This window comes from Acanthopagrus latus, chromosome 15, assembly GCF_904848185.1.
Source record: "Acanthopagrus latus isolate v.2019 chromosome 15, fAcaLat1.1, whole genome shotgun sequence".
Classification (NCBI taxonomy): Eukaryota; Metazoa; Chordata; class Actinopteri; order Spariformes; family Sparidae; genus Acanthopagrus; species Acanthopagrus latus.
In genome coordinates, this window is record NC_051053.1 from 25,504,754 (window position 1) to 25,644,697 (window position 139,944).

Sequence of the window (139,944 nt, forward strand, 5' to 3'; positions counted from 1 at the left end):
TGTTTAGAGAAAGAGACATTTCACTGGCCGAGCATCGTTTATTTTCATGCTGACGATAGCTGTTTTCTGTACGCACGTCCGTCCATCCCGTTCTTGGACTCAAGGATGGACGGATTGGATTTTTTTCAGCCAAAGGTCAAAGGTTGAGGTCGCTGTGACCTCACCAAACACATTTGTAGCCATTACGCAACAATTCCCACAACCATTATGACCAATACGTCATTAACTGCCAGTAGATGTCACACCTGCATCAGTTGTAAATAGTCTAACATTGGCATCGCAACCTTAAAATCAAATATCACATCAAATCATGAATCATGAAGCCGTGACACTCCTATTTTTAGTGCTCTGTTGTATTTAATATGTTGAAAACAGACGTGGGGTGGACAGAGGCCGTCTTGTATATTTACATATCACATAGTTGTTCGATGCTTTGTCAGCGTCAAAATATAGTTTATTTAACATTTAATATCCGAAGCATGGCGGTTACATCTTACTGTAGCATGTGGTTCTGCATTCAGAGACTCTCATCAGGTGCATTTAGCAGAAGAAACATCTCATTATACGATCATAATTTCATGATTCTGGCCGGAGTGACAAACCTGCTCCTTCTGCTCACTCTGGTGTCTTTGAGTTTTTCCTGCCGCAGTCCGCTGCACCTCGGGGATGCCTCGGTAATGAGCAGGACATCCCAGAAGAGGTCTGGAGCTCAGAGCAGCAATTAAACAGAGGTGCAGGGGGAAATTAGGGAGCCTTATTGACACGTCTGATGTGCAGATCCTGAAAACAGGTCTGGGACTGAGAGCCCAGCTGGTAGACGGAGAGCAGACTGAGCTGAAGTACGCACTCGTACACCGGCAGTGACCCTTTAGTCAGCGAACGCTTGAGTGGGCTGAATAATCACCTGCAGAGATTAAAGCAGCGGGTTGTTTACAAAAATTGCAGGCATGTGTTTTTTGTTATTTTGAGTGGTTTTTTTTTCTGCTTGAAATCACAGCACAGACTTCATTTATCACTCAGATATCCTGTAAATACTGTGCCTTGTAACTCCACTACTTTGGGCTTTTTTTAGACGTGTTTAACTTTAATTCTAACAGAGATCGAGGCCGAGAGCGAGGAAGACGACGACGATGACGATGATGATTGTAAAAAGGTCAGTGGTGACTTCACGCAAAGCTGACGGGCCGTCGGCCTCACTGCTGGCGCCGTCTGTCAGTGTCGACGAAGTGTTTTTTTAGTTTCATTGTTGTGTTGTTGATTTTTTTTTTTTTTACGTCACTGTCGCTGTTGATCTTGTTTCCGCTCTGACTGTTCGTGTCGTCGGTCGCTGCTTTTTCCTGCCGCTTGTGTCGCTGTTGTTGTTGTTTATTCTCAATTTGATGTTTTGTTTAATTATCTATGGTGAGCTTTAGCCACACAAGCTAGTTTTATTGTTCGTTTTGTCCTTTCGTGGTTTTGATTGGGTTTTCGTTAAAGGTGCAGTGTGTAGGATTTAGTGGCATCTAGTGGTGAGGTTGCAGATCGCAGCCAGTGAAATATCTCCGTTCCTCACACCTGCCCAAAAGTGAATATGCGAAAGGTCTTCTAAAGAGTCGCTGTTAGGTTTGTCCATTCCAGGCTACTGTAGAAACGTGGCAGTGCAACATGGCGGAGTCTGCTGAAAGTCACCCGCTCCCTCTCTAGATCATGAAAGCCTGTTTTTTTTTTACGATAATGAAAACACAATAATTCTAAGTTCCAGGTTATTACACACCAATGAAAACAATTATTTCTTGACTATTATTTATAATTATGAATATTAGATTCCATTTATGTCAACAGATCCCTTTAAATCCTGCACACTGGACGACAAGAGATGTAGTTGGTTGAAAGCAGTTATCAAAAGTGTTGTAGCAGAAACAAAGATAATCTCTTACACATGTGCTCCCTGGAGCCTACGTTACCCACAATGCATCTTGGCTGCACAGAGCACGGACGGAGATACAGTTAGTTTAGTCGTGCTGGCAGCGGCTAATGTAGCCTGAGGAGTGAGATACAGAACTCATTTCTTTCTTCACACCAACACATTTATTTTAATTCTCGTACTTCTCGTAGTCTTCAAACTGACACTGACTCGGGTGACATCACTTGAGGCCATTTATCAGACCGAGCAGCTGCTTCTGAAGCCACACAAGGCTTTTTAAAACTGGGCACGATTGTCACCATAACCCAAGAATTCATACGCTAATTATGACAAAACTGTGCAAAAGGACAAAACCACTAGTTGAGGACATTTTATATCCACAAGGTCAAAGGTCGTAAATTGCAGAGGCATGCAGCCGTAAGAAGAGTACAACCTGCGAACAGACTTGGATGCTCAGATTCTGCAGAGTTCCTCTTTTATCTGCGCAGCCGGATGAGTTGAATGTGGAGGAGAGAAGAGGCGACGCGTCCTGGTAAAACAAAGAAGCTACTGATTAAAATGTCTCGAGTCGCATCAGAAGGGAAGAAAGAAACTGAACCAGACGAGTGTGTTGGCTGCTGAAAGACAATTCACTGTAGAGAAGAGAAGAAAAGGATGAAAACAAATGCAAACTATTACAAGGAGAGTTTTAAACACAAGGCCTGCTGGGAGATCTGGTCGTGTGTTTTCACGTGTGTTTGTGTATTTGTGATTGTACGTGGACGTCTAAATGTTCACTGTTTGCTCTGTGTGACGATGTGTAGCTGCTCACTGTCACATGACGATGCTGCTTTTTGACACTAAGTGCTAAAAACAGTGTGTTTGGAGTTCATGTGTATTTCTCCTGTGTATTCAACTGACAGGCCGTTAAAACACAGCGCTCATATTTCAGTCTGTGAAACTTCATCCCTGCTTTTTGTTTGTTTGTCCGTTTGTCTGGTTTATCTCAGGGCTCAGCGGAGCGGGAGGCCGTGGCTACAGAGGAAATGTCCACTCTGGTAAACTACGTCCAGCCAACCAAGTTCAACTCCTTCGAAGCCTCCAAGAGTAAGAAAAGCAGATCACATATATCATATTCCTCGTCCTGCAACGCAGAACTTTCCTCAAAGCTGGAAAAAAATCATTTGATATCATAAAGGGATCAACGTTTGAGGATAATGTGCAACGACTGAGCAGCGCTGATCTCGTTGTTTCTTGAAAATTAGAAGATAATGAGTCAGAAACAACGTCATTTTTGTCCTTTATCAAAGTTGAATTTTACCAAAAAATCATTTAAAAAAATGAGACACAGGCACAAGAACCTGTAGGAAATGATGTGCAAAGAGAATGTGGGAATCAAGCTGAAGCCAAGATACATACTGAAAAATGTGTGTGTGTGTGTGTGTGTGTGTGTGTGTGTGTGTGTGTGCGTGTGTGTGTGTGTGTGTGTGTGTGTGTGTAGAGGCGGCCCGCTGTTACCACATGTCGTCTTTCGTGGAGACCAAAGCTTTGGAGCATCTCACAAAGTCACCGGTGGAGTTTGTGGAGTATCCTTGGCAACAGCGACTCGACGCTTCATGTTTTTTTTCCTCTTTTTTGATGCTTCTTCAAAAGAATCTGTGACTGGGCAACGTTTTGATATTCATTTTAATTTTAAATGCAGTATTGTCTTTGATTCAGGCCATTCTGCACCAGGTTTAATACATTTAACTTGACTAATTACAGTATTATGATGTGATAAGTGTAGAAACATCTTTATTTAGTAGTAAGATGAGATGAACATTTTTGATCATCTTTATTTGTTTTATTCAATTTTATATCATTAATATTTTACTGTTTCACTATAATCAATTAATTTAGTCTTTTACTTATGACATCATTTTATTTTTATCGTCAGTTTAATCTCTTATCGTCTGAGCTACTCATTTATAATTGTTGTCTTAGTTAATCTTTCTTTTACCTTTTTTCTCTTTTTTCTCCATCTTTCTTTCATTCTGTTTTTGCTTATTTTCACGTGCATTAGTCTCTATATTCATATTTACTTTCTAAGTCTTGTCAGTTATTCAGGCGCTCTGAGTAGCGTTTGATTTATTTGAAAGATGCTTTTAAATTAAACTTTGATCGACTGATTGATGGTCAGAAGTGAAGGAGTCGTGTCGTCCTGTGAGTGACGACCTGACGATGAAAAGTATTTAACTTTCTCTGTGATTGATCTTAACCGTCATTCACCAGATATAATAAATCCCAGCTGAGTCGGATCTACCCAAAAGGAACCAGAGTCGACTCGTCCAACTTCATGCCTCAGCTGTTTTGGAACGCCGGCTGTCAGCTGGTGGCGCTCAACTACCAAACGATAGGTGAGAGTCAACGCCGCTCGCTGGCTCCTGAACTCACGACTCATCCAAAATCTGAACGTTAACTTTCTGAATCTGAGAATTCATTTTAAATCCTCGCAGCTCTACTTTCAAGCAGACATTAGTGGCCTTGCAGAAGAATTACAGCAGCTGGATGTTCCTCTCTGGACTCATTCGTCTCTTTAAGTCTTGTATGTTTCCTTTTATATGATTTCTCTTTGGTTCCTTCAACAGGGAAATCTTGATGTAAGTCTTGGAAATCAGATAAAAAATTGTCCCTGTCCTCCTCAGCAGAAGAAGTCCAACAACTCTTTAGCTTTTGTCAGTAATATCACTTAATATGTTTGGTTTTTTTTGTTCCAGATTTGTCCATGCAGCTGAACCTCTTCATGTTCGAGTACAACGGTCGGGGCGGCTACAGACTGAAGCCTGAGTTCATGAGACGACCGGACAAACACTTCGACCCCTTCACAGAAAACACGGTGGACGGCATCGTGGCCAACACGCTCTCCGTGAAGGTACAGCTGCCGCAGTCTGAATCTTTCATGGGTCTGTAGCATCTTATGATTCATGCAGAAAACAGATATTACTTCTGTAAATCATGTGAACTCTCCTTACTGTTGTCTGCAGGTGATCTCAGGCCAGTTCCTGACGGAGCGGCGGGTGGGCGTCTATGTGGAGGTGGAGATGTTTGGACTTCCTGCGGACACCAGGAGGAAAGCCCTCAAGACCAAAACCTCCCAGAACAACAACGCCATCAACCCAGTGTGGGACGAGGAGCCCATCGTCTTCAAAAAGGTCAGATACCCGACAAGAGACCTGATCTATAATCTATATTAATCTGTCTATTAACGACGCGTCTTCATCTCTCTGACAGGTGATCCTTCCGACTCTGGCCTCACTGAGGATCGCTGCTTTTGAGGAAGGAGGGAAGTTTATTGGTCATCGGATCATTCCAGTTTCTGCCATAAGACCAGGTAGTTATTTAGTTGTGTTATTCCCTGAGTTTTAAAACTTTAAAGCGATTATCTGTGTTTTTATTTTTTCATATCTTTGGTGGAAACTCCTTGGAAACTTTCCTGAACTGATAATTATAATAGATTGATGTTGTCTTTCCAGGCAAATGTGACACACCATCACATTAATGAGGATCAAAACCTCATTTTCTTTTGCCCTCATCATCTGTGTAGGCTCTGAATACGCTGATGTTTTGGTTCCCATCACTCAGAAACGTCCCTGCTCGCCTCACCTGCTGCCTCCAGCTGTTTCCAAAAGCCCATTTATAACAATTTTGCAGAGACGCGCTGCTGCTTTGAAAAATGTCACTCACCACTTAAAATGAAATGACTCGTTGTCGTTCTCTCTTGTAATTTTGTCATTACATGACTGATGTTCGGTGTGAACTCCACTGCGTCTCAAAAAAAAACCACCCAGTGATGGTGACGTCAGACTCTGTGTTGGTGAATGTTTCTCCTTCAGGTTATCGTTACATCGGCTTGAGGAACGAGAAGAACCAGTCTCTGATTCTTCCGGCTGTGTTCGTCTACATCGTGGTCAAAGATTACGTCCCAGACACCTTCGCAGGTACTCAGCTTACGTGTTGTCGCACATAAAAACAGATTTCAGATTCTTATTTAAACTCAACAAAGCAAAGAACGTGACAAAAAAACAAAAAAAAACATATAAAAACAAGTAAAACTCTAGAGAAATTTGCTGCTAATTCTCCTGAAAGGATGATTGTTTTGTGACCTTTGTAGTTTCCACTTGTTCACAGAAATCTAAATGTCAAATGAACAGATTGCAGTGAAACGTACTGAGCACATTCAAACTCCACAATCTCAAGAGTCGCCTACGTGACACATAATTAATAATTCTCAGAAGACAGAAGACTGAGTGTTACAGCGTCTGTTTGGCTGCTGAAATAAGGTTAGAGTTCATGACAGCTGCAGACGGATAAAAATACACTAAAGCAGGCAAAACAAATAAAAGACAGACTTTAAAACCAGGACAGAAATACATAAATCATAAAACAAAACATGCTTCATGTTTTGGAGATGTCCATGAGACGAGCTTTGTCGTCACATGTCTTCATCTATCTTTCCGTATATTTCCTCTCCAGATGTGATCGAGGCTTTGTCCAACCCGATCCGATACGTCAACCTCCTGGAGCAGAGGTCCAAACAGCTGGCGGCTCTGACGCTGGACGACGTGGAGGAGGACACGCAGGCCGAGGTGAGTCCTGCTCCTGCTGTTCTTCTGTCTGAAAAGCAGAACAATCGTCTGTAACTCTGGTTCTTCTTCTTCTTCTTCAGGACGAGGCAGACACGACTGCAGAGCGTAAGAACGACCAGAAATCAGCTCCGCTGGAGAACGGACTCAGCCCCCCCTCTGGTCCCGCAGGCCACACCCCCGTCGCCACGACGCCCAAAGCCACCGCGGCCAATCAGCAGGCAGCCACGACAGGTAGCATCCACCTACAAACAAAACACTCATTCATATTAAAATTCTGTTGACTTAATCATTTATTATGTCTTTTCTACTGTTTAGAAGCAGCAAAACCGGCAGCGAAGACCGAAGATCTGGTTCTAAGTGTTTTGATAGGTCAGAATTTATTTACTGCTTTCTATTAATGTAATTAAAAGTCCTGCATCCAATTAATCAATCAATCCATTACAATTATACATGAGGTTAATTGGTGCTGGTGTTACAACCCGTCTGTGTCATCAAAAATCCTGTTTTCACTTTGTAGCAGAACATCCTCACCAGAGAAAGACGTCAGAGTTTTATTAATTCTCACAGAGGTCTGTTTGAATATGCTGCATGATCACTTGTGGTACCAGATGTCCCGGCGTGCGCCATGGAGAGTCTGCAGCAGTCGAAGGTTTATCAGAAGGAGCAGAGACGTCAGTTCAAAGAGCTGAAGGAGCTGGTGAGGAGGCACCAGAAGAAAACCTCCGAGCTCCTCCGAGAGATCAACAACAAGTACAAGAAGACGGCCCGACAGTGCAGCAAGAGCAGGTCCGCACACACACACACACACAATGCGATGCTAGTTTAATTACCGCTTCACATCTTATTCTTATTTTCAACATCGAGTCAGAGTCGGAAACATCTGTGTGTGTTTTCCAGGAGCTCTGGTTCCGACAGCGAGAAGGACGAGCGCCTCCAGCAGCTGAGAGACGAGCAGCAGCAGCAGCTTCTGGCTCTGAGGCAGGAACAGTACTACAGTCAGAAGTACCTGCAGAGGGAACACATCAAAATGGTAAAAAGTCAAACCAAACCAAGAGCTGCTGGAAGAACTGACCTTAACAACTGTCTCTAAAAACTGCGATTTTAAAGCGTCCTCGCTGCTGCAGGCACAAAATGAAATGACCCCAAGACGACAAAATGCTAAATATGAGACACAGAATAATGAAAAGATTCCATGCTGTGTGCAGTCAGGTAGTGCTGAACATGTTTGTTTGTTCCTGCAGCTGACGGAGCGACTGACCAGTCTGGCTGAGGAGAGTCACAACACCCAGATGAAGAAACTCAAAGACATCTGCGACAAGTAAGTTACAAATCTGGGACCGAGATGACAAACGTTCGAGTGTTTGAGCTGCTTTTGTTTTCTGTCACGACCCTGAAATGTCTGACTGCGATAAAGTTCCTCGAAAAATAATGATATTGGGTTTCATGTCTGATACCGCGGTATTGAAACCATTCGACATGTTAAGAATCGATATGGATCGATATTTTGTGACGACGCCGGCTGCCTTCTTTCTCTCTGAGCTGTTCCAGGCAGCCTGAATCTCTGCAGAGCATCTCAGAACAGTCAGAGTCTGTGAAACTGAAGCTTTTAGAACAAATTTATGTTCTAGAGTTGAAGATTAGAAGTGGAACTGTTTCGTTAAAACGCCGACTTTGACCAGGGACGTCCTTAGATTTTAGAAAGGTCCAATCAAAACCGTTTCCTGTCCTCTATTAGTATTAATATTCTTGAAATTAAGGGTTTTAATCAGTCCAGAGGTGTTTAAATCTTTTCATTATGATATTTAGTGTTTGAGAATGCAGAGGCCATAAGAACATCTGCCACCAGCTGTTCTAGACACCAAATTGAACATTTCTAATCCACTTGTTTCCATTTTCCCATGTTTTCCTCCTGCTACAGGGAGAAAAAGGAGCTGAAGAGGCAGATGGATCGAAGGAGAACGGAGAAGATCAACCAGGCGAAGACCAAAGAGAAACATCTGGCAGAAGAGTACGATCCGCAGACACACACACACACACCGACATTCATCCACTGCACGACACAGCTGTGTAGCTCAAACTCAAACTCCTGTCTGACTGACTGTGTGTTCCCAGGGAGAAGATTGAGATCAATAAGTCCTACGTCAATGAAGTCGTCCAGAACATAAAACGGGTGAGTGGAGGACGGAGAACGTGGATTGAAGACGTTTCTTTCTATAGACTGAGCGCCGCCGAGACGACGATGAATATTTAATGTGTCCGTCTCGTCTGCGGATTGTAAAAAACGCTTCATAAGACTCTTTGATTGTCTGTGTGTGTGTTTCTGTCTGCAGCTGGAGGAGACTCAGGCCAAGCGTCACGATCAGCTGGTGGAACAGTACAACGAGCTCCTGCAGGAGATCCAAGACCAGAAACCAAAGGTGAAAACAAACACGCGTCCAAACCGTCTCTCTGACCTCCCGCCATCTCTAACGCGCTCATTTTGCATCCTTCACGTTTGAAAGCGCCACACAGGAGCTCCGAGCTGCAGCTCCACACCTACACACTTACAGGATCAGCGCTGACGTCGACGCCGGGCGTTTCTGTGATGTAACGCGCCCTCTGGCAGCCATGTTTCAGCCACTTAACTGTTGGCGGTAATGGCTGACAACAGCTGGTTGCTTTCTCTAAATGCTCAACCCATCTGTCTCACCGGGAGACAAATGCCTGTGTCTTTGTTGACGAGAATCTGAGTCATCGCCGATACGTTTCTCTGATTCTTCTTATATAATGCAGCAGGAGCTCGTCGCTGAAAAAAAACGGAAGATATTCGTGGTACATTTGAATCAAACCCTCTCGTCTTTTCTCTCTCCAGCTGCAGGGAGCCGTGGAGGCAGATTTCCAGGAGAAGTTCCAGTGTTTGCCGGGAGAGATCGAAGACTTCCTGCAGGACAGGAAGACCGAGGTCCGAGGTCACAGCAAGTCCCGATCGTCGACGCCACACGAGACTCTGTCGGAGGAGGACTGAAGGGAAACGAAGCGAATCCGAAAGGAAGTAAGAAACGGGAAGCCAACAGAAGGGAAGCGTCAGCGTGAAACTCAAGGAGACGTCAAGATTATACAGACTGTTCGTGTGTTTTTAATGGGAGGATGCTTCGACGATTTTATTTTTCTGATTCCATTCGAGCATGCACTCTGTTTATTTTCTGTCATCTGTTCATTTGACAGACAACTGAAACTGACAGTTTGTACTGCATGACAACTCTATCTATCTATCTATCTATCTATCTATCTATCTATCTATCTATCTATCTATCTATCTATCTATCTATCTATCTATCTATCTATCTATCTATCTATCTTCTGTTCATACTTCTGTTCTTTATTCACCTGGAGAGACGTTATTTCATTGACACACAGCTGGACAGAAAGTTAACAGTTTCAACAGTTTCACTTCTGTCACCTCGACTGTATTTCTGAAGCATTTATTCATCGTTAGCAGCGACGCAGCTGCTGCAGTGATGATTCTCCGGTGGGTGGAGCAGCTGGAGGTCAGTGGCTTTTTGCTGAAGGGCACTTCAGAAGGAGGCGCTCACAGTGTGCTCCTCTCTCACTTTCCACACCAAGATTGTTAAAGTACAATTAGAAATACGTTGCATTTTATGATAAAAACATGATGTGTGAAGAGAAGATAACACATGTACAAAAGTGTCATGTGAATACTGCACGTGTTTTTTTAAGGATGTGGGAAAAATCAGTGATTTTTATGGTTTTGTGTCAAAACCCCGAGTCATGAACAAAAAGCTGTTTAAAACATAAATAAATCAGAATGTGATTATTTTCCTTTTTGACAGTTGAAAACAGTACAAAAACAATATAATCACAGACTTTTGTAAAAGGTTCAGAATCTCCTGACAGCAACATTAAGAACGTTTTGCATGAATCAAACAAAAGATTCAAACATAAAAGTGTTCACATAAAAGAAACAAGCGACCGTCTGTACGATCTGTACAGCGAGGAACGTCCTCCGTCCTCAGACCCTCGACTCAAGTGAGGAAAAACTTACTGACAAAAAGAAAAACGAATTTTCAAAAAAGATATTTCTGCAACTCACAGGAGGATCAAGATGAAAACACTTTGAAAACACTTTAACCAAACTCGAAGATTGCAGCTGCTGAGGAGTCACAAAAGAAAAGATGAATAAGGAGGCAGTTCATGCTAACAAAGAACAGACAAAGAAAAACATAGAAAGATTTTACAAAGACGACCAAACAACTTTCTCCGCTCTCTTGTAAACCATCACATTCTGCTTTCATTAACGTTTTAAGCAGCTTCTGACTCGAGGTTGGTACATGAATCCATCTGACGTCATGTAATATTTCAACTGCACAGTTTTTGTTTTTGTTTTTTTTTTGTACCTGATTGTTCATCTAGAAGCTGACAGTCGTCTGTATAACATGTCAGACCGTGTTCACACTTTTACTGAGTACGTTTAGTGAGGACAGAGAAACAAGCTGTCGACTGCAGCTGGCTCCTTTATCACGACCTTTAATAGTTTGATTATGCACTTATTTATTTATTTATTTATTTATTTATTCATTCATGAGATTTGGGGATTAAAAGAATAGTCTCAATGTTGATTTCTCTTAAGGTACTAACATCATATTATGATAGTGTGACTGTTAGCTTAAGACATTTATAGACCTGTGGACTTTAGCTTCGATAGTGTTTAAGAGAAAAGAAGATGATTTGCACAGAATCGTTGTGGGATAAGAACAAACTTTTACAGTTTCACCAGTTTATTTTATTTATTTTGTTGGAGTTTTTCCGTCCGAGCAGCGACGTCCCATCTTTTCCCTCCGACCCGCTGCACAAAACCGCTCTGACAGTCGGACGTCCTGTTAGACGACGAGCCTCGAAGTCTGCTGCCACTGCATGATTTATTTGTTTTGACGTGAAAGTTGTTCAACATAGTTACAATTCTGATGACCTATTTATTTATTAACTGTTATTTTCATGATGATTAAGCACCGAGAGCGTAAAAAAAAAAAAACAATTTATAAAACTGTTCAGATTTGTTTCACAGTTTTTGTAGAAAAAAAAAACAAGAAAACACCATCATGTAAAAATGAACGGCGCTCGTCTCTCTTTGTACAGTGATCTTCCAGAAAACATATTTGTTGGAACATTTTCCATGTTTTGTTTTGTTTTTTTTCTTCTGGAATTATTCTAACTGAGGCTCCAGCTGTGTTCAACAACCGTTTTGTTTTTGGGTTTTTTTTTTGCCGGGAACGTTTCCTTCAGATTTTAAGCCACTGCTGATTGAGATTTTAACAACCTACTGTACCTGAACCTCGTTAGGGTATCCTACACTGCAATAGTCATAGACTCAGCTGCTAACTCTGTGTGCTAACGTTAAAGTACCTCTCTATTCTGTCACCAACTTTGAAAATTATCTGTTCAAAAACACGTTGAAGTCTGCAAAAAAAAAAAAAAAAAAAATAAGTGGCCTCAGGTTCCCCCCAAACAAAAACGCCTTGTTGAACGCACCCTCTGCTTTAGTGATTAAACTGAGCATGCTTTTATCGTTGAACAGTTGAGTTGCTTCTTGGTTTTACTGAATGCTATTTTACCTGAAAGACTATTAAAAATGATTTGATCTAAAAAAAAAATTTTAAAAACACGAGGTGCCATCAGTCGATATTCCCGTGTGATCTTCTTAAGATGCTGTGACGAGGCGTAGGAGAGCCGAGAGAGATAATTACTGTTGTCAGTCACGTCGACTGCCTTCGTGTCCGTGCACAAAAACTTTGCAGTGATTTTGTGCGTTCTTATGATAATGTTGGGCTTTCACAGGGAGGCGGCGGGCTGTCACGGTGGGAGGAAGATGGAGGAGGGTTTTATACGCTGGGAGATGGTCCGTCAGTCTCGGCCTGTCGATGGACGTTTAATCAATAGTTATACGTTCGGTGTTTGTTGCTTTTTTTATCTTGTCGTGGGCGACTGGTTTGTTTTTCAACGTGCTGCGTGTTGGTTTGTGTTGCGTTCCTCACAGTCGCAGTAATGTTATCTTCCTTTTTAACCTTTTGACCGTCCAAGACAGAAATGTAGTTAATGTTCTGAACATAATGTAAAGAAGCGTTTCTAAGCTTTTTAGCATCTTGTTTGGGCGTTCAGGGCCTCCGTAGTAAATGTGACGACACCGACACGTTCTGCAGCATCAAATTGTCAAGTAAACCCACCGAGTTTCTTCCTTTTGGGCCAACAGGCAACAGACCTCCAATCGATCATATATTTCTTTATGAAATGGTTGGTAATATAGGATAACAAAATAACAAAAAACACCTGAGATAGTATGGCTAAGTACATCTTTTGAATATACAAAAAGTACTGCTTTAAGAGTTCACAGTAAAAACAAAAAAAACACCAAATTTTGACTGCCATTTTTATTTAATTCTGGTAAATTCATCCTCTCTCAGGCAAAGCAAAGATAAAATCAGGATTTTAAATGGGCCAGACTGAATCAAACGATGGATTGATGCTGACTCCTGGTAGAGAGAAGGGAAAACTAAATAAATACAGGAGAGTCCAGCATCACAAAAACAGCTCGCAAAACTTCAGATAAATCTTAACTGGGTCTGTAATTACATGTTAAAGTTGGGATAACATCCACAAATTTACCCAAGTTTTCCAAAGATACTAAATTCGTTGAGTTAGACTCCATAAAAATGTGGAAATCTGAATCAAATGTAGATCTAGAGGAGTGAATCTCAGCTCTGAGTTAGTTGATTTACTTCAGCAGACGTTAATAAAACGTCACCAGTTTGGTTGATATTATGAACCATCTGTGAAATATAAGTCCAGTATTCGCTCTCGTTCAGCTGTTTCTGGTCTCCACCAGCTCTCTGCTGATGACCAGGTGACGTACAAACACTGATTATCATTATTTTCCTCCTGAGGGTCAAAACTCTCCTGTATTCTCCCGAGCTATGATTCATTTTCACACCTTTTTTTCTCCACAACAACAACAACAACAACAACAACAATCTCTGGCGCTGCCCAGCGTGGTGACGCCTCGCCGTGAAGTTGCACCTCGTTCTTCTTGGTGAGTTTGAGACAGAGAAGCAAATAAAATGCTCGTATTTCACCCTGGATGGAAGATATAAAGATTTAAAGCGTGCACTTTGTTAAATCAGCAGATTCTCTAAATGATAATGTGCCAAAGATTCACAGGAATTCACACCGACGGGGCAATTTGATCTGCTCGCTAAGAATTTAAAGTAAAATTACAAGTATTTAACACAAATATGTTGTTGCAGTGTACGTAAAGAAGAACCCAGGAGGAGGGAAACGAGGGGGAGAACCAGCAGAAGGAGCTTTGGGTTAGAAACCATCTTTATCCTGAGGAGTTCTGCTCGTCTTGTGAATCAAACCAGTGGAGTTGTGAGCCGGAAAACCAAAAATAATGAGCTGAAAAATGCTGAAACGAGAGAAATAAAAACTGCAGAGTATGATGATGATGATGATGATGAATCTCTGTTGGTTTGTCACTGTGACACCTCTGATGGGCTCATACTGTAGTCGTGGTAACGGCTGCTGGGAGGTGTTAATATGTGGAAGATGTGAGTTTTGTGTTTCAGGTCGTTGTGGTGTTCTGCTGCCTCCAAGTGGCCAGAAGAGCAAATCAATCACCTCGTAAACATTAAGCATGGAAAATAAAAAATAATCGACAGCCTCACTTATTCTGCTCCGGGTGACGAGTGGAACTAGCTGGAAATTTAAGCAGGAAGGAGAAAACTTCTATAAAGAAGGAATAGTTTCTATTCACATCATCATCAAAATCAATCAGAAATGATATTGAAGAAACAAAAGTGTATACAAATATAGAAAATGAAAATATAGAATTTGACACCAAGTTAGATCATGTTAAATCATTTTGAAAAAGGTAATAATTTTTCAATAATCATTTACAATATAAATGCCACAACTTACCGGAGAAAATGCAAAGTTGTGTTATTTCTCAGGAGGGAGACAACAGCAGAATAACTGAACATGGTTTTGCAAAGAAAATAAAGTGTTAGATAAACAGTCAGTTATTGGACAAAAGTGTTTTGTGATGTACGGTAGCCCTGCGGGTCAAAACACAGCAGCATATCAGAAGACACAACAACATTTCACATGACACAGTATCTTAAATAACACAATATTTCCTGAAAAATAAAAATGTTGCAACATTTCAAGAAGTTGTGTTGTGGTTTATTAAATGTTGTTTTACATTTTCCGAAAATGTCGTGTTTTGTGAAAAGTTGTGTGTTAACGTATGTTGTGTTTTGACCCTTGGGAGCCTCCATACAAACACACATACATATAACATTTATCAGCATGTCAGAAAATGCAACATTTCACATTTCATGAAGTTTCGTTGTTGTTTATCAAATGTTGCGTTCCTTGAAGTGTCTTTGCAGTCGAAATGTTGTGTGCTGTTATATTTTGTTGTGTTTTTGACCCTTGGGAGCCTCCATACAACATAAATACATACATATAACAGTAATCAGCATTTTAGAAAACACAACATTTCAAATTTCATGAAGTTTTGTTGTGTTTGTTAAATATTCTGTTTCTTGGAGTGTATTTTTGCGTTTTCCAGAATGTTCTGAAATGTTGCTGTGTTTTGACCCTTGGCGGCCACCATACATACAACTGTAATCAATAATACTGCTGTGATAAACTGATTTTACAGCATCATAAAGAAAATAACTTCCACTTGTTGTCTGCAGCCTCTCTTCTCTCCACCAGGTGGCAGCACCGCTCCAAGAATGACCTTCCTCTCTCCCCGTAGAAGAAGCGCCGCAGCCTCCCCTCAGCATCAGCACCAGCAGAGACGTCTCCCTCCTCGCCTCCTCTCTCTCTCCTCCTCTCTCCTCTGCTCGGCTCTCCTCTCCTCTCCTCTCCGTCCACTGCGGAACATCGGGCCTCTCGTCCTCCGTCCTCATCGCTCCCAGCCCAGCGGCAGACCCGGCTCGCCATGGACAACTCCGGCAAAGAGAAGGAGGCCATGCAGCTGATGGCTGAAGCCGACAAGAAGGTCAAAGCGTCCGGATCCTTCCTCGGAGGGATGTTCGGGTAAAGGATGCTTCTGTTTACCTCGCTGACATTTTGCTGTGTGTGTGTGTGTGTGTGTCTGTGTGTGTGTGTGTGCGGGAGTGGGGATTCCTGCACGCAGGGCCCCGCACAGCCTGTCGACTGGTTTCTGCTCCCCGCATCATTAAAATACTCCTGTAATAATCGTGTGATGCGTTCATGCGGTGCAGAACAACGAGCTCAGACGCTTGTGTTCGTATTTTCCAGCCTGTTTCTTATAATCCGCTGTGTAACTCTCGCGGTGACATTGTGTCCTCATGTTTTCATCACAGCATCTTTGTGTCGTATCACTAAATATAATATATATATATATATATATATTTATATATTTATATCTGAGCTGTCATCGCAGATGCTGTGGCCTGCGTGTCGTGGCCTGTCACGCAAGAGAAATGTTAATGTGCTGCGGGAGAGAGAGGAGGAGGAGGAGGAGGAGGAGCGGGGAGGGACAGAGCGTGAGGCCGACGAGGGGTGCGGGGAGGCGGCGACGGTGTGCGGGGAACCAGTCGGTGATGCGGGGGCTGTTTTTTTTTTTTTGTTTTTTTTGTGAGAGAGATTTATGTGTAGGAGGGGCTGATGTTTACAAGTAAGATGGAAACTCTGGAATATAAGATAGATAGATAGATAGATAGATAGATAGATAGATAGATAGATAGATAGATCATTCAGCTGATTGATCAATTGACTGACTGCCCGAGGCTACTGATCGATGAGTGCTCATCCTGAGAGATGCATTAGGTAAAGGAGGGAGCTCCTGCTTCTACAGCACTACATCATCATGTGCAGCAGTGGAAACACCTGATATTTTACACACCTGTGTTGTGAATGTTGCATGTGGTGCATACGCCTGAAACCACTGATCATTTTCGTTATTGATCAATCTGCCGGTTATTCATTTTTTTAAGTCCATAAAATGCGAATGAGTCGTGAAAAAATGCTCATCACGGCCTCCCAGAGACCCAAAGTGACGCCTTCCAATCGCTTCTTCTGTTCAACCATCAGGGATGCACGATACAAATGAGACAGATAGATTAATGGCCTGCATAATGGAAAATTGATCCATTATCAGCAAATTAAGAAAGTATATCTGATAATACACAGCAAGGAGCAGCATCTACACACAGCTGTTTTGTGAGCCGCCTGTGTAGAGCCACGTAACGTAGACCTGAGGTCCACGCGCGTCATCGCTGGTGTGATAGATTATCGGCAAAGAAAAGCTGCAAAAAATGTACATTTGTTCCTTTAAAGATGACAGAAAACAATCTATCAGTTGTTTGTTTATTTGAATTTTATTTGGTAACAGTGACGAAGCAGTTTGACACAGTTCCAGATTGAACCTGATGAGCTGCACAGACAGTTTACCTCTATTGATCCTAAGTGATTTATTGTCGGCAGCTGGACTTTAAAGCAGGTGAAACATCTTCCAGAACCTAAAACAGGTCCAGCTGAGAGTGATCGCGACCCGGATGACTCAGAATCTTCACCGAATTATTGCTTTTTCATCTCGTGCCCCTCGTTGGCCGTTTACATGTGTGATTAAAACTCCAGCTTTCGGTCATGAGTATCATAAAACCAAAGCGCACAACAGACGCACTGCGCTACATCAACACACTGTGAACAACAAAACCAGCTCCAACCCACAAAAATATATAAACAAAAATATATGAATGTTTCCAGCACATCAGCACACAAATATCCTACATCAGTGTACAATTAGACGTCTACAGCTGGTTTGCAGCAGTTAACCTTTGTTGACATTCGTTCTTTAAAAATGACTGAAGTGATTAATCGGAGTAGTTTTAGCATTTTACTTCCTCTGATCGACTCATCGTTGCAGCTCTGATGTGGAGAAATTAAAATAAAATCAATTCTGTTGGAGACTTTCTCATAAATCAGCAGGTCTGTTGTATAAGATTCAAGGATTAACTGATCAATATCTCGATTTATAAAAAGTTAATAAGCAAACGCTTTTAAATCTGTTTCTTTTCTTTGTGTTGTGTCGATACAAAGTGAATAATGTTGGTTTTTGGTTTGTTGCTGGGACCAAACGAGACATTTGAGGGCGTCTAATTGAGGCTTCAGACTCAAAATGTAAAACTATTTTCTGACATTTTTTGAATACCAAACAATTTATCATGAAATCAGTGAAGAAGATTTTTGTTACTCAGTTTATTCATCCACTACATTTTAGAAAATAACACAAATGACTCCAATCTTATAGACCAAGGCTGATTGTAAATATCAAACAAAACATGACATAAAGAGAGAGATAGAAAGACGATGAGATTAGAATTTTTAATTTACTTGATACAAAAGCAGTAAATGCAGATATACTGTCGCTCTAAACACCTTTACTGTCATCAGGGAGGCAGTCAGATAGTTTACAGCTTCACTGAGTCTGGAAAAAAATAACAATATTTATAATAATACAGTTCTAAAATGTTTCAATCTAGTTGCTGCATTAGGGGTGAAATCCACCTTTAAAATATCTGCGTCCACATTGTACATTTTCCTGATATGAATTCAATGTTATTGATGAATAACATGATGATAAATTCTGTAATCAGGCCCGAGAAGTGAAATGGGTCACATCTGTTCTCCCCTCATGGTACCAGCAGCATGTTTTTTTAATGAGCCTGAGCTGTGAGTTAACTCAGCCGGGGTCACTTCAGCAGCGGTTCTGTGTTGAGTTCATTTCTGATGAAGCTTTAAGCGTTTTTTTTAATTTTATTTGTAGGAATCAAAACATTTTATGTCACACATGATTCTGTTTGCTGCGATTCCTGGTGCAGAAACACACATGTAGAAATCAAATATCGACATTGTTGTTTCAGGTTTTCTTTGCAGCAGTTTGATTATTGAAAGTAAGAACAAGATGATTTTAACCACAACTTTAAATGCACAAACAGCTAGTCATTAAAGTCATAAAACTCTATTAAAGCAAATAAAAAAAATGCACGTTTCTGTTGTGCGACACACACAGAGCTCCGTCACATGCAGAGTGATGTAAACACTGTGTGAACTAGTTCATGCTGCAGTCACATGGCCACAGATACAGGCTGGATACGAATCAAACATGGTTAAAGTATAACAAAAACTGAGGTGCATGTGAGATTAGATTTTAGAGAGTTTCACCTGCAGGCTGAACGTGTCCTGAGCTGCCCTCCACCACGATGTCCTTCAGCTGGGCTGCACTGCATGCTGGGTCACGATACGCAGAGTGACCGTTTGCAAATTGAAGATGAACGCTCCGTAAAATTTAGCTCATAAATGCAGCACAACGTCATGAGCTCAGAAAAAAAAGAAAGGAAATGATTAATGTTGTTTGTCTTCTGTGTGTGTGTGTGTGTGTGTGTGTGTGTGTGTGTGTGTGTGTGTGTGTGTGTGTGTGTGTGTGTGTGTGTGTTACAGAGGAAACCATAAGGTGGAGGATGCCTGTGAAATGTACGCCAGAGCAGCCAACATGTTTAAGATGGCAAAGAACTGGAGCGGTACGTCAACACACACACACACACACACACATCATAAAGAGATAAAACCATAAATCAGAGCACGAATAAACAAACTCCCACACACACACACCAACACACACACACACACCAACACACACACACACACACACACATTGAATTGAATGTTTTAACATGATGTAAATGATTCACCGGCCTGCAGAGCAGTGAGAGCTTGAACGTATGTACAAACACGGGACACAGATATGAAAATTCAGGACAGGATGGACAAACAAGTGAGACAAACATGGCTGCAGATCACAGCGTGCGCTCTCCAGGATCCAATAATAGATCCTGCTGAGCAGAATTTAGCGGCTCAGATCCGTTTGATGGTTCTGCCGCCTGATGTGTGTCAACAGCCTGAATCATGAACACAGTGTGCAAGTTTTTTTAAAAAAAGAAGAGTGCCTTCTCGTATTTTAGTGCATTCATGTAAACTGTGACTGTGCTTGTGTGTGTGTGTGTGTGTGTGTGTGTGTGTGTGTGTGTGTGTGTGTGTGTGTGTGTCTAGCCGCGGGGAATGCGTTCTGTCAGGCGGCCCGGCTCCACATGCAGCTGCAGAACAAACTGGACTCCGCCACCAGCTTCGTCGACGCCGGCAACGCCTACAAGAAGGCCGACCCACAGGGTGAGTGCACGTGTGTGTCTAACAAACACACAAACACAGACACACACAGTTAATTTAGTATTCCAGTATGTGTGCGGCTCGGTTCTGTCGCAGCTCCTCCAACAAACTAAAATTACATTTTTGAACAGGAGATGTCGTCTACATGTGCTTTAACCACCTTGTTATGTCAGATAAAAAGCGTCAGGCGTCACCTTTATTGCTAAAAAGTATATAAACAAGTGGAAACACGGATAATTTGTCTTAATATAGTTTGAGTTTTGACATAATTTACCTCATCAGACTCAGTTAGGTTGCTGCTGACAAGCAGGAGATAAATTCACAGATCAGCTGGGAGTTGAAATGATAAGTGAATGAGTTGTTTAAGGAATTTATCTGTTTGTCTTTCAATTAAATCATCGATTAAACTGATATCAGTCATTGGTTTTGGGATAAATTCACTTAAATCACCTTTAGCTTGTCACTGTCGTGTCTCCTAATCAATAGTTTTGCCCAAATTTGCCCCACTGTCCTCCGTTTCTTCATCTTTTTAATTTTATTTTTGATTAGCACTAGAATAGGTTTACCTGCTTTGGTTTTCTCATTCTGTCTGAAAACGCTCTGTTTTAGCTCCTGTCTCTTTAAGGCCCCGCCTCCTGAATACTCAGTCTGCTCTGATTGGTCAGCTGACACACGCCTGAGCTGGCAACGCTAACAGCAATCAGCTAAATCAATTTTTTACGTGCCAAAGTAACCGCTAGGCAGCAACTGAGGCCAGTGTGTGACTTTGTGACGAAGTGTGATGTCACAAAGTCACTGAATTTAAGGCGTGACTGCTGATGAGGCGTTCAGGAGCAGTGTTTTCTGTGGGAGAGAGGAGCTTCAGTTGGCGCGGACTTCGATCTTTTTAACTTTCAAGATCTTTTACATGCACATGAGCCGATCCAACTCACAGAGGGAGAGGAAAAGCAACACAAAATCTAAAAGGTCAGATGTTAAATAACTTTTACAATCAAACCCACAATGAATTGGACCTGGAAATATTCCTCTTTCCATGTTTCCATAGTTATCATTCATAACAGGTTACTTATACACTCCTGTATTACTACTTTACTTCGTGTTCAGCTGCCTCTTTTTCTTCATAATCGTGGCCCTTGGCAGACCACATGATGAAAAGGAAAGCCTCTGTATCACTCCTCTCCACAGAACAGAGTCCGGACCCTCAGGTAGTATTGTTGGAAGATTAAAATGGGTCCCCGGTTTGTGCGAGGAAATTGATATCTGGGTTATGCTTGCAACAGCTCTCCTGCCTCCCTGTGATGAGCTTAATAAAATACTATGGGTTAGCAGGTTAGCAGTCACAGGGGGGGAGAGGAAGCTGAGAGGGTTTTTAATTTGACTGAACAGACTCAGAGGGCTGCAGCAGCCACTTCCTCGTGTTCGTAACATCTCAGCTTACGTTCTTCTCCGTCTGCTTCCAGAGGCCATCAACTGTTTAAATCAGGCCATCGACATCTACACTGACATGGTGAGCGCCGCCTCGAACGTTCATCTGCTCTGTGACGATCATTCATGTCTCTGAGTAACACTCTGTGTGTGTGTGTGTGTGTTGGTTACAGGGTCGGTTTACCATCGCAGCCAAACATCACATCACTATAGCAGAGATTTATGAGTCTGAGCTGGTTGACATTGAGAAGGTACGTACGTGAGGGAGAACAGTATTAATTGTAAATGAAATCAAACTTTTTGTAATATAATTCATGATTTCATGTGCTGACTTTTTAAATGTTTTGTCATGTTTTATTTTCAGGCCATCGCCCACTATGAGCAGGCAGCAGACTACTACAAGGGAGAAGAATCTAACAGGTACGTGTGCACTTTAATAAAGAAGTAACCACAATTTATATTTAAATAAATGTGAAGATATTTTGTTCAAATATATCTCTGGTAAAAGTAAGAGTCATCCATACACATAAGACTTGAGTAAAAGTGCAAAATACACACATACGTAAATATGTTCAACATGATTTGTCAATCTTTAGTTGTTTAGGTCAAGTTTCAAGAGAACATGTCAAACAGTTTCTGCTTTTTTGTCATTCATTAGTCATTTTAACATTGTTTGGTGTTGGACAGTAAAAAAAAATCCATCTGCTGTTTCCTGACACTTTTTTAACTAAAAATCAAGAAAAACATTTGAAAATTGGTTGATAACGACAACATAATCTCTAGTTGTAGCCCTGAACCTGGACAATATGTTATCATGCATGTATATAAATATATATTGCATATTTTCTCTGTGTCTCTGACTTGTGCTCAGCTGTTCTGCACCATAATTAGATGCTGACGGTGCACTAAGACAAGATGAAGCGCTCACTGCCGCTCCTGTAGATTTATGTCTGGTGGCCTTTACAGTCGCGTCACACGTCGTCCATCATCTACATCACACTTGTGTTTGAAAGCTCAGCCCGGTGAATGTTCCTCTTATTGCTTTCAGGCGGTGAACATAATGGTGGAGACAGTAATAATACACTTATACTCGTGTGTGTTTGTGTTTCAGCTCAGCCAACAAATGTCTGCTGAAGGTCGGACACTACAGCGCTCAGCTGGAGCAGTACCAGAAAGCTATCGAAATCTACGAACAGGTAACAGACGAGTAACACACCTGCACACGGCGAGGCAAGATGAAGACAGTGTCCCTTTAATAGATATAACAGTTTGTAAATGTTAACAGTCAGGAAGTGTGTGTGTTTATCTGCACGTGTGTGTGTTCCAGGTTGCTATGAGCACCATGGACAATCCTCTGTTGAAGTACAACGCCAAAGAGTATTTCTTCAAGGCTTCGCTGTGTCACTTCATAGTGGACGAACTGAACGCCAAGGTGACTCACTCAGCCAGTCAGATAATTAGTTACGGATGTGAATGCACGCGTGATATTTCAGAGGGAGATTTTAAACTTTGCATGCAGCAGTTCGGGTCATCAGGGGTTCTTGTGCTTTGCTACAAGTTTTTGTACATTGGTTAGACGACCGTGACGGTTCAGAGAGCTGATGTGAGCGACATGATTCCTTAAAGTGATCATAATAATAAAAACAGTGGTATTACAATATGTTTATGTACTAGAACTTAATTCATACTCATAGTTCACAGGGTGTTTTAATGAAAATTAAAAACAGAGGATGTTACAACCGGTCCTCAAGAAGAAGAAGCGTGTGAGCTTAATTCCAAATTCAGTACTTTTGAATTTATAAATAAACCACATGGACGTTCACATCCCATCAGTCACATCACTGACCTGTGAATGTGACGCTTACTGATATTATTATTAATATTTTTGGTGATGACCTCGTTTGTAAATGTAACTAACATGAATGTATTTGTGTGTGTTTCAAGTTGGCCATAGAGAAATATGAGGAGATGTTTCCAGCCTTCTCAGACTCCAGAGAGCTCAAACTGTTAAAGGTAATTTATTTTTTATATGTAACTCTTAAAACTAAACATGCTCACCTCAAGCTAACACTTCGATATATCGAATATATAAAGATATTTTTATTAAATGACCTTCAGAGTGAGCAGACACATTGTTTGCCGCTGTTATCTGTTTGAATTTTCAGTTTATATTAAAAAAAAATGTTCCGTATTTGTTACTCTTCACGTGAATTATCCTTTTCTGCTATTCTTCAGAGGTGTTGCACTTTCAACCCCACAACATTCATTTGATAACTTAAGTTACTTGTTCCTTTGTGGATTTAGATCAATAATGCGCAATATGATCATGTATCATCATAGATTCCCTGGAGGTAAATTCACCAGCTGCCTCTTTTTTTCTTGATGACGCTGCCACACATGGTGACAGGAGACGCTTCTGTAGCACCTCACAGTGGGAGTCGGGAGACCCTGAGGCCGTATCGATTAAAGATTAAAAATAGGTCCATAAGTCACATGTTTTTTTCGTTGCCACAGAAACTCCTAGAAGCCCACGAGGAGCAGAACAGCGAGGCGTTCACGGAGGCCGTCAAGGAGTTCGACTCGGTGTCTCGCCTGGACCAGTGGCTGACCACGATGCTGCTGCGCATCAAAAAGACCATCCAGGGAGACGCCGGGGACCTGAAATAGAGAACAAGTACAGAAGGGGGAGACAGGGAGGGAGACAAGGGGAGCGGGAAGTGAAAGAAGAAAGGGAAAGATGGAGGCAGAAATCAGAAAACGGGGCTAAAAGTGAGGGAGGGCGGGACTGAGGGAGTTTACAGTTGTACATATCAGTCTGCATGTGACCCCCCAACTAGCTAAGCATCACCTTTAAACGACCCCCCGTCCCTCTGTTCCTGCAGTATTGCTCTCGTAACACTGGACTGACTTGTACTTAAAGAGAAAGAATGGAAATAAAAAGTGTGTGTGTGTGTGTGTGTGTGTGTGAGAGAGAGTGTGTGAGAGTGTGTGTGTCCACTGCATTAAGGTAAATCATAATTTGACGGGAAAAGTGTGCAGCGCATATCAGATTTAAGGATATATATGTTAATGAAAAGGGAATACTAATGTTATTTATGAGATTATGAATATTTATTGTCAATACTGAGAATATTATTTATTGTTTATTATGATGCTCAGTGTTACGACTTGTCTTAATATTTTAGGTATTAGCCCCTCTACTCTCCTCTTTTATTCTCCTTCACTTCCTCCCCTCGTCTGTCCGCCCTCCTCGTCTCTCTCTCTCTTTCTCCCCCCCTCGTCCTCTCCTCACCCCCTCCGAGTCAGTAATAATCGCCCATCGTGATTGGTTGGTTGTTCGTTGGTCGGTGCAGTCAGCCACCCAGCGCTCACTCCCGCCTCTGCCTCGTTTGTGCATGTCTTGTGTCATGTTGATGTAAGTGTTCTCCGTGTCGTGCTAACGTGTGAACAACATACATGTAGCCTGGTATCATTTGTGTGAAATCAGTAAATATGTACCTCAGATACCGAGTTGAAATAAAAACATCATCGCTCCAGATATCTGGCTGCTTCCTGGAGTATTATTGGTGCATTTATTACTTTGTTTAATGCAACAATGAGCAGGCTGTGATGATGATGACAGAGAGTTTGGGGGCACTAGACACGAGGGATGATGGTGAACTGATCGATTAATTGTGGTTCTTGTTCCAAATTACAAATACTTGCTTATCAAATATATAAAAATACGAGAAAATATGAGAAAATCTATTTTAAATGAAAAATGAAAATATAAGCATTTCTATCTTAAAAAATATAAAAGATATTGTATACAAACTGATATTTATACATTTTAGTCACTTAGTAGCCCTTCTATGTGTTAAAGATGCTCTGCAATTAAAATTAATGCATTATTGGTGTTACTTGGTGTTTAATTGAGCTGTTCTTTAACTGCTGATGTTGCCTGCTCTGGTTTTGTATCAGGGAAAGATCAAGTCAGTGATTAAAACAGTTTTCTAATTGAAAAAATGTCTAAAGTATTAAGGAATTTGATTAAAGTTTGCATTCCTTCCAGAAACTGTGATCACTAACATGTGATTGCTTTTGTGTGGAGGGCATGTAAGTGCAATTCCCCATCTTTGGTATAAATATTCAATATAAACTGCCTTTTTTAGGCTGCGTAGTTGTGAGAAAATGTAATGGCAAGTGCATGTATCGCCTACAACCACAAGAGGGAGCTATTTCATATAATTAACAAGGTTGAATAACAGTACCAGAGATGCACTGATGCACATTATTGAAAATTACAGTGGTCAAATTGCATTAACAGTAATTAAGCCCTATCATTTCCTGTACATCAGCAACCACGTGAGCCAGGAATAGAAATGCTACTGTAGGTTTGCGACAGTTAAATAACTGGGAAGTACATTATGTGCCAGGTTGTAAAAGTTTATCCCACAACATGTCATTATTATCACACGACAGCTGATTTTATTTGTTCCTTAAAATTTGTATCAACGCCAAAAACATTAAATCATTCAAAAAGCTTGAAAACACTGAATAACATTTAATTTTCAAAGGTGTTGCGTCGAAATATGTTCCCCCATTCAAATAATACCCCCCAGAAACGTTTCCTCTGTATGTGGTGTAGTTAAAGAGTACGTGGGTTTAGATCATGTTGGGTTTCGTGTAAACATCACAAAAAAAACGATTAATTTGATACAGGGATCAATATTTGTTCGACGATATAGCTCGCAGAGACACCAATCGTCTGGGGAACAGATTTTCTCACAACACTTGTAGGATAATACCCACAATACATTTCGGCGGACGGACCTGTTGTATTCTGCGACACCAGTTTCCGGTGTGGTGCACGTTCGTGCCTCCCTCGCATTTCTCTCTGTGTTGGATTTTGTTGGAGTGTAAATATCTTCACAACTGGTTGAGACTCGGTCACAACATTTTTACTGAAGGAGGAGAGAACAACAAACCGCAAAGATGCCGCGAATTATGATTAAAGGAGGCGTCTGGCGCAACACCGAGGTACGTGTTTACATGGCTAGCTGCGTTAGCATGTTGCTAACCACTGTTAGGCGACCAGAGAGTCCGAGTTAGCATGAAGCTAGCTGCTCACTTAACGGGAATTAGCCCGCTTAACAAGTTTGATTTTGTTATTTTGCTGCCAGTAATGTCGAGAGAGTAAAGTTACTGATTGTGTGAAGTTGTGTAAATATACACATAGGTTGTAAGTAAATGTGGCTACGTTATTAGCATGTATGTTCTGCACAGATTTTGCAAATGTTAGCAAGTGAGCTAACGATAAGTTAGACTAGTTAGAGTGACAGCAGTGGGTCTGTCTGTGTTTACAGTGAAACACATCTGCTGTTGATCATTAGTGTCTTTGGATATTACGTCTGATTAAACGATGTGATCAGATCAAAGCTGTGGTAATGTAATATTAATGAGTCTGTTTTGTGTTTCCGTCTGTGTCTTTTGTAATCTGCCAAATTATCCAGGATGAGATCCTCAAGGCAGCGGTGATGAAATATGGGAAAAACCAGTGGTCTCGTATCGCCTCCCTGCTTCACCGAAAGTCTGCCAAACAGTGTAAAGCCAGATGGTGAGTGTTTATACAACGATATGTGATGACTGTAACAGTAACACTACTGTAAAGACTGGTATAAGTTGTCTGTAATAACAGTCCTGTGCTTCGGGACACCTTTATTAAAGTCCCAGAGGATGAAGACTTTGGAACTGGCTGTGCTTGTTGTGTATCCTCTCTCTGTATCTATTTTCTCCCGATTAACTGTGGTCTGTTGTGTCTGTGGTCAGGTATGAGTGGTTGGACCCCAGCATTAAGAAAACAGAATGGTCCAGAGAGGAGGAGGAGAAGCTGCTTCATCTGGCCAAGCTGATGCCCACTCAGTGGAGGACCATCGCTCCTATTATTGGACGCACGGCTGCCCAGTGTCTGGAGCACTACGAATACCTGCTGTACGATTTTACATGAGTTAAATCACATTCATACACAACATGTGCTCGAATAGTTTTACTCTACTGAAAATTCAGATCAGACCTTTTGACAGTTAAGTGTATTAATGTTTTTTGTTCACAATTAATGTGTATTGATATCTGCATGTGTTTTTAGAGACAAGGCAGCGCAAAGAGACAATGAGGAAGAAGTGGGAGACGACCCCAGGAAGTTAAAACCAGGAGAGATCGACCCTAATCCTGAAACTAAGCCAGCCAGACCCGACCCTGTCGACATGGACGAAGGTACATCGACACACTTACAAAACTTTTGTTTGAACTTTATCCATCCCAAGGGAGAGAACACACTCTGGTCCTTGAAAAATCCACAGTTCTGTAATCTCTTTCATGCTTGTGGCTTTAGGATTTAAACTGAAAAGCATCATGCTTGTCCTCACAAAATAAATTAACTCTGTCCGTCTGTCTCACCATCTGTAGACGAGTTGGAGATGCTGTCAGAGGCCAGAGCTCGACTGGCCAACACTCAGGGCAAGAAAGCCAAGAGGAAGGCCAGAGAGAAACAGCTGGAGGAAGCCAGGTTAGATACACACTTAACTTTTTTTCCCAGAAATTGTATAGTCATTTGTCATGGCTGATGTTCTTAGTTTTAACTTCTTGGGATGTGGAAGCCTAATCGAGCATCCTTCCTTTTGTGCTGCAGGCGGTTGGCGGCTCTGCAGAAGCGCAGAGAGCTGAGAGCAGCTGGAATCGATGTTCAGAAGAAGAGAAAGAAGAAGAGAGGAGTCGACTACAACGCTGAAATTCCCTTTGAAAAGAAACCGGCATCGGTAAACACTGTCGCCTGTTTTCATCTAACAAGATGTACAAATCAATGACAACATCTGGCCTCAGTAATTTAATAATTGTTAAATTGTGTTTACTTGAAGGGTTTCTATGACACCAGCATGGAGCAGTACGTCCCTCTGGAGCCAAACTTCAAACGACTCAGACAGCAGCACTTGGACGGAGAACTACGCAGGTCAGTGATGTTAAACACAGATGGCTTCTACTGTTACAACAGTAGAGTAAATACACAAGAAAGATGTTACGGTTAAATAAACATAACCAATGGCCCGATTATCTTTATCCATGAATCTTGTTTTTGTTTGCACGTAGTGAGCAAGAAGAGAGGGAGAGGAAGAAAGACAAACAGAAGATCAAGAAGAAGAAAGAGAGCGACCTCCCTTCTGCCATCCTGCAGACCAGCGGAGTCGCCGAGTTCACCAAGAAACGTTCCAAACTAGTTTTACCTGCACCACAGGTAACCATGACACGCCAACACCTGTAACATATTTAACAAACCCTCTTTTACCAGATCATGTTTTTATTAATATTTGATTTAACGTCTGTCGTAGATCAGTGATGCTGAGCTGGAGGAAGTCGTCAAACTGGGCGTCGCCAGCGAGGTCGCCCGCCAAGCAGCGGAGGAGAGCGAAAGTGGAAACTCGGCCTCTTCGGCCCTCCTGTCAGAATATAGCGTCACCAACACCATGGCAACGGGGCTCCGGACCCCACGTACCCCAGCTGTTCAGGACAGGATACTGCAGGTGAGAGTCACACTGTAGTCGGCACTCTACATACAAATCTGTGACGTGTAAGAAACTTTCTGGAAACTTTATTTACTACCTGTGTCTGTCTGGATTTCCAGGAAGCTCAGAACCTGATGGCTCTGACTAACATCGACACGCCTCTGAAGGGAGGCCTCAACACTCCGCTGCACGAGAGCGACTTCAGTGGAGTGACTCCTCAGCGGCAGCAGATACAAACACCCAACACTGTTCTCAGCACACCGTTCAGGTAACAGTGCTGTCACATGTATTCATACCTGAGACTGTGGACTTATAAGACAACCCAGCTGGTACTATAGATGTTAACATTCATGTCATCTGTAACAGAACACCTGGACAAAATCAGAGCCAGGATGGAATGACTCCTCAGTCCGGAGGGATGACCCCCCGCGGGGCCGTGACCCCTGGCGTGACCCCCGGCCGCACGCCGCTGAGAGACAAACTGAATATTAACAGCGAGGAGCAGCTGGCTGACCCTGCGTTCGCCAAACACATGGTGAATATACATCTCCCATAAACTTTTCTGTTTTCTGGTGCCACACAGCATGTTGTATTTTTGCAGATTTTACCAGAACAGGTTAAATAAAATATCAACTAAATTGGGACTAATGAGGTTAACAGTATTAACTGCTGTCTCTCTCTCCTCACACACAGCAAAGAGAAAGCCTGCAGCAGCTGAGGCAGGGCCTGCTGTCACTTCCTGTTCCCAAGAACGACTTTGAGATCGTTCTTCCTGAAAACGCTGAGAAAGAGCTCGAAGAAACGGAGACGGAGACGGGATTCACAGAGGACGCAGCAGACGTAGAGGCACGCAAACAGGTTAGACGGATAACAGGATTTACCTGAGTGCATGAACTCATTTAAAGTGACCTGGGCCAACTGTGACTTGTAACATTGTATGTGTATGCCTGTTATTTAAATAAAGTGTGTGTGTTTGTGTGTGTGTGTGTCAGGCTATACGAGACGCAGAGCGAGAGAAGGAGCTGAAGCTGCGACACACTTCAGTTCAGAGGGATCTCCCCCGACCCACAGAGGTAACAAAGCGTCTGATGAAGCTGTTTTGTTGACACCACTGACCTTTCAACAAAAGTACAACCACACAGTGTCTGTATATCAGTGTACTCATCAATACGTGAATTTTGTGTGTTTGTGGGACTGTTATAAATACTATTTTGGGGCTTTGAAGCTTCAGTGAGCATTTCCCTGTGAGTATTTGAAGCTTTGAGGTGTCCTTTTTTCTTTGCTTTTACTGTATTGAGTCTAATGAAAGATGGGGGAAGACATCAGCTGCTCTCAAACTCAAAAGACTTACTCGTCTTCGGTTATGTGTAGGCAGATTCGAGGTTGAGCTATCACATTCTGGTTCTCATAGGTCCTCATTTGCACGCGTGTAGCAGAAAAGAAATACAGTTCTGTGTTCTAATATCACTTGAATGCACCTGGTTTTTATGTACTTAGAGACCAACTAGTGAGTTCTTTTATTTGTATTAGCATGATGTTAACGTGCTTGTCACTGTTCGTCTCTGCAGGTCAACGAGTCTGTCCTCCGTCCCTCCTCCATGGAGCCGCTGTCGGACCTCCAGCTGGCCGAGGAGCTGATCAAACAGGAAATGATCACCATGCTGCACTACGACTGCCTGCACCACCCGTCGGCCAACGCGGCCAGTGCGCTGCAGCGCGGCAAAGGCAGAGGCCCCGCCTCTACATCAAACAACGCTTCACATATAGCTTACCTGGAATCACACTCTTACAAGCCAGTCAGCACAGAGGAGATGGAGCAGGTAACACACACACATCAACAACGTGGCTGTTTTCACTTTATTTAAAAATTGTTACATGTGTAGATACACTGTTTATTGGAGGCGGTTCTTATTAATGATGATGGTGTGTTTATTAAACAGGCAAAGGGAGTACTGGCAGCAGAAATGGAGGTGGTGAAGGGAGGAATGGGTCACGGTGATCTCAGCATGGAGGCCTACAGCCAGGTGTGGGAGGAGTGCTATGGCCAGGTAATAAAGCGTCAAAGAGAATTCAATGACCGTCGTCCTCACATGAACTGTTTCTTCAACAGCAGATAATTAATCTGGTCTTAATCTGGTCTGCTCCTTTTTTTCTGCAGGTTTTATATCTTCCTGCTCAGAACAGGTACACCAGAGCTAACCTGGCATCAAAGAAAGACCGTATCGAAAGCCTGGAGAAAAAACTGGATGTAAGAAAGACAACACAGACACACACAGAAAACTAACAGAACCTCACTCAAGTTATTAATTTATCCACTTCATGTACACACTGACGTCTGTCTCCCTCCAGGTGAACCGTGGTCACATGACAGCAGAGGCCCGCAAAGCAGCTAAACTGGAGAAGAAGCTCAAAATCCTGCTGGGAGGGTTTCAGTCCAGAGCGCTGGGGCTCCTGAAGCAGCACAGTGAACTCTGGGAACAGGTACTGAACATCTGGCAGGAGTCTGACTGCAACATTAAAAACATCACTTCCTGTTTTATTCTTCCCTTTTAGTGTAGCAGAGTGCATAAACACATTTAATCAGATGGCATCTGTGGCAGGTTTTTCCCTCCTCCACAGATAGAAGATTTAAAACACATTTTGACCTAGAACTGAGTGAACTTGATGAACTACCTACTTAGCAGTCTCCATGCAGACTGGTGATTTTCTAGTAAATTAGTCTATTTTATTTATTTATTTTTAGTAATATTCTCGTACTTGTGGTGTCCACCAGGTGGAGCAGTCGGCTACAGAGTTGCAGACCTTCGATCAGCTCAAGAAACAAGAGGATACAGCCATTCCCAGGAGACAAGAGGTAAATGCATTTATGACACGCGTATGATGATTTCTAACGTCCTCAGCATCTGTGATCACACTCTTGTTGACATAAACACTCACAGTTAGTCAATCTATGTGTCTTTAGGCCCTGAGGGAGGACGTGGAGAGGCAGATGGAGAGAGAGAGAGAACTGCAGCAGAGATACGGAGAGCTGCTGATGGAGAGAGAGGCGCTGATCAACAGCGCTCAGAAATACTGAGCAACACGCAAATCACACATTCATGCTACATTCAAATCCTCCTCATGGAGACGTTGAAATCAAGCTAACAGCTGCTGCGAGGAACACAAACCAGTTTATCGCCCCTCCTTCGATCTGTCGCATTGAATCTTTGTCATTTTTCATGTTCGCAGCAATTCCAGAGTCAAGCCCCGCCTCCGTGTGCACACGTTGCTATGATGTCATAAGCTGAGTTTTGAGCTTCCTCAGTAGTCCCTTGTGTTTCTGTATTAGTGACCAATAAAGTTTCTTTTCAACAATGACAATGTTGTATGTGTGTGTTTGTTTGGACGACAGTCAAATTCAATTTTTATCAGATAACCTGGAATATTTTAATAATATATCAGGATGGAAACGTTTGAGACATTCAGTCAAAAACACAGAAGGTTCTTGAAAAAATCTTTTATTATAACAATTAGAACAAAAAAACATTTGTGAAGGTTCTTGTAAGAATGTTTTGCATCTTCAGCAGGTGAGGAAGGCCATCCCGCTTCTCGAATAGGCGCTCTGAGAGAAAAGAGGTGGACAGATTTTAAAATATAAAATTTTGTACTGGCTGGTTTTAGAGGGATCTTACAGAAGCCAAAACAGGGAAAGAAAGTGACCTGAGCACTCCCACTGAAAATTAGCTTGCCTGAAAACAAAAATACGGTACATCTTAAAAGTGCCTCTTTCGTCGTAATTATGTTTTTACACGAAGGTTTGACTCAGATACATTCACAAGTAAAGTCTTGGTTGCTTTTTGGAGAGAGTTTCACTTTAAATACTACAAACCAACACTTGATGTAAAGAGTACAGACATGTAGTGTGTGAATGTCATGTTCAGAGTTGAGGTTGTACTTACTGTGTGTCTGTAGTTGTATCTTCTGATCGCCTCTCTGATGTGACAGGGCTGGATGGCTCCACTGGGAGGTTCGACTGTAGCCGGACAGCTCTGAAACAAATTACTGTGTGTTAAAACGAGGTCAGGTTTTCAGTGTCGCTTCTGTGGATGTTGGTTCAGTTAGTTAAATACAAATCACAGTGAGAATACAGGTAAGAAGGCCGCACACCTTTTTGCGCTTCCTCTGTCTCGCCCGGCCGTCCAGACTGCCGTTACCCTGCAGGAGGGGCTTTGATGAGTGGGAGGAGCCTGGTGTGGAAGGGGGAGTGGCTTCAGGTGAGTCAGGATCCTTCTTTACCTGGTGGGCAGAAAAATGGAGGAGAAGGGTTATTTATTTACCATAAACAACATGTGCATTTTAGTGATGAAGATGAAGTGTGTGTGTGTGTACCTCTGTGTGAGTGTTGTAGTGGATGTAGCTGGCAGAGATCACGTGACTGATGGGATTTGTCTTCGCTGCCATTTCCTGCTTCACCAACAGAGACAAATCCACAATCTGGAGAAGAATCACAGAGAGAAAGCAGTGACAGATTTAATAACAAGTTATTATCACAGAACACATAAAGTAGCAAGAGACATCGTAACTCGTTACCTGGGCAACAGTCTCGTAAGCCAGGTACGACAGGATCTCCATGGTGATGCTGTTTGGTTTCAGCTCTAAGGTGCTGCAGTCGAGCCAGTCCCGAAACTTTGAGGCTTTCTTAGCTGGAAAAACACACAAATGGACAGCAGACACACACACACAGACACAGTCTGAATGAACTCTGTAGTTTGGGAGATATTTTGAAAATCTACTGCTGATGGACAAAAACTGATCCGATAACAATTTTGATTATTATGTTTATTAGCACGTAAAAGGGACAAACACATGGCAGAAGTTTAATCTATGGGGTTTCAGTTTCTGCTGGAATCAGAGAATTTTGACTTTAGTTATTAAAAAAGGCTGATTGTCTTGCATCATTTATAAATTACGTATATTTATTAATTTGGGATTAACAGCAGGAAGAAGACTCATTCCTGGCTTCAGCTCAAGTCACACAGTCCAGTTGTGCAGGAAAACAACTATAGAAACTGCATTTCTGTGGTTTTCAGAACTTTCTAACACTTCAGTTTTTAAAGAATTTCTTAATTATTTAATCTAAATCTTACCAAAGCTGAGCTGTCGACTCTCACAGAACTCGGCGTACTGGGCCTGGTCCATAGCTCGAGTCTGACGCTCCAAACGCTGACGATGCACAGACACACAAAACACAAAGAATTCATTATAATCATCATCATCATATTCAATCTAGAATCATTGCATCATGACGACCTCTGACCTCCATCCGCTCTTGTTTAACAGGGTCTACTTCCTGCCGCTCGGCCAATGACAGAAGGTCGCCGGTCTGGTCCATCCACACCAGAAAATCCTGGGCCAATCGCTGCCTCCGCTGGGCAACGCCAGCAGCACCTGCATCACCCAGTGAGTTCATGTTAGTGTTATTTGGTTTCATGGAGATTTAATGAATGTTCTGACTTTGTCTTTTTTGTTTTATATATATATATATACCCATTTCTGGCTGCGTGTCATCGTCCTCCACAGTTTTGAGCAGTTTGGATTTATAATCTCTAAACTGGAGATATTTCAACAGCCTCGCCACTTTCCTCTGGTCAAGACACAATGGCATGGAAATCAATAAAAATCCTTCCTGACATCATGTTTCGTGTATCCAAAGTATGTTTGTGAGTTTGTTTTGTGTGTGTGTTGTTCACCTTGTCCCTCCTCATCAGAAACAAGATGTCCTCCGCTGAAATGACCCTCGAGCCGCGTAGAGCCGCGCCCTCGCAGGCCTGATGCAGCTGATGAATGAACCAATCAGCACACAGCATTAGTTCAACTTATATCCGGTCTGATCGAAGCTGTTTTGTGTTCTGTATTTACGACTTGAGAACTAGTGGAAGAGAATTGTTTTGCTAGTCAAGTTCCTTTATTTAAAAAAAAAAAAAAAAAAAACTTTCAGGAGATTTTTTTTTTCATGTGTGAAACCGAGTCAATAAAAAAATTGTCGAAAAAATTATTTCAGGGTTTTTTCCAAGTTTAAATAATAAAATAAAATGTTTCTCCCGAATTGGTCTTGTGCTGTTTCACACATGAAGAAATACAAAATGCTCTCCAATGATTCTTTTCAAACATTTTTTTCAAAATTTCAGGAGAAAAAATGTGTTAAAGGGAAATTTTTTTCATGTTTGTAATTTAAAAATAATCATCCGGGAGCATTTTGTTTTTAAATCATGTGTGAAACAGCAAAAGCAAAAAATCAGGAATAACATTTGTTTTTGTTTTTTTTCAAAATTTCAGGAGAAATAATTTGTTTAACTGAGTGAAAAAGGAGAATTTTTTAGTCCTCTTTAGAAAAGAGATGCACTTCAGCCCCTTGTGGTCAAAATGAGTATTACAAAAACACTTCCCCTCTGAAAGATGTTTTCTCATGACAAAACTGTATTTTCCACTAGGTTTCACTTATGAAAAAATGTAATTTAAATGTGTGATTTCCATTGTGTGTCATGAGTGAAAGCTGAGTGTCAGTATTTCTGTCACCATAGTGATGAGCTGCGTGTGCACGATGTCTTCCACCAGCGCTGCCGTCTCCAGCAGAGGCCGGCGAGCGTCTCCCAGAGCAAACCTGACGCACAAACACAAACATGAAGATGCAAAACATGAATCAAAGTCCTGCAGAGATTCAAGTACTGAACACTGAATACATCTGGACTACATCAGCTGCTAGTTCTCTAAACATTTACATGATGTGATTTTCCAACACAGTTTTGAGATCACTTGTCATCTTTTTTAATTACTACTTTCTGTTGCTGACTCAGCTGCTCGTTTTAGCATCTCACTTCTCTTTTTTTTTTGTTTACTCTCATCAAGCTGCTGTTGTCGACAAAACCTCAACAACAGGCAGTTTAAATATAACCGCTTTTATGAAGCTGACAGGCTTCAGCACTTCACAGAATTAACGGAGATAAACAGAGTGATACCGACAACCATGAAGAAAATTAGACTGATGACTTTCTGATGAAGACAGGAACAGGAAGTCAGTAATATTCAGAGTATAATAGAACATAATCAGTACTCAGATCAGCCCTATTCAGTGGCAGATTATAGTACATTACCACAGTTCTTAAGGTAAATCTACTAAATCCTTATTAATGGGTGCAGCCATGAACACCAACTATACAGGAAGTCATTTACAGGAAAGTATGATAACTTTAATAGTTGGTAATAGAGGACGTGTGGTCGCTTACATTCCTACAAACTATACAACAATATCCAAGTTATCACCAACCTTTAACCGTCACATGTGTAACTACCTGCTTGATACAAGTAATAATTACCCAAAAACATACTGTAATGCCAAATAACATGCTATAATTTACCATATATTTACCGGGTAAGAAATTAACTGTAAAAGGAAGAGTTACCAAAAAGTTTCTGATTTGAATCTCACTTACGATTATTTTAAACTGTTTTCTTTTTCAGCTGCTTGTGTTCAGACAACGTTTAATCCTGCCATTCATAAAATATGTCCCCTAAAAGTTTGACAACTTGAAGAAAAACATGTTTACTAACTTTGGTGTTACCCAGATAAAGTTAAATACATGAGTATAATATCTTTCCATCCAAAACAGGAGAGCACGTGCTTTCAAATTTAAATATAACAATTAATCGTCACTGTATCACGTCACGTCACTGTCCACATAAACAGGTCTTGCAAATATAAACGTATACACATATATCCCCTGGCATGACACACTGAGGTCGACAGGCCACACACAAACACACACACACACACACACACACACACTTTGACTTCATTTTGGTCAAACCTCAATTTGCATCCAGAGAAGCCACTTCCATGATGGCAGTCTGAGCTAAAGCCACATCCTGCAGCTCTTTCCATCTCTCATTTCTTCTCGTTCCCTCCGTCTCCCATCTATTCTTTCTCTGTCACACACAAACATCACTCAGCCCCCCTCGCTGACCACCGCCCCCGCCCTTATCCGCGCTGTGATTGGCTGTCTGCAGCTGTCCATCGAACAGGTAAGAGCGGCTCTGGTTTGGGGTTGTGGGCAGGTTGGCCTCAGGTTCGGAGGTTGGCGCCAGGCTCAGTGTTGGTTTTTAGGTTTTGGGGTTTAGTTGGTTTCAGCCTCTCTGACCACCAACACCATCTCTGCCTCTCTGTCTGCAGCCCACACACATCACAAGGTGAGTACCCCAAAACACACACTCACACTCACACACACTGATTCAGGCCACATCACAAACATGTTTTCTACTGAAAAACCCACAAAAAGGTTTAATTAGCAGCATGTAAATGATCATTGTGGGTCTTTTTGGTGGTTCAGATGAAAAGTAGCTAGATATTAGCCATAAGCAGAGCAAGTGCACTTAAAAAATCTATGCATAGATGTTTCCATCAAGATTTCTTTCCACAAAACAAAATTATTTGGTTTATAAAATGTCAGAGAGTTTAATGCCAAATATGGGACAAAAGAAAATCCTGCCTAAAAATGTCACAGACGACTCGTTCATTAATTGACAAATCAATTCCACTACAAAGACTGAAGCTTTTAATTGCAGCTGCACTTCATGTTGATCACCTTTTTGTGAGATTGTTTAACTGTCTGCTGCTGTTGTGTTTGTGTGATTGTTAAGGTGGATTTGTTGCCAAGCTGTATTTGTTTTATCAGTCGTAAATCTTTGTACTTGTAATGAAGGAATGTTCTCCGTTTGTTTTATTGATGTTTAGTTTGTCGTAAGTTTCCTACCGAAGTTTTTACTTTAGAAAATAAATTATCAGTTCAATTCTTTTAATAATACTTTGTATCATACATGAAATAACGTATCAAAATAAAGGGCTGAGGACATGTGTGTTGTAGTTTAGTTTTTTTTTTTTTTTCTAGTTGCAGTCTGCAGAACATGATCATTTGTGTCTCTGTCGTTCGTTTAACAGGTTTCTATGGCTTCAAACAGTCTGTTCAGCAGCAGCAGCCCGATGCTGTACTGGGGTGAGTCTCTTTCTGTGTGTGTGTGTGTGTGTGTGTGTGTGTGTGTGTGTGTGTGTGTGTGTGTCTTACATCATGCTCTGCAGCTCTGGGATGAAACTGGTCCTGGAAGCTGGACGGTCTTTGGAACTGGAGGCAGCAGAGCCAGCCATGGGACTGCTCATAACCACGACCACCTGCAGACACGAACGCAACAAAGAAATATACAAAAACAAAAACTGAAGACACGTTTTTACTCTCCGTTCAACCACATTATCCATTCTGTCTAAGAAGACATCATGTGTAGTTTCCAGGCTGCAAACTCTCACTTGATGATTCATTGTTTGTTTTGTTGTTGTTGGTTTGGCTGGTGGAGAAAGCAAATCCTCCAAAATACTCCCTTTTTATCTACTGGCTGGGGCTCATTTTCATCCCTGGTTGTCAAAATCAACATTTGACCTCTGAGGAAACTTTCCTTCCAGCAGCACAGCCAATAATAAACAGGCTGCGCAACTATTCCCACCAGTAAAACAGTCAGCAATGGTGCTGCAAAAGCCTTTAGTTCATAGGAACATATTTATATGTTTATCCAAGTCTCACATCTTCTACTGCTGTGACCTGATTTTAACTGAGGAAAACTAACATCCAACATTTTTTTATTTTTACGTTTCTCATGTTTCAAATCATCTTATATTTGTCAATGCTGTGAATCTGCTCTTTGCTGTCATCAAATTGTTTTAATGCAATGAGGACAATGTAGCTCCAAAGTGACTAATATTCATGTTTATTAGCTACACCAAGCTGAAACTAAAGCAGTCTCATACTAAATCCTGCCTTTAAGGTTATAAAGTTCAGTTTGTTTAACTGCATGTCATTATTTAGTCAAAACTGAACTTTTAATTTTAAAGCATGACCGCATTAGTTTTAGCTTGTTTCTACCTGATGAACTGATTTAATGTCTCGCAGTTCTGTCTTTAAAGGCTTTAAAGATGTGAAACACAAATAAAATCCTGTTCTTTCTCCCACACAGACACAAAGGTGAGTGTCAACAAGAGACAGTCACTGTTAAATGTAGTGTGTAATGAGCATTTTGGGATCATTTAACCAGAACAAAACTAACCCAGCTATGTAGTAAAGAAGAAAAGATGAGCCAGGAGCTTAAAATAACAACATAGCAGAACAGATTGGAGGCAAATGAAGTCAGAGGCGCAGAAACACATAAACACAGAGGGGACAGGTGGTGTGACCGCAGTAACTTCCTGTCCGCCAGTGAAATCTGAATGATAATACAGCGCAGTTCCCTCCTATTCAAACACTGCGGTGAAGAAAACACAATGAAGGAGAGAGTGAGGAGAAAAACACGGACATGAGGAGGAGCAGAGGAGCAGAGAGGCGGAGAGAAACTGCCCCGAAGTCAGTTCAAATCCTCACCGAAGTCGTCCAGAAAACGCTGCCGCCGCTGCGACTGTTGACACTTTTATGTTTGGTGCGATTATCGGCGCGGTTTGATGACGTACATAAAAGCAGGAAGCGCGGGAGCTTGGTTGTTGTAGTTTTATACACGTTCTACTTAAAAAAAAAAACGTCCTTTCACAAACATTTTCTTTAAAAACGTGGATTTATTATTCGGGAAATATCGTGTGGAAGAAGAATAGAGGCAGACTGGATTCTACTAATTAGTTATTTAACAGTTTAGCAGCTAAAAGTGGCGAAGAATGGGGTAAAAATGCTTTTGTCACCTGAACTTACCAGAATTCACCAATAACTGTTAACCTAAACAATTTATGATGTAGTATCATTGTAATTCTCAACCATCAAAACATGTGGTTAGACATCAGCTGTGTTATCATGTTTGGTTTAACAAAATACACGATTTCAGTTATGACAACTGAAATGGCCGCCATGTGTACCAAGTGTACCAAGTTTCATGCTTTTATGAAGAAGTTAACAACTTTTTCACGTATCCTCTGGACTATAGCTATGCCCAAATAATCCATAAGGCTGCTAGCTGAATTAACAATGCATAATTAATTTTTTATTTCAGTCTGATAGAAATGTTAAAAAACCTGTTTAAGTATGTTTTGTTTACCTCTAGTTATATAGACAGAATAGAAACACACCATCTAGGTCATATTTCTCATCATTTTACAATTCAGTCCGCTAAAACTTTTGATTTATAGTCAGAAAAACGGATTGTTTTGATGTGTAACATTGCTTAAACTTTTATATAAAATGCAGACTTAAAGATCCTTCCTTTCTCTGTCTCTCCTCCCACCTGTATGCTTTGTTTACTGCTGGATTAAAAATTAATTTGTGTTGTAGGTTTGTATACAGGCCATATATATGGCCAAGATCAAGTGAAAGACAACAATTTCTGTGTCTCTGTTGTTTCCTCTCAGATCCTGTGGTGAAGCGCCGACCTGCACCTTCACCCGCCAGCCACCAACTGGACGACCAGGAGGCCAGGTCTCTCCTCCACCAGCGCAGCACGGCGCCACCCAGAGGCCTGGTCCAGACGGACAGCCCCAACTTCCTCTGCAGCAGCCTGCCAAAGCACTGGAGGTGCAACAAAACCCTGCCGAGAGCCTTCACTGTGAGGAAATCACCCATCCATTGTGTAATAATGTCAAAGGTCATAAAATGTCGGTGGGACATCCCTTACTCCAGAGTGATACTCCTGCTCTTACCATCCTCCATCCTCCAGGTGGTTGCCCTGGGCAACGACGTGCCAGACGGTGTCGTTGTCACGGTGATGGCTGGCAACGAAGACAACAGCAGCGCTGAGCTACGCAACGCCACAGCAACCATGAAGCAAGGCTACGCCCACTTTAATGACCTCCGCTTCATAGGTCGCAGCGGCAGAGGTCAGTAGAGAGACAGCTGTAATTTAAATGTCTTTCTTAAACTTGGCCAACCTGTGTAACTATGGTTTGTTGTTACAATTCTTTAAATTACCAACCAACTTTGCTGTTTTTTTCCAGGTAAGAGTTTCACAATTTCCATCAACGTGCTGACGTCGCCGCCTCAGATCGCCACCTTACACAGAGCCATCAAGGTGACGGTGGATGGACAGCGGCTGCCGAGACGTTAGTACACACCAGAGACACGATGGTTTAATCCAAACTGTCAGAGAGAAATGACTTCTTTCTTCCTCTCTGTCTCTCTCTCTCTCAGGACAGAGGCAGAAGGAGGTGAAGTCAGGAGTGTTCAGGTCATCCAGCAGCAGCTCTGCATCATCAGGTATGTGAGGAGGGACGTTTAATCTTTTGTTTTAATTACCAAAGATAATGTAAACTTGATTTAAATAAGCTTATTTTAAAAAATGAACCAACATAAAAATGTTAAAAATGGAAACTAAAGTTGAAGAAAAATTGTTGATGTCTCTTCAGATTGTAGATCCTTCCCCTCCTCTCTCTGGACCACTGAGCCGTCCTTCCTGGGTCAGGTGACCTCTCTGACTTCTTCCTTCCCTTCAAATCCCAGAATGCACCTGCCTGCCCTCACCTACTCCACCCAGCCCTCCCCATACAGCTCCTACCTGTCCTCTCCTCCTCCTCCACCTCCGCTGAGCCACAGTGGTCCGTTCCAGCAGGGCAGCTACTACAACTACGGACCGAACCAACCGCTCCAAACCGCGGGGGAGGACCGCAACGTCATCACTGCACTGAGCAATTACATAGAAGGGGCGTGTCTCTCTCTCAGAGGGGAGGAGCCTGTCTGGAGGCCCTATTGATTATGGGATGTGATTAAAATTAGATTTTTTTTATGAGATTCAGACATTTTAAATATTTTTTCATCCTTTGACCCATGAGTAAAACATATCTTGTGTGTTTTTCACTTTTATTTTTTATTAACTGTAACTTCTGAGTGCGATTATACTGTTATGCAATGTTTTATTATTTTTACTATTATTTAATGATACTGTGTATACAATAAATCAATAATAATCAAATGCATCAGTCTTTGACTATTTATTTGATAAACAATAAACTGCTTCTTTGAGCAACGTGTGTAAAGAAAAAAAAATCAGCATCAACTTCAGAACTTCACAACAAAATATAATAATTCATTAACAATTAAATTATTAATTCTGAATCTTAATCAACACCATGAGTGTCTCACCAGCTTCTAAAAATAACATTGACAAACTTAATCCGTGATCAGTATTCCAAATTTTCTTACAGTGACTTAAAATTAAATATCTTTTTCTTAAATAATAATTTAAAAAACGACAGAATCACACGTAAACGTTGACCATTAAAAAACTGAGGCGCCAAACAATGTTATTGTTGAATATGTTGTGTACGGATATATAAAAATATACTGTAAAAAAAAGCAATTTCTGCAGAAAAACAGTTTTATACTTATGTTAACCCTGTCAAGAAGGAAAATATTCTCTGTATGAAAACTTTATGGGTTTGTAATGAGATGCTCCTGTTAACCGTAGTTCAGGAAAACTCAGCTGCTGATTGGCTGGTGAGGGAGCAGTGGGTGTGACCTCACGTCTCCATGGTGACATTCTCCTGTTGGAACAGGTAAGAAATATTTTGAGGTTTTACTTACAGGATACACACTTAAGAGGAAAGGAAACTCTGTTCTCGTACCTCGACTCTAAATGTCGCTGTTAGTTTTGTGTGTTTTAAACATTAAACTTGGAATCATGTTAAGTTTTTATGGCCGCAGAAGAGTTTTCAGAACATATTAAACATGTTTTTACAAGCTGAAACAGTTTGTTGTTCTTTTATGAATGCAAAGAAAAAACTTTAAATAGTTCAGGGAAGGAAAGTCATCACAATAAATGTTTAGTCTGCTTGACTCTCTTAGTAACAGGTGATAAGGAAAGTCAAAACTGGACTGTTTATTTCAAGATTATTTGGTTCAAATAATTACTATTATTTTTATTTTAAATTATTTGACACAATTTGAATAATACATACAGTATATTATAAACTTGTGTCATTGTTGTCTAAAGTAAGGTGATGAGAATACTTTCCTCTTTGAGTAAAGAGTTTATCAATCTTATTACATTTTGAGCAGAATATTATATAATGGAGTATATTTACGTTTCAAAGTATTTTAGTGACTCTCCTCCTGTACAGCGTTGAGTTCAGCCACTCTCCTGCTCCACTCCTCTTCCGTCATTTCTTCCTCTTCTGCTCCTTCCTCAACATCCTCCTTCACCTGGTGCTCTCCTGACATACAAATGATTACGTTAAGTTATAATTCCTGACAAACAGGAGGGGAAATAAGACATTATTAGAATATATAAATCCTCACCTGTGCAGGTGAGAGCGGTGCAGACCCAGTTTCCGCAGGCACACACACACTTGTTACACTCCATCTGAGTTTCAGCTCCGTCCTCGAACACCTCGTCCTCCAGAGCACACTCTTCATCACACACACACAAGAAAACATACAGGTATTTTTGCATCATGCTGTCATTCTTTACAGTAACACTGTGTGTGTCTGCGTGAGCGTGACATTACTTCTCTCGTATGGATGGTAGGTGGGTGTCATGCAGTTGACGAACTCAGTTAAACTCAGCTTCCAGTCTGCGTTTTCATCCGACAGCTCGATCAGAGCATCAACACACAGAGACCTGAGACACACACACACACACACACACACACACAGTGTTGTTTAATTACAATATGTTGAGCAAATCACAACAAATCAAATGTGCAGTTCAGACCTCTTGTAGAGTTCTTGGTAACTGATTATATTTTTGTTTTCAACCAAGAGGAAACTGCTGTCTTAAGTCTAATGATGTTTTTCTACCTCAGCAGCAGGTTCATCTCCAGAGTGTCGGAGTACGTGAGGTTGAGGGCTGTTTCATTATGTTTCAGGAAGTTCAGGAACTCTTTGGAGTCGAGCTCTGAATCCCCGTCGTCGTACATCTGAAACACGCAAACGCAATCGTCTTTATTTTTCACAACATTTAAAGGTATTCATCTCGTGGCATTTGGTTCTGTGGTCAGGTAAGAATCGTGAAAAAAAGTTGTGACCTTAAAGTACGTTTGCAGAATCTCATTAGTTGACGACACGTTGGAGGTCAGGTCGTCGGATCCGACCTCCTCCTGAACCCACTGGATCACTCTCTCTCTCAGCCAATCACGGTCAGACAGGAAGCACACGACTGCGCACACAAACACAGCAGCAAACAGAGGCAGGTGATAAAATGTCAGATCGAGTTCAAAGTCATGCACCAGTAATGTAAATCTGAATAAGCTGCAGACTTACTGGGGCTCACGTCCGTCTTTGTTGGATTCTCTGCAAATACAAACACACAGACCAACGTCACAGGTCACGTTTCAGCTTTAACTGTACCGTAGGAGTGTGTGTGTGTGTGTGTGTGCACTGACCCTGACAGCGTCCTCTGTGCTCTGCATGTATCTTGGTGTGTGTGACGCAGGCGTCTCGGTGCAGCTCACAGTGGTTTCTGTAGGATTTGCCGTTGCTGCCACAAACCCAGTGCTCCACGTCATCACACCGCTGCAGAGAGAGACGAGGGTCAACGTGAGTTTACGACTCGCAGGATGATTTAAGACGACGCTGCAGGGCTCAGCGAGAGGTCAAACATCATTTCACGTGAAACTTTTGCATGTTTTTCAGTAAGACGCACTCAATCAGTGTTTTTTTCTTTGTCATACAAATAAAACACAATGTGCTCAACTTAGGTATACTGAAATATAGGGTGCTGAGTCCCGCTTATAGTCATGGAGCAGAATGATCACGTCTTTTTTTCTGGTACATTCTCTACTTGACTTTATTTTGGTGGTTTGTTGTGCGATTTCAAAATGTCAGGTGGATTTTAACATATTTTTTCTTTCACATATTTTATTATACATCACTTTTAGTTTGGTAATAAGTCATTTTGTAGCAGCTGTTACAGCTGTTGCGTATTAAAAACAGTGAAATGTAACAGTTTACATGATTATTTCCACTTTCATACTGAGTCACAACATCCAGATCTCTCAAGCTGCACTTTAGCATATTGGTACTTTGTGCTTAATGCCAATTTCTGTCAGTTTAAGCATTAAAATCAGATTTTCTATAACTTTACCTGAAGACAGCGACAGACTGGTTCTCCTCTGTCATTGGATACACACTCTCGGCCTGCTCCACACTGAGTCCTGGCGCACACCGACTCATCCTGAGAGAGAAACGTTTCACGTTTTCATTGTATTTCTGTGTAACACAGAAGGCGACACAAAGGCACGAGAAGTGTGTGTGAGTGTGTGTGTGGATCAGGCTGCAGATGGCGACCTCTGACCTCCCACTGGGAGAGACACACGCTGTTTTGAATGACAATGGGGTCCACACACACACACACACACACACACACACACACACACAAACTTATTATCACAGCAGCTGGACGGCGAAGCAGCTCATTTTGAGGTTTCTTTCTCCAGAAGTCGTTAAAAAAAAGAAGGTTAGATACAAGTTTTACACCCAGTTTAGCTGTAATACTGTAATACAACAAAACGTGTGTGACAAGTTTATAATCTGAGCTCAGCAATATGAACACAGGCCCAAAACTATGAAAATAAGAGCCAGTTTTCTTAGAATGAAAGAGTTTTCCTTCAACAAATCTTTACTTGAGCCTCGGGAGAACTTTATTTGTGGCATTTTTATACTTTAGGGAGCGACACGGAGATGGAGAGTGACACAAGAATGACCATGAACTCATCGTCAGCATCTTAACGTTAGATCATCAGGGTGTCCGATGACGACCAGCTCTGGACGTCTAGATCTATACATGGACGACTTAATGTGGATAAACTGAATAAATCAACATTTTATCTTCCTGTTTAGAAGTTACATGATTTCATAACGACAAAAAAAAATCAGTTAAGGATGAAAACAAACTCAAAACATTCTCCCAAACAGATGTTGACCTTGAATTTCCACACATTCCTCTGTACTTACAGGTCAGCAAACCACACACACACACACACACACACGCACACACACACACACACACACACACACACACACACACACACACACACACACACAATAGATACATCTGTCGCCTCCAGCTGACATCTGCTACACCGCAAACCTGCTGTTAACAACCAGCTGACTGCAGCAAAACACACACACACACACACACACACACACACACACACACACACCGCAGTGGTTTGCTGGTATAATTACCAAGTTATTACGTTTTTATGTCTGACCTTGTTTTGGTCATAAAACAACTCATTCGTTCTCCTTCTCTTCACCTTTAATTCATCTTGTCCTCCTCCACTCACCATCTTCTTATTCAGATGATACCAAATCTATCTTTTATTCATTTGTTTGTTACATGTTCGATTTGTTGATCTTTGTTTATTCAATCATTTTTAAATGAATGTGAACACAAACATTTCACCTTTGATGTGCATGTTTGACTGACAGGTGATGAAACAGCAGCAGAGGTAGAGTTTACAGCTGGAGCCGCCGACAGCCCTCATCACACACATACCTGAGGACCTGCACACTGTCTGAGCACACACACACACACACACCCACACACACACACACACACACACACACTCACTGTAGTGTGTACAGGAGGTTTTCAATATTCAGCCACTTTTCCTGCAGCCAGAGGTCAACATCAGTCTTCTCTGCGTGACCGTTCTGACGGATTTACAGCCGTCTTGTAATGAAGGAAAAGTGAAAAATGGAAACTAAACTGGAAACGTCACCACTGTTAACATTTTAACCCCGAAGTCAACCGCCTGTACCTGCAGGCAGTCTCGTGTTTTCAGCCAGTCTGTTATCTGTGTTCACTCTTGTTTTCATTCAAATGTAGCTGCTCCGAAATACAAGACGGCACAACAACTTTTACCTCCACTTTTATACTTCTACTCCATGACTTCTCAGAGGCATTTTCTGTTGATTTAAGTCACTTTTTCAGCTAAACAAACTCCTTTAAATCCCTCCTGGAATTGTTGGAAAATACATCATCAACATGCTACAAACTCATGTCAACACAATGCAGTGGCTAATGTAATGTTTATGTCAGTGGTTGTAATTTGTTCAAGGCATTAACACAATTTAACGGGTGGAAAACAAAAAGATAATATTGAGTCACAGTGTGAGTTTACCTGGGCCAGAGGAGAGGAGGAGACCGGAGGAGAGGAGAGGAGCAACGGCAGCAGGAGCAATGAGACGGTCAACATCTGGAGAGGAGAGGAGAGGAGAGGAGAGGAGACGAGACGAGACGAGACGAGAGGAGAGGAGAGGAGACGATGGCTGGAGGAGTTTCAGAAAGAGGAGATGAAAAGAGAGGAAATGATTAAGAGAAGAGAAGAGAGGAGAGATAAGAGGAGGACAAGAGAAGATAAGAGGTGGTAGATCAGAGGAGAAAAGAGGAGAGAGGAGAAGAGATCGTCATAAAGAGGAGAAACAAAGATACGACAGGAAAGAAGGAAAGAGAAGAGGAGAGTCAGAAAGATGAGAGAGAAGAACTGAGAACAAATTGGATTCATTAGTTAAAAATTCATTAAATCTTCTTAATATTGTGAAATTAAATTACAATTATAACATTAAAACTGCTCATTTACTGTTTCTACAACCAAGAAATAAATGAAAGCGGCGTACCGTGCTGTGCCGGTCTAAACACAGTTCGTCCAGACGCTGTTGCTCAGCATTAAAACAGCCTTTAAGAAACAGTCAGTCAGATTCACTCCACTGTCTGTCTGAGCAGCAGTCAGTCAGCAGTGAAACAGAAAACAGTCAGGAGGTAAATTCATATCCACAAATCCAGATTATCAGTATGGATCCACTGAGCGGTGAAGCTGTCGGCTCTGCTCTGGAACAACATGTGAGGCAGGAGAAGAAAGAGGAGGAGGAGGAGGAGGAGAGAAAGGAGGCCAGCTGTCCAGAGTCACACAGCCAGCCTCCCTCCTCCTCCTCCTCCTCCTCCTCCTCCTCCTCTTGAAAGACGATGTGATGAAGGCACGCGACCGGCTGACATGTCGAGGCAGCGCTCGACAGCCCAGAGGAGAGAGAAGGAGGAGAAGTTATTACTCCTCCGACCGGAGCGCTCAACAACAAAGGAAATCATCTGACCTCCTGTTCGAAATCCTCTTGACATTCTTCTACATGTTTAAACTCTGATGCCAGAAGGATCCTGAGATGAAGTGGATGAAATCAAGACTTCTCACATAACAATCAGAAACAATCTATTATTATTAAGTTTGTGGAGGAGAATCAAATCCGAGCAGAGAGATAACTTCAAACAAAACTAAATAAACAAACTCTCTTTTTTCATGACAACATAGTTTCATACTGTTTATATCTGCTGTGACCAGCAGAGGGCAGAGTCGCCATGTTGCATGTGTTGCTGCAGTTTGATCTCTACAGTGGGAGAATGCTGGTTTTCTGTCTGCTAGTTAACTTGCTGAGGAGTTGGTTTAGTTGGTAAACTACCAAAACACGTAAATTCTCAGCTTTAGAGATCCAATCAGTCTGGGAATATAACTCGAAATGCCGTAGAGTCAAGTTTCCAGTTCAGTTTTGCGCCAAAGTGCTTCAAAATGACAGACACATGGATACACAAGCAGGCATAGAGATATACAGTACATAATAAGGCATGATTAAAATAGAAGCAGGTTCATTAAATCATCAATCATCCAAAAAAAGCAGCAGCATGTTGGACAAGTTGCAGACGGTAAATCGTAGTCGGACGTGAAGAAGCCGGACCGAACAACAGAATTTACCTGCCTGTGGTTCTGGGCAGTCGCAGTGATAAGATGTTGGGGGGCTGAAGAGTAATATCTGTCATGTTTGATCAAATAAAGGATCTAAATGCTCAGAGGCAGGTAAGAGGGTGAATCCAAGAAAAAGTCAAGACTAATACCAAAACTTTACACAAACAAGAAAACTACAGGACACAAAGCAGGAACACAAGGGCTGGTTCTGGACCAGCAAAGTGTTGATGCAAACCAGACGGCTCCAAACCAGCTCCTGAACCACCTTGGTCAAAAAGGGGAAACAGAGGACCAGGGAACAGACACAGGAAGGATAAAACAACAGACTTAAATACACCGGCGTTCATTCACAAGTGAAACACAGACATGTGCAGAAACATGGTGGGGAAAAAGACAAAGACAGGAAGTGGAATGTAAAACGTAACACAGGAGGAGAGGCTTTCAACATAAAACAGGAAATCCCGAAGCTAAAACTGTCATTATCACTATCTTGTCCTCATTTAACCGAAGGACGACATGTGTGAGACAGTTTTGTAGGTGAGTTACATCAGTGTGAAGCTGGGAACTGAGGCGGAGGTAGAGCAGGGTATCATCTGCATATCGGTGAAAATAGACATGTAAAGACAGAGAGGAGGTCCGAAAACTGACTCCTACAGAACCCTCATTGGTTTACAAGACACAAAAAACACAGTTAGAGCAATCAGACTGTTCATCACAGTTCAATTTTCCTTATGAAATGACAGATTATTTTGCAGCTCGGCGTTCTCTCTCAAAGTTGACAAACTCAAGTTTTTCAGAATCATCCAGCCAAAGGAAATCATCATAAATGGAGGAGTTGCAGGTCGAAGTTGAAGCGTCTGTGCATAATGCAAGAACAAAACCGAGGGAATCAAGGAGACTCTCGTCAAAGAGCTGCACTGACATCTAGAAGCATTTTTGACATCTACATAAAACTCTCTGGAGAGCCAGTTCTGTGTTCATGGACTCCATATTCAGTATAATAATCCTACACATTCATTACAATGACCGACAGAAAGGATCTCTTTGTCCTGTCTCTACTGAGGGGAAAGCAAATGTGTATCCGTCGCTATTTAATTTTAATTCTGTAAAGTTCAACTTCAAAGTTTCTCTCTCTCTCTCTCTCCGGCGTGACAGTCAGCTGTGAGTCAGAAGTTCAGATAAAACCGCCGTCCTCGGTGTTCACTGTCACACCAGCGCTTCCTAAAAATACAACAGCGAGGTCAGCCAGAGTGTGTGCACATCATCTGGTGTGTGGTCTCTTTTAAGGAAAGGTATGTTATCATTCTTCTCTTGAGCTTCGTGCAAGATGATAACAGAGGTGTGATGCATGCAAAGACACACTGAAATCCACACACACGAACACTTACGCGAGGTGTGAGAGCTGGAGAGGAGTCGATGACAGGAACTAAACGTCTGCTCACACTCTTTGTGTCTCTACGTCGCTGAATCTGACCGGTACAGAACAGAACAACAGGCGGTCCGTTATCAGTCCAGGGCTTCCACCACAACAAGCATGCCTGTGGACATGCAAACCTGCTGATGTGTTACATGTCCTGGGCTGAAAACATGTGCAACTGTACAGAAAAGCAGCCAATCCTCTTGTCTCATAGCTTGCAAACAAGCAAATTTTGTGATTTTTTTTTAACTTGGTAAATGACTTTGACGTGACTTTGAGTGTTGTTTCGTCACACTACAGCAAAAACCATCGTGCCTCACAAACAAGCACGAGTTCAGTGAACAAGATTGAAGTTTAAAATGTTTAAAAGTTTTAAAAAACTATATAACAGGCGAACATGTAATATTAACATTATTAAGAGTTCGACTGAATGTTAAGAACTGGCATCACAATTTTAGAAGAGCCACAAATTTGACACAGCATTAGTACCGGAGCTCGAGCCAGAGGAATTAAAGACAAAAACGAATTGTTGCCCAATAAATGGGTCAAATAATATCAAATCTACAGTTCTTTTTATATGACTGAGTGTTTGACAAACAAAAAGACTTGTTTTAGTGTATCAAAGGTTCCCAAATTCACCTCAGGCTGACAAACGGGTTCACACAAAGTTTAGCCGTGCTGCTTGGCACAAGCTCAAATCACCTGAAGTTATTTGGAACGAGTTGTTCATCAAAGCAAATTGATGTTTAACAGTTTGGCATTTGAGAAAAAGGTCATAAGTTTACTTACAGTCATCTTTATGTGAATCTGCAGCTCTCTTTCTTCGTATTGAACCTTGAAGGAGGGGGTCATCACCGCGTTTATTTGAATTAAATGTGGCAAAGCATCAAATGAAGACACACATCATTAACTCCATTAAGCTCCTCTGAAGTGCATCTGAATGCCACCACTTCACTGTCAAACCACCCACAGCAGTCTTATAATGCAGTGAAACACACACTGGGGTCACAACTGTCTCAATGTATTTGCACAAACAACCTCATTATATTGACGTTGTGTGAAACGTCAATGCAAACAGAACGCGATCGTTTGCAGGCTGTGTTGAAAAAGAAAAAGGTTTTATGAGGTGTTACTAAGTCACTTTTTACGGTCATGTATTTCATAAAGTGGTGAATCTTCCTAGTGAAGGACGCGTTAACCTGGGCTGATAAGAAAACAGCAATCCAGGCTAACTGGCCAAGAAAGGATGTGCCAACGATGCCAGATGTATGATAACGTTGACCGTTTCACAATGTACGATATTTTCTGATGTGATCCAAGATGCTTAAAATGGATCTAAGGGTCTTTACATGCCAGATGTGTTGAAGTCAATCGCAGATGGATGGAAAAACAAACTAAAACCCAACATATTTACGACACTGTATGACTTCTGGTGACAAAATGCATCCAGAAAATCAAAGACCACACAAAACACAGAAGGTCAACCATTGATTTCCCCCAACAGATGATTGACAGGGGCGGATGGTAGTTTGATCAGATGAGATGGATCCGATTGATTTACACCGATGACGCTGCACTTACAACTTGAACGCCAGCTTCTCTTCTTCTTTCTTAAGTGTGTTCTTTCATTTTCTGGTGGAATTTCCTAGTCAGACAGTCCGACAACGTAGATGTGTTTGTTTCTTTTTGTGCGTTGCTCAGTGCATCTCCCATAGACGTCAATACAGCCGTCACCATAAAGGTTTTTTCCGTCTTTTGATAATCAGAACACCAAAACATGGATTCTACGTCTCACCTGATGTCTTTCCAGCAAATTATAGTTGGTGTCATATAGTTTTTCTGAAAGAAAGTATATAAAAAAGGCTCCCAGTTGTGCTGTCTGTTCATTTAGTTTCGTATTAGTACAGTTTCTCCCCAAAAATGATCACGTTAATTGGCAACACAGGGAGGCGACAACAAGGCTGTATCTTGTAAGTTGCAGCCCACTTCTAACGCACCGCCAGCCGATTTGTTTTCATTATTAAAAGAAGTTGATAAAGTCAATCCGTAAAAATATTGTCAAAAAATATTAGCGAGTTGTGGCACTGATTCTTTTTGTGTCTTTACAGCATCTCGAAAGAAGTCTGAGCTTCTGTTCCTGTATTGTTGTTGACTACATTCATACAGGCGTCACATGGTGTAACCGCTGTTACAGATGAATCGAGAGCAACTCTGTTCTTCGCTGCAACCCACCAACTGATCAACTAACGCCTGGAGGGAAAAATCAGCGCACTTGACGCCGTCACAAGTTCTCTGGCAGCTTCCACAAATTTTTCATGCTGAAGGACGAAGCTATGGGCAAAATCCTGTCATATATTTACCCCCCCTTCATCCTGCAGTAATCGATTGGAAGAGTAACGAGAAGTCAGATTCTGCTGCTGTGATTTAAATGACAGTTTTTTTATTGAAGAGTATTAAATCCCTATTATTTCTGCAAACACGGTTCTTATTCTAGAAAGAAAATAACATCGAAAACATTAATTTTGGCAATTATTTCGGCCAGTTATTGACCTGAAATGAATTAGAACTGAACTTGAATTGCAGTGGAATGAACACAGCAGATCCAGATCCTTGTGATTAAATCATTATAACATTGTGAGAAACCGGATTCTACGGAAGCCCTGAGGGGCAAACGAGAACTTTTTTCTTTTTTTCTTTCTGGTGATCGATTAAGATTGATTTATGACATGAGACACGAGGCGTGCTTGATTTCTTTTTTTTTTTTCTCACTTCTTCTTCTACTTTAACCTCTCCTCCAGTAATCTTTTTATAAGTTCCTGAATTAGAATTCACATTTGAAAACAAATTTTCTTTTCTTCTCATTTAGTTTCACACATGAACAAAAACTCCCATGACAAAAAAAAAAAAAAACATGATAAAAATTTCCCCATCTATTTTTGTTTTCATCTGTGAAACCGGGGCGGACAGACATATTTTAGAGAAAAAGATTCAGGGTTGACAATTTAGATCGGAAGACCAGAAAAAATGTCCCTCAGGGCTTCCGTAAGAAACAGATACTTTGATTAAATCTTTTGTTTTATTGTGATGTGATCCAAGACGAGCTCTGTGAGGAGTTGGACCTTAACCTTCACGGGAATCCAAAGGTTGTAAAAGTATCTCAGCCAACTCTTCGTCTTGATCTTGTCATCAGATCAATAGAAGAACATGAAGCCAATCAATCACTTCGCCTTCTGCCTTGAAACAATTCTGTATTTACTCTTTGCAGATCTACTCAGACGGACCTGAGAGCAATTTTCATGTTGTCTAATTAATTAACTTAACAAGGCTCTCGTAGCTGACATTAGTGTCTGGAACCACTCGGTCACAAACGTGCAGTGAGGGATGAGTTAAACATCAACATCATCAACCAGTCAGTCGACCAGTTCACCAAGTTTTAGTCAGTTTGCTTGTGACTATGTGGGAAGAGTGTTTGCAGCACGATGGGGGATTTCCTGAGACTGAGGCGACTGACTGTTTCGATAACGAGGACGCTGCCGGTGCGTTTTCTGCACATATTCGTCTTTTATATTCGGGAAAGAATAACGAATATACCTCCTTTCACACATGGAAAAAACATCTTTATTGTGAAAAATGTTGCTTTTTTTTTCTCACTCAGTTCACAAATAAAAAAAAAAGTCGGTTTCATACATGACGTTTTTTTCTCTTCCTCTACAAGAAAATCCTTTTTTTTCACATTTTAAACAAAGACCTGCATCTTGTCATCGGAAGGTTGCTTGTTTGTTTCCCCTGGTCTGCATGTTGAAGTGTCCTTGGGCAAGATACTGAACCCCAGGCTGCTCCTGATGTGCTGGTCGGCACCTTGCATGGCAGCTACCGCCATCAGTGTATGAATACATGAATCACTGTAAGTCGCTTTGGACAAAAGCATCTGATAAATGCAAATGAAAATAGTAAAATAAAGGAAAGATTATCCTGGCAAAACTTTTTTTCCCACCAGATTGAAAGACATGAATGCAGGAGAGAAAATAATTTCTGGTGCTAGTGAGTGAAGTCAGTGCAGTGAAACCTGTGACTTCTTAAATCTGGATCGGCGACCCACATTGGATCGACTGTTGTGATTGGCCCGTCACCAATCGGGGGAATCTCTGGTGCGTGCGTGGCGAGCAGATAAAACATGTGCTCTCGCAGATTTGTCAGGCTAACCTAGCAGCAAGATGATGGAGAGAAGAAAAACAACACTGCTCACTGACATCTTTTGGAAATCGTATTTCTGCAAAAGCACAGATGAAGCTGTGTGTGCTGATGGATTTATAAACTACTGTTGATTTAAAAAGTAACTTTCCACTCAGGCGCAGCAGTAAAAAGACCAAACAGAAGGACAAAGAGAGACGTATAGAGAAGAATGGACTGGGAGCTGAACCATTGTGTCCCAGTACAATATCTGACTTCCTTTAGATGCCAGACACCACAAACACACACAAGCACATACTTAAGAGTTGAATAGCAGGCAGCCAAGCCCCAAGCCCACTTCCTCAACTGTGGATGTAGACGATGGAGGGAGGGAGGGAGGAGGGGAAGCAGGAGGAGGAGGAGGAGGAGGAGGAGGAGGAGGAGGAGGAGGAGGAGGAGGAGGAGGAGGAGGAGGCGGCAGCTGGTACAAACTTCAGTCCCACATCAACTTCAGTTCAGTCCTCAGGACACAAACTTCTCTCGTCTGTCTCTCGCTGACAACTCAACTGATCGAACTCGACTCAGAATCTGTTCGAACGTTTTGCTCGTCTGTCTGTCTGACTCTCTGCTCAGAGCCTGAAACTCAGATTTTTAAAACTTTGAACTTTAAAGTGCAACACAGACACTTTAAACAACTGGAGGACATCTGGACATCTTCAGCTGGCTGCCGTGCTCAAAGGCACTCAAACAATACCTGCTGAGGAGGAAGAGGAGGCGAGCGGCCGCTTTACCGGCTTCATCGAGATCTTCTCATCCCAACTGTGATCTCCTGCTTCTGTATCCTAAATCAGGTAAAGTGTGTGTTTGTGTCCACCAGCATGGAAAGTACATTTACAAATACTGTAGTGAAGAACAAACCTGAGAAATATGCAGCTTTGTACTTTCTCCTCCACTGCATCTCTGAGGCAGTTATTGTACTCTTTATCAAAGTATCTGACAGCTTTACTGGCTCGTTCCATCACAATCGTTCATACCAGTGAAATCATGTATTTAAATGTGCGTGATAAACGGGAGCTTGATGTGTTTATTTATGGGATCTTAAGATAAATAAACTGTTTTAAATCCTTTTGGATCAGCTGGAAAATGCACCGCTGCAAAGCTGAAAACATGATATCTACTTTTTATGGATGCACAGGAACAAGGGAACAACTTACTGCAGCAATGAATTACTTTTACTTTTTATAGTCCATGTAAATGTGGTTGATAATACTTAAGTTTTGTTTTGAATGAAAGACTTGTACCGTGTGGAATTTGTACTATAAAGCAAATAAGGTGGATTCTGGCGGACAAACAATAAAAAAAGGTGAAACAAAGTCAACTTTCCTCAGTTCATCCTCAACACTCCACCATAAAAAAAAAGCTTTTTATTTCATTATTCATCCAACTGACAAGTCAGAATCAAACACAATGACAGACATTAATAACAACTATATTATTTTCTATATAAAGAGCCGATCATCTCACTGATGGTCACTTCTGCTCATGTTGAACACTGAGATCAGTATTAAATTGAGAATGTTTCTCAACCAGGTAAATGTTCCTTGTAGTGGCTTTAAGTGAAGCATCTAAACTTCCGTTAACTCGCCAATGAAACGTACATTTATCACATTTCTCCGTCTTTTAACGCTCAATTCTCAGAGTCATAAGACTAAAGAACAAGATGATATGAAGCGTTTTTAATGCTTTAATTTTCCTTTTAAAAGATTGTTTTCTAAAGTGCATCATCTCATTCAGTTCCCAACATCAGACAAATAACAAAATAACTCAAAAAACAGACTTTTAGTATCAAACTGTCAGGATTTAGTGTTAGAAGAACAGGCTGGTTTACTCAAAACTCAAACCTCCCTCCTCCTGGTTGTGTCAGGACAGGATGCAGAACAATACTGAGTGCTGGATAATGGGCGCATACACGCAGACATGCATGCAAAGGTCAGGCGAAAGTCTATACAAGGAAGTAATATTGTTATTAATGATGGTGGGAGCACTTGTGAAAGACATAAATACACACACACACACACACACACACACACACACACACACTGGGGTCACTTTTGGGGAGATTACATTGACTTATATTCATTTCTTAGAGACTTATCCTAACTCTAACCTCGACCACTGACCCAAAACTCTGCTTTTCATTCATTCGGGGTCTCGTCGGCTTTTGTCCGCGGTGTCGCCAGACCTCCTGATTAACTTGAGTCTAAAATGACGTTGGTCACACACACACACACACACGCGGTTTGTTCAAAGCCTTTGGGTTTTGCAAAAACAGGAAGGGAGGGGTATTTAAGGGACATTTGAACAAGAATGATTGAGACTGACCGATGTGGGTTTATCTCTTTTTCCTGCAGACGGGTTTCTTTTTTTTATCTTGCTATGAGGATTTGCACAATGAAGCACCTGAAAGAGACTTAATACAAATGTTATCAATCCATCTATCTATCTATCTATCTATCTATCTATCTATCTATCTATCTATCTATCTATCTATCTATCTGTGAGGGTTTTCACAGTTGTTTCTAGTTTCACCTAGATCTGCAGATATTGGTCAAGATCCTCTTCAAAAGTTAAAACTCGTCATATTTGTTTTAGTCACAACACTTTGCTTTTGCTCCGTTTAGGTTTACATACATCAACCACTTGGTTAGGTTTAGGAAAACATCACGGTTTGGTTGAAAGCGTCTGTTTTGGTCGTCACGAAAGAGGATGGAAATGTCCACAGGTCGCCTTTTAAGAAAAATGGCTGGTCTTGATGCCACAAAAACAAATGTGTTCTTGCAAGCATCCGGAGGTGAAATGTTATAAGGCAACTCGGCCGCAAATTCTATACTGTAATTGTCAGAAAAAAAAAAAGAAAAAAAAACTCAATAAGGCAGTTTATGCAGGCACTTTAAAAATGTCTGCATATCTTAAACTCGAGGAATATTCCTTTAGGTCATGAATACCAAACATGAACATCACTGGAACGAACCGTTCAGATTCCTGTGAAAGCTACCGAGCACTTTCTCTCAGGACAGAACACAACAGAAAAGTCGTTGTTATACTGTTTTTCTATATTGGTTTAAACTCCCTGGTAGTACTCACTACATACATAAACATACTTATTCATATCCACAGTGACAGAGAGGGACACAGGCAGACTGACTGTTTACAGTCTACGTAGAGTTTTTCCTTCCCCAGAGACTCTCGGACGGGAGTGTGGGAACCGAGAGTGAAGCTAAACTAAGACATGGGCACAGACATTTTTATTAATGGGGTCGTGGGCCTGGTGGGGGAAAAAGGCCACAGAGGTCAAGATAATACAAGACAACACACACAAACCACGATCCCACACCAAGCAGTCATGTCACAGCAACAACCAGCACAAACTGGACACACTCGTCTGCTTCCAGCCACCAAACGTCATGCAAACTCTAAACAGATCTGTCGCAAATTAGAGAACGAAAAATGAAATAAATGTGAGTTTCAATCCATCAGAATATTCATCACACATCTCATAAATCCTTCTTCTGTTCAATAAATGTTCAGAGTTATGTTTTAATATGACTCACTTTCATATTCCATCAACAGATGTTAAGTTTAATATAACAGCTGATGTATGTTTAATGGTGCTTGACGGGTTGTTTTGCTTTTCCTTTGCTAAAAGTTTTATTCTGAACTTTGCCGAAAGGCATTCTGGGAATGTTTGGGAAATAACCAACTGAGACAGAAGAGAGAGTGGAAACACCAAAAATAAATCTTGTTTTACACGAAACAAAAAAGGAAACATTGTGTCTTAATTAAATTACTCGTTACAATTTCGTTTTTAATACAGTTTTGGGGTAAATGTACTCAACTTGAGTATTTCGATGTTCTGCTACTTTATATCTCCACTCAACTACATCATGTACTTCTACTCTCCATATTATTGATTTCTTAAGTTACTAGTTACTTTGCAGATTGCATTCGGTGTCAGAGCCAAAGTATCATATTTCTAATCAGAAAAATGATTAATATCAAATCCAATAATCTGCCTTGATGATAATCGACACACAGTAAACTGTTAACTTACTATTTATTATGTTAATATACTTTTACTTGTATTTTAACATCAGTATACTTTACATTGAACTTATGTAATAGAATAAGATTGACAAGTTACATGTAATTAAAGTGCTTAAAGTCGGTATTAGAGTACATCGATTCACTTCATACATGCAGCTTTTTCAAAATCTTTTGTCGAAATAAACCTCGAATGAGATCAGGAGAAGCCTGAACTCGACAGATGAGACGTTAAACTGTCATATCCTCTCTGATCCTCAGGTGAATCGTGAACCTCACAGAGCGAACAGACAATCGCTGGACGAGCTGAGAGATCTGCGCCGAGCTGTAATCAGTCATGGCAGACTGGAGCCTGCTGGGAAACTTCCTGGAGGAAGTACAGGAGCACTCCACCTCAGTTGGCAAGGTACGTCACACACACACACACTCCCGCATGTACACACTGCGGCGCACACACAGCGTGCCAGCCAGCGCGGCACCGGTCCGACTTCCTGCGCACATTGCTGGAAGGAGATAAACAGACATAAACACGCCGCGTTTGTTTGCATTGAACAGCCGCTGAGGAAATCAACGTGTAATTCCTTAAAGGTGGTAAATATCTGAACTGAGGCTGGAGGTGATGTGTTGTGTTTATCTAATAAAAGTCTAAAACAAGGCTGTCAAAGGTTTGATTTGGCTGATTGGATGTTTCCAGCTGAAACAAAGTAAAATAAAATATTATTTAATTTAATCCTCTGAGGTCAGAGGCTCTTAAAATATCATTCAAATCATTGTTCTTCATGATGGGAGCAGTGTGACAGGAAGTCAGTCACTTAAGGGAACTTGGTGCCATTTAGCTTGTTAACAATACAACACAACACAACGCAACACTGTACAATTGCTGTTTGCTTCTGGCTCGTGGCCAACCTGCTCAAAAAAAGAACAGAACAGGAGGAACGGACATCGCACCACGAAGGGAAAGTGAACCAAACACTGCTGGATCACAGCCCAGGATGTAACGTTAGCAGTTAACGTTCCTGCAAAACCAAAAATACGTCGAGGATTGACATTTGTACCGTTTGTAACATTACACGTTATATTTTCAGCTGTTTTTCTCGTGGCAAAAGTCGGTTATTTTATGTTTTTGTGTCCTGGGGATATTTCCAGTCATTTTATTTTTGTAGGGACCAAAACAGGAAGGCTGTTTTAAGCCAAAGCATGATGTTTTCCTAACTCTAATGAAGTGACTTTTCTGCCAAAACTTGTGATGAAAGATATAAAAGAAATATCTGTGGTTCTACAGAATCAGCTCAGTTGGCAGAGCCTGCGACCCATGTGGAGGGTTTGTCCTCGCTGCAGTGGCCACAGGTTCGAGTCTCACCTGTGGTCTCATCTCATTCCATTGCTGCCACCTCTCAAGCCATCCAGTCAATAAAACCATGAAAACAAACTACATCTCCATCAGGTGGACTCACTTCCCAAACTTTCCCAGTGGCTGTAGGCGACCACCAGCCTCAGCTCAGAGACTGGAATATAAAATCAACACTAGAAACAGTAAGATACACAATGAACAACTGTTATCTGATAACCTGATACCTCACATACCTTTGCAGCAGCAATCGTCTCTAATCGTCTGTATTTAATAAACAACGGAGAGCCATTGTTTAATAAATGTTGAAAAGAACAAAACTGAAGCCAACAACAAACTCCAGGTCGTACTTTACAGAGTCACAAGAAACACTGAGGAGCACATGAAGGCAATAAATGTGAGCGTACTGAGTATGTTGCCCTCATCACACAACAGTTAATCTCAGAATAAACTGAATTAACATCTAACTCCCTCCAATAAAACATAATTTTGTCTGAAATCACACTCAAGAGTCCCTGAATCATTTCTCATCATGCAGACTGAAACAAGACACCAGAGCAACATCTGCTGGTGAGACAAAAATCAGTCAAACATTAGATCATGAGATCATCTTCCTGCAGATCTGCACCCCATGTTTTATTACAAAAACTCCTCCTCACTTCATTATTTCCACACATTATCTACTATATATCCATAGTGTTGTTTCTGAGGGTTTGATTCCTCGTCTTTTTGCTCCACAGGTGTGGCTGACCATCCTGTTTATCTTCCGTATCCTGGTGCTTGGGACTGCAGCCGAGTCATCGTGGGGAGACGAACAGGAAGATTTCGACTGCGACACCGAACAGCCCGGCTGCGAGAACGTTTGTTACGACCGAGCCTTCCCCATCGCACACATACGATACTGGGTAATATATGCAGCGTATTAGCTTCTTTACTTGCAGCCATTGTTCTCCTTTCATTTCAGAACTAAAGATTAACTTGATTTCTAAACAACGTGGCTACTGGATGAGATATGATGTCTCTCGACAAGTTCTCCGACATGAAAACACGACTCAAGTTTTAACTCTTACAAAGTGATTTTCCCACTAAACTGGCTGCACTGAAAGACAAATCCTCATATTGTAGTCACCATGCAAAACTGTTGGTATGACCCTTTAATTGCATCACTAACCTCTGGTTCACCTGATCTGCTCCCAGGTGCTCCAGATCGTGTTCGTGTCCACGCCCAGTCTGATCTACATGGGTCACGCCATGCACATTGTCCGCAGAGACGAGAAGAGGAGGAGCAGAGAGGAGGAGGGAGGAGAGGGTGGAGGGACGGAGGACGACCCAGGAGGAGGTGAAGGAGGAGGAGACGGAGAGAAACGAGGGAGGAAAGGAGAGAAGGAGGAAGTGAAGGAGAAGGGTCTGTCAGCAGGTCGAGTGCGTCTCAGAGGAGCACTGCTGCAGACATACGTACTGAGCATCCTGTTACGCAGCATCATGGAGGTAAACTCTGCAACTGTGGCGGCTTTTAAGCCTCTTTTAGCTGAATGGTTTTGGTTTTGTTCCACATCTATTGTGCGATTTGGTCTCAGCTCTTTGTTCTGCCTACAAGTTTACAAAAAAAAATGCATCAACACAGCTTTTAATCACTTTTTGTGACAGTGTACACTGTTGACACCACCAACCTAACACTAACACTGTGTTTGTGGGTCTTTGGGAGAATTACTGCATATGTGTCCTTTGTGGCTCCAGAGGAAGCTGCATGTAATCTGCCTCCAGTGATGTCATTCAGCTGACACATTGCATTGTGGGTAATGTAGTCATCACCATTTTAAAAGCAGTCCACAGGTCTAGCATCGCACCCTTTAGCACCTTCGGACTCATGTTAGCATTTTTTTTTTTATTCCAAACATACCTCTTCCTTTTCTTAACCTGGTGCCTACATAACCCACAATGCAGCTTGTCTGTGTGACATCACTGTGTGCAGTTTAGTGGTAACTAGCAGACTGCAACATCCGTCGCCTCACCCTCCCTACGGTGGCCGCTGAAAAAAGATATTCAGGATGTGAATACGCCAGCGTAAGGGAGAGGGAGACGAGGTGTGCTTAGTTGGTTCCAACATGCCACCACGCTGCCTGATGCCATCTGACACACTGGACCTTTAAACAAAACACCTGAGAGCTTCTTCCACCACTGTTGTACTCACAGTAAATGACAGCAGCTGACTGAGATCTGACGTCCACACAGGTGGTGTTTCTGTGCCTCCAGTACTTCCTGTATGGAGTCTTCCTCAATCCTCTGTACGTCTGCAAGGTAAAACAAGAACGCCATCTTATTTTTAATCATTTCAGCATATAAAACATGACATTAAGACGTATATATTCGAATTGTTGCTCTCTGGGTGTCTCTCAGGCGTGGCCGTGTCCACATCCAGTGAACTGTTACGTCTCCAGACCAACAGAGAAAAATGTCTTCATAGTGTTCATGCTGGCTGTGTCGGCTGTCTCTCTGGCCCTCAGTGTGCTCGAACTGCATCACCTGGCCTGGAAACACTGCTGCAGGTACGAACTGTGTGTGTGTGTGTGTGTGTGTGTGTGTGTGTGTGTTATTCTTGAAGACACTCATGATAGTCTGAAGAAGTATAACAGTGGCTGAAGCCTTTGATCGGACCGCATTGACCCAACATCACTGCAGGTGAATTCCACCAATCTGTAACGTCTCGTCTCACATTCAAGCACAAACAACTTGTTTGTACTGAACCTAAAAACCAATGCAGGCTGCGGCTTAGACTGATTAAACATGCTGAAAAAAACACAAAGGGCCAGCTTTAATAACATTAGCTGAATCTAAAGAGGAAAACAAAACTGAATGTTGTACAAACCAGGATGAAGTTCAGGGGGTGCAGGCAGGATTGCAGACAGAAAAACACGAGATGTAAACCAGGAGAACGGACAAAGAGTAAGAGGCTTGAATACAGAGAGACTAATTAACACATAAAAACACAGGTGAACAGGAAAAGACAAACACAAAAACACAAAGAAAGGAAGTGAATCGGTGAGAAGGAAGACCTACAAAATAAAACAGGAAATAACTGAACTGAAAACCACTTTAATTTGAGAGCTTTGTTGAAATAAATAAAACCCAGAAGCTGCTTTTAAAATGTACAGAATAGAGGGTCTATTCAGCCTGTGAAAGAGATTATTTAATGGAGTCTGTGAAGATAAACCTGTTGATGTTATCACGGTCCTCTCGATTAGGTTTGGAGACTAACAGAAAGCCTGTGTTACAGGCTGGGGATGCCCCGGCTCTGCTGCATCAACTTCACCACTGTTTTCCATGTAAAGTGACAACACACAATGTTCCCCCCGGCATTTTTTTTCAAGCGGTACTATCGTTGGTGCCGCCGTTACCAAGACAACTGGATCGTTTCCGTTGTACGAGGGTAAAAATGTGAGACATCAGTCAGTCATTCAGAGTCTGAACTAGAAACGGATGTTAAGCTTCGTCGTGGTTTCATGATTCCAGATGCATTACATCGTGAAATCAACGTTTACTCCAAAAGGATACGTTGCAGAACAAAATGTGTCGACTGATAGTTTAAACTATTCATCGTGGTTCCCCCAATGTTGAGATGATACGATATTAAAAAGCTGGATCCCATTAATAGGGTGATAAAAGATGCAGTAAGCTACTGTGTGAGCTCACTGTGAGAGAAAGTGTTTGTTTGTCACTCGCTTCCTGAGGCCAATTTAAGGAAATAAAATACAATTTTCCAACATATCTATTACTTGTTTCAGTTCTTTTTAGAGCAAAAATGTCAAACATTTGGTTGTTCCAGCTTCCTAAAATACTTAAATTCAAAGTTTTAGGTCTAATGATTTGTGTCACCTTGAACTCTAATGGCTAATGGCCTAATAGCAGAATCCAAAATCAAAAGGCCAGCAAAAAAACAGAAGCAATCCACAAACAAAAACTAAACTTAGTACAAACCAGGTAGAAAGTGACAGGAGGACAGAACCTGAGAAACACAGGAGACGAAGATGAACCAACAGAGGGAAAATACAGTCTTACATATTTAAATAGACATGAATAATTAACTTATCAAAAACAGGTGTACAGATAAAAAAAAGATGGAAAAACAGACAAAGACAGGAAGAGGAAAGTAAAACTTGATACATGAGGATAAAATATCAAGAAAAAAACTGATATCATGAAACTAAAAACCCAAACCACGACATGATTATGTCTTTTTTTTAGACATATTGAAAATGATGTCAATGAAAATGCCCTTGTGGTGTCGTGGGATTGAAAGATGGGGGTGTGTGTGCACGCCGTGTGCTGTATGAATCCTTTTTGTATTAGTCCTGTTGAGAATCTCTTTTACGTTCCCACGCTGAGAGTCCCACAACTATTTTAGGCCTTCAGTGATTCAGCATTTCAGGAGTTAAACATAAAAGACCAAACTGTGCAAGAAAAAGAAAAAAGAAAAAAAAATGCCCCGCAGGCCTGAAATGTGACTTCCCACTTTTTCGGGGAATGAATGGCCGACTTCAGTGGTTTTGAATTTTAAATCAGACGAGTCATTGTTTCACATGGTCTCACTTGGGCACATGGTTCACTTTAAAACATCATATTTACTAACCGTATTCTTTTTAGTGACATATTAACGTTCATGTGTCTGAACCTCTTCGCTGCAGGCGGTTCTTGTTCAGAGGGAAGGCCGTCACTCCTGTTAACGCCCAGCTGGCCCGACAGCTCTCTCTGACTCCTCCACCGCCGTCAACCCCGCCTCCAGACTTCAACCAGTGTGTGATTGGCTCCACGCACTTTCTGCCCCTCCCTTTCCCCAACCACCGCCTGGCCAACCAACAAAACTCAGAGAACATGGCCACCGAGAAGCACAAAATGGCCGCCGCCGCCGTGGAGGAGGTGAATCTCCTCCAGATGAGCTGCTACCCGCCCGGATGGCAGGAGACTAGTAACAATGAGATCCAAGATGGAGGATACCTGATGACCGACACTAGCTGCTTCAGCGCTGGCGGCAGGGAGATCAGCTGCCCTCAGATCCAACATGGCGACTCCGACCGGCTGTTGCTTTGCCCGAACGTCTGTCAGAAGGACAATCGAAGACTCAGCAAAACCAGCAGAACGAGCAGCCGAACGAGAGCAGACGACCTCGCTGTTTAGAAAGAAAGCACAAACATACGGAGGCCCCTTCTCTAACACAAACTAAATAAACATATATGTTATATAATACACACATAGCTTCTGATTCAACCTGACGACTGAGCCTGAACTCACTGAAATAAACTGATGGCTGCTGTTGAATCCTTGAAGTAGCAGCATCTGAACTTTGTTAGAATCACTCGGCACCAGTGAACAGTTGTGTTTATCATTTTTTACTGTACAGTCTAATTTGCTTTGGGCTTGTTTGAGTGGCTGTTTTAGCCTCATTGAACGCAGACTCTCGCTCACCTGTTTCATCAGACATGAATGTAAATCACAAATGTTTTCGTCTTCATACCAGCATGTTTTTGTTGTTGTTGTTTACTTTTTAAAAGCTTCTTTTTATGTCTCTAAATCCTAAATTGTGTTTTTGTGACATTATAGTCCACTTGGCTTGAGTTTCTGCTGCACTGTATGACCCCGTACATGCAATGACTTCTATTTCTGACGGCAATTCAGTCGAATTCAGCACAGAGCAGACAGGAAGTCACACACCGAAACAAAGACATAACATCCTGATCCTTTTCAAAATAAAACCCTGCATATTGACAGCAGCACAAAGCCTTTCCGCAACGTACACACATCCAGTGGAATTCCCAGGTCACAGTAATTTCATATGACGGCCACGAACACATCAACACTGAAGCCCACTACAGTCTCTACTATCATTTTCAACTGTTGGATATTTCCTCTATTGTACTTTTACATTTATGTTCCAGTTCAAGAATGTGAATGCTTTATAAGTTTTAAAAGCTTTGCAGATAAAACAATGTGAGCCCTGTTACAGTCTGTACACTGGAGTTCTGTTTATATGACGGACATTTTGAGTGGTATCAGTTGTTTTTTTAATGCAGCCATTATCTGTCAGTTTGTACATCTTTGATTCGTTTCCTTGCATCCTTCCTACATGAAGGCGAGGAAGAGACACGACAAAATGAGCCGTGTCACAGCTGCATCATCTGTTCATTGTTTTGTTTTATCGCACTGCCATATTTTACTGTCTCTGTCAGATGAGCAGGACAGTTTGAACAACAACTATTTACTTGCGACTTGATTAAAAAGGTGAAATGTCAGTAAAGAATGCAATTTGTTGCTGTGGTCACGCCCGTTTTATGTCACCGGTGTCTCAACTTCTTGTCAAAAATATCCAGTGGTTTCACTCTAACAATGATCAAGATTCCCTCACAGCAGATATTTGACTTTTACTTGAGGGGAAAATACAGAATAAGACGAGTAAAACAGTAGAAATGGCCCTAGTCAGCCATGACAGTATGTCACTGAGAAGGACCCTGACACTTAATCAGATTAATGGAATTCAGCCTTATTTTTTTTTTCTTATTGTTAACATAAAGCCCAGTCAGTGTTATTACAACTTGTAGTCTGATAAACTAGCTTTAAGATCAACAATCTGGCTCTGAGCTGTTCAGATGGATTCTCGTCAGTTCTCTTGTAGTCGGGGCAGTTTGGCAGTATGAGTTGCCCCATGACTACTGTTATGAAGAATTTTATCAACTTAAGCTTTGATAATATTGATGTCTTACATCGCTTCAGGTCATGGCTGATATTTACGATGTAAAATGTGGATGATAACATCGGTACTTTCTGCTCCAACACAGAGAGAGCAGCTGACAGTGCTGCAACAGTAAACATTCTAGCCTTGAGGCTAACGTTAGCTAGCATACTACTGTCGACAGAAACTTAAAATCTCACCTCCAGTTCTCGCTGAAGAATATTAAACTTGTGTTGACCGCGTCTCCCACTCATGAAGACTTGTTTCACCTTCTGCTTTTGTTTGATGCGTCGTGTTAATCTCCTGTTTTCACTTATGTCTGCTTCCGCGGAAGTCACGTAAGAGGACTCATGTGGGATCCTGTTTCAGTCTCACTCCCAGAGTCTCTCTCACAGCCCAACTGCTTCAAGACGAGGTGAGATGTTGTTGTTACTGAGCACGGTGGATGACTTTCAGTACTTTTCATGTGTCTTATTTGACATTTACTCACTCCTCGCTTGAACTGAAAGTCATTCCTATCCACCATCTTTCAGGTCACCCCAATTTTCTATTTGCTTCAACGATTGAGTAAACACAGTGCACAGTTCAAATACAAGCCCCTTTCACACAGGAGAAGACGAATTATCTCCGCAGCGGCTGTTCAACAATTCTCTGCCAATGATGATTAACACAGAGCGAAGCATCGCCGCCTTAAAGACGAACCACCGTGAATTCACACAGGAAGCCAGCGCTGAAGCGGTGTGTTTTCAAGGTGTTTCCTCGGTGTCCCCCCGTCAAGTTAAACCCGCAGATAGTTTATAATCATATGGATGCTGTTATAATGTTTTGTGATTGATATCCTGACCCACCAAACATCCTGGAAAGTGTCAAAGTTACGTTTTTTCGTTCTAAATGACATAATAAAATAATTAAAGTAAACTGGAAGCTGCCTGACTTTCTCACTTGTGGGACGGAGGCTGTTTTCTGGGGGGAAAGTTCCCCGAAGTCTCGGTCAGGAGTGTTGACTGTCACGGTGATTTATTTTCATAACAAACACTCGGTGAGTTAACGTTTTTTGGCGGTGACAGATGCTGTTTTTTGGCTAGAAATGTGATGAAGCGTCTGGAGGACAGACAGGAGGACAGACAGGAAGACAGACAGGAGGACAGACACTTCTCCCCATATCTGTGGTATTTTTTGCCTCTTATAAGTAGACAGTTACAGTTACTACGTTACTTTTGTTTGGTCATGTAACGTTGCTTTTTGGGACATTTCTCTTTATTAAGTTGAGTGATGGATCTGTGTTAACAGACCGACCGACCGACACGCAAAAACGGCAGTGTGCAGTGTGGAGCTACAGACTGCAGCTGTTGGTTAAACAGGTAACAGATGGCAGTTTGAACTTTATCGTTGTGGGTTCGCAAAAAAACAACAACTCCAGAAGACGTTTAATGTGTATAACAGAAGCTTCATTTGTACGAACATGAATAATATCAGGATATCAGCAGGAGCATAACATCCCGATGACATGTCCAATGAGAGATAACACTGTTATAATGAAACGGGAACAGAACTCAATCCACTCAACCAGACAGCAAAGCAGCTGCAGATCCAGGGTACCAAGGTATAAAGGTCAGGATTGGTTATGCCTGCCTCTGTTTTTAATCTTAATTATCATGCCTGACACATGGTCATAATGTGAATGTGAATATGTGATGTGCATGTGTGCATTTACTGTGCATATTTTGGCATTTATTATTTATTATCATTGGGAGAGCTTCTGTGTATGTGTGAATATTTTGATGCTGTGTTGCCTCATGTACTGAAAATGTGTGTGTGTGTGTGTGTGTGTGTGTGTGTGTGTGTGTCTATATATGTGTGTGTGTGTGTGTGTGTGTTAGAACACTGAGAACAGATCAAAAGATCAAAGCAGAACAAAACTCTAGAACCTTAGAATTTCCTTGATGCATCAAAGCCACTCCATTCTACAGAGTTCACAGGTGGTTCATCTCCACAGTGAACCTCATTTCAATCCTAGATTTTGGACTGAATACATCTCAACGTAGCGAGAGATAAAGAGCATATCTTCATCGACACTTTCACCTACTACAACTTCATTTGAAGGATAGAGGTGTAAAAAGGCAAGAAGAATCAGGAAGGACATCATTAGAGAATCTCATCCCAAAGAGGTAAATATCACCAAACAAACTCAAGTATGTTTTGAGATACATTTGCTAGTTGGCCTGTACAGTTATTGTCTTTAATATTAAGAGTCTAAACACAAAACGTGTGATTATATTATAAAGATATGACACATTGTTTTAGTTAAATTACTTGTACTTACTTACACAAAATTACCTTTGACACTCACCGAGATTTAATATCAGATTATTTTGTATGTTTTAACTACAATTGTGATATAATTTATACACAAACAGTTTGATTCAACAGCAATATTGGTACCAATGGTAGTTCGAGTGATAGCTTACACCTTTTTTTTTTCATTAACAGAATACAAACATTCAACTAGGCTCTCGGGATCCAGAAAAAATGGAAGGAGCAGGAGGACATTCCACAGACAGGACAGCAGGGCTAGGATCAACCTCCAGAGCCTCCAGCAGCATCAGTGAGAGTACTCTCTCTGGTTCATCGACTACCTCAGATGTTGCCAGCAAGCTTGTCTCAGCGACACTGGGTAGAGCTGCTGACAATCTCGATGAGCTGAGGCAGTGTATCTCCAGGTGGGAGGCTGAGGGACACTCTGACACTGAGGATCACTGGGCATCTCACACCCAACAAAAGGTGGAGCAGCACTTGCATACGTTTTTTAACCTGAGGCGAGTGTTTGCAGAGCACCAAGGGAATGCAACAGAAGACATACTTGAAGACCTTCAGCATTTGAAAAAATCAATGAAGGCAAATGACAAATCACCACGTAGGATGCACAAAAAGATTTGTAAGGGGTTTAAGTCAGTATGTCAGTGTTTTTCCATTAGTCATCCAAAAACAAAGGTGACTGATGAACAAGGCTTGGGTATGGCTGCAGGATCACAAAGCAGCAGCTCCACACTTGACTCTACATTGCATGGACCGTCTCCTAGTGGCTCACTCCACTCATTTCAAGCAGTGGAGTCTTGCGTTGTGATGTCTCCTATCATGGAGGAAGACCTTGTCACAGACATGGATTCGACACCGGCACCCTCTGGACAGGACGGACATGTTGAACCTTCAGAGGTTCATGTGGATGAAGTCGTTGGATCAGCCAGCAGCGGTTCTTACTTGAAAAGATCGGTGAAGGCAGACAAGAAGTCATCACGAAGGATGGACAAAAAGATCTGTAAGGGGTTTAAGTCGGTATGTCAGTGTTTTTCCATTAGTCATCCAAAAACAAAGGTGACTGATGAACAAGGCTTGGATGTGGCTGAAGGATCACAAAGCAGCAGCTCCACACTTGACTCTACATTGCATGGACCGTCTCCTAGTGGCTCACTCCGCTCATTCCAAGCAGTGGAGTCTTGCGTTGTGATGTCTCCTATCATGGAGGAAGACCTTGTCACAGACATGGATTCGACACCGGCACCCTCTGGACAGGACGGACATGTTGAACCTTCAGAGGTTCATGTGGATGAAGTCGTTGGATCAGCCAGCAGCGGTTCTTATTTGAAACAATCAGTGAAGGCAGATAAGAAATCGTTGCGAGGGATGGACAAAAAGATCTGTAAGGGGTTCAAGTCAGTATGTCAGTGTTTTTCCATTAGTCATCCAAAAACAAAGGTGACTGATGAACAAGGCTTGGGTATGGCTGCAGGATCACAAAGCAGCAGCTCCACACTTGACTCTACATTGCATGGACCGTCTCCTAGTGGCTCACTCCGCTCATTTCAAGCAGTGGAGTCTTGCGTTGCAATGTCTCCTATCATGGAGGAAGACCTTGTCACAGACATGGATTCGACACCGGCACCCTTAGAACAGGACGGACATGTTGAACCTTCAGAGGTTCATGTGGATGAAGTCGTTGGATCAGCCAGCAGCGGTTCTTACTTGAAAAGATCGGTGAAGGCAGACAAGAAGTCATCACGAAGGATGGACAAAAAGATCTGTAAGGGGTTTAAGTCGGTATGTCAGTGTTTTTCCATTAGTCATCCAAAAACAAAGGTGACTGATGAACAAGGCTTGGATGTGGCTGAAGGATCACAAAGCAGCAGCTCCACACTTGACTCTACATTGCATGGATCGTCTCCTAGTGGCTCACTCCGCTCATTCCAAGCAGTGGAGTCTTGCGTTGTGATGTCTCCTATCATGGAGGAAGACCTTGTCACAGACATGGATTCGACACCGGCACCCTCTGGACAGGACGGACATGTTGAACCTTCAGAGGTTCATGTGGATGAAGTCGTTGGATCAGCCAGCAGCGGTTCTTATTTGAAACAATCAGTGAAGGCAGATAAGAAATCGTTGCGAGGGATGGACAAAAAGATCTGTAAGGGGTTCAAGTCAGTATGTCAGTGTTTTTCCATTAGTCATCCAAAAACAAAGGTGACTGATGAACAAGGCTTGGGTATGGCTGCAGGATCACAAAGCAGCAGCTCCACACTTGACTCTACATTGCATGGACCGTCTCCTAGTGGCTCACTCCACTCATTCCAAGCAGTGGAATCTTGCGTTGCAATGTCTCCTATCATGGAGGAAGACCTTGTCACAGACATGGATTCGACACCGGCACCCTTAGAACAGGACGGACATGTTGAACCTTCAGAGGTTCATGTGGATGAAGTCGTTGGATCAGCCAGCAGTGGTTCTTACTTGAAAAGATCGGTGAAGGCAGACAAGAAGTCATCACGAAGGATGGACAAAAAGATCTGTAAGGGGTTTAAGTCGGTATGTCAGTGTTTTTCCATTAGTCATCCAAAAACAAAGGTGACTGATGAACAAGGCTTGGATGTGGCTGAAGGATCACAAAGCAGCAGCTCCACACTTGACTCTACATTGCATGGATCGTCTCCTAGTGGCTCACTCTGCTCATTCCAAGCAGTGGAGTCTTGCGTTGTGATGTCTCCTATCATGGAGGAAGACCTTGTCACAGACATGGATTCGACACCGGCACCCTCTGGACAGGACGGACATGTTGAACCTTCAGAGGTTCATGTGGATGAAGTCGTTGGATCAGCCAGCAGCGGTTCTTATTTGAAACAATCAGTGAAGGCAGATAAGAAATCGTTGCGAGGGACGGACAAAAAGATCTGTAAGGGGTTTAAGTCGGTATGTCAGTGTTTTTCCATTAGTCATCCAAAAACAAAGGTGACTGATGAACAAGGCTTGGGTATGGCTGCAGGATCACAAAGCAGCAGCTCCACACTTGACTCTACATTGCATGGACCGTCTCCTAGTGGCTCACTCCACTCATTTCAAGCAGTGGAGCCTTGCGTTGCAATGTCTCCTATCATGGAGGAAGACCTTGTCACAGACATGGATTCGACACCGGCACCCTTAGAACAGGACGGACATGTTGAACCGTCAGAGGTTCATGTGGATGAAGTCATTGGATCAGCCAGCAGCGGTTCTTACTTGAAAAGATCGGTGAAGGCAGACAAGAAATCATCCCGAAGGATGGACATAAAGATCTGTAAGGGGTTTAAGTCGGCATGTCAGTGTTTTTCCATTAGTCATCCAAAAACAAAGGTGACTGATGAACAAGGCTTGGATGTGGTTGAGGGATCGCAAAGCAGCAGCTTGACATGTGACTCTACATTGCATGGATCGTCTCCTAGTGGCTCACTCTGCTCATTCCAAGCAGCGGAGTCTTGCGTTGTGATGTCTCCTATCATGGAGGAAGACCTTGTCACAGACATGGATTCGACACCGGCACCCTCTGGACAGGACGGACATGTTGAACTTTCAGAGGTTCATGTGGATGAAGTCGTTGGATCAGCCAGCAGCGGTTCTTATTTGAAACAATCAGTGAAGGCAGATAAGAAATCGTTGCGAGGGACGGACAAAAAGATCTGTAAGGGGTTTAAGTCGGTATGTCAGTGTTTTTCCATTAGTCATCCAAAAACAAAGGTGACTGATGAACAAGGCTTGGGTATGGCTGCAGGATCACAAAGCAGCAGCTCCACACTTGACTCTACATTGCATGGACCGTCTCCTAGTGGCTCACTCCACTCATTTCAAGCAGTGGAGCCTTGCGTTGCAATGTCTCCTATCATGGAGGAAGACCTTGTCACAGACATGGATTCGACACCGGCACCCTTAGAACAGGACGGACATGTTGAACCTTCAGAGGTTCATGTGGATGAAGTCGTTGGATCAGCCAGCAGCGGTTCTTATTTGAAACAATCAGTGAAGGCAGATAAGAAATCGTTGCGAGGGACGGACAAAAAGATCTGTAAGGGGTTTAAGTCAGTATGTCAGTGTTTTTCCATTAGTCATCCAAAAACAAAGGTGACTGATGAACAAGGCTTGGGTATGGCTGCAGGATCACAAAGCAGCAGCTCCACACTTGACTCTACATTGCATGGACCGTCTCCTAGTGGCTCACTCCACTCATTTCAAGCAGTGGAGCCTTGCGTTGCAATGTCTCCTATCATGGAGGAAGACCTTGTCACAGACATGGATTCGACACCGGCACCCTTAGAACAGGACGGACATGTTGAACCGTCAGAGGTTCATGTGGATGAAGTCATTGGATCAGCCAGCAGCGGCTCTTACTTGAAAAGATCGGTGAAGGCAGACAAGAAATCATCACGAAGGATGGACATAAAGATCTGTAAGGGGTTTAAGTCGGCATGTCAGTGTTTTTCCATTAGTCATCCAAAAACAAAGGTGACCGATGAACAAGGCTTGGACGTGGCTGAAGGATCACAAAGCAGCAGCTCCAAACTTGACTCTACATTGCATGGATCGTCTCCTAGTGGCTCACTCCGCTCATTCCAAGCAGCGGAGTCTTGCGTTGTGATGTCTCCTATCATGGAGGAAGACCTTGTCACAGACATGGATTCAACACCGGCACCCTTAGAACAGGACGGACATGTTGAACCTTCAGAGGTTCATGTGGATGAAGTCGTTGGATCAGCCAGCAGCGGTTCTTATTTGAAAAAATCATTGAATGCAAATGAGAAATCGCCGCGAAGGATGGACAAGATCTGTAAGGGGTTTAAGTCGGCATGTCAGTGTTTTTCCATGAGACATCTTGAACCTTCAGAGGTTCATGTGGGAGCTGAGCAAAATGTGGAGGAAAATGTCGAGACTGCCAGCAATAACCTGACATCCGGCCTTGCATCTCCTAGAGAGCTGTGCAACACTTTCTCAAACAGGTCCAGTGAGGATACCTGGACTGCTGAGAAGGCAGAACAAGTCACAGTCATGACTAAAGGCACTACAGCTATCATTGGGTCGCCAGCACCAGGACATGTATACAAGGTCTTTGGGTCATCCAGCACTGATGCTAATTTGCCAAAACCAGGATCTCCATCCCTTCCAGTTAAAGACAGAAACCAGATCATGAACGTGGACTCCACCTCAAGACAATCAGGACCGGACAGACATCTTGAAGATTCCCAAGATGACAAGAGCGCTGTCTACGTCATTGTCACAGGATTCATTGACAGCCTTACTAAAGAGTATGTATCTAATTTTCTCACTTAAATTCTTTGGCACACTGAAATACAATTGTGACATTTGTTGTGTTCTAACTCTGTTTTACTGATTTTTCTTTTTAAGGCAGCGGAAGGAATTGAGCAGAGGTGTTTATAGCGTGGACGTGCAGAAGAAGATGTCTGACAGCTTTTCAAAGGGGACGAAAGTTCTTATAAAAGAGCTCGAAGCTGAGCTTTCTGCACCCCTCCAAAGATCTGCTTCCCAAAACAGTAGTGGGCACACAAGGAGTTCGACCTCTTCCCAATTATGTGGGAATGAGGCAGTTGCCTGGGAGTTACTTTCAAAATTTACCAAGGAGTTGGACGTTACTGACGAACGTATGAGGCAGATTTTGAACTGCTCCGGTGGGAAGGCTCCGTGTGATGTAGCTGCTGCAAAAACACCTATAAGCATGTCATCCAGAATCATCAAGGACACTCAGAGCACTGAGGCGGTCAAGTTAATTCTGTCAGAGCCCAGTGATCAGAAACAAAGAACACCAGAGACAGAGACCACCAGAGTCCCGAAGAAAAAGTCATCGTGGTGGTGTATGAAGAAAAAAGTTGACCCCCTACCCTCCTCTGGAAGACAGGGCAATGGTTCAGGTTGCGTAGAACTCCCGCCCGTGAGGGAAGCCTGGACCGAGGTCAAGAAGAATGATGAGGCTCAGGATAAGCCTGCACAGACCAAACAGGCTTCGCTGCTAAAGAAATTCCAGTGCTGTTTTTCCACCAGCAGATTTCCACCAGTTTCTCTGGAGGACCAGGGCAGTGGTTCCGATTGTGTAGAACTCCCGCCCGTGAGGGAAGCTTGGTCCGAGGTCAAGAAGAATGACGATAAGCCTGCAGGGACCAAACAAGCTTCGCTGCTGAGTAGAATCTGGTGCTGCCTTTCCAGCGAGTGCTGATGTGGCTGCTGTTAGCACCGTTACCACGCAGCAAGTAGGTTGTGGATTTGATTCCCGGCTGGTGCCTACTACCCCGTCCTCCCTCCTCCACTTTTCCCACCTTTTTCTCTCTCTCTCTCTCTCTGTATCTCTTTCTCTTTCCCCTTTGTCCCCCTGAGATCCTGGTTCTGTTCTGACAAACAGAAGAGGTTACTGCTTAGTAAAAGGCAGTTTGTCCTCACTGCTGTCGCCCAGTGATGCTCATGGGGATCTTCAAAAAGTGCCATGAGATATAACATCTGTAATTACATGTAATCTCAACAAAACTGACTTGGCATAGGGCGTCACGGTGGAACAGTGGTTAGCACTGCTACCTCACAGCAAAGTGAGTTAGACTCCCCGTGTCTGCGTGGGTTCTCTCCAGGTGCTCTGGCTTCCTCCCACATGTAACTTCATTTAATGTTAGACATAAGAATACAAATGAATTGGCTGAAAATTAATCTAGTGTTCTCTGTCTGGTCTATGGTCAAATATGTGTTGGTTGTGGTGGTATGTTGGAAAACTTTAATGTCCACATGAGGCAGCTGATTTCATTACATAGGGCAGGACAAACATCATTATGGCATTAAGAAAACAATCTTACCTCAAGATCAGTTAATAGCAACAATATAAATAAAACTGTCCATTGTTGTCTGTGTCATGTCCTGAGACACAGCAAGACTTTAAGATGAGTAACTGGTTTCTGAATTCCGGGAGATGCAGCGTCTCCTCGGACTCTGTAGCTGTCTTTGTTGTCTGCTTGTTGTTGTAGTGGCAAGCTGCTAATGGTCGCTACTTTCAAATTAAAAGTCCCCCGCTAAGAAGTTCTACAAGTTCTTCCAGTTCTACACTCCAATGGGGTGCAATGTAAAGCTCTTATTTTGAAGTTTTAATTCAACCTGCCTCACTGTTCACGCCCAACTTCGTGCTTCATGTCACATCACGTGTTCACGCTGACCCCAGTGGCAAAGTTACGGCTTTTTGGAAAAGAAGGAATATTATGCCTCCCTTTCAGATAGACAAGGTGGCATATTTCAGCCTTTACCTTGCTGCAAATGTGCCACCTTTTCTATCTAAAAGTGGCTACTGACTGACTTTCTCTCTAAAACAAGACAAGAGAGCCCTTTACTGATGGAGGGACAGACATCAAGACAGCTGCCTGCTGAGAAATCATGGATAATTTAAGAATGGGGCACTTGAGATATTTAAAAACCATCGTGCTTGATTCCCATGGCACATGTCCAGTTTGGAGCTGTGGAGCTGATGGGAGAATTCCCAGTAAGGTCATCTGAATACATCAGGAATGTTTGGGAACTGAAGGGTTTACTATCTTCTTTCCCATCATGTGGCAGCAGCGTTTACATCACAGTCTTGCTGTATGTGAGGGGATACTATAGCTTTTCAATTCAGAATACACTAAAATAATCTAACAGAAATCACCTGCTAGAGTCAATTACAATTGGGGTCAATGGTGAAAATCAGCAACATATGTAGGGAATCATTTCAATGACAATAATTGTATTGATAAGTAAAAAGACAAGAGAAGAGGTAGAAAAAGTAATCATTTGGCTCTACTTTTAGGTTACTCATTCTATGTTCAAGCGATTAAAAGAAAAAAGAAACTAGTCACCAAATTGAAATTGTGATATGACAATTTAGCACGACAGGTCAAAATGAATATGGCAAAAAGCTTACATTTATAATGGCAATAGAGAGTGTAGAAGGAAATGACAGTATATGAATCATATAAAGGTGAAAATATATAATTAATGTTGTGGAGGAGTCGACATGGAGAAGCTTAAATGGATGTGTTATAACTGAAACAGGAAACAAAGATGAACAAGACTATTGGAAAGGAAAAATGTGATGGCAAACATCGCTCATGATTAAAAAATATGTGTGGACGAGGGTGCCCTCATGTGGTCGAATATATTACAGCAGTGTGGCAAAAACAACATATGACAAAAACACTGTAGTACTCTATTTTTTAAAATTAGTATGAAGGTTGTAGTTGTCCACCAGTACCCTCACTACCAACTCACAAACTATCTATGATGATAAACCACGACTGAAACCTGAACACCAGGCTGACAGAAATACAGCCATGAACAAAGAAACCATTATTTATGGTCTGAAGTGCAACAGGCTGTACAAATGTCAATGTGGGCATCTTAACCCTGTGATGTCATGTAAATACCTCAAAATCAGCAGAGAGAATAAGCCTAAAAGGTAAAGTTGTTGGCAAGACACCAAAGCTACGAGCTGAAACTCCCTAGAAGGATCTGTGAAACTGAGTGGAGCTGGAGACACAGGTGAAAATTCCCTGTACATTCATCAATACATGTGACACCTTTCATTCTCACACTGTGATTTAATCTATTGTTTGTTATCAAAACATAGATTACAGAGATTTTATGGTTAGGATTAGCAGCGAGAGCATACATTATATCAGTGCGGGTGCTCAGAAGTACAAATAATAAAACGTGTGTGTTTGCAGTCAAAGCAGTTAGAAAAACAATGTTGTGACCTCATGAGGCCTCACGTGACTTCAGGCTTCTGAGGCTCTGTCAAATCCACACACCTGTTTGTCATCCATAACTCTATATTTGGGTCAGCTGTATTTATATCTCATAAGGGAGACCCTCATTTACAGCTGGCAAGGTGTGTGTGCATGTGTGTGTGTGTGGTTATGGCTTAGGTTACCTTCAGGACGCATTTCAGCCGCATGACCATTTCATTTGGGGCAGAGGGGGCAAAAGCAATCAGAAAACAGTTGATTTTTGGCTCAGTGGGAAAGGTTAGGGTTCGGTTCAGGTAGGAAAAAGGTTATTTTAGTTCTCTTAAAATTATTAAATCCAAATCTTGGTGATAAAATTCCCTGTTTTCCAAATGTACCGCTCAGGGGAGGGTTGGTTGTGTCCCAGTCTGGCGACATTGTAAGTGTGCAAGTGCAGAGCGAACAGCTGATGAAGGAATCATTTCCCTGATCAGAAGGTCAAATCCAAATTTGATTGGTCCTCATCTTAAAGGTCCCAATCCTTTAAAAACACTTGAAATGATACAACAACTATTTAATGACTACATCAGAGTACTAATGATTATAATAAAAAGTCTGTGTGTGTGTGTGTGTGCCTTATGTTGCTCTGTATAAATGTCACCATAAATTACAAACAGCAATTAAGAGCTAATTTAAAACAGCAGTGACATTGTCATTTATGACATAATTTATCAAATCTGGGCCCCACAATCTTAACATGCTCTCGTCTGTGATTAATGGATTTATTGATTGATTTTACAGTTAATATGTAAACATGTACACAATTTCCTATTTTCTCTCTTACTTATCAGACTTATATAGCTGCCCCTCTTATCTGCAACTATCAATTATCTTGCTTCTCTGAGGTTGTAATTGTTAAAGGACTCATATTATGCTCATTCTTAGGTTCATAGAATAGTTTACATGATTTAATGCTAAAAAGTATACATCAGTTCTTTCTCATTCTGTCCATCGCAGCAGCACTTTTTCTCCTACTCTGTCTGAAATGCTCTATTTTAGCTCCTGTCTCTTTAAGGCCACCAAGTCTCCTCTGATTGGTCAGCTCACACACGCCTGACCCAGCGCTGCTTAAAAACCACAGAGCAAAATTAATCGTTACTCACCAAGACAGCTGCTAGGCTTAAATTGTGCAAATGTGTGACTTGGTGACATAGTGTGACATCACAAAGTCACAGGATTAAAAGCAGGACTGCCAACGAGGCGTTTCAGGACAAGTGTTTTCTGTGGGAGAGAGGAGCATCAGTTTGTGCTGACTTTGACACAGTAGGTCTCCTTTAAGACCCCTTTGTTGTTGACTTGTCTTTTTTTTCCAGTTGTTGTTGCAAGTGTATAGTTTATCAGCTGCTCACCTGATCTCTCCATCTCTCTGTCCACCTGTTCCTGTTGGCTCACCTTTGTTTCCTGGTTATCTCGTTACCTTGCTGTTACTACCGCCTCTTTTTAGCTGCTGTCTGTTGACCCTTGCTTTGCTTGTGCCTCTGGGTCATATTTCCTGGACCAGTTGCGAGAGCCATGTTCTTTAGTCTTTCATTACAAGAGTGTCAGTGTGATGAAATGTTCTTTCTAATAATAATAACACCCGCTTTGACCACCAGGTGTTACTGGTCTGTCCTTGAGGCTGCTGTGTCTCTTCATATTTATTTAACTACACAAAGATACAGGAGACTGTTTGAACCATTGTGATCACCAGAGCTACTTCACAGACACAATCAACTGTACTTACACCTTTTTTTCCATATGAAAGTATGTAATTAGGTGGAACATAATACTCCATAACAGATGTTTATCTTAATTATGGTTTCCTACAAACTTGTCTCTCATAAGATTTAACGAGTTTACAGCCTAGCAGCACAAATAGCCTTAATGTCCGCAGCCTGGTGTAGTCAGGCAGTTTGTTTGAAGACAGATCCAGACTGATCCAGTCACGTCCCTGCTGCACGCTGAGCTTTGATCGGATGGGGGAAACGTGACAGGGGACACGACCTGAGCCGTCCTCTGCTGGCACTGTTCCTAGAAAGATCTCATGAGCAGTGTGGGATTATATAACATTATGGTGTACATGAGCAGATGTGGCTGTCATAGAAGGAGTTAAGTCCAACTCAGCCAGAAGTCATGATGTGCACTAACAGAGGACAAAAGGACAGAAGATGATATTTTTATGAGCGGCTGTAAAATCTAATCTGATCCACGCCCTCTAAACAGGAAACAACTATGTCATTAAGTTGCTTCTTCTATTGAAACAGTCTTAATGACAGTTAACAAGCAGACTAACAAGCAGTGTTAGTTGGAGACAAAAAATTAGGAGCTTGAAATGAAGAGACCACCAGTTGGGTTTATATTTCTGGACGTTTTCTTTTAATCAATCCATCATCCTTCCTGCTCACAACTACACGACATAGCTACCACATTATAATATTATTCATGTGCACCAAGAGCAAGCAGCCCCATCAAACAATTGTATAGTTACAGTCTCAGATTGTGGTAAAATAAGTTAAAACGACACTCTTTCAGGCCTGTGAAACCAGGTAAATAACAAAGTCTTTCCTCCCTCCAGATGGTGCATTCGATGGGTTTTTATATAATACAGTAGCTCCACAACATTGTTAGGCATGGTGATTGAATTATAGCTGATTTCACACTGTAGGGATCTCAGCACAGTGATGGTTTAAGGCATTAACATGCACTCAAACCCCACAATTCTTAGCTGTAAAGAGGCAGATAAGAGTGAGTCACGCTTTGACAATGTTTAAAAAACTCGTAGAGTCTTAATGACAGCAGGGTTAAAAACAGGAGCTCAGAGGGGCTGCTTCAGTAACCGTAGAGATCAGGCTGTGTTCGGCATTGTACCGTGAAACTACAGGGAGTTTTAGGACAACATATTTAGTGTGTTAAATCTGAGGGGCATTCACGCAAAGTGGGAGTTTCTAATAACTGGGATATATAATAGGGCGTGCAGGTTAACAACGCTGTCACTTTTTGTAGGGTCAGAAACTCCAGCTGTCATGAAAGCTGGCAGTGTATTGGTAATCAGCACCAGTTAACCACCAAAAGTCCCAAGATCTCCAACCGTTGTCGCTTTGATGTAACTGATATTAGATGTTTTTTCAGACATAGTTTCACAAATGAGGTTGATGTCGGGCGGCTCTCCAAGCAGAAAGTACAGGACAAGTGTTGTCATGGAAAACAGAATGAGTGACAGGTCAGGTAACCTATCATTTTATACATTTCAAATGATGTTATTTGTTTATTGTTCTTCTCAGTCAGATTGACAAAAACTAAAAAAAAAAGGACTGTGGTTTTATGTTAAGCCACTTGAACTATTGCTCGTACCCTGACATTAAAAAGAGGAAGTGACACTTGCTGTGAACTCAGCAGCTCACAAGATGTGCCACTTTTCTAACCTTCGACAATATATATATTAATCTTATGTACAAATGACTAAACATAAAACCATATTAAGCAAGTGCAAGCCTAAAAATAAACGACAAAAAGAAGAAAACAATAAAATGACATTAAATATTCTGATCTGTATGACAGCGTATTCATGATGTCGCTGATTTAAGGTATGCAACGAGATCCGCGCGCTCTCCCTTCTTCTTGATGCCAGCGAAGATCATTTTGGTGCCAGGAATGTACTTCTTGGGGTTCTCCAGGTACTCCATCAAGGTGGCATCACCCCACACAATACCTGGGGAGATTAAAAATGATATGATTTCATGATGATGAAAGCAGGATAAATTATTTAATCAACAAAAAGAGCCACTGCTTTAAGTCTTTTCTATAAACCACTGAGGTTACTTATGCGGAAATTATTATCGACAGAAAGCTAATTGATAACGTTAATAATTAACGACGGATTTAGCTCAGATGGCAAACAGTCTCTCAGTTCGGCTCTTTTGGAAAAACATCTGAAGATGTCAACTTGGACATACTTACAAAATAGTAATAAACAGATTAATTGATAAATTACCTGCAGCCCTAAAATTATCCATCAATTATGATGAATGGGCCCCACTGCTCCAACTTCATATAGTGACTCTTCATGAGATATTATAGTTATGTCCCATTATCACACTGATCATCTTATATATATATATATATATATCTAGATGCCATCTGCAAACAATCACGCTCCCCCTCTTTGCTTGCTCATTCAACCACTGGTGAACTGACCTTTACTCTTGTTGGCGTCTGTGTATGAGTAGCCCTCCGCCTGGCCGGTCTTGCGTCCGAACAGACCCCAGAGGTTGGGGCCCACCTTGTGCTTGCCACCCTGCTCTACTGTGTGGCACTGTGCACACTTCTGGACGAAAGCCTTCTTTCCTTTGGCAATGTCTCCCATAGTCAACTGCAGAAAAAGGAAGAGAGAGGGAAAAAAAGAACAGAAAGAAAAGAAGTCAGCAAATTGTAATAATCTATATCTATACTGGACTGTGTGTTTAGGTCCAATAAAACTGCCCATCTTCTATTCATAGATCACAGTTATGACAGGAAGCTCGGCCACGGCTCTGCTCTGACCGACGCCATCTTGTGAAGGTCGTGTAAGGAGACAACTTTATCTGCTTTCTTTGTATTGCATTCAGGCAAGTCGTAACATTCCCCTGTGCGCTCTGGCAGCCTGCCGAGGTCATTTCAAGGAAACCCAACGACATACCTTCGCAGGAAACCACCCTTAATAAAACACATTAGCTTAGCCTTCACTCACTCCCGTTATATCACAGTTATCAGCCAGTCTCGGCTCGGGTTACTTCACCAGAAGAGCTGCCAGGCTTGTCCAGTAAATGCGGTTTATCTTAACAGGTATCCCGCCATGAGGGTATAGCTTTAACATGTCGCTGTTGAAGAGGAAAGCCAGAGAGTTTAAGCGAGCTAACACTGATGTACTTAGCTACAGGTGGGTTACATGACACATGCCAGTGTGGCAGAAGTGAGACAGGTACCAACATGTGTGCCCTTCCCTCCTCGTAATACCAACCAGGAAGCATTTACAACGCGTGAATAACATGCTACCTAATTAGCTTGACCACTGCCACTGTTAAACAATAAAGAAAATACGGTTGTGTTGATTTAAAATAGAGCTTTTATATCACCAGGCATTTCATCAACATTTCAAGGGGTACGCTGCAGATTTTAGCGCAGCCGGTGCGGCTTGTCCTGACGTGACCTCGGTCGTGTTCACCCGCAGCAGCCCGACTGATAACACTGCCAAACAGTCAAATCTAACACTTACAGCTCGGAAAAGCTTTCATATACAAGCGATTTACAACACTCATATCTTTTTTATTAGATTAACTATCAAACAATGACCTCTTATCACATTTACTATTAGCTAACAGTCACTCTGCATGAATTAAAGGACTGCAGCAGGTGGATCTGGAGTTATATAATAACATGTAACTCACTCTGTACCTTATAGCATACAGATCTTTATACATATGTACAATCAGAAGTAAAGAGGGAGGTTAAGTTAGCTTTTATGTCACAGCCCACACAGCTCCTTAACATGGTGGGCTACACATCCTTCTAGGGAAGCATCAAGGACACACAGCACTGCCTCTAGAAACTGAAAGCAGCTTCTGTTCACAGTCACAGTTTTGTTTTTTTACATTTTAAATTTGAAAAGGACAAAGCTCAGTGAGCTAGGTTAGCTTGGTGTGGCTAGCCTGCTAGTAAGGTTAGCCGGAGATGTGTCACCCCATCCAGGTTGTCAAGGATGCTTCAATGTCGGCGTAGAAAAGCTCGCACTCGGCTCAAAGATATAAGCCTAAACAGTTGAATCAAGCGGACAGCAGGGCCGCATGATGATCTTAAATATACACATCTGTCCAACATTTACACAATCCTATAAAAACACACCGCATTACTCTTAAATAACGGGCTACGTTGATGGACGCTTTAATGCAACGCAAAGAGAGCAGCCGAGCAATTCACCAACATGGCGGCTACCGTTACTAGAATCTTCCGTTGGGACTCAGCCGCCCAGCATCTCCCTCCAGTTTCAGCATCATTTTGACTAATAACGCCACAAAGCCAGTGTTTAGTTCATTCATCCCTTAAATAAGAGGCATAAAAACTTACCTTTTGGTTCAAATGAGCGGGGATAAAATCACTCCGGTGCCGGTGTAGGCTGCTTCTCTCTGCCGGTGAACGGTTTCTGTCGGTCGCAAAGAAGGTCACTCTACTTTAGAGGCACCGGCTTTTGACGTCATCATCCAATCACGTGCAGGGCGGGCGCTATCCTCTGAATCCTGACGTGGTGACTTCAATCCGGCCGCGTCCTGTTTTTTTATTTTTTGCATCGAGGCGCTTCCTTACCCGACTTTATGTGCTTCTTTTCATGTAGAAAATAGCTCTTTTGGGGGGAAACGAGCTGAAATAAACTCTGATAAATGAAAACTGGAGACATAATGTTGCTGTGGTCGATGGTTCCGTAAAGGGATGGAAGAAGGGTCCAGTGAAGGAAGCGAAAAGTGTGGATTTGTACTGGTACCCGCATTCTCCGACTTCCATTGTGACGACAGAGGCACCTGCAGGAGCGCATAGGCTATATAAGGACTTTAAAATGTGCGTTTCTTTACTGTTAAAATGGACAAATTTGAGTGTTTTAGCATTTGAGATATACAGTAAATGTAGTTCATCCATCATAATCAATTTCAAAGATTCTGGAAATAAAGGAAAAACTCAACAAAGCTTAATATTTTTGCCTCTATTTCATAATGATAAAAAAGTCTGGACATACATGTTGCTGGGCATTCAAGCTTTTCCAGTTGTGGTTGAATTTTCCATTTTTTGTAATTAGGATTATTAATAGGATAAGTAGAGACAAACATCAGAAAACTGGCAAATGGCAAAAAGGCAAATGATGAAATATAATTACTAAAAGTAAAGAAAGGCATGTGTTAACAAGTGGTTCAGGTGATTTTTTCACAGTGTCCTCAGCCTGAAGGGTGAGAGTCTAGTTAATGAGTAACAACCTACAGAGTACAGTGCTCCATACGTTTTCATTCTGGGTCAGAGTTCAGTTGAGGTGACTTGGTCAGACTTATCTTCTGTACGCTATAACTCTAATATTTCTGTCTGGTGCTAGACTACAATCGGGAAAATTCAAAAAGATCAACACAGGTTTAATCAACATATTAGGTATACAGCAAAAAGACACTGTGAGAAACAAATTTATAGCTCTTAAACAACTCCAATATAATCTTCAACCTAGACTTCTGTCTAACACAAACACTTCTGTGTAACACAAAAATATGTGGTTATTTGCTAATCTTTTTTCCTCATACACTCAATTAAAAAACAGTCCAAAGACAATATCTAGAGTTTCACCTCATCACCTTCATTGATTATTGCAAATATGTGCTTATTTTGAATTTGATGCTAACAACATATTTCAAACAAGTTGTGAAATGTTATAAAAACACCTGTTTGGAACATTTCACTGGTGAACAGGTGATAGTTTTATGAAGACAGTGGCACACATGATTGAAAAAAGGACATGTGCTCAGGAAGACTTTGTAAAACTGTCATCTGTAAACACAGTCTGTTTGTAAATGTTTTAATTCTGTCTTTATTTACCTTTTGGAATTGAGGTTAAACATTTATCCTCAAGAGGATTGCTCAGCAGGTGCTATAACACAGAGCCACACACACACACACACACACACACACACACACACACACACACACACACACACACACACAGAGCATATGGTGGCACAATTATAGATCATTCCTGAGACCCTCACCCCAACCCGACAAAAGAGTCACATGCTTCTGACGCGGTAACATCAGCTGACAGACTTATGTGTGTGTTATATGCTCTGTGGTTAAGTAACATAATAGCCTACACTTAGTTACCATCCACCACTGTAACTCATGTTAGGATACTTTCAACATTTGTCAATTAAATGTATTAATGGACCTTTCTGGTATGTTGAATTAAGTGCATTTACTCAAGTACAAATTTTATATATATACACATTTTCTTGATTGTATTTTCTTCTCCTAGTAATCCACAGTGGAAATAATAGACTTTTTTACTCCACAATATATATATATTTTTTTTTTTTATGAATTTGGTCGTTACAGATTAAGATTACGGCATGCAAAACATTAGAACATGTGCAAGTACAGCTGATATGATTAGTCAATTAATTGATTAACAGGCAACTATTTAGATAATCATTTAAATCATTTAGGCCCTCTATTTTAAATGCCAACACAACAATCCTCTCAAATGTGAGGAGTTGCTGTTTTTTCTTTTAATTGCTTTAATTAATTCAATGTATTTGAAACAATTTTAAATATTATACAAAAAGTCAAGTGTTGTGAGGGTGTCACTTTGGGTAAGTTAGATAAATCAGTAATGATATGGACGTTTATGTTATAATGCATGCGTAACAGTTATCTAACTAATAATATCTAGTAATATATCTGTCACAGGGGTCTTTTCTTCAATAACTTTTTATTTTTATTTTAATACTTTCAGAATGATATTTTGTTGTGATTGCACATACAGAATTTTACATATGTAAACGAATTATTTACTTCTAATGGAGCACTTTTACAATGTGACATTGGTATTTTTCTTGAGTAAAGGATGTGACTTCATCCTGCACAGCTGGTGAGTTACAAAAGCTCTCTGCAGCATCCTTTTGTAATGTCCCACAGGGTGCTGTTACATCTCCTGTACAGCAGGTGGCAGCAAAGGTCACTATCTTTGCGGTCGAGTACGTCTCTACTGATAGATTCACAACTATAAGAATTAACACAATTAACGTATTAATTCATATCAAGAATACATAAAGTGATAAAACAGTTGTGGCTAAAACATTTAAAGATACCATCAAATGATTTTTTAAAAATTGCCACGCTTCACGACAAGTAGCCGTCTTTGGATCTCGTCGTCCTACCTCTTGTCAATTGCGATTTCCGAAGTTCCAAGTCGAAACAGGAAGTTCCTACGAGCACTTGAAGGCAGCAACAACGGCAGCACCAACGGCTTTCCGGCAGCAGTCTGTTGAGCCGAAAACAAAGATGGAGGAGTATCCTTCTAAACAAGCGATAGAAAACCTAGACGACCCTCCAAACAGTCGGCTTTTTGCGGTTACCAGCCGGTCCATAACTGAAGAGGAACTCCGGGAGAGTTTCTCTGTCTTCGGGGACATTCAGGGGGTTTGGGTGGTCAAAGACAAGCAGACGAAAGAGTCCAAAGGTATCTGCTATGTGAAGTTCGCTAAGTCTTCTCAGGCCTGTTTGGCCATGGAGGAGATGCACGGCAAAGTGCTGGTGGACGGGACCAAGCCCATTAAGGTAACACTAACTTACAGGTTTGATTACGTTTACTGTTAATATCACCAAAGTCTAAGTTAAATGTTAAAATACAAAAGACGTTAGGTCTGCTCAGGAGTTAGCTTGCTAGCATGCTACTTAGGGGGCGTTAACGTCAGCTACTCTGCCGGAATAGCGACGCCAGTATTTAAAGGGTCGGTCCGTGAAAATCTAAGGCTCAAAACAAACCAAAATTAACCCTTGAAAAAACTCATCAATTAGCTGTCTCTCCAGAAACTTTGTCTCAGTTGTCAAGGCTGATCCACTTTCCTCTCAAGCTACGCCCTTGTGATGAAACCACAAGGAATGTTGATTAGAACCAAATACCTTGAAACTATTTCTATAGATAGAAACTATTGGGAGAACATGTAGGTGAACTGACTCTTTTAGGAAGTGCCATTGAAGTGGAGCAAAGCTTTGTATGGTGGTGAAGAAAAAGACGTTTTAAAATCTATAATTTCGGAGTATCTTGTAACCATTTTTCCCTTCTCTTCTTGGTTGTGTAGGTGTTTATTGCCCAGTCACGGTCTTCAACAAGACACAGAGATGTTGAAGACGAAGAGCTGACCAGGATCTTTGTGATGATCCCCAAAACATTCACCGAGGATGACCTTAAAGAGACATTCAAAGTAATTTTACCAGGGCTGCAACTAACAGCCACAGCAATTGTTACGGTCTATTAATCTATCAGTTATTTCCCCAACTAATCGATTAGTGGTTTGATCTATAAAAGGTTAGAAAGTGATGAAAAACATCTATCAAAGTTTACATAGCCGAATATATCATCCTCAAACATCACATTTCCTCCACACGCCAAAGATTTTCACTTTATTGTCACAGAGGAAGAAGGAAACCAGAAGGTGTTCACATTTAAGAAGCCTGAATCAGAGAGATTTTACTTTTTTCTGACACAAAACTTGCTCAAACGTTAATATCTTCAACAGTTGGCAACTCATTTAATAGATGTAAGTAACATTAAATGCTAAATAACCAGTTTAGAAAGAATACAAATCCTGTAATTTCTGTCCGTTGCCTCTGTCTGACTGTATCAGGAGTACGGTGATATTGAATATTGCGTGATCATCAAGAATAAGACCACAGGGGAAAGTAAAGGACTGGGCTACGTTCGATACTACAAACCCTCTCAAGCTGCCATTGCCATAGAAAACTGTGACAAAGGTAAGCGAGTGTCCAGTATACTTACACCACTGCAGCAAAGTAGTCATGTACTGACTCAGAGCTGTCCCGTTGATGTTGGTGGTGTTATTAGCTTACAGGGCCATCCTGGCAGAACCTCGCACCAAGGCCTCGTCAACAGAAGACTACTCCGGGGGAGGAGCCAGAGTTGATTACATGGGCGGCGCCGGTGGTGGTGGTGGTAATAATGACGCAATGAACCAGTATGCTGTCCCTATGGGTACGCAGTTGTTTGACTACTTAATTCAGTGTTTCTTTTCTATTTACATCTGGATACCATTGTATCTCCTTGAAAAAACACTGGATATAAAGTCCTATTTTCAAGCCCATGATTGAGCCCCAGCATTTACGTCAAATCAGTATTTAACGTCAAACCTTTGATGTGTTGTAGGACTGTTCAGAACAAGTAACCAGTAGGTAGTCTTGAAGTGCAATCTGGAATTTAGTAGTGCCATGTAGCAATGATTTTATAAAATGGGTCCCTGTTTTCAGGGGAGTTTCTTGTTATTCCAATGATCTACAGGTGTCAGTAGCGTGCCAAGAAACACAGCAATGCACCAGCAAAGGCAGGGAAGATGACTGCTAGCAAGTAAATGTAGATATGGTTAATACATGTCACACTTCTTATTAAAGATAAGTGGCTTAAGACACAGCTGGTAAGCCATTTACTGTTACCGAGAACAAGCTGATTGACATTCCTTCTCAGTCATTGAGAAGGAATGTCGTGCAGAGGCAGAAGACAGGAGGGTGAGCGCTTCAGAGGAGACATGCCAGAAACGGGAGCAGGTGGTATATTGTTATCAGATTAGATGTCTGTCAGCCTGCTTACTTGATATTCAAATCAATTGTCAATTTATTTTTTTAGTTTTGAGTAGGATGTTAATAAAGGAAATGATGGTGAGGAGACAACTGGTTAGATAGGAAAGGTGAATAAGGGATGTTCACAGTCTCTGTTAGGACTCTTCTTTTTCAGTGACACGTAAACACTCAATTAAACTGGAAACGGTCTCTTTTTGAAGCTTTCTGATAGAGAGCTTTAGTCCACTCTGTTATTGACCCTGGTGTCCCCCTTCCTTCCACAGGAGACCCTGGCAACTACCAGACAATGGACTACCGCTCGGGCGACTTCACGCGGTGCCTGATGGTGTCGACACGAGCTGCACTTACCCAGGAGCAGATTTTTGCCCTGTTCGACCTCATTCCTGGCATGGAGTACTGCGAGCTGCAGAGAGATGCTTATGGAATGAGTAAAGGTGAGTCATTAAACACAAAGTGTAGCTTCACTCATCCAGAGAAACTTTGATTTGAACATAGGTACAAGAAAAACAAAATAAGTAAAGTAGTTCTAACTGTTTGTAATTTATCTAGTCTATGTTAATGTGTTGCAACTGGTCGTTTCTGGACTTTAAACTTTAAAAGTATTCTGCTTGAGACTCATCCTGTTCTGTCTTGTGCCCTCAGGTCATGCTCTGATCCGCTACAGTAATCTTGGATCAGCGCTTTATGCCAAAGAAAAGCTAAATGGCTTTGAATATCCACCCGGCAACAGACTGGCAGTCAATTTTGTTGATGACGGGGAAGACCGCAGCAGGTACACACACACGACTGTACAGCATATACTTGATACACAAAGCCTGTACACACTTCAGAAGGGTCACACAGCAGAAATGCCCTTTAAAGTTAATATATACATACATTAATTAAAAAACTGGGACCAAAATGCCACTGGTAATTAATAGTAACCTTCTCTAGAAGTCTTCTGGGTCACCTTCTATTTGTTAAATATTCACGGTTGAATGTGACAATTACCCCCTGTGGGCCACAGTGACCGGGTAGTTGTTTTCCCTGTCGAAGGAAAAAAAGGATCATCAAGTCTCTGTGTAGTAAACAGAGAAACACGTAGTCTGATGCAGTAAAAGTTGTTGGCGCCACATAATTGAGACTTGGAGGATTACCTGCCATGAAACACTGTGTTCAACAAAGCATTGTTGAAAAGCAGCCTGGGCAGGATCAGGGTGTGGTCACAAAATGTCACTATCTCTATACTCATGTCACAACTTGAGTTCTTGTTTACTACTGTGTGTACAAGTACTACGTGAAAGTACCCTACAAGGTTTAAAATGACCAAAAAATAATCTACTCAAAGTGATTTTGATTAGAAATATAAGAAAAGCTTTGAAGATCAGCTTGAAACGGTCCGTGTGTTTCTGTGTGTAGTCCTGCGGGTCGGATGGCGATGCAGTTTGTTGCGGCCCAGATGATGTCTGCAGTGTGGAACGGACCCTCCACCAGCCAAGTAATGAAACCTACTGTGAGTACATTAAGTCAGTGCCTGATTTATGATGTGTCAGCTCACTCTCCCCTTTATCTTGTTATTTTACCACTTTTGCTGTAGCCACTGTTTTCCTCCCAAATTGATAATATTTCAGCAAAATATCAGAACTATGATCAACTAATCTTCATCTAGAAAACTGCCAGAAACAAGTAATGTTCGTGAGTTCTGTTGTTCTAGATTTACAGTTTTTTTTTTACTGTGGTCTCACATTAAAGAGATGATGAATCATCATAACTACTCCTTTAGTAAATACCAACTCAAGGTTAATTACTCTCCTGGGTAATTATGCCTCCAGGCCTCCTCTGCCACCTGTGACACTTGATGAAATAATCTATGTAATAAAATTTTGCAAATTACACATAATTGAAGACGCCAAACCTGGCAGCTGATGTTCATAATCATAATACAACATGTGACCTATCAGTCAGCGGCAGGTGGTTTCAAATGTTTTAGCTCATGCTGGGTGTGTTTGTCGGTATCCACCAGGGCTTCTCCTCAATCGCCCCCATGTCCCGAATTCAGACAGACATCAACCTGCCCCCTCTGAAGAAGCTCGCTCCGCCCGACAGCAAGGCGAAGGAGCGCTTGTTTGTTGTGTTCAGCCCCTCGCCGCTGCCCCCAGATGTGCTGGAGGATGTTTTCTGGTAAGTGCCCCATGCGTTGACTCATAATTCTTACATTGTTCCATAACTGTCACAAATTGCATAAAGCAATGAGCATACAGTGAAAATAATGGTCCATTTCCCAGAAGGTCGGAGGTTCAATTGACGACAGCTCTAAGCTATCATGTAATGTCGCTGTGTTAATGATGATGACGATCCAGACAATCAGCTTCATCAAAAGGTTCATGTTGTACAACCAAATATTGTCTGTCTGTGTCTCTGTAGTCGCTTTGGTTCCCTTATTGAGGTCCATTTGGTTCCTGGGAGGAAGGTCGGATACATGAAGTATGCAGAAAAACAGGTGACTCTAAACCTCCACGTTTAAAACCAAATCATGTATTTCCCCCGCGTTACATTTTACCTTTTAATCAATGTGTGTTCATTTCTCTCGCTCTCTCTCAGTGTGCAGATGAGGCCATGGCGGTTCTCCACGGTCGGGTCGTCAACGGCGTAAAGATGAAGGTGATGCTGGCTGATCCTCCCAGAGAGGAATCTCACAAACGTCTCCGAACCTACTAGGACCACGAAACAGAAATGACCGGTAAGTACAAGTACAAATACAAATATCTGCTGCAGGGAACACCAGTGTTAATAACTAGACAAAAGGGTACCAATATATTTTGGTCACATTGTATTATCTACTGTATACTATGAATAAAGTAAACACACAACAGAAAAGGCACATTTCTCAGAGTGTTGAGTCGGAAAATATGTTTGAGGTCGATGTGTCAACGATCATAATGAAACAGAAGTCAGCCAAGTTTAATTTAGCATATGAAAGGTGGGCTAACACTTCATTTTACAGGGCCGCAAATGTCATGGTGAGTAGGTGGTGATTACCAAGTAACATTTGAAAATTGCACATTTCATTTATATTTATTGAAAATTAACCTGGTGTTATTTAATATTGATCTTCTGCTGTTTTACAATAAGCAGTTAATAAACAGCTGGTAGTTTCTTTAATGCATTTCCAGGAAGTGGCCGAATGGTTTCTGCATAAAGCCTGTGTATGAAACGTTTGTCTCCCCCGTGTGGCAGTTCCATACTCCTGCTGAACATCACAGTTTTTTTGTTTTTTTTTATCCAACTATTTTCCTTCTTCTCCTTAGCAGGTCAGTAAATTAAGCTTTAGTTTCTTATTAGTTTCTGCCCAACCTCTGCAGCTCCTCTGCAGTATGATCGTTTCAAATATGTAACTTGGTCATTTCCACCTGCTTACCATGAAGCTTATGGAGCTGGAAAAAGAAGTGTCACCAAATCATTTCGAAACATAATCTGAACACAGACTCACAATAACTGTGCATTTTCTGTTTGTGTCACATAGATATGATATAAAACATGAGGCAGGGTGATAGATGTGTGTTATTACATAAAACACAATCTAGAATAGCAAACATGGTTAACCCGTGTAGACTGTGTGTGAGAGCGTGTCCCATCTTGACATGTCCGCCTGCAGTCTGCCATATTGCTGTAAATCTGTTTGTTGGCATTTTTGAGGAAAGTTCTTCGTAGGCTGACAAGATGTCTGATGTTTCTCCTCCTGTGAATAACACTGCAGCTTCTTGTTCCCTAGGCGACTGTTGTCATGACACAATGACACCTGACCTGACAGACCGACCGACATCAAGACCATCTCCCGACCTCTGACACGACCTTTAACACCTGTCTGACCTTACCTCTGGCCAGTGACCTTGCTGTGACTCACTCATATAACATGGTAGCATCTTACTACAATGGAGTCTTTATCATTATAGTCTGTGAACAACGACAATGTTAATATGTGTAGCTGTGCTCAGTGTCACGCTTCCTTTATTTATATTATTTTAAAATCCTGGGACTGCTTTTAGCTCGTGCCAGATAGACTAACCAATGTACAACTACAGCAGTAGGTCACCGTGATTCATCAACATACTGCTGGTGAAGAATTTAAGTTAAAGTATCAAGTACAGAGAGCAGGAACCTGTTAAGCTAGAAAACAGGATTTGTAAAGCTGGATTGAGACAGTTGTAACAGATCTGATCGTTACTTTTTTTTCCTGCCCTGTATTTTAATGTTGAGCATAGTTCAAAATCCTTTTTTCAAAATGTGAACTTTTTTTGTCTCAGTAAAATTAAACATCGGTTGAACACACCATTCTTTCTGTCTTGTCTCTTCTTTTGAAGCTTTCTAACAAGTAACAGTTGACGCTTATGGTTAACGGTCTTATAAAGACAAGTTGCGCCGTCTGGCCTGAATCTTACTTGTTTTCTGAAAGTCATTCTGCTATTTTACTTTGATCTGTCAGATTTTATTCCATGTCCTAATTCAACCAAAAAGTGGAAAAAAATATTAGGACAAATTTGCAAAATAGACTCGCATAAAAAACCTAGTTGTTTCAGGGAAACAAATTGTTTTAAACAAAAAGATATAGAGTTGAATCAGACACATAACAAGTCTGTCAAATCACAAATTTGAGAAACAATTTTTTTCAATAATCAGGTTAAAAAATCTGATCTGGTTCAGCAACATCGACATCAACTGCTCACCAAACCTCCCTTGGTAGGTACGAGTGTGTGCCAGTTGATGTGCTGATGTCTTACTTTAATTTGTCAAGATTTAAATGTTTACTAGTAATTCTCTTCTTCTCTGCACCGTGAGAGAATTTGATTAGTAAAGTTAGAGCTGGGGAACTGAACAATGAGAGCAGAGCTTGAGATTATCAATTCACGTGATGCTTTCCCTGTTGACATTCATCATCAAACAAGAGACGCACACTGGATGTACAGTATTTTTTTATTTCTTAAGGAGGCAACTCGAGAACATTATTTACAATACTGGGCTGATAATGGGACCATTTGGTTTCCCCTCCTGTGCTTCATTACAGCACTAATCAGATCTGAGAAACAGGGTTGACATCTTAGAGGCGACTTTTCCTTCAAAACGTTACATGAAATTTCCATAACAAGAATTTTCAACAGGGCATTCAGTTCAGATAAATGATATGGACCTGCGGAGGGAAAACAATCTTAACCCAGAAAAATGAAAGTGCATCCTCACACTACAGCTTTGATTTTGGTATGAGAGCTGATGAAGATATGAACAGATTCAGTTTCTTACAACAGAATCGCTCCTGTTCATTTTTCACGTAACCTGTACAGTTTAACAGCTCTGTCAAACATCCATCGATCATTTATTTAAGTCTTATCTCACAGTACAATCTCACTTATAGTGCTTTTTTTTTTTAAGTCTGTACATTGTCTCTCAATTCAATATTTAACTGATCATATAGAGAAGCACCTGGAGCCTAATTAATTTTAAAAAAAGGAATTTGCAGTTTTGATGTCATGCAACAACAAGTGCACAACAACCGCTGCCCGATTCTCTTGAGATGGAAATTCTGACACATTCATGAGGAGTTGGCCCTGATTAACCCTAATTGGCCCTGCTGTGGAAATCTGGACACCCGATGGACAGAAAGCTGAGGACATGGTGGGCTGCGAGAGGGGTGATACAGAAACAGAGGGGGCAGAGACAGGCAGTGATGTCATGATATAATCAGGCTTTATTACCGGAGTCTCTGAAATTTAAAATCGTTCAAACATCTGGTCTCTTTGTTGTTTAGCTCCATGCATCCATCAGTCCATCCCTTTGTCACTTAGTCCGTCCTAACTTCCACCTCACGCTCCCTCCCTCTCACGCGCTCCCCCTCAGTCCTCCAGCGCCAGTGTGTTGAGCTCCTCATCGAGCTCCTCAAGATCTTCTCCCGTGAACAGGTTCTCGTCCACTGGAACCTCCTCCGCCGCCACCTCGTCGTCTTCATCCCCTCCCCCGTCCTCTCCGTCCTCCTCGCCTCCCTCCGCTCCCGAAAGCCCGTTGGCCTCAGCGCCACCGCACGCTCCGTTCAGCTGCTCCTCTGTAGAGGCGAAGAGAATGTTTTATTAATGTTCTGCTTTTTATTTGTGCATCATTATTTCTGCTTTAGTGTTTTTCTTTAAACAAGATGTATTGACTAGTGGTGAAGCCGACTCATTTTTCTTACCGTCGTCTGTTACTTTCGGCTGAGTTTTCTTTCGAGACGTGAATCGGTCCATGGCTGCGACGGTAATGCCTTCGTGGTCAACTTCTTGTGGAACAAATCGGGATAAGTCGATGTCCTGGACTTCTGTTGTATTAATCTGAAATGAAAGTTGTGAATAAGGTTTAAATAGGAGTCTGAAACAAGACAGATAGTAAATAATAATCTGGGGAAACCAGAGTTCAGAATTAAGGGACAAAATGCTAAAATTGTTAAAGTTAAGATGAACGAAAAATGTTTTCTTGCTGCCTTAAACTTGTTACTCGTTAATTAGGAAACTTTGTTCAGATTATTTCAACACGTCATGTATAAATGTAAACCTTTCACGCCTGCAGATAACTGCCTGACAACAGTGACCTCACAGCAAAACAAAAATAACTCAGGGAAACACAGTCTGCATCACACAGACTCTTCTACTGCAGATATTTTGTGCCAACAATGCAAACTCTATCAGACACCAAACAACGCTGACAGCAGTTATTGTGCTGAGACATCTTTCTTCAGGAGAGAGGACCTGACAGCACAAATCAATACAAAGTCACACAAAGGTAAATTAAATTGACTAGAGGAGGGCAGGATCTGCACAGAGAGCAGAGTCTCACAAATCTGTGACCGTGTTACCTCTTCCTTATATTCTTCCTCCTCCTCGTTATTGTTGGCATATCGAGTGTCATCGGCTTCATCGTCGTCGTCGTCAATCAAATCTGGACGGAACTCGAACACCTCGCGGCCGCTCACCTACAGATACATGGGATTTATTTACAGCTCTATCACTGTGGAAATGTCTGAAACACTCAGTAAAACAAGACAAATCATAAAGCCAACAATGAAATATAAAAAGACACTCACTAGTGCTTTTCCAGCCCTGAAGTCAGCCTTCTTCTTCTCCATCTCCTCCTTCGCTTTGTCCACCTATCAATTTAAAAGTGTAGAAAAAGTGAGATTTAGTCGTGTAACAATAACTGCACGTCCTGAATCATCAGAAGATGTAATTTCCACAGGAACATGTGACAAACGGATGCTAATGAAAATGACTGAAGATGTTCCAACCTTCTCCTGCCTTTTCCTCTTCTTCCAAGCCAGGAAAGTCTCCAAGGTGATCCGAGTGACATCAGCACCCAGAGCGGCGCGCTGCAGGGACAGAGACAGACATCAGGATGAGCAGAGTACAGACAGCGTCCAGGGTTACATCAGACACATGGCGTACTTAAGGAGCCTCATCAGCCCTTTGTGGAGGTCCCTCCATCCCATCATATCTGAGGATCCAATCTGGCTGTGTCACATTTGATTTGTTTATCAAATCACAAATCTGAGACTCTGCATCCCTCCTCACCTCATTTTCTATCAGTTCCTCCAGCGAGATTTCGTCCTCTTTCTCCTCCTTCTTCTTGTCTTTTTTCAGTACAAAGCCTGGCGGCAGAGCGTGTCGGTACATACAGGTGTCGGCGCCGCCCGGACACACCCAGAACCAGCCGTACTTATTATTCTCTATGGCGTCCAGGAAGTACTTGCATACCTGCAGCAGACACAACACAACAGAGAAGATAATGTGAGAGAGGAAACAGGGGAAACAGACACCATCTTGTGTTAGTAATGTATTTACCTGGATGAATTTGAACTTTGAGTGTCGTGTGGGTCCAAATGTTTGGGGACAAACACACACACATACTACAGCCCAAACCTAGTCCATGGAAGCCCTTGTAGACTTAATTCCCCTTGGATTTGGTTTCTCCCCAGTCTCTTCATCATCTTCTTGACTTCTACATTTCTCTCTCTCTCTCGTCTCATTTACTTCTGATACATGTCTAGGAAAAGACTTATTTGCTCTGCCCCAAGATTCTTTAGTCAAGACCGAAAAACAACCAATTTGCATCCCTCAAAGTTTTTTTGAAAACAAATGTTATTTATCAACCATCAGTCGCTGGCCTGTCTTCATTATTCATCCACCGAGAAGACTTACAATTTGTGTTTTGGCTTTTTTCTTCTCGGCCTCTCCGTGTTTTTTGTTGACGACCTCCTCCAGCTTCTTTTCATCCCAGTTGTCCATGGTGTCTGAACGGAACATTACAGGCCACATGTTCATTAACACAAAGTCTTCTCCAATAACTAAAACCCAATGACAGACTCAATAACTAAAACAGTTCACCCTAATTAAGCTTATATGTTTAACACTGTAGCCGTGCAACTATGAATCTGCATTTAGTGAGGAGGCCTCATCAGCAGGATGTGAGACTCTTGGAGCTGGCAGGGAGTATGAATTTAAAGTTTCAGGTGTTTAAAAACCATCTCTACCTCATTCACACATAATTCTGAATCCATTAGGTAGTTTCAAATTTAAGCTGAACCTCTATTTATTACTGTTTATATACTGTATATAGTCTAAATTGCAATGAGGAAAAAATGATGACATCAATTAGCACTATACTGTATTCTAACATATCCTGGTCACCTTCACCACACACTCACCTTTCTCCAGCTCTTCATCTCTTTCGTCCACGTAGACGCTCCTCTTCTCACATTTCCTCTCCATTGACAAATCGTGGCTGAACTTGCACTTGTCACCTTTAGTACACTGGCCCTGCTTGAAGAATGCACACAGCACTGACTTTGGGTCAACACCTGCCGAAAACAGAGAAGAGTGAACAATTATTTATCTTACGTTGGTCAATTTTAAAGAACACAAACACAAGGACAACCAGCGGAAACAAAAGACTGGAAAAGTTATGATCATTTCATCTTCTGGCGGTTGGCTGGTTACCTTTGCTGACTTTCTGGGCAGCGACTACCGGTTTAAACAGCTCGTTGAGTTCATCCAACTCCTTCTTCTTATCGACCTTCTTACCGGTCTCACCCGCAGCAGCAGCCTACAAACACAAACAAACACAGTAATTTAAATATATTCACAGGTGTCTGATGCAATTAAATCAGCTCACAATAGTTTGAATAAGTCATATAATTAGTTGTACATATCTGAGCAGATAGAGCCGTATATGTACCACTAACCTGTTTGGCACTTTGCTGTCCATATTTGACTTGCTGGGTGACGTTCTTGATGAACTTTTGCTGCTTGGCCCCTTTCTTGTTCTTCAAGCCGAATGTCTTGTCCTAGAAAAAACATGAACGATTTTGTTTCTGCTTACACAATTCTTTTTAAAAAGCGCTGCGCCACAATTCAGACATTCACGGCACATTCTGACATTCAGATTGCGGCCAGGATTTTAGATGACTCAGCTCCTCGAGTGTGACATGCAATTAATCTGGTTATCACAAAGTATAGGGGTCATAAAATAAACACAATGCAGCTGTTTTCACTGGTTATATTAAAACCAACATGTGGACATGATAGTGGTTAATAAATGATTTCTGGGAAACTCACAATGTGATTTGAGCAACACAAAGCTCCCAGGAGCAAAACACACACACCACATGAAAGATTAATTATGTTACATTGCTTTAATCTGTCTACAACCACTGGGTCAACAACAATCGGTCTCAGCAATAGTCTGAGTCTGTTTAGGAGGAGAGAGCTGCAATAAATCAGACGTGACAACTCCTTCCCCTGTGGATTTGTCTGGAATCACTGCTGATGATTATACAAGACGAATGCTTTCCAAATCCGTTTTTAATTTAGCAAAACTACTGACAGACTCTTGCTGGTGCACATTGTGTTAACATTTAGAGAAGTTTTCAGAGACAGACTGCTGTTAAAACTGAAGGATCGTTGGTGTGACATAGCAACGCATTAAGAGCTTTTATGGAATTATATTCAGCCACGAATTAAAATGTCACACAGTGGAACCACATGGCTCACGTGAATTCTCATTAGTTACTGGACAACAATGGAGGTGAGGGCTGAACTATTAATGTAAATATTGTTCACAATATGTTGAGAGCTACAAAACAGATCCTAACAGTCATGTTCTCCATACGTAAGGGAACATGGCTTGTTTGGTACAGACCCAACAAAAATCAAATCATCACTGTTGTATGTCCTTGGAAAGAAAATGGAATATATCACAATACAATTTGTTTTTGCATATCATCTACCTCTAATGACTTCAGAGAGGCTAAGTCTCACCCTTCCGGTGTTCCCTGTGTTCCTAATTTCGGGAGACGAGACTAATACATTTTGGATCCCTTCAACTAAAGAGATAATTCTGCAAGATAGTCTACGTTTGTAGTAAAGAGAGTAAAATTTTATGTAGTTTTGTGTGAAACCGCTCAGTGAACTACATTGTTTTGTTCAATATGTCACCAAAAAGTATTTAAAAATGTGAAAAAAAACAACCAACAAATCTAGCCGTATTGACAACTGCAGCTATGTGGAAGGAGAGTTAATCAGTTTTATGGGCTGCTAATATACAGAACAAACTGAGTTAAGTTAGACAACGGCACTTACTTGACTGTTAAAGTTGAAGAATTATCTTTAAAGTTGAGAAACAAAACTGTAATTCATGACACAAATCAAAACAGGATCAAAAACTTGGCTGTATGTCCCAATTTACCACTAAACGTATTTGTTTTGAAATCATGTCGGTCCAACAGAAGAGTCCTGACTTTGTCTCTCTATAGCACAGAAAAATAATCTATAACAGGTTTTGTAAAGGTTGTCAGAAGAGTTGCTGCTAATACTTTTAGATATCACAAGTTTAAACCAATACAATATATGATACAGTCTAAAATCAGATTTTCAAGCCAGGCACATCTTGTACTTTCATTTCTCTATTTGCAGCAGTGTAGAAAGAAGTATAAAGTATTTTTATTCTAATACTAATAATGGAGTTTAAATAGATTACACATTAGTCACAGAATCAACTCAGAGTTAATTTCAGTATTTTCATGCAAGTTTTCTGTAGACAAACAGATCAGAGTTAACATACAAAGTGCCATCACACCAACTCCCTCAGCAAACACTTCCTGTTGTCAAATTAAGACAGGTGACTCTGACATTAGGGGCAGGTGAGTCACATAACCTGAAGATAAACTCTTTGGACTAAGTGCCAGAAGGTAACAAACCATCTGGCACATTAACACGTTGCAGTACAATATGTGACTGTATGTTCAGCAGCAGAAGGCGGCTAATGCTAACAAGCCGGTGATGACTGCTGACAGAAAGATACAGAAGTTCACTGGTTGGTAGAGTCAACATCGGTATCACCAACGCTCAAATAAACTAAAAATTGTTTAACTTTTATTCTCTATTAGCCGGGGTCAGATCCGGAACCTCTCATGTCCAGTTGGGCCGACCAGTACCAGTTAGCAGGCCCGCCGTGATGCCCGCTCATACATACAAAAAAAGATAAACGTTGTAACCAATAATACAATGCATTAAAATGGGTGTTATGTTGCGGCTCCTGGTTTTAGCTGCTACATTTAGGGACATATTTCGACATTTCTAGAAGGATTGTGAACTCTTCCAGCGGCGGCACGGCCCTGCTAGCACTCTGACCGCCTCACATACAGTGCATTTGTCAAACTGAGCAGCTAGCTTCCTGACAGCTGCTCAACTCGCTTTAACATTGAACTACAGATATCAATGTTTTTGTCAGGAGGACGCTAAATTAATCAAAGTTTCTACTAGACAGTTAGGTAACGCTGACATGTACCCAGAGGCCAGTGTAACTTGTTGGCACTCATGTTAGCTCCGGTTAGCATTAACGTTAGACCAACAGCCGACAGCGCGTGCGATAACGGTACATTAGCTTGACAGCTAACGCTAACCACCGACAAGCTAACTCGCGTTGGTTTTACCTCAATAATCTTCTCTTTCTTCTTCTCTTGAGTTTTTTTACTCCCCGCGGGCTGGGCGGGTTTCTTCGGAGGCATGTTGGCTCAGGTGGAGCTGTGAAAATAAAACGCGTACAGCCGAGTAATATTTATTAAATGGGGTGTTTCGGCTGGGGAACTCAGCTCCACATTACCCAGTTGTTGCTAGCACAGCAGCACAGCAACGGCGCTAGGCCACATGTGAATTGTTGATGGTCCGTGACGTCATTACGCGCCCCGAGATGCATGATGGGTACAGTAGTTTACAGTTACAAATTATCCAGCTGACAAAAACCAACTAGATCAGAGATTAAAACTACATCTATTCCTTGGAATAGGCTCAAAGAAATCCTAGAGTAATAAGTTTTATAGTCATAAATCATTTGCTTTTACAAATAAATGTACGTTTTCGTTTTATTTGAATGTATTTTCCCACCAATAATATTAGTAATTTCTATTTCTCCATTCACTTTGCTACTTTTATTTCATTTAATTTTCTCTACAGTATTTTGTTACATAGCATTTTGTCAACATTTAACTCAACAAAAGTGTATTTTAGGCTAAAATCTCTTATAACATGCCAATAATACGGTCACACAGAGCACAAACAATTACAGGATTTTATAAAAAAAAACAAACAAGAAATATCGTAGATTTATGTGAAACACTTCTATTCTATTCTGTTCTGTTGGGAAATAATCTTGTATATGACCAATGCCAGAGAAGGACTCTCAATATTATAATATATGCTCCTGTATTTTGATTCATAATAGTATATTTTTATCATATATTTATTTATTTTGCATGGTAAAACAAAACAGCAGGGATGCAGCTACAAAAGAAAAGAAGCTGACTGTGCAGGTGAGATAAAGAAAACCCCTGGAGAGGCTTATAGAATATGAGGGATCTCACCTCAATGCACATTACGAACAGATATGATAGTCGTGTGATCCACAAAAATAAGCACGAGGTAAACACGGGATCAAAAAGCAAGCATACATAAAACAGCAGTGATATTACACAAATAAAATAATCCTGAGATTATATTTGTAATCCTTTAAATAAGTAAACTGGATTGTTATTTGAATATAACTTTTTCATCGCTGTGCCCCCTGATATCCAACAGAGAACTGGAAGAGCCGACATAGAGAATTAGTAGATGTAAACATTTAGTATGTTTTGTATGATTATAAAAGGATCCACATTAGAAGCACGTAGATGTTCCTCTAGTCTCACTGCGGTCCTGAACATCATAATGAAACACAGACAACTATTTATAGGAAAAGAATAAACCAGGATCATTAAAATATTACAGACAAAAAGATCCAACTTAACGTAACACACATAAAAAAGCGAAGCATGCTGGTGCAAAACTGTGAAAAATTAAAAAACAAGTTTGTGTCTATCTGTGTTAAATATTTATTGGATCCTGAGCTGGTTGCTGAGAGAAGCTGATGGTTAAATAGATCAAGTAGGTATCTCCCAAAATAATATTTCAATATATGAGGTATGGGTTAATTAAGTTATAATGAGAAGTTATTTAATGCTTCCGATGATAAAAATGAAAATAAAAAAAAACTTTCTTTGCAGTTTTAGTATTTGACCACCAGGTGGCAGTGTTGCAGTATCTGCCAGTTGAGGAGAAAAGTAACAGATGAGAGAAGAACTGGTCAGTTTAGTTATGACCAAAATTCCAGCATATATCCTGAGAGAATAGTATTGATATCAATGCACCTGAATGTAAGTTCTGGATCAATAGGAACTCTCCGGTATATATATTGGTAAAAATCTTCAACTAAACAGTTTTCTTGAGATGTCAGTTCTGTGGAGTAACGAGTATCTGATCATTACATTTGGTTTTCTGCAGACACAAGGTGATAAAATCAGAACCGCTGCCAGGTTTCATTAACATTATAACATTTATTTTGTTTGACTCATGCTGCGGCGTTGCTCCTGCAGCAACTGAATGATTAAGACAAGCCTGTCCAAAAATCATGGAGTGGGAAGAGAGAGAGAGAGACAGAGAAGCTAAAAATGGCAAATTTCAAAGTCCAAGGTGACCAGATGAAGTTTATACAAAAAACAGTATTAAGAAAAGTCAGTGTGGTGCAGAAACTGGTGTTCCCTCGTGCAGCTCCTCATACAAAGAAATCACCAGGGGGGAAAATATGTGTTGCTATGAAAGGTGGTTTACAAATAATCATCTATAATTGTTGGTATAAAAGAGGCTGTTACAGAGCCACCATCTGGCGAGTGGGCATATGCCTGTTTTATTAGCATTTTGCCTCCATTTAATAGTTTGATTATATAGACCGTTGGTCAATTAAGACACCCCTGGTCTGACTTTTACTGCCTGAGTATTGGATGAATTTTTTAGCCCTGTGTGTGGAGCTTGTGTTCTCTCTGAACTCTGAAAGTGCTTTGGGGAGTAAATTAAGGCAAAGCAGAAAAATGAAGAAGAGCAACAGTCTCTGCTACAGCAGAGCTGCAGTCCTTCGAGTTTGATCTCCTGCTAAGAAGAGAAAACCCCCCCTTTTTTTTTTTATCTTGTAACCAGAAGTGTGCGACCGTGTCATGGCTGCAGGGCGCGGAGCCAACCAGCAGCAGTGTTACCGCTTCAGCTGCTGATTCAACTTGATTGAATTAGATTTCACTTAACTTACTAATGTGATTTCATTTGGCACATTTGACACGTGTGGCCTTCATCCACATCCTGTCTCGGTTCATCGGCCAGTTCACTTTTTGGGATGTCTGTTTGTGTGTGTGTGTGTGTGTGTGTGTGTCGTACAGCAAACCACAGCCAAAATGGGTCACACACGCCTGCTCCTTCTGGGTTCTCATTTACTCTAGTGTGTTTTAATGAGCCTTAGTTTTAAGGGACAACATTTACTCAGTTTGGGCGCCCACATAATGACAGTACGAGTTGTGTGCTTTAATGAGTCCCAGAGTGAGGCGATGAGTTTGCTCTAGTAACGGCGTCCTTGGCTGCAAACATGTCATCACTGAGTCGCCGTTGTGTTTGCATGCTCTCTGGTGTGTGTGTGTGTGAATGCTTATGCACTCTGATGCGTCTTTATTATATTTCATCTGATGTGGACATATTTATTTATAACATATTTGTCATGCATGGCGCCCCTTCCTACATGCTGACGGATACGTGCGTCTGTATATAATAACCGATACTGACACAACTCTTGAGTGCACGTGGCGGAGGGCTGGATTCTAAGATAACAGAGGTGGGTAATATCGCCTCAAGCTAACTTTTTTTCTCTCGCTTTGCTCCCACTCCCTCTTTTTTTTCCTCTCCTTCTGAGGGCAGCCTAATAAATCACAATATCTGCTACATGACCACTTCTGTCCTATAACAGCCTCCTTCATATTCATACTAACATCGATCTTACTGCAGAGGCCGCGTGTGTCATGCACACACACACACACACACACACACGAATGCAGATGCAAAGAATAACACCTCCTTCTTAATTAGCAAAGCACAACATCAGAGAACACTTGAGACCACACAACCTATGGCAGTCCAGTTTTTTTCCGGAGCTGGTAATCGAAAGTGTCCTGGTATTCAGTCCGACTCGGCCTCCTCCTGCTTCCAAGGACACGCTGCAGCACCTCGTCTGCACCGCTGACGGCTGAGCGGGTCATCGGCTGTCAGTTGCTCCCCATCAAGCAGCTGCAAGACACCAGGGGCGAAGGAAAGGGCAGGAAAGATTGCCTCCAGGCCGGCCCACCTAGGCAACTATCAGCACAGACAGAGAGAGAGAGAGAAAAAAACTTGTCTGTGGAGAGAGAGAGAGGCTGAACGTCGCTGCATAAAGACCCAGACCTCCCATCACCTCTGCGGCTTTTTCCCAGCGCACCGCTGAGATCTCATCAGTCTGTGATGCTTCTCCCGATCCAGGAGTTATTTTCTGCTGAAGTTGTTGTAATTTCTCCCCCTCATCAATCTGCCTTGTATACATTTGCTCTAGATGATGATTTACTACATTCTTCTAACAACCCTGAAGAGAACAGGTGTGAACCTGTTGTCGTTTTAGCTTTGTGTTTCATGCTCAGGTAATGAGCGAATCGCAGGAGCGGCAGCGATAGTGACAGCAAGAGAACACGTTTTCTTCATCGCAGAAAAGGGGAAAAATCGTATCCTTTTACTGATAACACAACTCGTCTGCTGGATGTATTGTACTCTGGTCCCTGGAGGGTACCGTCGGTGGAGAGATTGTTGTGTGTTCCTCCCTCTCTTGGAGGATTTCTTTCTCCCCGTGTGACGGTTGAAAGTGTGTGCAAAATGAAGTGTCTGAAAAGGAGCGCTTTGCTCAATAATCCTGAGGGACTGACACCAAAACAGAATGTTTAGCCTGCTGTTGATGTTTTAGAGGAATTTAGTTCTGCGTTTGTGCCCCTTTTTACTCCATTTGTACCATTGTATCCGCACTGGAAATATATCTAATAATATCCACAGAAAAACGCTGCAACAAATAACAAGAATTTGAGACATTTTCCTGGCTTCACTGTTCTCAGGAGGATTTTTCATTTAACTATTTATACCATTAATCCAACCTTTTGTCATCAGAAAATTATGAAATTGAGAGCAGCTTATTTTGACTCATACTTACGTTTGTTGTTAGACGGCAGCCTCTGGTGGCTGTTAGTAATTAGACCAGCTTCGAAGGAGGAAGTGAGGAGAGGTGCTGTAATGACTGATTTATGGGTTAGTGAACATTTGTACGTGTATCTGGCGCACTGCAACAGCTGAATAGGGTGGTGTGTTTACTGGGAAAACTCCAGATCACAATCCCCGGTATAAACACCAGAGGAGAAGCTGGAAAATATTATCCTACTAAGTGGACTAATCACAGTTATAGCGATCCACTTCGCTGTGAGGTGCAGATACATTTCTAGGCAGGTGCACATGAGACTACGGTGTACGGCATCTATGAAGTGATTCAACGTAGAATCATAAATTAAGCTTAAAGAGTGAAAAGTCTTTTGGGAGGTCAGATGGATTAAACAAGCACAGAGACTTCAGGAGACCAGTGTTTGTGTCCAGTGTCCCAGAAGTCAGCGGTGAATTCTTCAAACTTACCACCGTAGTTAAGTAACATGATGTATTGTACATAATGTAATGTTGGTTACCAACGCAGGTATCTGAAGCCAAACCTTCTCAGACCGGTGATATTTGTCCTTCAAATGAATGAACCAACTCCTTCGCACAACTGAACTCAAGTGTTTGTCCCTGAGGGACAGCCTTTTGTTGAGATTTGAGAGGAATTAAGTGCTGCATTCAGGGCCCTTTATCCTTTTTTTTTTGTACCATTGTATCTGCAGTGGAGATGTCTAAAAATATCCACAGTTATCCGGAGAAAAAAAATACAGCACCAAATAAAAATATGGACTCTCAACAGCTGAATAGAACTGAGTATAAAGATTTGTTTCTGAGGGACTGACAGCATGTTCAACATTATGTTTAAGAGGAATTTAGTGCTTCTTTTCTAGCCCATTTTTACTTGTTGTGCACCACTGTATCTGCAGTGGAAATATCTAATAATAGCCGCAGTTATCCACAGAAAAGCGCTGCAGAATTAGAGATATTTTTGAGTTTCTAAACAATGTTAAGCTGCTCTCAGGAGGATTTTCCTCTTTAACTAGCTGTCCCATTATTCACTAACTAGAAAAAAAAAAACGTCCAGACTCCTTCTCGCAACTGAATAGAGCCTTTTGTAAACCTTATTACTGTCAGTCATAAGTGCTGCTACCAATTCGTTTTGGTGGATGCACCGGCAGCACTGATGACTGAGGGTTTTTTTATTTTTTATTGCAGTATATTCAGATATTGACTCCCTGCAGGGTTTTTATCAGCTCATGTCTGACTGTGTGGCATAAAACTGTTGGTTTGCTTTTTGTGTGATTTTACTTGTGTTCCTTCATTTTATTGCATTCCCACAAGGCTTTCTTATTGTCTGCTTCTATTTCATTATTTTATTGTTAACTCCATCCGCAAACCATATTCATCTCGTGGGACAATAAAGATTGAATTGAACTGCGCCGAGTCACTCAGAGAGGAGAGGATGGGTGACGGTACGCTGGCAGATAACTGGAATCAATGGGAGCGTTAATGGAGGCCAGAAAACAATCTCACTACCAGGCACATTTTGCAGCGGTTCTGGGCTTTGGAACATTATCTTTGACGAGTCCTTTAACAGAAATTGGGACATTTACAGTTCCGAGATAACGTCGTTAAACTCCGTCTGTTGATGAAGGTTCGTGTGAAATGATCAAAAAATCATTAATTTAAAACGGAGAGATTAAAGAAGAACATCAGTACTAGTAGAAAAGATCTTAATTATGAAAATGTTTCTCTTTTTAATCAGATATTTGAGTGCCATCATCTGGACGGACCCCTGGTAACCCATGGTAACCCCGTGTTAGACATTACAATGCTATGAACTGTGGGTAATTCCCTCAGGCAAGGTCTTCAGAAATGCAGACTTAAGGAAAGTGGCCTTAAAGAGCTCAACATGTCTGTGAGGGAGCCCTTTTGCACTTTGATGATTTGACAGTAGGACAGCCTTAAACCCTCTCGCAGACTCACCGGGAACGGCCTCAAAGTCTGTGAGTCCGTTAGTGTGGACGTTGGGATCGGACCTCCCTGTGGGAGGGTTTTACAAACCACTGCTACTCCAGGCTAATTGGCTCGGGATGGCACATAATGTGGCAGGAAGTGGGAAGACAGAGGGTCTCTGAAGGGCCCTGAATGATAAGCCTGGTTCCAGACATCTGTCATCATTCTTCCACTGATCCAAATTAGTTTGATTGTTGAAACATAGCAGCATCTCTGTCAGATGATAATCAAAAGATAGCAGGTGGGTTTAAAGGATAAGTTAAACCGAAAATGAAAAGTCGGTCATTATCTACTCACCCCTGTGAAAACAAACGAAAATAAGCAACCTAAAATGGCTCCATACTGCACGTCTGCCGTAATCCAAGTCTTCACAGGCCTCTAGGAGATCCTGCATTGTTGATCCTACATCCTACAAGTTGTGATTGATGACAATCAACCACTAAACTGTCATCAGCCGTCAGGTGGCTGCCAGTTTGTTTGCTCAAATGAACGTAACTAATGCTAGCGAACAAATATTAATGTTCCTAACTTAAGCTAGCAAACAATAGCCTTGTTTCTGATACCTAGCCAACGTCAACAATGCTGCTGGGAGCTCGCTAACGTTAACTCTGCACAACTTCCACTCTCGATACTGACACAACAGATACAAACAGTTTGGACAAACTTTACTTCATTTGTTTAGGAAAATGCTGCAACGCTGTTTTGCTCCGAAGCTCCAAGAAAAGTTTTGCCAACTATGAAACTTAACTTGACTTTCCATCAACACGGAGAGATGATGACTGGATTTTTATTCGATTTTTTTGTGTGAACTTATCCTTAAAGTGGTGGCACTGACGGTGCACTACCTTCTCCACTGGGGTTAATTTACGACAGTCTATGTGACATTCGTGTTTTTATATTTTGTCGTCACAACCTGTGGATTGAAGGCGACACCAGAGCCATGTGTGGCGTTCGAGTGATGAATTTTAATAGAGTAGAAGTCTTGGACGCAGGCACAGGTCACCCTTGAGCCAAAAGAAAAATATAAATCCAAAACTGACATGCGATCACATTCATTAAAGAGCTATCCCCCTCATATCAGCCACTTATCAAGACTATAAGAGTCTCTTCTGGATTATATTATGTATGACAGATAACTTAATGTCTCCACATTAAAAATGTATACATCGTCTCACTGTTGAATGCAGCCCTCCTTCATTATTGATAGAAAAAGACACAGTTAAGGATCATGCACCAAAAAAACTACTGAGCAGCGCCTATGCAGATGGAAGTGTTTAGAAAATGCTGCAGTAAGGAGGGAAGAAGGGCGACATGGAAAATTTTAGCTCGTCTAATTAGAGTTTCTATAAGAAACTCGTGTTTGATTCTAATCTGAGTCAGATTATGACAGCAGTGCTCACAGATTACTTATGGCCACTGATAATTAGACTTCTCTTAAATAAAATATAAAGACATTCATTCCAAAATAAGACATCCAATACTTGGCAAAAAAAAAAAAGATATATATGATATATATATATATATATATATATATATATTTTTTTTTTTTTTTCAGGCCTACCAGCAGATGATTGCTGGCAGTAAAGCTCAGCAGTTAAGAGTCGTGTCACGTTTGCTCGGCAAATTGTTACGATTTAAGGACTTAATAAACTGTGTTTCTGAAATATTAACAGACAGTAAAGAAAAATTTATTGCGGCTTGAAATGAAACCTGTAAATCAGCTTCAGATCCATGACCGAGTCTCTTGTTATTGCCAATAAAACAATACAGATGAACATTTCACCTGCTGTCATTCACAGCTTGACGGGAGCCTCGCAGGCATGTCGGCATTTTAATAATCTTCTTGTTGTTTTTTTTTTTTGTTGTGTTAAAGCAACATAGAGGATCATTTACAGGCATCAACTGTTAGTTCAAAAAACTAAGTTGGTTAAACTTGGAATAAATAAAGAGAGCAATCCTGTTCTGGAGTCCAGTCACGTCCTGTGTGAACGGCGTGCCGCTCAGCTCAAACTATTTTGATTAGAGTTAAAATGAACTCCGCTTTAATGATCTGAGTGTTTCAGTTAAGATCTGCAATCAGCTAAATGGCTCAATTTAGAACAACGGAAATAAACCAAATAATTAATTTGGGAAATGTTGGTGGGGGGAAAAAAAAAAAAAAAGCGCTGAAAGATTAATTCTGAGAGTGGCGGAGAAGTAAATGATTCATCTGAGCAGAAGTGGAAGGAGCTTAATGTTGAATGGAAGCAAGTGATTCATTCAGAGGAGTCAGTTCTATATGACTCTGAGCCAGTTTCATCCTGGAGTTAAAAATAGACGTTCTGTGGTTGAAGAAGATCACACACACACACACACACACACACACACACACACACACACACACACACACACACACACATGCACAGATGCTTGCTGGTACTGTCACCATGCACGTGCACACACACACACACACGCACACACACACAAACTTGGGTATGCAGAGACCTCAAAACACCACAATTACATTTTATCTGAACTCACTTACACACACACACACACACACACACACACACACACAGACGGTGTCACACTTTCTGTCACTAGCTCTCTTTTTTGTTCCCTCACTTGCTGACACACAAATACACACACACATGTTCCCTCACACAATCACACCCCCTCTCACACACACACACACACACACACACACACACACACACACACACACACACACACACACACACACACACACAGAGAGAGAAACACACACTTTCTCTCGCACTCTGGCTCATGAATTAAAGAGCAGAGCTGGTCCAGGGGGAAGAAATTATTCAGGCAGATCTGCTCTCTGACAGAGGAGTGGGAGGGAGGGAGGGAGGGATGGAGAGGAGAGGAGAGGAGGGGAGGGGGGGAGGAAAGGGAGGCCAAGAAGGGAGGGAGAGAAAGAGAGGAAAAAAGAAGACAGAGAAAACAGAAGGGAAGAGAAGAAAAAGGCCGTTAATAAGGAATGCACTGATTTGACAGAGAGGGGCGATCAAACCCCCGATGGAACGCTGTGTGTGTGTGTGTGTGTGTGTGTGTGTGTGTGTGTGTGTGTGTGTGTGTGTGTGTGTGTGTGTGTGTGTAAGGAGAGAGTGTTTCAGTTCACTCCCCCCCCGTGTGTGTGTGTATGTGTGTGTTTGTGTGCATGAGAACGTGTACTTCTTTATTGATTGTGTGTATAATGGATGTGGGAATGCACGAATCAGTTTCCCTCAGTGTGTGTGTGTGTGTGTGTGTGTGTGTGTGTGTGTGTTCACCTGGTTGTATCTGTGCATGTGTGTGTGTGTGTGTGTGTGTGTGTTCACCTGGTTGTATCTGTGCATGTGTGTGTGTGTGTGTGTGTGTGCCCCTCCATGTTACTGAATGACAGTCTTGTCTGTTAGCGTAACCCCGCAGGCTGCGTCAAAACAGCCGATAAAAGACGTTTTCCGTCCAAGCTCCCCGATGAGGTGAAAATTAAAGCCAGGCAGATAAAACCTGCTGAACGTCCATTTGATCGCACAACAAAAAGCTGGCTGGATATTAAAGTTACTGCTTTCCGTTTAGTTTCTGTCCTGACTGCGTGTGAGCGTCATGCTGAATCTGTTAAACAGACATTCTGTTTTGTGAAGTAAACAAACAATGTGACGTTAGCGGCTCAGGTAACAGACGGGAGAGTTTTCTGAGGAAGCTGGTGTGTTTTCTGTATTGGTTTGTAGTAAGAAGTTACAGTTCCTCTGTTACCCAATCCATCAATTTTATAGCAATTTTATACTTGAATACTTGTTTTTTAACATAACAGTACTTTTCCGTTATACCCGATTCAGCCACTACATGTGTCATTATCTCACCTCCTTTCATTGCAGTCGCATCACAACATCGCTGTTGTCCAAATCATCTGCCCCTTTGAAAAGTCATTGCTAACGCTGGCTAACGTTAAGGTGGCGCTGTGTGCTGGGTGCATACAGTAAAACTCAACCGAATTCATTTTATCTTCCTAAAACTGTAGATGTATGAAAAAAAAAACAGAAAAATGTTGTCAGCATGACCTTTCAGTACAGTTTTCAACGATGATCTCTCATCTCAACAGTCCATGCCACGATTTCAATGCGAGCGGCAGTGATAGAAACACTGAGGTCGCTCGAGTTGGAAACAATGAAATCAAGCTCATTGTGATGCTGATGTTAACTCATGTTGCACGCAGTTGCCGGAGGGTCATAGAGGTCTTAACTGGTCTGGTTTTTTTTAAGCAAATCTAAAATGGACCGATGGAAAACTGACCTGAACCCAACGTGCATAAATCCATTTTCATAAAAGACCTGAGGATAATTAGACAATTCAAACTATAGTCAACCTGAACCGACTCGACCGCAGGAGGAACATCAACACAGGCAGCCAGAAAACTTGGTTGTCTGATGGCATTCGGACCGGAAACAGCAGAACTGTCCACATCTGTGGGCTGAGTTGTTTTAAGGAAGGGATCCGTGAGTTTGAGGGCATTTTTCAGAGACCAAAGCACAGCACAATGGTTTTTAATTCTCTGCAACTAGACTTGAAAACTCAGGGTGACAGTTATTTGTTATGTTCCACCAAGAGAACTGGAAAAATATGCCCATGTGCACATATTTGACTGGAGTGATTTTCTTGGCCACTGCACAATGAAGCATAAATTGAGCCCGGTTCAACATTTCTGCTGGATGACCCTGCAGTTTTTTTTTTTGCCGCTCGCCTCTCCTGCTGTGCCGCCTCATTCAGATGAAAAAAAGGGAGTTCTGCCTTTTTTTACTTCATGACAAAACTCAGTTCGAACACCGACTGTGATGGCCCTTCTTGGCCTCCGTCTTTGTTCTTGGCATGTATATCTAGTATGCAGGGCACCTGAGAGCACCTGAGCTCAACACTTCCAGCTGCATCCTCAGTCCTCCATCATCCCACCAACAGTCTCACCCAACACCTCTTAAACATCGTCAGTGCCAAAGAAAATTTGGCATTGGAAACAAAAACCTGAGCTGAAAAAGAGAAACATTGGCACTGACACACTTAAGCTGGAAACAAAAAAAGTTTTGGCTGTGAAAAAAAAGTGATTTGATTTATTTTGTTATTTGTGTTTTCTGATGTGTTTTTTTTCCAGGTCTGTACTTTCCAGTGTCATTTTGTGGTTTTTCAAAAGTGAAGCCAATACAGACGCGCCTGCATTAACCTGCGTTCTTTCTAATGACCAGCAGGTGGCGACTGTACCGGCTGCAAACAGAAGTGAGATTGTGGGTAAACTTATGAGGACATGACCCTCCTCCTCACTTGATATATCACCTCAGAAGGTAAATAATGGATTTACTTAGAGTAAAATAGACGATAAAGCAGGAGGTTATGCTTCAGTTCCTTGTCTGATTTTCCTCTATCGAACTGAATGATTTGGGGTTTGACAGGATCGGTGTTGGTCGAGATTAGCCTTGTCTTGTCTTGTCTTGGTATTTATTTCAAGACCGGTCAAGACCACAACTATTTGATATTTGACACATACTGTACTTAACGATGGTTTCTACCAGAAGGTGAGAGTCACTCAGAAAACCTGACCATGAAACCTGAAAATGAGCATGATTTAAGCTCCCGTGTCTTGAAAGTCTTGGTCTTGTCTACTTGGTCTACGTCGAGTTGGTCTTGACTACAACACTGAACGCAGTATAAGACCTCATCTTGGACATCAAATGACTGATCGATTACATTGGAAGGGGATTGGGAGATTAATCGATGGTGATTGGAGAGATACTTGGCATCATCTTCAGCACTAATCTGCACCAATCACCTCGTCCAAACATGGTCACGTCCAGCTCCAAAAAACCAAGATGGCAGCGGCCATAAAGCCAAACTCGACTCTTCAAGGCATCCAGAAGCTGAAGGCTGACATCACAGTGGGCGATTATACTTGATCTGAAACAGATCTAATCAACATCCAGGTCACTATGAATTATCAGACTCACGATACCCAATATAAAAGGACTCAGATCAGGATTGGTGCCAAAACATTTTGACTGGGACATCCCGAGCCTCCTCAAGTCTTTCTCCTGGGGGTCCCGGCTGTTTCACACATGTCGTGTTCTCCACAGCTGTTTCATGCTCCCCTCTGTTCTCCATGTCTGAGGTGTTGAGTGGTTTGTGTTAGGTGTTGACTTCTGTATCCCTGTGACCCCTTAAGCTTCGAATACTTCCTCACAAGGTCAAAATTGAGCATCCGTGAACCAGCTGAACGGCTAAAAGGAGCGTTAAAAGCACTTACTCAGATAGCGAAGCGGCTAATGTGTTTCTCCACACACATGAATATGTAACGTGTCCCTCCGGTGCAAAGAACAGACATACCCGAACACGCCGGGATTTTTGTAATGCATGACGACCGCCCGTTGATGTGTTTCAGGTGTAGGTGCAAAATGCAAATGCTGCTAATTGAACCGCCGCAAAGAGGGAAGCAGTCACTTCCATCATCACCCGAAATGTAAGTGCTGCAGCTGCTAATGACGGAGCGATCACAGTCGCTGAGTACCTCAGTGTGACAGCCGCACTTGTCACGGGTAATCAGAGGTGCAACATAAAGAAAGAGATTGTCAGATTGAAATTTTGATGCTGATACCTGCAGACAGTGGAAGTGCTTTCCGACGCCGGAGCTCCACAAGGACGAAACAAAAGAGCAATAATCCCCATTTGGTATTCGCGACACATCTTGACGTCTACTTTCAAATATTTTCTATCATTTTCTGTCACTGAAATCGTGCGATGAAAGTTTTTTTTTTTTAAAAAAAGGCACAACTGCGGCGCTCATGAGGAAGGACGCATCAGCATCCGACCGTTTTTAAAAATGAAAGTCGCTGCTTCACACGCGGGAAAAACACACAAAAGTGATGCTCTTTGTACCGTTAACACGTCTCTGACATGGAAGTTGTCAGAGGTTGTTCACGACCAATGTTTTCTCCCACTTTCTCTCTCAGTGTATTATCGTGTTAATGCCATGGCAACAACAGTGTTGGATTCATTTTTTTCCCATTTAGTTCAGCATGAGGCCCATTTTCTTGAGATGTCACGCTATGTGAATTTAATTGACGCCTGTCAGGCATTCAGAAATGAGTATTTTCCATCGCCGTGGTATAAAATACATCATATTACATTTCCACATCATTTTTTTTTTCCCCCGACACTGAGTCAACAAAGCTCGGGCACAAATACCAACGCAGCCGACAGCTTTCACACCGAACACTCATCTTAGCTGCAAATAATGGTTCTTATTCTTTATCCACTTCATTTTTATGACTAACTGATTAATCATTTTGTCTGAATATGTCAGAAAATATTGAAAAATTGCCCATCACAACTTCCCACAACTGAAGACTGACTAACCACATGGAAAAAAAAAAGATTTAATGACATTTTAAATATACAACAACAACAACAACAACAACAACAAAACAACACAGGAAATCTTCACAATTAGAGACAAGTCCAAGATAAAACCTCACAGCAGTCGTTTATGAAAAGAACAACACGATGACGACTGTGTGTTTTCTTTGTAATGTAAAAGCAGAATGAAAGATAACACACAGCCTGGTGTTTCTGTCTTTATTGATCACGATTACGTTAATTAAGACCGACTTGCTGAGTAGTCTGACTGAAGCGCTTGGCTTCTCGCTTTGTTCTCGTTCACAGCTGCAGGCTGAGCTTGTAATATCAGCAGAAGTTTCACATTGAGAGGCCAAGCAGTCACAATAGTACATAAAATCAATCTCTATCTGTTTCATCTTGCTCTGAGTGTTTTTTTTTGTTTTTTTTCCTGCAGAAGCTCAAGGTTGCCCTGTGATGGCTTTTTTTTCTCCCTCTAGCTTTCAATATCAATATGTGCAGACAGGGGACCGTTCCTGTTGAAAAGTACGACCCTGGGCACGCAGAGAAATAATATTACATGTGCTCTGTCGCGTTGGTATGTCAAGAGTGTTGCTTTTCTATGTTTTTAAAGGAAATGTAAGTGTGTGCGGGTCCCCGGAGCAGCAGCTGATTATTCCTCCTGCAGAGAAACGTTCAAATGTCCTGCCAACAGGAAGACACAAGCATTAAATCCATTAGGTTGTTTCGTCTTGCTTATGTTTTTTTCATGAAACCAGTTGTCTTGGATTTTGCTCTATAAACCAAAAATGCCCTTGACTGAAATATTTCACCTCCAGCTGCTCCATCAGAAAGCTCTTTCAGCCAGCAGGGTTGTACTGGGCAGCTCCCACCGCTTTATGCATCTAGAAACCCGGCCTGCTGGATCAATATCTGAACCAATCGCTGCATATTGTAATGATTGAAGTAAAGCCTGCCAAATCCATCTTCAGTGTTTATTGTGGCACATTGTGCTGCCAGTGCTGCAGCTGTAAAAAGAATAATAATAATAATAAAAAAAAAAAAGATCCCCATTTCATTCTGTTCCAACAGCAGATCAGTTACTTCACAACACAGCTCAACAGCAGCCTGTTTAAATAAAATATCCACATTTTACAGCATGTATCACGAAGCAACACGAGCACTTTGGGTTTAAAAACGGCTGCTTTGCATCGATTTCACCAACATTTTCCAGGTGAACTGTTCCTCTGAAACTTCTGATCAAAATCAGGGTTGTATTGTTTTTTTTTTTTTACTGGAAAAGAAATACAGAGCAACTCCCATAACCTCAGAAAACAAAATAAACTGAAGGGAAAAGATGTGTTTTCGCATAACTCCGAGCAGAAGATTCACCTAATGTTACATCATTTTGAATTATGATCTACGTGTTTTCTGGTTAAAATGTTTTTTCTGAAGATATTCAACCTTAAAACGAGATCAAATACTGAAGCTTAGAGACGCCAACCGACCATCGCTCTCCAGGAAGTTACATTTTGATGCTTCAGACTCAGAAATACACTGATTTAGGGAACTCATTTACAATATAACAACATAAGAATGTAAAGTTGCGGCTGACCGGTGGGGAGTCGCAGGCTTTGAACCCTCTCAGAGTCGTTAATGTCACCTGTGAGTCGTTGATTCCACCTGACGCTTATTTGAGTCGTTACTGCCGTCTGAGTAAGTGGCTGATAGAAAACATTAGTAAAAAATAAGCCACAGCTGAAGAAAAGACAAAGCGTGTTAAAGTTTTAAAGCTAATTAATCAACTAGAACAAGAACAGCTTGTATAACGTGCCGTGTGTTGGACCAACCAGCCAACACATCCTCAGTTACTGCATGTGTGGATCGTCAGTGACATCATCATATCACATGTCAGTGAGCACGTTTACACCACCACAATAATTCAATAACTGGGAATCAGGTTACAATAATAATCTGATCTGACGTGTTCACATGCACTTAAGTAACATGATAATGGAAAAAAAAAAAAAAACACAGGGGTTTAAATAATTCAGTCAAAGTACAAAACTGTTTTCCAAAACATCCGGTCACTCGGCATCTCCGCCGCTCACAGCTGTCCGTATGTGGGATTTGTTAAGTTTGCAAAATAATATTCTCCTTCTCTGTGTTATGCAATATGAATAGAAAACGTATCGGCTCGTGTTTAACAAAATCTGGTTTCATTTATGTTTTGTGCAGATGTAAAAGAAGGAAAGAAAACAGATTTACAGTGAACATGTAGCGAATTAAACAGATTATTGGGATAAAAACTGGGTGTGTTAATCGGATTTCTTATAATCCGGTTTTTATCCGATCCATAACTCATGTAATGATCGGTTTTATAGTGTGCATGTAAACGTGCTCAGAGTTTTTTGGCAACAAAAGTAACTCAACAGTTTCTGGGTCAATATAACATGTTATCTGAGTGCACATCTGAGTTCTGTGCGTGACGTAACGTTGTAATGTTAGTAGGTTGAAACAATGCTGACTTTGGGTTTCTATACACAGTCAGCAGCATCCTGTGTTTGTGAATTTTGTCACTCCTTTGTCATGTTAGATCACCTGACTTCCTCTTTTGCCGCTGCAACAATAACTACGACCACTAGAGGTCGCTGCCCGACAGAAAGGTAAATACAGGTAATGCCAGTATGGTCATTTTTCTGAGGACGGGCTGAGAACGGAGTATGTTCAGTGTTTCTTTGCTCGTTTCTTGGCAGCTGTGGTTTAGGTAAGGTTTAGGAAAGATTGAATTTATTGCAGATTAACTATAGTTCAGGTGTTGTTAGGGTTTACGACAGGAAACGTTAGCTACAGTTTTAGCGGGCATGACACATGACTCATGGTGACGGAGAATCATCCAATAAAAGAACGATGATTATTATTATTGTCCAGATTGTTAAGTGTCCCAGGAGATATTTGATCTAACTGGATTTAATGGATAACTATAAGTCGAAATCACCTGTGCTTTAACCCCAAACCTTGACCGGCAGCGAATCAGTATCTGATCTGACAGAACTGAAGTTAATTTCCTTGCAGCAGAGAAGCAGGTGTGTAACGATAACAGTTCAATATAACCCAAAGACTGAGAAACGTCAGTGTTTCGTCTGACCCCGACTGATTTATCTGCCAAAGACAAATTTTACTGCCATTTTTCCTCTTGATGCGCTGTAATTTTTGAGCCTCGCCTGTAACCGAGAGTGTAATTAACACGTCTGGTTTATATTGAGGCTCATAAAAATGTCAGTTGCTCCTCCTGCGCTTGTGTAAAGAGACTTTCAGATGGGACGCAGCGTCCAGTTGGATCAACATGTAGTTTAATGAAGCAGGGAACAAAGAAGAGAGTCACAATCAGGACATACGTTACTGGTTTACGTTAAAGATAATAATATACATACATACATATAATAATAAAGCTGCAAACCGGCATTAGTTGGTTGTGGCAGTTTACACCCAAATGCCACCAGATCCGTGTTCGGTCCGTTACTGATCCACCACGGCAGCAGAGCTGATTGATTAAAGTGTATTGCTTCCAAATTGAGTTACGTCAGATAGATTTTCATCCTCAGTGGTTGTTTAATGGTGTTGCATCAACAGTGAAGCAAGTCTGACTGCAGGAACATTTCAGCAGAGACTCAGTCTCCCCCCTCTCCTCTCTGTAACGTTTAGGCTCATGAAGTAAAGTACATTTCACCCTCCAGCTCCAGTCAACATTACAGAAAGAGGAACAGAAGCTACAAGCTGCACGCTGTTGTGTTTCCAGCTCGTCTTTGCCAGAAAATCCAGTTAACACATGTTCATTTTCCATTTCACAACAAGAGACGTTGAATAAATCTTCTGAAAAATGGTGTTAATCTTATTTTTTGTTGTTGCTGTAACTTACTGTTTGTTGTGTAGATCACCAATAAACTACTATTTACCTTTAGTGGAATTGTAAATAAGTGTGCTGTTGCGTGGTACAGCTGGGAAAGCGTAAGTGGATTATAGATCATGGATCGATCGATGGATGCGTGCGTGAATGAATTGATGGATTGATCTGAAATCTGTCACATGCAGTCAGTTTGAAGTGGATTGCTTCTCGACTGATGCTTCACCTGTTGACTCACCTGCACTGCACTGCTTTTTTTTTGTTGTTTTGTCTTTCATTTAGAGCGCTCGCACTGTTTCCGTGAAGGGAATATATTGTGCATAAGAAGGAAAAGTAGATGAAAGAAAAATACCTGCAGGCTGCAAAGTGTAAGGAACTCAGCGTCTAGTAAAAAAAAAAAAAAAAAAAAAAAAAAAACCTTTCTGTGTCAAACTGCAGTGTTGGTGACAGTTATAATGCCGTTTGGAGAAACTGTTTTTGCTTCAGCGTCCACATTCATCTCCCCCCTCGGAGTGGATTCTGGCGATAAATCACGGTGAACGCGTGGATTTCTCCTTCTATACTTGTACATACGGTGGTGTTTTTGTCAGTGTGGTGTTTATCTGCGAGCACCTGAAGGATCGTAACCCTTATCCACAAATAATTCAAGAAGTTATCCGACAGCAAAGTACATATAAACAAGTTCCCGGCTGCTCACATTTCTGTCCCCATCATCACCCATCTCATTACCTGCAGCATTATTCATCAATACTCCCACCTCGATACCCCGCTCCCCCCCCCCGGCAGCACACATATACCCCCACTGGGAAGCATGGCAGCCTCTGACAAGCCCTGAGTAAATGGGCACCTCATCTTCAGTGTGTGTGTGTGTGTGTGTGTGTGTGTGTGTGAGACAAGTGCTGACAGTCCAGGAGCCTGGCCTCGCACAAGGTCAGCATCTGTGAGCTTCATCAGTGTGTGTGTGAGTGTGTGCGAGTGTGTGAGAGTGTGTGTGGGTACAAACAATATACCACCTGTGCCCCCCTGCCATGCCCGCACCCAGCAGATGCTCTGAAAGTCATAGTCAGTCTTACACACACACACACACACACACACACATGCACACACACACACACACACCTAGTCATGAGTACCATGCAGAGTTATCAAAGTCAGCCGAGGTTAGTTGTAGCGTTATGAGTGTGATAAATATGATAAAATATGGACCATAAATTCAGCTTATATGGAGGGAGGACAGGTCCTAAAGATCCACTGACACAAGCAGAACACACACACACACACACACACACACACACACACACACACACACACACACACACACACACACACACACATCTCAGGACAACTGTGGTGAGTTTTACAATGAAACTCAGCACGATGTCACCCTTTGTTTTGCGTTTCGAAAGCCTCAATTTTGCATCATGGTCGTCGCCATCTTGTATTTAGAGGGCCAGAAGTAGCGACCATATTTGGAGGAGAGAGGGTGGAGCTGAATCCTGATCCGGTGGACCTTACTGAGAACCCAACTTGTCAATCACAACGTAGCCACGCCCTAAATCATAATTTTATTTGACTCTCCAGCTGTGACGAAGAAGACTTGAAACTAGAGACCGATATGGTAACAAATCAAGTGAGAAGTCGAGTCGTTTTCTCATAAGCTTACATGCAATCTGACTCACGTTTGAAACCAGAAGCTCCGTCAACGTTTTATAGAGTCAACAATCTTTTGATTCCTTCCTCCAGTAAACACCGACACACACTGATCCTTCACACTGTCAACAATGTGCTGTAGCACCTCAATCAATCAGTGACACTCTGCAATCCAGCCATACAGTTCAATATGTTATTGAGAGCAATAAGACATTGTTGAGATGTTCAGTGATATATAAAGTCGTTCAGAAAGTCGCTTTTGTTTGTTTTTTTTCCCTTTTGTCGGCACTTGCACCAACATACAATGGACACATGTGAAAACTGTCTAAATGCCAAAGGAAAATGTCTTAAAGGGGCCAATAGAGTTTATTGTATCATATAAGTCCTATAAAACATATAAAGATGTCTTCTTGGCACTTATATGACGTATAAACAAACAAAAATGTTTTTCTCTGCTGTTATAATCAGCCAGAATAGCCACATAAAATCCTCCTTCGACCTCGTAAAAATGTCTATAAATATTGACATTAACACGTTTTCCTTCTTGACACAGGAAGTCTAACGCGTCACTGTAAAGTCTTCACATCATCCTTGGATAAGTTGCAGATTGGACCAGAACTGGTCCCCAAACTATTTGTGATGTCCCAAATAACGCTCATAAAATAAGATTATAAGTGAGTGCAAACATTTAACAGTAGGGACAAGAAGAAAACACATTTTTCACTCTAGGTGGGCCTTTAAAAACTGAGAATTTATTCAACATCTGGATCAAAACACAGGTTGTTTTATAGATGTTCAGTCTTTCACCTGCACGGGACTTTTGAGTCGACACTTACTCCTGAAATTAAAGATATTAACAAGGAAAAAACAACAATATAACTCATACAATTGTAGTTTTTGTGAGTGGGACTGAATGTCGACCAAACTTTTAAACACTGCGTCACTTTTAAAAGAACAATAGAAATTGCAGGTGAGGACGTGACCTCCTCCAGTAACAAAAACAAAACCCAGAAATTGATCAGAATTGTATTAACACCTGGATAAAAGCGTCCGGTTTGTCAAGACAGAATGTTTTTGAATTTTAAGCAGGTGTAAAAACAGCACCGGCTCGACGGGAGGCGATACTGTGACAGCAGAACCCGGAGGGAGGCATTATTGTTGCCGCCTCCCTCGGTGGCGACTCGCTCGGCTGTTGCATTGCTGTTAGAGAGCAACGTACAAACAGAAATCAGATTAAATGCACGTGACAGGTGGGCGAAGTCTCCAACAGGAGTCAGGTTCATGACAAGCTTGTGTCATTTACTGTGACTGCATGATTTATTTGGCCCTCGCCGGGAGAGGAGGAGGCACGCTGGGAGTTTTCTCGTTCCTTTCTCCATCATTTCTACAGCCGTCAGTCAAAACCGCAGAGAGCCGGGCCGAGTGCGAGCGCTCGATAAATGGCCTGTTAATACTGTCAAGTTACATTTCCAGTCTTTGTTATTTCAAGCCTAGTTTGAGATTTATGTGTCGAGCTCTTGCTTTGCTGTTATTTTTTAGTTTCAGCCTTTTAAAAACACACACACGTTCCGATTTCAGGGTTTATTTCTCACGCTGGGTAGAAACAGATGTTAGTCAGCAGGTCAGACTGCCACCAGATCTGGATGGAAGAAAAAAAAAAAAACACCTCCATCGTTCGTTCATAACAAGCAGCAGGAAGCAGCATGAGTACAACCTGATATTATTATCCATGAAACGAGAAGAACGACATCAACTGCCTCAGAAAGACGTCTGACAAGTCTCTCACGTAAGAAGTGAACAGCTCAACAACCACTTTAAGATGTGTTTCATTTTGATCTCTAATTCTACCAGGTTGGATGTTGTATTTCCAGTTTTACCAAACATGAAGAAAACACGCAGCACATCTACAATATTGTCATATGTTCAAGTTCTTGGACGGGTCAAGAGAAAACACATAAAACCACCAACATCTCTTCAAACGATCGCGTCCAACATGAACTTGTAAATTCAGACGAAGACTGAAAACCAAAAACAAAAGTTTGTTATTCATCGTTCAAAACTTCTGAAGTGTTGTCACTGGACGTTTATGAAAATCTGTCACAAGATGGTTTTAATCATCCACCAAAATCAAATTAATCTACCGAGGACTTGTTCCGTGCGCGATGCCTTTAAGTGTTCACTAAGAGGCCGTGAAATTCGGTGTTCCTCAGAAAAAGCAGAGCAGGCTCGATGGGAAAAAAAAAAAGAGAAAGAAATTAATTTTCCAGGCCTGCAGACAGATTCAGCAGAATACATAAATGACTAAAGTGCAGGATAATCGACGGCAAACACAAAATGAACTGAGAGAAATTATGAATGTTTAAAGAATTCAGTTAACTATAATGTAAAGCACGATGAAGACGGATTCACTGAAGCAGGAGTGTCAGAATGTGACGGACAAATCTGTATTTCTGATCCATATTTACCTGAAGGCAACTAGCTTCTATTTCTTGAGTCTCTGCTCTGTTATAAACAAACTCCTCCCGAGTTTCTCAGATGTTCCCGCAGAGGGAATGACGACGTTGTTACCGAGGAATGAAACCAAATGAAAACATCTGGACGTCACATCTGCCAACCTCGATGCTCCTAAAGTGGTTTCTGCAAGTTTCAGTGCAGAGTTTTTAGCTCATTTTATCACCATCTGTACCAAACTGTATATTTAATGTGTATGTTACCGTATGTGCTAAAAAAAAAAAAAATAGCCTAATTTGGGCTCTGATCGGGTTTAACAGGTTAACCTTGTAAATCAGTGGTGCTGCAGAGCTGTCGTCACCTGTTCGGAGCTCTCGGCAGGTGAGCGAAGAGGCGTGGGAGGCGTGTGAAGAGCGCTTGGATTCAAAAGAACAACTCTCTTCAAAGACACCTTCGGGTTCAAACTTTGTCTGACTCATTTTGTTTTGGCTCCACTTCATTTCAGGACGGATTGAAAATAAGGAAAGAAAAAGAAAAAGAAAAACACAACAGAGATGATTTGGTCATTTTGTTGCAGCTGAAAAAAAATCAATTTCAATCCACATTTACTCATTTTTGTTCTTGAATTTAAGCGTTTTTTTTTTTTTTTTTTCTGTCGAGCGTTTCAGTCGGAGTATTTCGCTCGAGGGCACAAACAGAAGTTACAGCACTGCTCAGTAATTGTGGATGTCTTCTGGGTTTGATCGCCCGCAGCAGATATCTGTAGATCTGTTTTTCTAAATTTACACAGTACAAACAGTAATGGGAGCATATTAAAACCCAAACATAGAAGTGTTTTACCAAAAAAAAGCAATGAAGAGCTGAAGGATTAGTTGGTTAACTCGTTAGAAAATCTATCAATTAATCTTTTACTTCCCTTTTTTCGAGCAAAATGCCAAACATGCCCGCGGTCAGTGTGAGTATCTGATTCTCATTTTTCTCTTGTGACAGTAAACTGAAAGATATTCAGCCTGTGGACTCTTCGTCAGACAATAAAAATCTATTTGATGTTGTATTAAATTTGTTCAAATACCTGTTAAGCTAATGAAAAACTCAGCAAGGGAAGCGTGGAGCAGCAGGCATCCCGGAGGAGCTCCAACAAGAAGCGTAGAAACACTAAATGGTGTTTCGCTGTCACTGTTTGCTATCTTCAGTCCGACTATGCGGCAAATATTGGTTATGCTCGTCACCGATACGTTTTAATGTTAACGTTGTTAGACTCCACCAAGATCCAGGTGCCGCTCTGGACGACGTTTGTGTTCATACCGGCTCATACCGTCCCAGAAACAACCGCTCCGCTCGATCAAGCCCAGACAGGAAGTCAGGCAGCTGAACAGCACAGTGCATCTGGTCAATTTTCAAAATAAAACACTGTGTACCGACTCAGGGGGGTCGAAATCTCAGCGAACAGCATAATGATTTAACTGTGTATCCTTCTCAACTTCAGTGAAATCAAATCAAATCTAAGAAAATAAACATAATGAACACAGTCTGACCTGCTTTACGGCGCCCTCTTCTGAAACGCTTGAATCATTTTAATGTGACGTAAACGTAACTTACCGAACGTTAGCATGAGAACATTCTCAACTAAGATGGTGATACGGACCTGCTCGGCGTGATTTAGGCATTTTTGTGGCATCAATACGTTTGAAAAGTAGCCTGTGATCTCACCGAGCTGCTGGCATGGCTGTAAACTTTTATCCTTTCTACTTTAAAGCCGAACAAAGCGCAACAATGACAGGTAGCTGGCAGCTCTGTAGAGATCTGAGAGTTTATATTCCTCTTTACAAAACACCTTCTTCAGTGGCATCACACACACACACACACACACACACACACACTGCTATGACCTTGTCAGTCAAGTTGAATCTGTGGCTGAATCTGTGGCCGTGTTTCTACCGTCTGGGCTCATGTTTATCTCGTTTTAAATGTGTAGAAACGTGGAGGGTTTAATTAGTGTTTTTCGGGGAGTGAAGGGGAAGACGGGGGAAGAAAGTTTCACCTCCTCACCGGCTCACAAACATCGTCTGATCCACTCTGTCGCTTCGCAATTCTGTTTCAAGCTTACAGATTCCCCACCATCTCTTAGTGTAATCTCATGCTGACTTGACCTCATATCAATAATTCATTTAGCCCAGAAAAAAAAAAAAAAAGAAAAAAACCTCATGAGCTGAAAGAAAACTTCCAGCGTTGGCACTTCTGCCGAGGCCAAACTTTAGTTTTGGATAAGCGGTATTTCCTCCTGACGTCAGACGTGTGAGATCAGGTCGTCGGCTGGTTTCCTTTTTCGTCTGACACTCTTTTCTTTTACCACCACACACACACACACACACACACCTCTGTTGTTTGATTTGTGTGTCCATGTGAGTCACCTGGAGCTTTTTACCTGGAGCTCCCTCACAAACAAGGACTTCAGGTGCTGCTCAGAAGCTCGAGTCTCTCCAACGTGCTGTTTGTTCTCACGTTTACTTTAAAGACGTGATCACGATGCGCTTCATCGAGGCTAATGCAGGAGCTTTGTCCCTCTTCAGGAAGTCGTTGACATTAGCACATAATGAAGAAACTTTCTCGTATCTGCGGTTTGAAAAGCCTCTGCAGGTACTTGAGGCGTCTCGATGAGAGAAGGAAGCCGCTCGCAGTCTGGAAACTTCAGAAATGTAAAGAACATTCAACCTTAAAAACACTGATGTTGTCGGGGATCTACGACAAGAGAAGAACCAAAGAAAAAACACGTGTAAATTATCAATATTTGGTTGTTTGGCATTGAAAACACCTGTTATTTCAGTTTTACATGTTAAAAACTTACTCTTCTTCTCCTCCTCAGCTCTGTATTGTCGGCGGGGTTAGAAAACTGAACAAAAAGAGAGCGTTGGTAACAATAGCTGAAAATTAAAATCAGAAAAATTAAAAAGTTGAAGCAACAAAAGGCAGGAAACAAAACTCAGAGAACAAAAGCAAAACAAAACACAAGCCAAGAAAGCAAGGACACGCGACAGGACGGGAACACGAGGGCACAGCAGAACCGACTGAGCTATTCGCTTAATAAACCGCATTAATAACATCATTTAATATATAAAACCATCGTTTTTAGGAGATGGAGTTGCTATTTTTTGTTATCAAAAGCAGAGCATCAGCGGTTTATTGACACTGACTGTGTTGTTGTGTATATTGAGGTTTTTAAATGATTGATCACAGAGAAGTTTGGATGTGACAGGTGGTTTTTTTTTAATACTCACACGGCGCCGGTCGTGTCTGAGCAGAAAAAAAAAGTTTCACCTGTTCTGTTGTCGGATTAATTCGCCCTGAAAATCGCTCTCACAAAATCTTTGGCTCTGCGGTGAGAAGGCAGCTGTGTGAACGAGCACGAGACGAGGTTGAAATCTGAGGAACGCGTCTTTCATGAGCGTTTGAGAAGAATAAGATTCAAACTCAGATGTTGGGAGCGGAAACACAACGCGAACCCACAACAACAAAGAGAGTTTATGACTGAACGTAAATTGGCGTTGGCAGCTGACAGACAGCAGCTTAAACACTCTGAGTTGATGCTTATTCAGCTATTTCCTCAGCAGCAAATGATGGTGAGAAGTGCAGACAACCCTCCTCCTCCTCCTCCTCCTCCTCCTCCTCCTCCTCCTCCTCCTCGCTGCCAACATCTCAAAAACGAGCTGACAGTTTAACAGAACTTTTTTTTCATTTATTTATTTTTTTTTTTCAAATTCCAGTACAGAAGCTGCTGCTGCTGTTTTGTTTCCGTTGCTGTTTACAAGCTCTCGTTTGCAGGTAAATGAGACGAGCGGATGTATGTGAACCGAACTCGAGGGCGTCGCGGCCAAAGACGACAAGCTGCAGGTGTTGCGATGAGAGCGAGCCGCCCAGTTTCTGTCCTCACAAAGAGTCTCTGGTTGTTTAAAAAAAAAAAAAAGGAACGTTTTAGGATTCGAGTCGAGGATAAAGAAGTTTTCTTTGACGTAAAGGGAGGCGAGAATGTGCTGCATGCATACGTGCACATGTTAATTTATCTGAGAGTGTGTGTGTGTGTGTGTGTGTGTGTGTGTGTGTAGGTGTGTGACAGGGCAGCATATGGTTAGCCCTGCATGTAGTGAAATATTAAAAAGCAGTGTCAGCAAGAAGGGCACTGTGTGTGTGTGTGTGTGTGTGTGTGTGTGTGTTTGTGTGTGTGTGTGTGTGTGTGTGTGTTTGAACACATTTGAGTTGGTGTGTGTGTGTGTGTGTGTGTGTGTGTGTGTGTGTGTGTGTGTGTCCCATGGGGAGTAGAAATCTGCCGGACATAGACAACTGGGCATGACAAGCTCCTGCTGTGACACACACACACACACACACACACAGAGAATGAGAGAGAGAGAGAGAGAGGAAAATATACTTTCTCTCCTCTATCTCTGCCAACTTGTCCAGTTGGCCTTATCTGCTGGTGAGACTAAATGCCATCACACACACACACACGCACACACACACGCACACGCACACACACCACACACACACACAATGCTTTTTTTCCCCCCCATATGTCAAGGGTTTCATAAATACACTGTTCCTTGTATCAGAAAAAAACCTTCATCACAGTGGACCTAGTTGGTATGCATCAAGACGAGTGTGTGTGTGTGTGTGTGTGTGTGTGTGTGTGTGTGTGTGTGTGTGTGTGTGTGTGTCGTTAATCGCTGCTCACCTCCTCCTCTCCCCCGGTGAATCACACACACACTCCTGCCTTCAAGTGATATTTAAGAAATCTGTTCTTACCGGATCATTTTTGGGGGTCGAAGGAATATTTTGTCACCGTCTATTTCTGGGAGAAAGTGGCGCTCCGACTGAATTTCGCCCCTTCGCCTCTTGTTTGCTCATAACGCTTGATTCATGTTGAGAGGCAAAGCAGAAATAAAAGTAAAAAAAAAAAAAAAAACAACCTAAATGGGTTCCCGAAGATTGTCTGTCTCCTGGAACAGATGCGCTTCAGTTTTCAGAGAGTCTGTTTGTCCACTTACGAACGTTCGTTTTCTCCACGTGTGACATTTCAGGGTCAAGTCCTCCTTCAGACGTCAAGCGAAATGCAGAGAAACACACTGAAAGAGAACCTGCGACCTGCAGTGGTGCGTTTGGGTCGTAGCCTAGCGTATCAGACCTCGTCATCCTTGAGCGCCCTCTGCTATGAAGTTATGAAGAGAAGTCACGAGAGATAGTTCGCTCTGTCGTTGATGCTCTGCAGCAGAGGAGGTCGTCCTCAGTTAACGTCAGTGCGGTCGTTAGATTTTCATATTTCTTGCGTACAAGAGGAACTTACAGCCTGGTGGTCAGGGCAGTCAGGGAGGTCAGGGTCACCAAGAAGCATCAGGAAGCATCAGGACTCGTCCTCCCGGGACTGTGAATATTCAGAGCAGATGTAATGGCAATCTGTTTTTTTTTTGAGGACATCTCTGCTGTGGACCAAAGCGTGACAGACGGACTCGAACAACTGACAGTGACATCTGTAGGTCCGTCTGCTAGCAGGGCGGCTAAAAACATGCTGGAGCGGAAAAAAAAGGGAACATGGAGAGAAGGGGGAATAAAGGAATGATGAAGGGAAGCGTGAAGGAGGAAACTCAGACCGGTAACTCTGTGTTTTACCGCGCATCGTGCTGATTATTGAACTATTCGACTGTCCTGAATTCTCCGTGGTTTGAGACCAGCTGAGCCGCGGTGGCAGGCAGAATTTGACAAGGGTTTAGCGAGCCAATTAGCTCCACACGCTCCAAGTACGGTGAAAATGTCAGGATTGTTGTATCGATTATGTTAATAGACTTCCTGTTTTGCAGGTTTGAAAGCACTGACAAAAACTGTAGGTTAAACCTCAACCCACGCGTGAGTGGCAGTGAGAGAATCAATCACATGCATTAACAATGTGATAATCAATATGTATCAGCATGTGGACCTCATTATTTCTGTCTCTCTGTGCATGTACAGTACGCTTGATGGGATGTAGCGATCAGACGAGGCTGTTCGATGGTTGTTGTTTTTTTTTTTCACTTTGGTGTAAGTCGTGAGACTGAAAGACAACATGGATCAGAGATTTACGATTTTCTAGAAATTATATCTAGAAAGCATTTTGAACGGATCAGAGTGTTTTTAGTCGGATTCACCAGATGAAACCTGTCGGTAAAAGACTTCCATGTGTCGTTCCCACTTCGCCACTTCGACAATAATCCAAGCGGGCAGCCAAGACACTTGAAGCTAAAGCAGAAGAAATGTTGGTATTATATGTTTCTGCAAACCACTAATATGTTGAAACTTTACGTTTGTCTTTACAGTTCAAGTTGTGACAACGCTGCGCTCACGGCCTCGTTTAGGCTCATAAAAACTTGGTTGGTGTTCAGAAAAAGATCATGTTTGTGTCCTTAAAGACATCAAGTGGTGCTGTAAAAGCTCAAAATCCCCCCAAAATAATCTTGTTGCCTGTAATTAGCACGTGTGTGTGTGAATAGACTACTTTATTTCACCCTCACCCATCAGTAGGCAGTGATATTTCATTTCTGTTGATAGATATGCAGATTTAAACTTGAAGTTATTTGTGTTACCTCTCCAGCTGCGCTCAACTGACGCTCGCTTTCGGCCAATTTATGAGCGTAACCTTCGTGAGTGTTGCTGTTTTTTCCGACTCTGTTGCAGGAAGATGAATTCTGAAAGTGGCAATAAAGTTATTTGCTTCAACTTATCATAATGAGGTAAATGTCGACGGCACACTGATATTAGCAGTTGAGTAAAGACACCAGGTTCGTTTCTTAAAAACCTTGATTTTAATTGTGCAAACTCTGTCTGTCACCAGACATGACGTCTCCGAGGAATATGAAGGCTGACTGGTGATTCAGTCGGGCTGCAGCCTGCTTTCATGTCTTCATTACAGACTAAATTATCTGTTTCTGTCTTCGAGGCAGCGTCACCAACATCAACGCTGTTTGGAAATACTAGAGGGGTTTTAAACTTGTGTTTCCACTTTGATGTTTGGTCACAAAACACACAAAAAGTGTCTCTTTGTGTGATCCAGTCCTGTAGATTAAACAAACTTCGAGAGGTCTCCAACATTATAAATTATTTTCGGGCCGTTCATGTGCTCAGGGAGTCAAGAAAGGCTCAGTCATAGGAAATTTTTAATGGCGCTCTCTTTACCAGTCTGGCAGAGGAAGGACTTGTGATCCTGCTCTAAGGACACAAAGTAAAAGGAAGTCTTAAAAAACTTTCTTTAAGACTGCACTGGAGTGAACGTGGCGCCGTTTTCCACAAGTTTTGCTGCGGCAGCAGCAGCAGTGCACGAAGATGCAGCGGCCGGAAGCTCCTTTCAAGTTTCTTTCCGCTCTGTTGCTGAAACACGTATTGCCCACGGCTTTCATCATCATTGGAGAAGAGGGCGGGTGTTTTGGATTAAGAGCAGCAGACTCTGATATGATCACTGTCCACGACATCTTTTGACTATCAAACTCGATCTGCTGGAACGATCCTGACAGACAAAGAGTCGGATTAAGAGCCATGCTGCATCCAGGCTGGTTTTATCGCTACAGAAATGGGACTCGAGCCGGACAAACAACGTGAAATCAGAGACTGTCGTGGCCACATTGTCACATCCAACATTCGGGATCAAGTTGCACTAGACGGGCGGACCGTCTGACAGAGCCTGAGACCAGTAGAGTTGGACTCTGTGTTTATAACATTGATGCTAAGCGCTCGCACCCAAACAAAATCGACGGAGTGTTTCCAGATCTTGACATTCTTAACTTGAAAATGCCGACCACGTTATCATCGCCATCCTGTTGCTGCTGTCAACGTTCACCCTGACCCAGATCCAAAATATTCTGACAACTGGTTTCAGTTTGTTGTTGACGTCTCACCTCCCATCCAAGAGGCTTCCTCAGTTCTAACTAACTGGAGGGGAGTCTGGGCTTTTACTCCCTGTGTGGGAGTCGTTGGGGCCACTTATAATTACCCTGACCTGGATGACTGAGAACCTCCATCAACATACATGTTTATGTATATCCGTGTATGAATAATGTCCTAGAAAATGTGTCTTGAAAGAAAAAAAAACTCAGAGCCTGCATCCTGCGCCTTCGAATGAGTTTAATTGCAAAGAAACCGAGACAAAGTTGTTTGTGTGCTCCTCTTCTGCAGAATCGAGCATATTAATGGCATATTAATGATGTGATGATAAGTAGACATCTGTTTCCTGTTTCCCAGCAGCGCGAGGCCGACACACCTTTCCTGTTATGAAACCAAAATGTCCCAATCAAAAGGAAAAAATCACACGAGACCAAGAGCTTCATATTAGCTTCGGTGATGTTTACACACATTTATCGCACGTGAACTTTAATTGTATTACTGCAGCCGTGTGATGTATAAGAAGAGACAAATTACTCTGAACCTTGAAAGCTCAGTTAATACATTCAGGACGTCACCAGAGCTGTTTGAATCCCACCTCCGGGAACAGGCTTCCCCAGGTCGGGAGCCGACGTCTACAGCTGCAGCTAATCTCCTTTCCATACGACCGTGTGGTTTGATCAAGCATTGATTGACGCCGGCGTCTTCCCGGCAACTCAAGGGAGCAACCCAATAACTGCCATGAGATTAAGATTTCTAAATTATTAACGTCTGATTGGTAGGTGGGAATATGACACCGCCCTTTTTGTCAACAGGGCTCTTCCTCCTGAGAAATCTCTCCCGAGAAGTAAACAGTGGGCAGATAACGGCGTGCGTCACCGAGAGTAAACGTCCGTGTGGGAACATCTGTTTTTTTTGTTTTGTTTTGTTTTTTTTCCCAGGGCCTCTAACGTCACGTCGGACCAATAAAACGTGTAAGCACGGCGTGTTAAACAGGAAGTGGCTGCGGCGGCGGCTGAGTTCGGCGTTGTGATTCTGCGAGCATAGTTTACAGACAGCAGGAGCCTCTTTTCTTTCTCTAATGGTGGCAATAACTCACACACACACACACACACACACACACTCACGGGGGCTTAATGGCTTTTATAATGAATGGCCAAAGATAGTGGGCTAAATGGTGGTTGCCATGGTGATAGGGTCAATCGATCAGGAGGTATTGATCGGCCATCGATAAGTTCCAGACGGCAGGCTACTGGAATAGAGAATGAGCTCTGTGTGTGTGTGTGTGTGTGTGTGTGTGAGGCACAGGGATAAGCTGTGTGTTCATACTGTAAGTGTGCATGTGAATTATGTGTGTGTGTGTGTGTGTGTGTGTGTGTGTGTAACAGACATTCCTCCACAGTCGTTTGGTTTATTGCTGTAATAGATTAACGCGTCATGGCGTCACCCGCCGCTCCCTGAGGTCCTGGTGACATCAGCGACCACGCCGACTTTAAGTTGGCCGGTCGGTCGCCTCACTCAGCTCCTGATGGGAGGAGGAACTTAAGTCTCCGGCGCCGTGCCTCCAGGAGGTGAAGTACTGAGATTATACACCCGGTAAAAGAACTGAAAAAGAAAATCCCCAGAGCCTTCATACTGTCTGTGTGTTCCCATCCAACCCAATCACCAGGAAAAACGCTGGCAGGGTTGAAACTTTACTTTTCTTTAGGCTCAATTTTCAATTATCTTGGAATATCTGCTTTGGTTTCCAGAAGCATGGCTGAAAAAAAATGTCTCTACGTCTTCTTAAAAACATCCAGTTGTTTCACGTTTAGAAGAAATACTTCCTTAAATGTTTAACTTTTCTTTCACCACTGGATTATCTCTAATGTCCTTGTATTACCAGTTCCCTCGGCGCTGTTTGCTTTTATGTGTTTTAATCAAACATAAAAGATTAACAGAGAGCTCAGTGGTGGTTATTACATCCGTCATTCTTGTTATTATGACCCTGCAGAGTTAGCGGTGGTGTTGATGGAGTCAGTATATTTTCCCAACATCAGACATCTGCAGAGGATTTGGCGTTTACTGACGGGAGGAGCAGAGATTCATCTTCACTCCTGTTTATCAACCTGACTGCAGCAGCGATCAGCTGAGGGAGTCTCTGCTGTCGGTGTCACGTTACTGTTGTGTTCACCACCGACTGGAGCTACTTTAGTCCATGGAGACATTACAGTCTCGTCTCTGGTGAGAGCAGAATAGTCAGAGATCACCTGAGTTAAACACACAAACTGTCTTTGTGTGCTGACGTTAGCTCATGGTGCATGTAATGATATTATCTGGCTGTTTGCTGCAGAGAAACTCAGCGTAAATAAGCTTCACTGGTATTTAATACACCAGTTAACAACCACCACTGCAGATAAAAGTCTATCTGTCGTGACTCGAATCATATATTGTCACTCACGTCCAGTTTAGGCTCGCTCGCTGACCCAGAAAGTGCGATGGCGATCGAATGAAACGCACCGTTACCTTTTGTAAACTTGTGAATTTCTCTGGTTTGAACATCCTTTGGGATAATGTAAGTAAACAACCCAACAAGATATATAAAAAAGCAGAACTAACACATTATTTTTGACCTCCTTTTGTCTGCAAACTATATAAATATGATGTAATAATCCTTATAAACAACATTTGCCTTCGATAAGAAGATACACAGAGGGAAATAAAGCTGGAATATTCCAGAGAAATCATGAAGAACCAGGACAACAGATACAAACAGGCAAACCGCGACATGTCTGTCTTGTTTAATCTTTCATAAAGCTTTTACTGTTTTTTTTTTGTTTTTTTTCCCACATGTGGGCGAATGGGCGAATGTACATCAGGACCTATTTCCAGCGTCGCCTCAGAAGCAAATTAAATGAAAAAGTCAACCTCTGCATCTCTTAGACTCTTAAATGTCAATCTGTGATGTTCGCCGTGTTCCAGGAGTTATTCTGCAGCGCTGTAATTAACTTTTTGGTGTTCTTACCCCGCAAAAAAGAAAGAAAAAACAAAACACCAGAAACCATTAGATAAACCTTTTTGCACATTTCCATTTGTTCCTGCAACATAAAAAAAAAGCCTCATTAGATCCATCGCGTTAATGGTTTGTCGTGGGTTTTTGGACTCTGATCTAATGGTTTCCATTACATCTTGTAGCTGTGGTTTGTAATGGTTTCCATTACAGGCTGCGTTGGTTACTAATGGTTGTGATAATTTCCAGTAGATTACAACCGACAAACCAACAAACCATTACGCCGCAGTTTGTCAGGAACCATCACAATTATGGATAAACCATTAAAACAGGTTATTTCCCACCAGCCCGGCTCATCTGCTCCCCCTTCAATCAGACGTTTTCCTACGATTCACAGCCGCTGCACAGTTTTTTTTTGTCACCTTTGAGTTTGAATATTTGTCCAACAGATTTTAAACCAACTTCCAAACACACAGACGGACATTTGTCTCTGTTCCAAGTCTCCGTTATGGCCAATATGTGGAAATCCTGAAGGCTGCAAACACACAAGAACTTATTGGAGGAAAAAATGTGAATCAAAAGTCAAAATGCAAAATCACACTTTAGTCCCCGAACACGACGCATCACTGATAAACTCTGTCAGCAGGTTTGATTTGAGTCCGTAAAAGTGTTTGTTGATGAACTCATCATATACTGAGAGATTCTTTGTCAACTCTTTTTGTATCTTCTGAGGTGAATAATAAACGATTCGACCGCAGTTTGTATTCTGAGTATTCTCAGTATAATTTCCCGCCAGTCGCCGTAAATAAACTGCTGTGTTTCTCATGACGACGCCAGCGATCAATCATTTTATGTAACAATTTAAACCATTTTAATGTAATAATCGCTTTTTTATTGGCCATGTGTGAGCGGATTGTAACGTGACCTTCAGCTCTGTGGACGATTTGTTGACGTTACATTGCAGAGTCCCTTTAATAAATGACTTAATTAATGAATGTGCCATTAAATGCCCAAAAAAAGACAAAAAATTGATATTTCTGTTTCAATTTGGTAAATATGTAAAGAGATAATTAGGTAAAACACAGATTATGACACACTTCATACATGAATTAATGGCTGTATTGAGTTTTGATGTCATGTTTAATGGCGTGTCATCATATTTGAGTCATTTCGTTTCTTTATTCCTGCTGGATTTTGTCAGTTCCGGTCCTCCGTCCTTTAACAGGACGCTGGAAGTTTCTCCGTTGAACTTCTCTGCAAAGCTTCATCACAGCTGGACGCGCTGACAGGTTGTGCCGTGTTGACCAGCTGTGATCATGCGTGGACAGACTTTTTACTCTTGGACTCGCAGAGGTCAGAGCATCAAAGCCTTCTCCGGAGTGCAGGATGTAGTCTGGAGCTGGTCTTTAATCTGACGGTTGCAGTTGGTTTTGCCCTTGACTCTCTTTCTCGACATTGCAGGGCTGTCAAACTGATCAGTCGTGTAACTGGAATTAAGTCAGTCACGGCTTAGTCCAGAGCCTCGGAGTCCTGTTCCTGCCTCACTACAAAGAGGCTTGGGCATTGATCCATGATCGGGTTCTGCTCATCAGCTGTTTTGTTGGTGGCAGAGCAGGCAGGCAGCGGCGGCAGAGCAGCAGCTCATTTAATTAATGCAGAATTGACTGGTCACGCCGCCGCCGCTGCTGCTGCAGACTCGCGGCTACCTGCTGCCCCCGCTGCCACCGGAGAAAAAAAAAAACTTCAGCCGTGTCACAACACCACATCAAAGAGGTTTTTGAATTTCTTATGTAATTAACTCGGACCTCTCTCGGCGAGGCCATCACGCAGCTCGTCGCGCAGCTGGCGGGAGAGCGCTGACGTGTTCCCTGCGGTCTAAAAATTACCTCCATCCTGTCGGGCTTTTCTTTTTTTTTTTCTGCTGCCTCGGTTTTAGGTTTTAGGCACTTGTCATCTGTCACGTTTTAATATAGACACGGGCGAGCTGAAGTTCAATATGGTTGACTTGTTGCCCATCAAACTGTCTCCTCTCATTTGGCGCTGGCCTGTATAATCATTCGCTCAGGCACCAGTGAGTTTAGAATCACATTAGGAGGAGCATAAGAGGAGAAATGAAAAGGGAGAAAGTGAGAGGACGACGGAGACGTAAAGATATCGAGCAGGAGAGTGAATTATTCCTGTTTTTTTGTTTGTTTTTTCAGGTAACGTCATTATTCAAATTGTCTGTAAAACCCTTCAGAGCTTGTTCATATTGTTTATCTCTCGACAGAAGTTATCAACAGCCGCTCGGATAACTCACTGCTGGGTGCTCCTCCTCTCTATAGGTCACCATGTTTCCTCTAATAGTCATAAATATTCATTAACGTCTGCTGATGCAAACATTCTGTAATTTGTGTATAAAGTGTATATATATATATATATATATATATAGATCAGTTCTATATCTGTGTGTGTGTGTGTGTGTGTGTGAGTGTGAGCGAACCCACACCATATTGCATATTTGATTTTGCTATCTGCTGGCACCAGCTGCGAAACTATTGGGGATTTAAATATTTAACATCTTGAGATATCATTTTCACAAGCTTCACTTCACCACTGCTGTCTGCGAACACGGCGGCGGTGGGTAAAAATCTCTGCTATACATTTGTGTGCGTGCGTCGTTTCAGCGTGTGTGTGTGTGTGTGTGTGTGTGTGTGTTTGCCCGACGATCTGTATCTCCGTCGGAACACGCGGTGGTGTGAGAATATACAGGAGATAAACGTTATTGATCCCACCTGGTAGGGCAAAATCCCCTGCACACACACACACACACACACACACACACACACACACACACACGTAGGGGATTTTTTTTATTTTTACTTTACAGTATTTATCTGCAGGATCATTTGCATTTACACATGTGGTCAGCTCTCTGTGACCAGACCTCGTGTGAATTGAATGCAGTTTTTTTTACGTGTGACCTCTCACATGTTACATGAAAAGTCAGATCATAAACACAAGCTGATGTTGTCGGAGTGTTTTTGATACGTGTTTCTCTTCAGGAGTACGTTCCTCATGAGCATATAAAGATACTTTATACAACATCCGTCTTTGTGCCGTCAGTTTGTGGACGATCTGACCTTGAATCTACAACCAAATGGCAAAGTTAAACGTTTCTGCAAGCCAGTTTCATGCAGTGACACTGTTGTGCTTATGTTCTGGATAAGATGAGCCAGAAAAGACACTTTCTGATGCCACTTACATTTTACTTTATGTCAGGTTTAATACCCAGATGTCAAATACTGATATTTTCTGTTCGAAGCTCGGGTCGGGTTGGTTGGGTTGGAGAATCTGGATGACTTCTGGTTTTGATGATACGCGTTTTTTAAACCAATAACAAAGTAGTTTTATGTGCTTAAACCAAAACTACAACCGTTTCACAACGTTAATAACAGTCAAAAATTCATCATATGTTCGAATACATGCCGCTCATTTGTGAAACATCGTCTCAAATTGTGTAATAACTATGTTGGTTCACTGCGCAAGAAACGGCTAAATCTATCTATCTAAATTTGTTGTTATTTCACATGTTTTTGTCTTTAATTAACACAGACAAGAACACCAACTGAACAGAACTGACGTCGTGTTTCACGTTGTAAACAGTTGTAGCAGAAGAGAAAACAACAATGGAGCCACTGTGAAAGAAGCGTCTGCAAAATGACTCTTTTCACTGTCGTCATTTGAGCCACTTGGTCCAATAACATTTGGAAACTCCAGAAGAGCTGCAAGATTTAAATTCTTTTATCCCCCTTCAAGGTAGCCATGTGCTAATCTGATAGTCAGCCAGCTCGGTCTACGATCCAGGTATGTTCATAGCCGAGAAGTTTTTTTGGCTTCAAACCCCCAGTGAGCAGCTTTCATAGGAAGAAACAGTGAACAGTAATAAAATGTCCTCGAGCAAATTCCCTCTTTATTTACACGCCAACACCAGATGTTGATAATGTGCCATCACTTGGAGTTTAGCGTGATCTTACTCGACTCAACTCATCTGACCCGGGTGTAAATACCGAGCGTACACATTGATTTATCGTGTTTAAATGGGATTTTTGACAAGAGGAACAGGGGGTGTAAGTAAACACGCTTCCTCAAACAATTCCTCCTGTCGCGGAGGATTAATGACGAACGGATGGAAACACACAGTTAATAAGCTGCGATCTCTTCCTCCAATTTGGACTCTGGGAGGCGTCGTGCTGTTGGTCAGCTGCTGAAACTTGTTTGTCTTAATCCACAAACATGAAAGATTCACACCGATTTCTCTCTGCCGCTCGTGATCACAGCAATGCCAATGAGATGAATTGATTTGGCTGGTTTTTGTTTCTTTTGTTTGTATGTTGGTCTGAGCCGACCTTTAATGGCCTTGTGGGTGAACGAGAGCAGAAATTCTTGCTAGATATTGAAATCTAGTGGAAAGAAGAAAAAAAAACCACAGAGCGGAGAAGAGTATTTCGTATTTTACTGCATATTAACAATAACCTTTCTTCAGAAAAGTCAATAAAAAAGTGACATTTGGCCTTCAGTGTTCTCATGGATGACAGTAAAACCACATAAATTGTCTTTTTACTTCGGGAGAAAGAGGAAATAAACTCGTCGTAAATCTTTAAACAACCAGTAAAAAAAAGGCAGTAAAACCAGTAAAACCAGCTGTGAAAGGAAGAAGTGACGGCAGGCGGAGGGGCTGAATATTTCAGAGAATATAACCGTGTGCCATCTGCACAGGCAAACATCTCTGAGCAGCATATACATATTTATTGTCATTTCAGATCTTTGGGTTATTGCGGCAGCGACGCCTCTGTCTGTCTTAATTTCTCTCTCGGCCAATATTTCTTTTTTTTTTTTTTTTCCCCTCCTCTATCTGCCGCTCTCTTCTCAACCATGAGATTACCTGAAGGGACAGTGAGCTATCAGTGTAACACACACACACACACACACACACACGCATATATGATGGAGGATACAACAACACGCACTCACCGGAACGAGCACATGTACGTAACGGAGGATGGAGCCACACACATGCAGAGGCAGACAGTTGTGGCCCGTCAGCAGGGGCTGTTAGTTGAGCAGCACTCATTTAGATGGAATGGCCATTTCAAGCTGCCGACGTGTGTGTGTGTGTGTGTGTGTGTGTGTGTGTGTGTGTGTGTGTGTGTGTGTTTGCACCATGCAGTGCTTTGGGAATAAGACACTATTACCTGCGAGAGTCTATGAGAAGCTCTGTAAATATTGACAGAGAGCGAGAGGGAGGCAGAGAGAGCGAGATGAGGCGGAGATATGAACCCTGAGGGAGGCGGAGGATTGATAATTTAATGGTTTCACTGGGAGAGGAGATTGGATCGAGAGGAGGAGAGGAGGAAGAGTTGGGATTTGAACCCCTCACTGTTGCCATGGCAGCGTGTGGCTGCAGACGTCCGTGGCATTTTTTAAATTATTATTCGAAAGAGAAAGCACAGCGTCACGTCGTCGAGTCGCCGTGAGCGTCGCCGCGACTAAAGAGAATCTCGTAGAAGTGAAGAAAAAAAAAAACTGACTTTTTCTTAATTTTTTTTAAATTAGCCTTTGTTGCGAGTCGACTTGCGAAAGCATCGCTGCCGCGGCACGACTCGAGGGGTCGCTGTGTTTATGCGTCAGGTTGAAAAGGAGAATTAAACGCTCCCCGAGGAAAAGATTTGTGAGAATTATGAGCTTGAGTCCCACGAGGAGGAGGAGGAGGAGGAGGAGGAGGAGGAGGGAGGAGGAGGAGGAGGGAAATCTCATCAAGTCAACACAAACAGGGAGGTCGCAGATGTTAAACTGAAGCAGTAATTGTAATATGGAAATTTCAACACAACAATAATCCGTTTTATGATTCAAAAACACTACGAACTTCATCACTTTCCACGTGTGTCTTCATTAGAAATAGAGGGAGAGACTTTTTTTTTTTTTTTTTTTTATGAACTCGCCTCATTTACTGCCTGTCAAGCTTCATAATCCGGCTCTGAGTCGTGTGCGGCGCTCTGTGGCCGACGAAGCGCTCGGAGATTCATCAGGTTTTTTTTTTCTTTTTGACACAGTCGCTCTTTGATTTCACACATCGTTCGACAGAAAAAAGGGAAAAAAAAAAAAAAAAAGCAGCTCTTCTCATTTTCTGGCTCGATTTAAGCGGCTGAAACATTAAATTGCGAGAAAAACTTTTTTAAGATCCCTGAAGTCTGATAAACATCTGGATGGCAGAGTGAGATACAGATGTTCAAAAGTCAAGAAACAAACCTGTGGAAGAGCTTCACACACCTGAGCGCTAAAAACAGGAGAAGCAATTTGAATTAAATTAAATTAAAGCCGAGAAAAACAGTTTATCAGAGCAGAAACTTTTTAACTTTACTACTTTTTTTTGACAGGTTTAGTTACTTTGCTTAC

The 139,944-nt window shown here is 41.8% G+C and overlaps 11 protein-coding genes and 2 long non-coding RNA genes across 23 annotated transcripts in view; 7 read left to right on the forward strand and 6 right to left on the reverse strand.

Moving 5' to 3' along the window:
• LOC119034103 (1-phosphatidylinositol 4,5-bisphosphate phosphodiesterase beta-1) overlaps positions 1-12,155 on the forward strand; it is a 28,041-nt gene extending 15,886 nt beyond the window's left edge. Inside the window, exons 15-32 of the mRNA XM_037124833.1 lie at positions 1,098-1,153; positions 2,893-2,989; positions 3,384-3,468; positions 4,154-4,278; positions 4,639-4,793; positions 4,906-5,073; positions 5,153-5,252; positions 5,755-5,859; positions 6,395-6,507; positions 6,588-6,738; positions 6,823-6,876; positions 7,116-7,293; positions 7,405-7,537; positions 7,749-7,825; positions 8,426-8,515; positions 8,620-8,677; positions 8,838-8,924; positions 9,359-12,155. Of these exons, the coding sequence (XP_036980728.1) occupies positions 1,098-1,153; positions 2,893-2,989; positions 3,384-3,468; positions 4,154-4,278; positions 4,639-4,793; positions 4,906-5,073; positions 5,153-5,252; positions 5,755-5,859; positions 6,395-6,507; positions 6,588-6,738; positions 6,823-6,876; positions 7,116-7,293; positions 7,405-7,537; positions 7,749-7,825; positions 8,426-8,515; positions 8,620-8,677; positions 8,838-8,924; positions 9,359-9,511 (1,985 nt within the window). The 3' untranslated portion in view covers positions 9,512-12,155. The remainder of the gene's footprint in view (positions 1-1,097; positions 1,154-2,892; positions 2,990-3,383; positions 3,469-4,153; positions 4,279-4,638; positions 4,794-4,905; positions 5,074-5,152; positions 5,253-5,754; positions 5,860-6,394; positions 6,508-6,587; positions 6,739-6,822; positions 6,877-7,115; positions 7,294-7,404; positions 7,538-7,748; positions 7,826-8,425; positions 8,516-8,619; positions 8,678-8,837; positions 8,925-9,358) is intronic.
• Positions 12,156-15,320: 3,165 nt separating this feature from the next.
• On the forward strand, positions 15,321-24,740 carry napba (N-ethylmaleimide-sensitive factor attachment protein, beta a). 2 transcript variants are annotated; one of them, XM_037122606.1, is made up of 10 exons: positions 15,321-15,606; positions 19,036-19,115; positions 19,645-19,761; positions 21,219-21,265; positions 21,357-21,434; positions 21,548-21,603; positions 22,295-22,379; positions 22,511-22,615; positions 23,128-23,196; positions 23,698-24,740. In XM_037122606.1, the coding sequence occupies exons 1-10, from the start codon at positions 15,509-15,511 to the stop codon at positions 23,848-23,850; spliced, it is 888 nt and encodes a 295-aa protein (XP_036978501.1). In that variant the 5' UTR covers positions 15,321-15,508; the 3' UTR covers positions 23,851-24,740. The 2 variants fall into 2 exon arrangements, with proteins under 2 accessions (XP_036978501.1, XP_036978502.1); XM_037122607.1 differs by lacking the exons at positions 15,321-15,606; positions 19,036-19,115; positions 21,219-21,265 and having other exon boundaries at positions 19,654-19,761.
• Positions 24,741-25,995: 1,255 nt separating this feature from the next.
• cdc5l (CDC5 cell division cycle 5-like (S. pombe)) lies at positions 25,996-32,078 on the forward strand. Its single transcript, XM_037124893.1, has 19 exons — positions 25,996-26,202; positions 26,676-26,779; positions 26,992-27,153; positions 27,308-27,435; positions 27,628-27,727; positions 27,851-27,977; positions 28,077-28,168; positions 28,306-28,450; positions 28,545-28,736; positions 28,838-28,986; positions 29,085-29,253; positions 29,412-29,576; positions 29,711-29,791; positions 30,287-30,538; positions 30,659-30,766; positions 30,877-30,966; positions 31,068-31,199; positions 31,492-31,572; positions 31,681-32,078. The coding sequence occupies exons 1-19, from the start codon at positions 26,158-26,160 to the stop codon at positions 31,792-31,794; spliced, it is 2,436 nt and encodes an 811-aa protein (XP_036980788.1). The 5' UTR covers positions 25,996-26,157; the 3' UTR covers positions 31,795-32,078.
• Positions 32,079-32,199: 121 nt separating this feature from the next.
• Positions 32,200-39,245, reverse strand: supt3h (SPT3 homolog, SAGA and STAGA complex component). Of its 2 annotated transcripts, none has more exons than XM_037124035.1 (12): positions 39,152-39,245; positions 37,814-37,917; positions 35,274-35,358; positions 34,448-34,534; positions 34,245-34,341; positions 34,015-34,145; positions 33,845-33,920; positions 33,288-33,400; positions 33,087-33,191; positions 32,865-32,993; positions 32,657-32,746; positions 32,200-32,319 (listed from the first exon to the last, which is right to left on the reverse strand). In XM_037124035.1, the coding sequence occupies exons 2-12, from the start codon at positions 37,903-37,905 to the stop codon at positions 32,278-32,280; spliced, it is 1,047 nt and encodes a 348-aa protein (XP_036979930.1). In that variant the 5' UTR covers positions 37,906-37,917; positions 39,152-39,245; the 3' UTR covers positions 32,200-32,277. The 2 variants fall into 2 exon arrangements, with proteins under 2 accessions (XP_036979930.1, XP_036979931.1); XM_037124036.1 differs by lacking the exon at positions 39,152-39,245 and adding an exon at positions 39,087-39,139.
• Positions 39,246-39,622: 377 nt separating this feature from the next.
• Positions 39,623-41,602, forward strand: LOC119034065 (runt-related transcription factor 3-like). Its single transcript, XM_037124767.1, has 6 exons — positions 39,623-39,635; positions 40,120-40,313; positions 40,425-40,584; positions 40,702-40,806; positions 40,895-40,960; positions 41,110-41,602. The coding sequence occupies exons 1-6, from the start codon at positions 39,623-39,625 to the stop codon at positions 41,451-41,453; spliced, it is 882 nt and encodes a 293-aa protein (XP_036980662.1). The 3' UTR covers positions 41,454-41,602.
• A 114-nt stretch (positions 41,603-41,716) lies between these two features.
• Positions 41,717-66,735, reverse strand: LOC119033658 (follistatin-related protein 1-like). 3 transcript variants are annotated; one of them, XM_037124040.1, is made up of 12 exons: positions 66,393-66,735; positions 61,663-61,762; positions 46,828-46,902; positions 44,784-44,873; positions 44,083-44,212; positions 43,961-43,990; positions 43,726-43,856; positions 43,499-43,617; positions 43,207-43,319; positions 42,998-43,108; positions 42,784-42,912; positions 41,717-42,243 (listed from the first exon to the last, which is right to left on the reverse strand). In XM_037124040.1, the coding sequence occupies exons 3-11, from the start codon at positions 46,900-46,902 to the stop codon at positions 42,797-42,799; spliced, it is 915 nt and encodes a 304-aa protein (XP_036979935.1). In that variant the 5' UTR covers positions 61,663-61,762; positions 66,393-66,735; the 3' UTR covers positions 41,717-42,243; positions 42,784-42,796. The 3 variants fall into 3 exon arrangements, with proteins under 3 accessions (XP_036979935.1, XP_036979934.1, XP_036979932.1); XM_037124039.1 differs by lacking the exons at positions 61,663-61,762; positions 66,393-66,735 and adding an exon at positions 47,324-47,555 and having other exon boundaries at positions 46,828-46,975; XM_037124037.1 differs by lacking the exons at positions 61,663-61,762; positions 66,393-66,735 and adding an exon at positions 47,324-47,555 and having other exon boundaries at positions 41,718-42,243.
• On the forward strand, positions 54,518-65,763 carry LOC119033656 (gap junction alpha-5 protein-like). Its single transcript, XM_037124034.1, has 7 exons — positions 54,518-54,873; positions 58,385-58,529; positions 60,212-60,376; positions 60,669-60,959; positions 61,704-61,769; positions 61,869-62,017; positions 64,154-65,763. Exons 2-7 carry the CDS (start codon positions 58,461-58,463, stop codon positions 64,641-64,643), a joined length of 1,230 nt encoding a protein of 409 aa, XP_036979929.1. The 5' UTR covers positions 54,518-54,873; positions 58,385-58,460; the 3' UTR covers positions 64,644-65,763.
• A 1,452-nt stretch (positions 66,736-68,187) lies between the features above and the next one.
• Positions 68,188-80,575, forward strand: LOC119033996. Of its 2 annotated transcripts, XM_037124673.1 has the most exons (4): positions 68,188-68,360; positions 68,683-73,790; positions 73,891-74,747; positions 75,844-80,575. In XM_037124673.1, exons 2-3 carry the CDS (start codon positions 68,722-68,724, stop codon positions 74,711-74,713), a joined length of 5,892 nt encoding a protein of 1,963 aa, XP_036980568.1. In that variant the 5' UTR covers positions 68,188-68,360; positions 68,683-68,721; the 3' UTR covers positions 74,714-74,747; positions 75,844-80,575. The 2 variants fall into 2 exon arrangements, with proteins under 2 accessions (XP_036980568.1, XP_036980567.1); XM_037124672.1 differs by lacking the exon at positions 75,844-80,575 and having other exon boundaries at positions 73,891-75,670.
• On the reverse strand, positions 79,621-83,523 carry LOC119033999 (cytochrome c). The gene is made up of 3 exons (XM_037124680.1): positions 83,367-83,523; positions 81,462-81,636; positions 79,621-80,976 (listed from the first exon to the last, which is right to left on the reverse strand). The coding sequence occupies exons 2-3, from the start codon at positions 81,628-81,630 to the stop codon at positions 80,831-80,833; spliced, it is 315 nt and encodes a 104-aa protein (XP_036980575.1). The 5' UTR covers positions 81,631-81,636; positions 83,367-83,523; the 3' UTR covers positions 79,621-80,830.
• A 2,706-nt stretch (positions 83,524-86,229) lies between these two features.
• Positions 86,230-96,196, forward strand: rbm45 (RNA binding motif protein 45). Of its 4 annotated transcripts, none has more exons than XM_037124678.1 (11): positions 86,230-86,603; positions 87,128-87,250; positions 87,674-87,800; positions 87,892-87,996; positions 88,901-89,071; positions 89,280-89,409; positions 90,036-90,129; positions 90,640-90,797; positions 91,041-91,116; positions 91,218-91,356; positions 92,389-92,948. In XM_037124678.1, exons 1-10 carry the CDS (start codon positions 86,328-86,330, stop codon positions 91,332-91,334), a joined length of 1,377 nt encoding a protein of 458 aa, XP_036980573.1. In that variant the 5' UTR covers positions 86,230-86,327; the 3' UTR covers positions 91,335-91,356; positions 92,389-92,948. The 4 variants fall into 4 exon arrangements, with proteins under 4 accessions (XP_036980573.1, XP_036980570.1, XP_036980572.1 ...); XM_037124675.1 differs by lacking the exon at positions 92,389-92,948 and adding an exon at positions 95,949-96,196 and having other exon boundaries at positions 86,231-86,603; positions 87,892-88,038; XM_037124677.1 differs by having other exon boundaries at positions 86,232-86,603; positions 87,892-87,999.
• zc3h15 (zinc finger CCCH-type containing 15) lies at positions 93,570-100,843 on the reverse strand. The gene is made up of 11 exons (XM_037124679.1): positions 100,621-100,843; positions 97,873-97,974; positions 97,628-97,733; positions 97,336-97,488; positions 96,830-96,921; positions 96,203-96,385; positions 95,920-96,000; positions 95,719-95,781; positions 95,491-95,607; positions 94,834-94,969; positions 93,570-94,707 (listed from the first exon to the last, which is right to left on the reverse strand). Exons 1-11 carry the CDS (start codon positions 100,693-100,695, stop codon positions 94,502-94,504), a joined length of 1,314 nt encoding a protein of 437 aa, XP_036980574.1. The 5' UTR covers positions 100,696-100,843; the 3' UTR covers positions 93,570-94,501.
• Positions 100,844-114,675: 13,832 nt separating this feature from the next.
• LOC119033870 lies at positions 114,676-116,364 on the reverse strand. 3 transcript variants are annotated; one of them, XR_005079404.1, is made up of 3 exons: positions 116,241-116,364; positions 115,459-115,653; positions 114,676-115,330 (listed from the first exon to the last, which is right to left on the reverse strand). It is a non-coding gene; the product is annotated as an uncharacterized LOC119033870 (long non-coding RNA). The 3 variants fall into 3 exon arrangements; XR_005079403.1 differs by lacking the exon at positions 116,241-116,364 and adding an exon at positions 116,134-116,240; XR_005079402.1 differs by lacking the exon at positions 116,241-116,364 and adding an exon at positions 116,090-116,228.
• Positions 116,365-120,981: 4,617 nt separating this feature from the next.
• Positions 120,982-124,243, reverse strand: LOC119033884. Its single transcript, XR_005079414.1, has 3 exons — positions 123,703-124,243; positions 122,992-123,124; positions 120,982-122,804 (listed from the first exon to the last, which is right to left on the reverse strand). It is a non-coding gene; the product is annotated as an uncharacterized LOC119033884 (long non-coding RNA).
• Between the last annotated feature and the right edge of the window lie 15,701 nt (positions 124,244-139,944).

Excerpts from the sequence above, each read along its gene's own strand:
- LOC119033658 (XM_037124040.1), bottom strand. The coding sequence starts at position 46,902 with ATGTTGACCGTCTCATTGCTCCTGCTGCCGTTGCTCCTCTCCTCTCCT. Across the intron at positions 44,213-44,783 it reads CAGTCTGTCGCTGTCTTCAG|CGGTGTGATGACGTGGAGCA; the intron begins GTAAAGTTATAG and ends CTCTCTCTGCAG. Across the intron at positions 42,913-42,997 it reads CACCGCTCTCACCTGCACAG|GAGAGCACCAGGTGAAGGAG; the intron begins GTGAGGATTTAT and ends TTTGTATGTCAG.
- supt3h (XM_037124035.1), bottom strand. The coding sequence starts at position 37,905 with ATGAGCAGTCCCATGGCTGGCTCTGCTGCCTCCAGTTCCAAAGACCGT. Across the intron at positions 35,359-37,813 it reads CCAGAGCTGCAGAGCATGAT|GTTTGCTCTGGGAGACGCTC; the intron begins GTAAGACACACA and ends TTTGTGCGTCAG. Across the intron at positions 32,747-32,864 it reads GACAGAGGAAGCGCAAAAAG|AGCTGTCCGGCTACAGTCGA; the intron begins GTGTGCGGCCTT and ends AATTTGTTTCAG.
- LOC119033999 (XM_037124680.1), bottom strand. The coding sequence starts at position 81,630 with ATGGGAGACATTGCCAAAGGAAAGAAGGCTTTCGTCCAGAAGTGTGCA. Across the intron at positions 80,977-81,461 it reads AGACGCCAACAAGAGTAAAG|GTATTGTGTGGGGTGATGCC; the intron begins GTCAGTTCACCA and ends TAATCTCCCCAG.
- cdc5l (XM_037124893.1), top strand. The coding sequence starts at position 26,158 with ATGCCGCGAATTATGATTAAAGGAGGCGTCTGGCGCAACACCGAG. Across the intron at positions 27,154-27,307 it reads GAGCACTACGAATACCTGCT|AGACAAGGCAGCGCAAAGAG; the intron begins GTACGATTTTAC and ends ATGTGTTTTTAG. Across the intron at positions 27,436-27,627 it reads CCCTGTCGACATGGACGAAG|ACGAGTTGGAGATGCTGTCA; the intron begins GTACATCGACAC and ends CACCATCTGTAG.
- rbm45 (XM_037124675.1), top strand. The coding sequence starts at position 86,328 with ATGGAGGAGTATCCTTCTAAACAAGCGATAGAAAACCTAGACGACCCT. Across the intron at positions 89,410-90,035 it reads GACGGGGAAGACCGCAGCAG|TCCTGCGGGTCGGATGGCGA; the intron begins GTACACACACAC and ends TTCTGTGTGTAG. Across the intron at positions 90,130-90,639 it reads GCCAAGTAATGAAACCTACT|GGCTTCTCCTCAATCGCCCC; the intron begins GTGAGTACATTA and ends GGTATCCACCAG.
- LOC119034065 (XM_037124767.1), top strand. Across the intron at positions 40,314-40,424 it reads CCCTGCCGAGAGCCTTCACT|GTGGTTGCCCTGGGCAACGA; the intron begins GTGAGGAAATCA and ends TCCATCCTCCAG. Across the intron at positions 40,585-40,701 it reads CATAGGTCGCAGCGGCAGAG|GTAAGAGTTTCACAATTTCC; the intron begins GTCAGTAGAGAG and ends GTTTTTTTCCAG.
- LOC119033656 (XM_037124034.1), top strand. The coding sequence starts at position 58,461 with ATGGCAGACTGGAGCCTGCTGGGAAACTTCCTGGAGGAAGTACAGGAG. Across the intron at positions 60,377-60,668 it reads TCGCACACATACGATACTGG|GTGCTCCAGATCGTGTTCGT; the intron begins GTAATATATGCA and ends ATCTGCTCCCAG. Across the intron at positions 61,770-61,868 it reads ATCCTCTGTACGTCTGCAAG|GCGTGGCCGTGTCCACATCC; the intron begins GTAAAACAAGAA and ends GGTGTCTCTCAG.
- zc3h15 (XM_037124679.1), bottom strand. The coding sequence starts at position 100,695 with ATGCCTCCGAAGAAACCCGCCCAGCCCGCGGGGAGTAAAAAAACTCAA. Across the intron at positions 96,922-97,335 it reads AGATGAAGAGCTGGAGAAAG|ACACCATGGACAACTGGGAT; the intron begins GTGAGTGTGTGG and ends TGTTCCGTTCAG. Across the intron at positions 95,782-95,919 it reads AGAGGAAAAGGCAGGAGAAG|GTGGACAAAGCGAAGGAGGA; the intron begins GTTGGAACATCT and ends TTAAATTGATAG.
- napba (XM_037122606.1), top strand. The coding sequence starts at position 15,509 with ATGGACAACTCCGGCAAAGAGAAGGAGGCCATGCAGCTGATGGCTGAA. Across the intron at positions 15,607-19,035 it reads TTCCTCGGAGGGATGTTCGG|AGGAAACCATAAGGTGGAGG; the intron begins GTAAAGGATGCT and ends TGTGTGTTACAG. Across the intron at positions 21,435-21,547 it reads AGCTGGTTGACATTGAGAAG|GCCATCGCCCACTATGAGCA; the intron begins GTACGTACGTGA and ends TTTTATTTTCAG.
- LOC119033996 (XM_037124673.1), top strand. The coding sequence starts at position 68,722 with ATGGAAGGAGCAGGAGGACATTCCACAGACAGGACAGCAGGGCTAGGA. Across the intron at positions 73,791-73,890 it reads ATTGACAGCCTTACTAAAGA|GCAGCGGAAGGAATTGAGCA; the intron begins GTATGTATCTAA and ends TTTCTTTTTAAG.